We start from the raw sequence: 144179 nt of genomic DNA on the forward strand, positions 1-144179 counted from the left end.
GTGGTGTGTGGGTGTGTGTGTGTGTGTGGGTGGGTGTGTGTGTTATTGAACTACTATAGCAGTTGCTTTGTTGTCGTGTCAACTTCCTTAAACCTCTTCCTCCTTCCTGTCTGGGTATTCACACCACCACCTATTCATGACCTCTCTTCCTCCTTCCTGTCTGGGTATTCACAACACCACCTATTCATGACCTCTCTTCCTCCTTCCTGTCTGGGTATTCACACCACCACCTATTCATGACCTCTCTTCCTCCTTCCTGTCTGGGTATTCACAACACCACTTATTCATGACCTCTCTTCCTCCTTCCAGTCTGGGTATTCACACCACCACTTATTCATGACCTCTCTTCCTCCTTCCAGTCTGGGTATTCACACCACCACCTATTCATGACCTCTCTTCCTCCTTCCTGTCTGGGTATTCACACCACCACCTATTCATGACCTCTCTTCCTCCTTCCTGTCTGGGTATTCACACCACCACTTATTCATGACCTCTCTTCCTCCTTCCTGTCTGGGTATTCACACCGCCACCTATTCATGACCTCTCTTCCTCCTTCCTGTCTGGGTATTCACAACACCACCTATTCATGACCTCTCTTCCTCCTTCCTGTCTGGGTATTCACAACACCACCTATTCATGACCTCTCTTCCTCCTTCCTGTCTGGGTATTCACACCACCACTTATTCATGACCTCTCTTCCTCCTTCCTGTCTGGGTATTCACACCACCACCTATTCATGACCTCTCTTCCTCCTTCCTGTCTGGGTATTCACACCACCACCTATTCATGACCTCTCTTCCTCCTTCCTGTCTGGGTATTCACAACACCACCTATTCATGACCTCTCTTCCTCCTTCCTGTCTGGGTATTCACAACACCACCTATTCATGACCTCTCTTCCTCCTTCCTGTCTGGGTATTCACAACACCACCTATTCATGACCTCTCTTCCTCCTTCCTGTCTGGGTACTCACAACACCACCTATTCATGACCTCTCTTCCTCCTTCCTGTCTGGGTATTCACAACACCACCTATTCATGACCTCTCTTCCTCCTTCCTGTCTGGGTACTCACAACACCACCTATTAATGATCTCTCTTCCTCCTTCCAGTCTGGGTACTCACAACACCACCTATTCATGACCTCTCTTCCTCCTTCCTGTCTGGGTACTCACAACACCACCTATTCATGACCTCTCTTCCTCCTTCCTGTCTGGGTACTCACAACACCACCTATTCATGACCTCTCTTCCTCCTTCCTGTCTGGGTATTCACAACACCACCTATTCATGACCACTCTTCCTCCTTCCTGTTTGGGTATTCACAACACCACCTATTCATGACCGCTCTTCCTCCTTCCTGTCTGGGTATTCACACCACCACTTATTCATGACCTCTCTTCCTCCTTCCTGTCTGGGTATTCACAACACCACTTATTCATGACCTCTCTTCCTCCTTCCTGTCTGGGTATTCACACCACCACTTATTCATGACCTCTCTTCCTCCTTCCAGTCTGGGTATTCACAACACCACTTATTCATGACCTCTCTTCCTCCTTCCTGTCTGGGTATTCACACCACCACTTATTCATGACCTCTCTTCCTCCTTCCTGTCTGGGTATTCACACCACCACTTATTCATGACCTCTCTTCCTCCTTCCTGTCTGGGTATTCACACCACCACTTATTCATGACCTCTCTTCCTCCTTCCTGTCTGGGTATTCACACCACCACTTATTCATGACCTCTCTTCCTCCTTCCTGTCTGGGTATTCACACCACCACTTATTCATGACCTCTCTTCCTCCTTCCAGTCTGGGTATTCACACCACCACTTATTCATGACCTCTCTTCCTCCTTCCTGTCTGGGTATTCACAACACCACTTATTCATGACCTCTCTTCCTCCTTCCAGTCTGGGTATTCACACCACCACTTATTCATGACCTCTCTTCCTCCTTCCTGTCTGGGTATTCACACCACCACTTATTCATGACCTCTCTTCCTCCTTCCTGTCTGGGTACTCACAACACCACTTATTCATGACCTCTCTTCCTCCTTCCTGTCTGGGTTTTCACACCACCACTTATTCATGACCTCTCTTCCTCCTTCCTGTCTGGGTACTCACAACACCACTTATTCATGACCTCTCTTCCTCCTTCCTGTCTGGGTATTCACACCACCACTTATTCATGACCTCTCTTCCTCCTTCCTGTCTGGGTATTCACACCACCACTTATTCATGACCTCTCTTCCTCCTTCCTGTCTGGGTACTCACAACACCACTTATTCATGACCTCTCTTCCTCCTTCCTGTCTGGGTACTCACACCACCACTTATTCATGACCTCTCTTACTCCTTCCTGTCTGGGTATTCACACCACCACTTATTCATGACCGCTCTTCCCTCAATGTTCCCTCTTCACACAAATTGTAAATAAACAAGAATTTGACCAATTGGGGGCATTTTGTTTTTTCCCCACAAGGTTAAATTCTGCAGATATGTACAGTTGAAGTCTGAGGTTTACATACACCTTAGCCAAAAACATTTAAACTCAGGATACTGTATAATCATCAGCTGGGGGAGGAAAGGGGAGTGGCTAGTCTCTCTCCCCCATCACTCTCTCTCTCCGTCTCTCTCCCTGTCTCTCTCGCTCTCCCTGTCTCTCTCGCTCTCCCCGTCTCTCTCTCGCCCCCCGTTTCTCTCCCCGTCTCTCTCTCGCCCCCCGTTTCTCTCCCTGTCTCTCTCTCTCTCTCTCTCTCCCCGTCTCTCTCTCTCTCTCCCCCCTCTCTCTCTCTCTCTCCCCCCTCTCTCCCTGTCTCTCTCTCCCCTGTCTCTCACCCTCTCTCTCTCCCTCCGTCTCTCCCCTCTCTCTCTTTCCCCCCCTCTCTCCCTGTCTCTCTCTCCCCCGTCTCTCCCTGTCTCTCTCTCCCCCGTCTCTCCCTGTCTCTCTCTCACCCAGTCTCTCTCTCTCCCCTCTCTCTCCCTGTCTCGCTCTCCCCGTCTCTCTCTCTCCCGTCTCTCACCCAGTCCCACTCTCTCTCCCTCTCTCTCTCCCCGTCTCTCTCTCACCCTGTCTCTCTCTCTCCCCCCTCTCTCCCCCCGTCTCTCCCCCCGTCTCTCTCTCATCTCTCTGTGTTTCTGTCTGAAGGCAGGGAAGAAGGCAGTGAGAGCGGTGCTGTGGGTCTCAGCAGACGGTCTCCGTGTAGTAGATGACAAGACCAAGGTAACGGATCCGTCCAGTCTCCTGCTGAACAGCTGGGTCTCACACACAGACACACACGCACAGACACACACGCGCAGACAGACACACACGCGCAGACAGACACACGCGCGCAGACAGACACACACGCGCAGACAGACACACACGCGCAGACAGACACACACGCGCAGACAGACACACACGCGCAGACAGACACACACGCGCAGACAGACACACACACGCAGACAGACAGGCAGACACACACGCAGACAGACAGACAGACACACACGCAGAAAGACACACGCAGACAGACACACACGCAGACAGACACACACGCAGACAGACACACACGCAGACAGACACACACGCAGACAGACACACACGCAGACAGACAGACAGACACGCAGACAGACACACACGCAGACAGACACACACGCAGACAGACACACACGCAGACAGACACACACGCAGACAGACAGACAGACAGGCAGACAGGCGGACAGACATACAGTTGAAGTCGGACGTTTACATACACCTTAGTCAAATACATTTAAACTCAGTTTTTCACAATTCCTGACATTTAATCCTAGTAAAAATTCCCTGTCTTAGGTCAGTTAGGATCACTACTTTATTTTAAGAATGTGAAATGTCAGAATAATAGTAGAGAGAATGATTTATTTCAGCTTTTATTTCTTTCATCACATTCCCAGTGGGTCAGAAGTTTACATACACTCAATTAGTATTTGGTAGCATTGCCTTTAAATTGTTTAACTTGGGTCAAACGTTTCGGGTAGCCTTCCACAAGCTTCCCACAATAAGTTGGGTGAATTTTGGCCCATTCCTCCTGACAGAGCTGGTGTAACTGAGTCAGGTTTGTAGGCCTCCTTGCTCGCACACGCTTTTTCAGTCCTGCCCACACATTTTCTATGGGATTGAGGTCAGGGCTTTGTGATGGCCACTCCAATACCTTGACTTGGTTGTCCTTAAGTCATTTTGCCACAACTTTGGAAGTATGCTTGGGGTCATTGTCCATTTGGAAGACCCATTTGTGACCAAGCTTTAACTTCCTGACTGATGTCTTGAGATGTTGCTTCAATATATCCACATCATTTTCTTTCCTCATGATGCCATCTACTTTGAAGTGCACCAGTCCCTCCTGCAGCAAAGCACCCCCACAACATGATGCCGCCACCCCCGTGCTTCACGGTTGGGATGGTGTTCTTCGGCTTGCAAGCCTCCCCCCTTTTCCTCCAAACATAACGATGGTCATTATGGCCAAACAGTTCTATTTTTGTTTCATCAGACCAGAGGACATTTCTCTAAAAAGTACGATCTTTGTCCCCATGTGCAGTTGCAAACCGTAGTCTGGCTTTTTTATGGCGGTTTTGGAGCAGTGGCTTCTTCCTTGCTGAGAGGCCTTTCAGGTTATGTCAATATAGGACTTGTTTTACTGTGGATATAGATACTTTTGTACCTGTTTCCTCCAGCATCTTCACAAGGTCATTTGCTGTTGTTCTGGGATTGATTTGCACTTTTCGCACCACAGTACGTTCATCTCTAGGAGACAGAACGCGTCTCCTTCCTGAGCGGTATGACGGCTGCGTGGTCTCATGGTGTTTATACTTGCGTACTATTGTTTGTACAGATGAACGAGGTACCTTCAGGTGTTTGGAAATTGCTCCCAAGGATGAACCAGACTTGTGGAGGTCTACAATTTTGTTTCTGAGGTCTTGGCTGATTTCTTTTGATTTTCCCATGATGTCAAGCAAAGAGGCACTGAGTTTGAAGGTAGGCCTTGAAATACACCCACAGGTACACCTCCAATTGACTCAAATGATGTCAATTAGCCTATCAGAAGCTTTTAAAGCCATGACGTCATTTTCTGGTATCTTCCAAGCTGTTTAAAGGCACAGTCAACTTAGTGTATGTAAACTTCTGACCCACTGGAATTATGATCCAGTGAATTATAAGTGAAATAATCTGTCTGTAAACAGTTGTTGGAAAAATGACTTGTGTCATGCACAAAGTAGATGTCCTAACCGACTTGCCCAAACTATAGTTTGTTAACAAGAAATTTGTGGAGTGGTTGAAAAACGAGTTTTAATGACTCCAACCTAAGTATATGTAAACTTCTGTATTCAACTGTACACCCTACGCACACACACAGAAACACACACACAGAAACACACACAGATTGACACAGAATGTTTAACCTCAGCCAGGGGAAATGTTAATCCTCAGCCAGGGGAAATGTTAATCCTCAGCCAGGGGAAATGTTAAACCTCAGCCAGGGGAAATATTAATCCTCAGCCAGGGGAAATGTTAATCCTCAGCCAGGGGAAATGTTAATCCTCAGCCAGGGGAAATGTTAATCCTCAGCCAGGGGAAATGTTAATCCTCAGCCAGGGGAAATGTTAAACCTCAGCCAGGGGAAATGTTAAACCTCAGCCAGGGGAAATGTTAATCCTCAGCCAGGGGAAATGTTAATCCTCAGCCAGGGGAAATGTTAATCCTCAGCCAGGGGAAATGTTAATCCTCAGCCAGGGGAAATGTTAATCCTCAGCCAGGGGAAATGTTAATCCTCAGCCAGGGGAAATGTTAAACCTCAGCCAGGGGAAATGTTAAACCTCAGCCAGGGGAAATATCAAACCTCAGCTTCTGGCAGTTTATCCTCAAAAGAGGAAACTCTTACACACCGCTGACTTGGCACAAGTTTCACTTTTTTAATGAACTAGTTAAGGTTTTGGTCTAGGGACAGTTTTGTCAAACAATGGCTCCTGTTTTATACCCTGGTTACAGTTCACCTGATATAGAGACTCCTTCATGAAACATCAATAAAACAGGTCCGTATTAAACGGTGGCTTCTGCTGCCCCCTACTGGAGGGAGTCTTTATTACAGCATCATCTCTCGTTGACAAGACTACCTACCAAATTTCCAAGATGTTATGCTCTGGGTTAACCCGAGATGATCTATCCTAAACATTATGCGTGGGTTTACATGCCGTGATTGTAAGATCACATATTCTGTTTAAGATGCAGGGAAACTTTTCTCTGTTCGACATGGAAAGTCATGGAATGTTTTCATGTGTCAGAGAGTAGGAAACTCTTAGCTTAAAAGTAATGTTGTAATATTGACAGTGGGGGGATAATGTCTCTCCCGTGTAGGATATCGTCGTAAAGTTAACATTGTGATAATGTTGTAATGTTTCTCTTCTGTAAGACACTGAAGCAATGCTAAAACAACAGTCGGTGTAATATGATAATGTTGTAATGATAATGTCTCTGTAGGACCTGATCCTAGACCAGACAATAGAGAAAGTATCGTTCTGCGCTCCAGACAGGAACTTTGAGAGAGCGTTCTCTTACATCTGTAGAGATGGAACTACGAGACGATGGATCTGTCACTGCTTCATGGCTATCAAGGACTCGGTAAGACCCTAACCTGTTACCCTACCCCCTAACCCAGACTCTAACCCCTACCCCCTAACCCAGACTCTAACCCCTACCCCCTAACCCAGACTCTAACCCCTAACCCAGACTCTAACCCCTAACCCAGACTCTAACCCCTAACCTGTTACCCTACCCCCTAACCCAGACTCTAACCCCTAACCCAGACTCTAACCCCTAACCCAGACTCTAACCCCTAACCTGTTACCCTAACCCCTAAACCAGACTCTAACCCCTACCCCCTAACCCAGACCCTAACCCCTAAACCAGACTCTAACCCCTACCCCCTAACCCAGACCCTAACCCCTAAACCAGACTCTAACCCCTAACCTGTTACCCTAACCCCTAAACCAGACCCTAACCCAGACCCTAACCCCTAAACCAGACCCTAACCCAGACTCTAACCCCTAACCCAGACTCTAACCCCTAACCCAGACTCTAACCCCTAACCTGTTACCCTAACCCCTAAACCAGACCCTAACCCCTAAACCAGACCCTAACCCCTACCCCCTAACCCCTAAACCAGACCCTAACCCCTAACCCAGACTCTACCCCCTACCCCCTAAACCAGACTCTAACCCCTACCTCCTAACCCAGACTCTAACCCCTACCTCCTAAACCAGACTCTAACCCCTAACCCAGACCCTAACCCCCTAACCCAGACTCTAACCCCTACCCCCTAACCCAGACTCTAACCCCTACCTCCTAACCCAGACTCTAACCCCTACCCCCTACCCCCTAACCCAGACCCTAACCCCTACCTCCTAACCCAGACTCTAACCCCTACCCCCTAACCCCTACCTCCTAACCCAGACTCTAACCCCTACCTCCTAAACCAGACTCTAACCCCTACCCCCTAACCCCTAAACCAGACCCTAACCCCTAACCCCTACCCCCTAACCCAGACCCTAACCCCTAAACCAGACCCTAACCCCTAACCCCTACCCCCTAAACCAGACCCTAACCCCTAAACCAGACCCTAACCCCTACCCCCTAACCCCTAACCCAGACTCTAACCCCTAACCCAGACTCTAACCCCTACCCCCTAACCCAGACTCTATCCCCTAACCCCTAAACCAGACTCTAACCCCTAACCCAGACTCTAACCCCTACCCCCTAACCCAGACTCTATCCCCTAACCCCTAACCCCTAAACCAGACTCTAACCCCTAAACCAGACTCTAACCCCTACCCCCTAACCCCTAACCCAGACTCTAACCCCTAACCCAGACTCTAACCCCTACCCCCTAACCCAGACTCTAACCCCTAACCCCTAAACCAGACTCTAACCCCTAAACCAGACTCTAACCCCTAACCCCTAAACCAGACTCTAACCCCTACCCCCTAACCCAGACTCTACCCCCTAACCCCTAAACCAGACTCTAACCCCTACCCCCTAACCCCTAAACCAGACCCTAACCCCTACCCCCTAACCCCTAAACCAGACCCTAACCCCTACCCCCTAACCCCTAAACCAGACCCTAACCCCTAAACCAGACCCTAACCCCTAACCCAGACTCTAACCCCTAACCCAGACTCTAACCCCTACCCCCTAACCCCTAACCCAGACTCTAACCCCTACCCCCTAACCCAGACTCTAACCCCTACCCCCTAACCCCTAAACCAGACTCTAACCCCTAACCCCTAAACCAGACCCTAACCCCTACCCCCTAACCCCTAAACCAGACCCTAACCTGTTACACTAACCCCAAAACCGTTACCCTAACCCCTGAACCGGTTACCCTAACCGTTACCCTAACCGCTGAACCGTTACCCTAACCGTTACCCTAACCCCTGAACCGTTACCCTAACCGTTACCCAAACCGCTGAACCGTTACCCTAACCCCTGAACCGTTACCCTAACCCCTGAACCGTTACCCTAACCGTTACCCTAACCGCTGAACCGTTACCCTAACCGCTGAACCGTTACCCTAACCCCTGAACCGTTACCCTAACCGCTGAACCGTTACCCTAACCGCTGAACCGTTACCCTAACCGTTACCCTAACCGCTGAACCGTTACCCTAACCGCTGAACCGTTACCCTAACCGTTACCCTAACCCCTGAACCGTTACCCTAACCGTTACCCTAACCCCTGAACCGTTACCCTAACCCCTGAACCGTTACCCTAACCGTTACCCTAACCCCTGAACCGTTACCCTAACCCCTGAACCGTTACCCTAACCCCTGAACCGTTACCCTAACCGTTACCCTAACCGCTGAACCGTTACCCCGCTGGGCCAATTGTGCGCCGCCCAATGGGACTCCCAATCACGGCCGGTTGTGATACAGCCTGGAATCGAACCAGGGTCTGTAGTGAGTCCTCTAGCACTAAGATGCAGTGCCTTAGACCGACCGCTGTACCACTCGGGAACCCGGGTTAATAAGGAAGACCTTAAGTTAGTCTCACTAGTGAATTGATTAACGCCTCAGCATTGTGGCAGGTGGCGCTGTGAATCATAAACGTAAATAACGCAAGGAGAGTCTCTTGTTGCAGAAAACCAAGCAAGTTCACCTTTCGTATCCCTCGTGTCATGACTGAAGTGTAGACAATTCCAAAATGTTTGCATAGTCAACTTACAGAGACAGCTCTGACACACACACTTCTCCCACCAGACATGCCACCAGGGGTCTTTTCACAGTCCCCAAATCCAGAACAAATTACAGAGAGCGTACAGTATTATATAGAGCCGTTATTGCATGGAACTTCCTTCCATCTCATATTGCTGAAATAAACAGCAAACCTGGTTTAAAAAAAACAGATGAAGCAACACCTCACGGCACCACGCCTCTCCCCTATTGGACCCAGATAGTTTGTGTGTATGTATTGATATGTAGGCTACGTGTGATGTTTTTAAATGTATGTAGTATTGTCCTTGAGATGTTCTTGCCTATTAATGTTCTGTATTGTCACGTTTCATGTTTTGTGTGGAGCCCAGGAAGAGTATCCCGCTGCTTTTGAAACAGCTAATACCAAATACTATTACTGAAGTGTTGTCTCAGGGAGAATGGCTGTTATTAACGTGTTATTGATCACTTCTGAGCCACGCGGTGGGCTGTGTTATTAAGGGAGAGGAGTCTGAGCCACGTGGTGGGCTGTGTTATTAAGGGAGAGGAGTCTGAGCCACTCGGTGGGCTGTGTTATTAAGGGAGAGCAGTCTGAGCCACGTGGTGGGCTGTGTTATTAAGGGAGAGGAGTCTGAGCCACTCGGTGGGCTGTGTTATTAAGGGAGAGGAGTCTGAGCCACGCGGTGGGCTGTGTTATTAAGGGAGAGGAGTCTGAGCCACGTGGTGGGCTGTGTTATTAAGGGAGAGGAGTCTGAGCCACTCGGTGGGCTGTGTTATTAAGGGAGAGGAGTCTGAGCCACGCAGTGGGCTGTGTTATTAAGGGAGAGGAGTCTGAGCCACTCGGTGGGCTGTGTTATTAAGGGAGAGGAGTCTGAGCCACTCGGTGGGCTGTGTTATTAAGGGAGAGGAGTCTGAGCCACTCGGTGGGCTGTGTTATTAAGGGAGAGGAGTCTGAGCCACGTGGTGGGCTGTGTTATTAAGGGAGAGGAGTCTGAGCCACGTGGTGGGCTGTGTTATTAAGGGAGAGGAGTCTGAGCCACTCGGTGGGCTGTGTTATTAAGGGAGAGGAGTCTGAGCCACTCGGTGGGCTGTGTTATTAAGGGAGAGGAGTCTGAGCCACTCGGTGGGCTGTGTTATTAAGGTAGAGGAGTCTGAGCCACGTGGTGGGCTGTGTTATTAAGGGAGAGGAGTCTGAGCCACGTGGTGGGCTGTGTTATTAAGGGAGAGGAGTCTGAGCCACTCGGTGGGCTGTGTTATTAAGGGAGAGGAGTCTGAGCCACTCGGTGGGCTGTGTTATTAAGGGAGAGGAGTCTGAGCCACGCGGTGGGCTGTGTTATTAAGGGAGAGGAGTCTGAGCCACGCGGTGGGCTGTGTTATTAAGGGAGAGGAGTCTGAGCCACGCGGTGGGCTGTGTTATTAAGGGAGAGGAGTCTGAGCCACGCGGTGGGCTGTGTTTATTAAGGGAGAGGAGTCTGAGCCACGTGGTGGGCTGTGTTATTAAGGGAGAGGAGTCTGAGCCACTCGGTGGGCTGTGTTTATTAAGGGAGAGGAGTCTGAGCCACTCGGTGGGCTGTGTTGTTAAGGGAGAGGAGTCTGAGCCACGCGGTGGGCTGTGTTATTAAGGGAGAGGAGTCTGAGCCACGCGGTGGGCTGTGTTATTAAGGGAGAGGAGTCTGAGCCACTCGGTGGGCTGTGTTATTAAGGGAGAGGAGTCTGAGCCACTCGGTGGGCTGTGTTATTAATCTGTTTTGTGGCGTTAACGTGTTATTAATGTGGTGTTAAGGGCGAGCGTCTGAGCCACTCGGTGGGCTGTGTTTATTAAGGGAGAGGAGTCTGAGCCACTCGGTGGGCTGTGTTGTTAAGGGAGAGGAGTCTGAGCCACGCGGTGGGCTGTGTTATTAAGGGAGAGGAGTCTGAGCCACGCGGTGGGCTGTGTTATTAAGGGAGAGGAGTCTGAGCCACGTGGTGGGCTGTGTTATTAAGGGAGAGGAGTCTGAGCCACGCGGTGGGCTGTGTTATTAAGGGAGAGGAGTCTGAGCCACTCGGTGGGCTGTGTTATTAAGGGAGAGGAGTCTGAGCCACTCGGTGGGCTGTGTTTATTAAGGGAGAGGAGTCTGAGCCACGTGGTGGGCTGTGTTATTAAGGGAGAGGAGTCTGAGCCACTCGGTGGGCTGTGTTATTAAGGGAGAGGAGTCTGAGCCACGCGGTGGGCTGTGTTATTAAGGGAGAGGAGTCTGAGCCACTCGGTGGGCTGTGTTATTAATCTGTTTTGTGGCGTTAACGTGTTATTAATGTGGTGTTAAGGGCGAGCGTCTGAGCCACTCGGTGGGCTGTGCCTTCGCTGCCTGTCTGGAGAGGAAACAGAGGAGAGAGAAGGAGTGCGGTGTCACGGCAACCTTCGACTCCAACAGAACCACCTTCACCAGGGAGGGCTCGTTCCGAGTTACCACGGCGACGGAAGCCGCGGAGCGAGAGGAGGTCATGAGGCAGTTACAGGACAAGAAAGGTGTGTGTGTGTGTGTGTCCCGTTCTTTACATGACGTATCTATCTGGTAGCCTACCGTCCCCTGATGTTTACCCTTTCCTACAGCAGAAGGCGATGTCAGACCCTCCATCGCTCTCTCCTCGGGCCCCAGTGAGGGTGTGGTGAACCAGGCTGTGGCCCCTCTACCAGGGCCCCCGTCCCCCTCCTCCTCCTCTCCTCCTCTGGGTCCCCAGGTTATCCCCCGCAGACACGCTCCAGTGGAGGTCCTGGCAAGACAGGGTTCCTTCAGAGGGTTCCCTGCCCTCAACAACAACTCCTCTCCCTTCAAACGGCAGCTGTCCCTCAGGATGAACGATCTGTCCTCCACCCTGCAGAGGAATTCTGACTTCCCCATGAATAATACAGGTCAGTCTGTAACTAGTCTGACTTCCTCCAGGAATAATACAGGTCAGTCTGTAACTAGTCTGACTTCCTCCAGGAATAATACAGGTCAGTCTGTAACTAGTCTGACTTCCTCCAGGAATAATACAGGTCAGTCTGTAACTAGTCTGACTTCCCCATGAACAATACAGGTCAGTCTGTAACTAGTCTGACTTCCCCATGAATAACACAGGTCAGTCTGTAACTAGTCTGACTTCTTTAATACAGGTCAGTCTGTAACTAGTCTGACTTCCCCATGAACAATACAGGTCAGTCTGTAACTAGTCTGACTTCCCCCAGGAACAATACAGGTCAGTCTGTAACTAGTCTGACTTCCCCATGAATAACACAGGTCAGTCTGTAACTAGTCTGACTTCCCCATGAACAATACAGGTCAGTCTGTAACTAGTCTGACTTCCCCCATGAACAATACAGGTCAGTCTGTAACGAGTCTGACTTCCCCATGAACAATACAGGTCAGTCTGTAACTAGTCTGACTTCTTCAACACAGGTCAGTCTGTAACTAGTCTGACTTCCCCCATGAATAACACAGGTCAGTCTGTAACGAGTCTGACTTCCCCCAGGAACAATACAGGTCAGTCTGTAACTAGTCTGACTTCTGCATGAATAACACAGGTCAGTCTGTAACTAGTCTGACTTCTTTAATACAGGTCAGTCTGTAACTAGTCTGACTTCCCCATGAATAATACAGGTCAGTCTGTAACTAGTCTGACTTCCTCCAGGAACAATACAGGTCAGTCTGTAACTAGTCTGACTTCCCCCAGGAATAACACAGGTCAGTCTGTAACTAGTCTGACTTCCTCCAGGAATAACACAGGTCAGTCTGTAACTAGTCTGACTTCCTCCAGGAACAATACAGGTCAGTCTGTAACTAGTCTGACTTCTTTAATACAGGTCAGTCTGTAACTAGTCTGACTTCCCCCATGAACAATACAGGTCAGTCTGTAACTAGTCTGACTTCTTTAATACAGGTCAGTCTGTAACTAGTCTGACTTCTTTAATACAGGTCAGTCTGTAACTAGTCTGACTTCCCCATGAACAATACAGGTCAGTCTGTAACACACTCCCTATTACACTCTTACAATAGCAGCCATCACTTTGTAACCATGTATGAAACAATCTTCGGCATCAGTGGCTTGCTATGTGAGCTTTGGTTTTCAGAATGTATTTGTCCATAATGTATCTGTCCAACACAACACTATTGTCCATAATGTATCTGTCCAATACAACACTATTGTCCATAATGTATCTGTCCAATACAACACTATTGTCCATAATGTATCTGTCCAATTCAACACTATTGTCCATAATGTATCTGTCCAATACAACACTATTGTCCATAATGTATCTGTCCAATACAACACTATTGTCCATAATGTATCTGTCCAATACGACAGAAATCTGTCTTCTGCTCCGTTCTCAGTAGCCCCAGACAGCACACATCATAAACAGTGGGGGGTTTTTCTGTGAAGGGCGCCTCATGGCTGAATGTCTGAAAAATACACACGTCCTTTTCTCATTCCTCCAGTCCCAGAGGGAGAGGGAGAGGGGGACAGCATCAGCTCGTTGTGTACCCAGATCGCCTCAGCCTTCAGTGGGCCTCCTGAAGACCCCTTCTCCCAGGCCCCCATGCCCCGACCAACCTCCTCTCCACAGTCGCCTGTAGCAGCGCCCCCCCCGGGGGCTCAGCCAGGTAACTGCACTCCACTGCAACACAGACTGAGACAGCCGACACACACTATAACACAAAGTTCACATGCACTTTGAATAACACATTATGAAGTGTTTATGATGCTTCAGTTGTTCATTTCATACTTATTCATTATCTAATATTACCACGTCTATATACAACATGGTGTCTGTATGTATCTAATATTACCATGTCTATATACAACATGGTGTCTGTATGTATCTAATATTACCATGTCTATATACAACATGGTGTCTGTATGTATCTAATATTACCATGTCTATATACAACATGGTGTCTGTATGTATCTAATATTACCATGTCTATATACAACATAGTGTCTGTATGTATCTAATATTACCACGTCTATATACAACATGGTGTCTGTATGTATCTAATATTACCATGTCTATATACAACATGGTGTCTGTATGTATCTAATATTACCACGTCTATATACATCATGGTGTCTGTATGTATCTAATATTACCATGTCTATATACAACATGGTGTCTGTATGTATCTAATATTACCACGTCTATATACAACATGGTGTCTGTATGTATCTAATATTACCATGTCTATATACAACATGGTGTCTGTATGTATCTAATATTACCATGTCTATATACAACATGGTGTCTGTATGTATCTAATATTACCATGTCTATATACAACATGGTGTCTGTATGTATCTAATATTACCATGTCTATATACAACATGGTGTCTGTATGTATCTAATATTACCATGTCTATATACAACATGGTGTCTGTATGTATCTAATATTACCATGTCTATATACAACATGGTGTCTGTATGTATCTAATGTTACCACGTCTATATACAACATGGTGTCTGTATGTATCTAATATTACCACGTCTATATACAACATGGTGTCTGTATGTATCTAATATTACCACGTCTATATACAACATGGTGTCTGTATGTATCTAATATTACCATGTCTATATACAACATGGTGTCTGTATGTATCTAATATTACCATGTCTATATACAACATGGTGTCTGTATGTATCTAATATTACCACGTCTATATACAACATGGTGTCTGTATGTATCTAATATTACCATGTCTATATACAACATGGTGTCTGTATGTATCTAATATTACCACGTCTATATACAACATGGTGTCTGTATGTATCTAATATTACCATGTCTATATACAACATGGTGTCTGTATGTATCTAATATTACCATGTCTATATACAACATGGTGTCTGTATGTATCTAATATTACCATGTCTATATACAACATGGTGTCTGTATGTATCTAATATTACCATGTCTATATACAACATGGTGTCTGTATGTATCTAATATTACCATGTCTATATACAACATGGTGTCTGTATGTATCTAATATTACCATGTCTATATACAACATGGTGTCTGTATGTATCTAATATTACCATGTCTATATACAACATGGTGTCTGTATGTATCTAATATTACCATGTCTATATACAACATGGTGTCTGTATGTATCTAATATTACCATGTCTATATACAACATGGTGTCTGTATGTATCTAATATTACCACGTCTATATACAACATGGTGTCTGTATGTATCTAATATTACCATGTCTATATACAACATGGTGTCTGTATGTATCTAATATTACCATGTCTATATACAACATGGTGTCTGTATGTATCTAATATTACCACGTCTATATGACAACATGGCTGTCTGTATGTATCTAATATTACCATGTCTATTATACAACATGGTGTCTGTATGTATCTAATATTACCATGTCTATATACAACATGGTGTCTGTATGTATCTAATATTACCATGTCTATATACAACATGGTGTCTGTATGTATCTAATATTACCATGTCTAATATAACTAAACATGGTGTCTGTATGTATCTAATATTACCACGTCTATATACAACATGGTGTCTGTATGTATCTAATGTTACCACGTCTATATACAACATGGTGTCTGTATGTATCTAATATTACCATGTCTATATACAACATGGTGTCTGTATGTATCTAATATTACCATGTCTATATACAACATGGTGTCTGTATGTATCTAATATTACCACGTCTATATACAACATGGTGTCTGTATGTATCTAATATTACCATGTCTATATACAACATGGTGTCTGTATGTATCTAATATTACCATGTCTATATACAACATGGTGTCTGTATGTATCTAATATTACCATGTCTATATACAACATGGTGTCTGTATGTATGTAATATTACCATGTCTATATACAACATGGTGTCTGTATGTATCTAATATTACCATGTCTATATACAACATGGTGTCTGTATGTATCTAATATTACCATGTCTATATACAACATGGTGTCTGTATGTATCTAATATTACCATGTCTATATACAACATGGTGTCTGTATGTATCTAATATTACCATGTCTATATACAACATGGTGTCTGTATGTATCTAATATTACCATGTCTATATACAACATGGTGTCTGTATGTATCTAATATTACCATGTCTATATACAACATGGTGTCTGTATGTATCTAATATTACCACGTCTATATACAACATGGTGTCTGTATGTATCTAATATTACCATGTCTATATACAACATGGTGTCTGTATGTATCTAATATTACCACGTCTATATACAACATGGTGTCTGTATGTATCTAATGTTACCATGTCTATATACAACATGGTGTCTGAACTACTAGAACTTCCTGTCTTACCTCCTTCTCCTGCTTTATCTAACGCTCCAGCACTGCCTCCTCCACTTCCTGCCCGAGACACTAACCCCTGGGCCAAGACACCTGGCCACGCAGGGCACCATACCCCCCCGACTTCCTCCTCCGCACAACCAGGTAACGACCAGACCAGAACACAGACAGGCTGGTTCTGTTTCTATGGACCGAGACACCAGAACACAGACAGGCTGGTTCTGTTTCTATGGACCGAGACACCAGACCAGAACACAGACATGCTGGTTCTGTTTCTATGGACTGAGACACCAGACCAGAACACAGACAGGCTGGTTCTGTTTCTATGGACCGAGACACCAGACCAGAACACAGACAGGCTGGTTCTGTTTCTATGGACTGAGACACCAGACCAGAACACAGACAGGCTGGTTCTGTTTCTATGGACCGAGACACCAGACCAGAACACAGACAGGCTGGTTCTGTTTCTATGGACTGAGACACCAGACCAGAACACAGACAGGCTGGTTCTGTTTCTATGGACTGACACACCAGACCAGAACACAGACAGGCTGGTTCTGTTTCTATGGACTGAAACACCAGACCAGAACACAGACAGGCTGGTTCTGTTTCTATGGACTGAGACACCAGACCAGAACACAGACAGGCTGGTTCTGTTTCTATGGACTGAGACACCAGACCAGAACACAGACAGGCTGGTTCTGTTTCTATGGACTGAAACACCAGACCAGAACACAGACAGGCTGGTTCTGTTTCTATGGACTGAGACACCAGACCAGAACACAGACAGGCTGGTTCTGTTTCTATGGACTGAGACACCAGACCAGAACACAGACAGGCTGGTTCTGTTTCTATGGACTGAGACACCAGACCAGAACACAGACAGGCTGGTTCTGTTTCTATGGACTGAGACACCAGAACACTAAACTGATTCCACAGCGAGTCTGACGTGGGAAGAGTGCTTTGCAAGTTAACAATGTCATGACTGTCATCAATCAATCAAATCTATTGATAATGCTCTTTCTACACCATCTGTTATTGTACAATTTTAAGATACTTTCAGGTACAAATCAATTATTATGAATTACTTCGAAACGTCTATTAAACATTCCATGATGTATTTTCTACCAGGAGGTGATTGGACGACCCCAGTGATTGTAGCTCCTCCCTCCGCCACATCGTCTCCTTCTCACCACTCCCACCGCCGCACGCCGTCGGAGGCTGACCGCTGGCTCGAGGAGGTCGCCAAGTCTGTCCGCGCTCCGCAACTCGTCTCCACACCCCCATCCCAACCGTTCCTCACCCCCAACCCCCCATCCCAACCGTTCCTCACCCCCAACCCCCCAGCCTTCTCCACACCCCCATCCCAACCGTTCCTCACCCCCAACCCCCCAGCCTTCCCCAAGCCTTCCACCCAGGCCTTCCCTACCTCACTACCCCCTTCCCAGGCGTTTGCTGTACCCACCCTCCCAACCCAGGCAGTTGCCCCTGTGGCCTTCATGTCCTCCATGCCCCCAGCGATTCCCATGCTGCCCCCTCGCCAGCCTGCCTACCAGGCCCCAGCCTCCTACCCCATGTCCAACGGGCTGCCCTATGCCCATCCCACTGTGCCCGTGATGGGCATCACACCCTCTCAGATGTTGGCCAATGTGTTTGGTTCAGCCACTCAGCCCCAGGCGTACCCCACGCCCCAGCCCCAGGCGTACCCCACTCCCCAGCCCCAGGCGTACCCCACGCCCCAGCCCCAGGCGTACCCCACCCCCCAGCCCCAGGCGTACCCCACTCCCCAGCCCCAGGCGTACCCCACGCCCCAGCCCCAGGCGTACCCCACCCCCCAGCCCCAGGCGTACCCCACTCCCCAGCCCCAGGCGTACCCCACGCCCCAGCCCCAGGCGTACCCCACCCCCCAGCCCCAGGCGTACCCCACGCCCCAGCCCCAGGCGTACCCCACTCCCCAGCCCCAGGCGTACCCCACGCCCCAGCCCCAGGCGTACCCCACGCCCCAGTATGACCCTGCTCAGCACACTGTGGGTATCTCCTTCAGCAACCCCCACCAGCAGCCCCTTCCCTTCCAGGCACCCAATGGGAGTGTAGCCTTCAACGGGGGTGGGGCCGACAGCTGGGCCCCTCCCTCCCTGCCCCCTCAGTCCTCCCCGGCCCCTCCCCTGCCCCCGCAACCCCTGGCGACGGCCGATCCCTTCGAGGCCAAGTGGGCCGCCCTGGAGAGCCACTCCCGCCAGCGAACCACGCCGTCGCCCACTAACCCCTTCTCCTCCGAGCTGCACAAGACCTTTGAGATCCAACTCTAGAGACTGAGAAGCTGGGACCTGGGACTGAGGAGGAGGAGGAGGTGGACCTGGGACTGAGGAGGAGGAGGTGGTGGTGATGGGGATACTTTTTTAAATGAATTTGCAGGTTGGTGAGAGACTGAAGAGGAGCAGACTAGCCTTTCTCTCAGTCTCTACATCCGCCTGGATTGGCTTAGTGGAGGACCTGAGTGGAGAGGCAATGGATGGGTGGGTGGCGCTATCAGCAGGGATGAAGGATGGAAACAGTGGGACGGGAAAGAGACATGGAGGTATGGAGGTGCTGCTGCTTACCATTTTAACTTGTATTGTGGGTTTAATTGTGTTGTTGCTTTGGATGACGTGGAAGTGGACATGATGACCCTGTGGAGTGGTGGATCTGAGACCGCACAGCCCCGAGCCCCGACCCGAGCCCTCCCAGCTCTCGAGACACACTCAAACAACTTTACCAGGGGTTGCTGCCCCTTCCTCCCTCTCCTGGTCCAGCTCACAGCGCCCCCAGGTGGCTGGAGTATGATTTGCTCTCCCGGCCATCTGTCAGGCAGAAAGACTGCAGCACTGAAAGAGTACTGAGCTTCCAGACCAGAGGTTCTCATCTAAAACTTTTTAAAAAATCCGAAAAAGTTGAGAGAATGCCAAAATCTTTATTTTTATGCATTAAGGTATATTTTAAAATAGCTTTGGGAATCTAACAGAGGAGTTGTAATGTAATCTTTGCCAGAGGCTAGCTAGCTACAGAATGAGTGGATGTGCAACATGTATACAAGAAATGATCATATATTATAAATCTATATCTACTAAGAATATATTAGTGTACACAGCTCACGGCAGTTGATTTCTATGATGATGATGATGATGATAGAGAGAGAGAGAGAGAGAGAGAGAGAGAGAGAGAGAGAGAGAGAGAGAGAGAGAGAGAGAGAGAGAGAGAGAGAGAGAGAGAGAGAGAGAGAGAGAGAGAGAGAGAGAGAGAGAGAGAGAGAGAGAGAGAGGAGAGAGAGAGAGAGAGAGAGAGAGAGAGAGAGAGAGAGAGAGAGAGAGAGAGAGAGAGAGAGAGAGAGAGAGAGAGAGAGAGAGAGAGAGAGCGCGCTTTGTGTTGAAGGGACAGTTGTTTTCTATTTTTTAATGAATTCTGTCATATTTGCTGTTTTTGGTTGGTTTTCATCCTGTGATTGGATGTTCATCTCACTGTAAATAGTAAATCATCATCAATGCACCAACAATCAATGTGGATCCAGCGGGCAGCAGTGTGGCGGTAGTATGGGGTACCCCGGGGTGTATTCATTAAGAACCAAACGGGGGAGGGTCCTACTTGGAAATTTTCCAATAGAAACTCTTGTTTCCATTGCAAAACGTTTTGCTACGGTGTGCGACTAATGAATACATCCCAGGCTGCCTCTGCTACCACTGATCTGCTCTCTCAAGTCTCCTTACTATGACAGTACTAGTCTAGCACTCGATAGTACTAGTAATTAGTACTCATCTGGTACTATTCGTTAGTACTCGTTAGTACTTAACTACAATTGACTTCCATCTTCATTGTCATTCTTTTAATTTTTTTTTGTGGTAATGTTTGTACTTTTGTTGTCGTTGTATTTTAACACTATGGACAGTGTCATCTCCCCAATTTTATTTATCCTTCAATGATATTATTTTTAAATAAAAATGATTGATTTACCATATTATTTGCACAAGCACTATAGTACAGTAGTTTTATCATTTGATGACTTTAGTGAATGATGGTCATCAGTACATGGCTGTGGGTAATGTATGTTTTTGCTTACCGTAACTGATATCTGTGGCTAGGGTTGCAGAATTCCAGTAACTTTTCAAAAATTCCCAGGATTCCTGGAAAACCTGGGAATTTTGGTAGAGTTAGCGGAAACGTGCAACCCTATCGGTGTCAGAAGGACAGGGTGGGCTTGACCTCTTTAACCTGACGGGTGGTCCTGACCTCTTTAACCTGACGGTGGGCTTGACCTCTTTAACCTGACGGTGGTCCTGACCTCTTTAATGTGACGGTGGGCTTGACCTCTTTAATCTGACGGTGGGCTTGACCTCTTTAACGTGACGGTGGGCTTGACCTCTTTAACCTGACGGTGGTCCTGACCTCTTTAATGTGACGGTGGGCCTGACCTCTTTAATCTGACGGTGGGCCTGACCTCTTTAACCTGACGGTGGGCTTGACCTCTTTAACCTGACGGTGGGCTTGACCTCTTTAACCTGACGGTGGTCCTGACCTCTTTAATGTGACGGTGGGCTTGACCTCTTTAATCTGACGGTGGGCTTGACCTCTTTAACGTGACGGTGGGCTTGACCTCTTTAACCTGACGGTGGTCCTGACCTCTTTAATCTGACGGTGGTCCTGACCTCTTTAACCTGACGGTGGGCCTGACCTCTTTAACCTGACGGTGGGCCTGACCTCTTTAACCTGACGGTGGGCTTGACCTCTTTAACCTGACGGTGGTCCTGACCTCTTTAATGTGACGGTGGGCTTGACCTCTTTAATGTGACGGTGGGCCTGACCTCTTTAATCTGACGGGTGGTCCTGACAGTGAGTCCAGCTGTTTGCAGTGGAAAGAGACAGAGAATCTGTTTGTCTCTTTCTCTGGTTTGGGTCCTAAATGGAACACTATTCCCTACATAGTGCACTACTTTTGACCAGGAGTAAGGAGCGATAGTGTGTGTACAGTGCATTTGGAAAGTATTCAGACCCCATAACTTTTCCCCCATGTTGTTACGTTTCAGCCTTATTCTACAATTGATTCAATTGTTTTTTTTCTCCTCATCAATTTACACACAATACCCCATAATGACATCACAATACCCCATAATGACATCACAATACCCCATAATGACATCACAATACCTCATAATGACATCACAATACCTCATAATGACAAAGCAAAAACGGGTACATTTTTTTGTTGCTAATTTATCAAAAATGTACATAAGTATTCAGACCCTTTACTCAGCAGTACTTTGTTGATGCCCCTTTGGCAGTGATTACAGCCTCGAGTCTTCTTGGGTATGACGCTACAAGTTTGGCACACCTGTATTTGGGGAGTTTCTCCCATTCTTCTCTGCAGATCCAATCAAGCTCTGTCAGGTTGGATGGGGAGCATCGCTGCACAACTATTTTCAGTTCTCTCCAGAGATGCTAGATCGGGTTCTGGCTGGGCCACTCAAGGACATTCGGAGACTGGAGCAGGTTTTCATCAAGGATCTCTCTGTACTTTGCTCGGTTCATCTTTCCCTTGATCCTGACCGGTCTCCCAGTTCCTGCCACTGAAAAACATCCCCACAGCATGATGCTGCCACCACCATACTTCCCCGTTGGGATGGTTGAAGGTTTCCTCAAGATGTGACGCTTGGCATTCAGGACAAGGAGTTCAATATTGGTTTCATCAGACCAGAGAATCTTGTTTCTCATGGTCTGAGTCCTTTAGGTGCCTTTTGGTAAACTCCAAGCGGGCTGTCATTTGCCTTTTACTGAGGAGTGACTTCCGTCTGGCCACTCTACCATAAAGGCCTGATTGGTGGAGAGCTGCAGAGATGGTTGTCCTTCAGAGGAACTCTGGAGCTCTGTCAGAGTGACCAAGGCCCTTCTCTTCAGATTGCTCAGTTTGGCCGGGCGGCCAGCTCTAGGAAGAGTCTTGGTGGTTTCAAACTTCTTCTATTTAGGAATGATGGAGGCCACTGTGTTCTTGGGGACCTTCAATGCTACAGAAATATTTTGGTACCCTTCCCCAGATCTGTGCCTCGACACAATCCTGTCTCGGAGCTCTATGGATAATTCCTTCAACCTCATGGCTTGGTATTTGCTCTGACATGCACTGTCAACTGTGGGACCTTATATAGACAGGTGTGTGCCTTTCCAAATCATGTCCAATCAATTACCACAGGTGGACTCCAATCAAGTTGTAGAAACATCTCAAGGATGATCAATGGAAACAGGATGCACCTGAGCTCAATTTAGAGTCTGATCGCAAAGGGTCTGAATACTTATGTAAATAAGGTATTTCTGTTGTTTTCGCTTTATTATGGGGTCTTGTGTGTAGATTGATGTGGATTTTTGTTGTTGTTGTATTTCATCCATTTTAGAATAAGGCTGTAACGTAACAAAATGTGAGAAAAGTCAAGGGTACTGAACACTTTCCGAAGGCACTGTATATAGGGCACTACTTGACCAGGAGTAGTGCACTATATAGGGAATAGGGTGCCATATGGCTCTGATCTAAAGTAGTGCACTATATAGGGTATAGGGAGCCATTTGCGATGTACCCTCTGTCTCACTCTGGTCTGACATACTTGTTTTATCAGGCCTTTTTAATCAAAACAGTTTTACCAAGCCTGTGAATATGATCTGTTCTCTGATCTAGTGAATATGATCTGTTCTCTGATCTAGTGAATATGATCTGTTCTCTGATCAGTTCTCTGATCTAGTGAATATGATCTGTTCTCTGATCTAGTGAATATGATCTGTTCTCTGATCAGTTCTCTGATCTAGTGAATATGGTCTGTTCTCTGATCTAGTGAATATGATCTGGTCTCTGATCTGTTCTCTGATCAGTTCTCTGATCTAGTGAATATGATCTGTTCTCTGATCAGTTCTCTGATCTAGTGAATATGATCTGGTCTCTGATCAAGTGTTCTCTGATTTCATTACTTTATTCCACTTCTTTCCAGAACAATTTTAGCTAAAAATCTGTAATAAATTGATGGTGGAAGAAGAAAAACAAGCTTCCCTGTGTTCTGTATTCCCTGTGTTCTGTGTTCTGTATTCCCTGTGTTCTGTATTCCCTGTGTTCTGTATTCCGTGTGTTCTGTATTCCCTGTGTTCTGTATTCCCTGTGTTCTGTATTCCCTGTGTTCTGTATTCCCTGTGTTCTGTATTCCCTGTGTTCTGTATTCCCTGTGTTCTGTATTCCCTGTGTTCTGTATTCCCTGTGTTCTGTATTCCCTGTGTTCTGTATTCCCTGTGTTCTGTATTCCCTGTGTTCTGTATTCCCTGTGTTCTGTGTTCCCTGTGTTCTGTGTTCCCTGTGTTCTGTGTTCCCTGTGTTCTGTGTTCCCTGTGTTCTGTATTCCCTGTGTTCTGTATTCCCTGTGTTCTGTATTCCCTGTGTTCTGTATTCCGTGTGTTCCGTGTGTTCCGTGTGTTCCGTGTGTTCTGTATTCCGTGTGTTCTGTATTCCGTGTGTTCTGTATTCCGTGTGTTCTGTATTCCGTGTGTTGCGTGTGTTCCGTGTGTTCTGTATTCCGTGTGTTCTGTATTCCGTGTGTTCACTGTGTTCCGTGTGTTCACTGTGTTCCGTGTGTTCACTGTGTTCCGTGTGTTCACTGTGTTCTGTATTCCGTGTGTTCACTGTGTTCCGTGTGTTCCCTGTGTTCTGTGTTCCGTGTGTTCCCTGTGTTCTGTGTTCCGTGTGTTCCCTGTGTTCTGTATTCCGTGTGTTCCGTGTGTTCACTGTGTTCCGTGTGTTCCCTGTGTTCTGTATTCCGTGTGTTGCGTGTGTTCCGTGTGTTCAGTGTATTCCCTGTGTTCTGTATTCCCTGTGTTCTGTATTCCGTGTATTCCCTGTGTTCTGTATTCCCTGTGTTCTGTATTCCCTGTGTTCTGTATTCCGTGTATTCCCTGTGTTCTGTATTCCCTGTGTTCTGTATTCCCTGTGTTCTGTATTCCGTGTATTCCCTGTGTTCTGTGTTCACGATGCCTTTCTTTGACCCTGCTACTAGTGATTTACATATATTTAAAAAGTAACTTTACCTGCTAAAACATAATCTGCACACTGCAATGTTAAGTCAGATTTAACAGGTATTCGTAATAGGAGTTTCTTCCAGAAGGCAGTTATTAATTCAACGTCTTCATGAAAGACGTCAAATACTGGAAGTAATCAATTGGAAATTGCCATGAGTTCATATAAATCAATTTTATGCAATATAGGTAATTGTGGATTTTTTTTTTTTTTTTTTAAACCTCGCGCTTTGTGCTGGATGTGTCAATATACAGAACACACAATGGGTCCCGTGTGGCTCAGTTGGTAGAGCATGTTGTTTGCAACTCCAGGGTTGTAGGTTCGTTTCCCACAGGGGACCAGTACGAAAAAGAAAAAATTAAAAATAAAATGAAATGTATTCATTCACTACTGTAAGTCGCTCTGGATAAGAGCGTCTGCTAAATGACTAAAATGTAAATATATAGTTGATGCAGAATTACTGTTTTACCTAAATTAGCCTTGAAATCGACTATTTTCCAGAAGCTGTGCAGTGTAATATCCAGTGATTTTTTTTTGACACATTGGTCAGCACCCTAGCAAGTCGAGGTCCAGCCAATGAGCTTCAGCCCCTAGCCATTTGATTGACAGGTAGCAAGACTCGCACACAGCAGAGAGAGAGAGAGAGAGAGCAATGACGTCCTGCACATATGAGGTAGTACACCATTTTCAGGGACCCGTTTCAAGGACCTCAAATGCTACTTTCAGAACTTCTGGAAAATCTCTACAGATATGTATTATTCATTATCTCACCTCCTCTGACTGCGTGGGGACGCTGTCGTGACAATGTCCCTTGTCCATCACATAGTGGAATAGGTGAAGAGAGAGGAATAACTGGGGCCAAAATCAGGCTTCTCCAGAAGGTGGCGTTTTTTTCCCATGGAGGTCCATGACAGTGTCGAATTTGGTTTCTAATTAAAAACATGTAATGGCATATTTTCTACGTGTGGCTCTTTTTGATCGAATATAAGTTGAGTAATTATTAGGTTGTGTTACTGATATAATTATGATATGGTGGAGTTGTGCCTGGTCGTTAGCCAGTTCGCACAGCTACAAAGTCATAAACCCCCCATCAATTTCTACAATTTATCTTCTTAAAATGTGAAATAGAAACCTTTAACCACAGTGCTAAGCTTATGCCTAACCTTAAATGAAAACCAAAATGCCAAATGTTATTTTTCATGAATTTCTAGGATGTAGACTGTAGTCTTTGTGGCTGTGGTAACTAGTGGGGTCAGGCCTGTCTGCCCTCTGATCGGCTGGAAATGGTTCAACCTGAATCTTTCCTTCTGAAGACGTTTATTTTCCTTGTTTTTGAGCGTTCCGCTACATTATCTGGATAATGTCATGGATAATGTCCATCATAATGTGTCCATCGTGATAAATGGTGCCGGAAGAAGAACTGCAACACCATTAGAAACCAGTGGACGTGAAACACCGAGGTAGGTCAATTGAAATAAGCAAGCAGCAAGTTCATGAGAAAGAAATTGCAAATGTAAGTCCAGAGAAGGACGTTTTAAAGTTGGTTAGTGATGTAGCTAGCTGGGTCACCTAGACAAGATAACGTTGTCTGTGCTAGGCAAGCTAGCTAGTCAATTAGCTTAACGTTACCAAGCTAAGCTTCACTACGAAAAAGCTTAAACAAGCAAAAACACACTCCTGTTAGTTGGTGACAAACACCGCAACATGACGAACAAACTAGTTGTTATTTTACATTTAGATTAGGTCTCTTGGCTAAGTCGTTTTATAATTGTGGAAACCACATTAGCTAATGCATTAGCTGACTGACACACTTCACTATCTAGCGACGTCAGTCATCCAGGACTCAGAGAAACAGGATTTATTTCAGTAGCTGTTCATCAAACATGTCAAGCGACCTAACTAGTTTGTGCCACCTAGCTAACTAGTTTGTGCCACCTAGCTAACTCGTTTGTGCCAGCTAGTTTGTGCCAGCTAGTTTGTGCCAGCTAGCTGACTAGTTTGTGCCACCTAGCTAGCTGACTAGTTTGTGCCACCTAGCTAGCTGACTAGTTTGTGCCACCTAGCTAGCTGACTAGTTTGTGCCACCTAGCTAGCTGACTAGTTTGTGCCACCTAGCTAGCTGACTAGTTTGTGCCACCTAGCTAACTGACTAGTTTGTGCCAGCTAGCTAACTAGCTAGTTTGTGCCAGCTAGCTAACTAGCTAGTTTGTGCCAGCTAGCTAACTAGCTAGTTTGTGCCAGCTAGCTAACTAGCTAGTTTGTGCCAGCTAGCTAACTAGCTAGTTTGTGCCACCGAGCTAGCTAGCTAGTTTGTGCCACCGAGCTAGCTAGCTAGTTTGTGCCACCGAGCTAGTTTGTGCCACCGAGCTAACTAGCTAGTTTGTGCCAGTTAGCCAGCTACACTTGTAAACAACGACAGTGAATTGCACAACGCTGTCTCCGCTGTCATATGCGGTGCTGTTTGCACTCAAGTATCGGATTCACCAAAAAAAGCGTTTATCAACAGAGGAATGAATTTCCATCATCTCTAGAAACACTAACCAGTCGCTGGGTTGAACGTGTCACTTACTATCAAATAAGCATTAATAAAAACAGATGTAGGCTGTAATTGCGGCCTGATATTCAGGGCGTTTATTCATCTCCAGGAAAACCTCACTTTATACTTTTCTATCGGTCAGTGTTTAAACTAGGGGAGGTGGGGGGCGCTCCAGTACAGTCTGGTGTTTTTACACAAGGAAGTTGGATGACAGCCACTGATAAACCCCACATTAGGGCATCTAGCCAGCCGTACACCGTGTCCTTCATCCCCCCGCCTGTCGGCCACTGGTTTCCCTCAACGAGGGTGAGGGCAGGAGAGAAGGACATTTTGTACACTAGTTTAGAGCCAGCTAGTCTGGTACACGGGGGGGACGACGACGACACCATGTACATGTTAATAACTATCATGCTAGCTAGCACACGGTGTCCTTAACTACCTAGTTAGTTAACTAACACACGGTTTTGCCCCAGCCTGCTGTGCTAGCAGGAGACCGTAGACGAGTCCTCCCCCCCCCCCCCCGTCAGGCAGTGTTGTCCCGCAGTTCTGTTAACGATGTTGAGTGCAGGTGTGACCTGTATTTAAGTGTCACAAGCATGAAGCAACCAATGGGATGCCCCTTAATTAATTACAAGCTGCAGGGTGTTCCTTTCCAACGATTAGTATTGAGGTTAGTACAATCCAGGATCCTTAGGACGGTTAACCATAACCCTTACCCTAACCAAGGATGCCACATATCAAGGACCGGACCGTGGGTTTTGACCTGAGGAGATATCAAGGACCGGACCGTGGGTTTTAACCTGAGGAGATATCAAGGACCAGACCGTGGGTTTTGACCTGAGGAGATATGAAGGACCAGACTGTGGGTTTTGACCTGAGGAGATATGAAGGACCAGACCGTGGGTTTTGACCTGAGGAGATATGAAGGACCAGACCGTGGGTTTTGACCTGAGGAGATATGAAGGACCGGACCGTGGGTTTTAACCTGAGGAGATATCAAGGACCGGACCGTGGGTTTTAACCTGAGGAGATATCAAGGACCGGACCGTGGGTTTTAACCTGAGGAGATATCAAGGACCGGACCGTGGGTTTTAACCTGAGGACATATCAAGGACCAGACCGTGGGTTTTAACCTGAGGAGATATCAAGGACCAGACCGTGGGTTTTAACCTGAGGACATATCAAGGACCAGACCGTGGGTTTTAACCTGAGGAGATATCAAGGACCGGACCGTGGGTTTTAACCTGAGGAGATATCAAGGACCGGACCGTGGGTTTTGACCTGAGGAGATATGAAGGACCAGACTGTGGGTTTTGACCTGAGGAGATATGAAGGACCGGACCGTGGGTTTTAACCTGAGGAGATATCAAGGACCGGACCGTGGGTTTTAACCTGAGGAGATATCAAGGACCGGACCGTGGGTTTTAACCTGAGGCGGCCTTCCTCATGACAGCGCTTTGCTCCAACGCACCGCTTTCCTTGAAATTGCCCTAACCTTTAACCTCAGTCTCCTAGCCTGTAACCTTAATTCTCCTATCTTCAAATTTCAAATCAAATCAAATTTATTTTTATATAGCCCTTCGTACATCAGCTGATATTCTCAAAGTGCTGTACAGAAACCCAGCCTAAAACCCCAAACAGCAAGCAAAGCATGTGAAAGAAGCACGGTGGCTAGGAAAAACTCCCTAGGAAAAACTCCCTAGAAAGGCCAAAAACCTAGGAAGAAACCTAGAGAGGAACCAGGCTATGAGGGGTGGCCAGTCCTCTTCTGGCTGTGCAGGGTGGATATTAAAACAGAACATGGTCAAAATGTTAAAATGTTAAAATGTTCATAAATGACCAGCATGGTCAAATAATAATAATCATAGTAGTTGTCGAGGGTGCAACAAGCACGTCCGGTGAACAGGTCAGGGTTCCATAGCCGCAGGCAGAACAGTTGAAACTGGAGCAGCAGCACGGCCAGGTGGACTGGGGACAGCAAGGAGTCATCATACCAGGTAGTCCTGAGGCATGGTCCTAGGGCTCAGGTCCTCCGAGAGAAAGACAGAAAGAGAGAAAGAGAGAATTAGAGAGAGCATATTTAAATACACACAGGACACCGGATAAGACAAGAGAAATACTCCAGATGTAACAGACTGACCCTAGCCCCCCGACACATAAACTACTGCAGCATAAATACTGGAGGCTGAGACAGGAGGGATCAGAAGACACTGTGGCCCCATCCGATGATACCCCCGGACAGGGCCAAACAGGCAGGATATAACCCCACCCACTTTGCCAAAGCACAGCCCCCACACCACTAGAGGGATGTCTCCAACCACCAACTTACCGTCCTAAGACAAGGCCGAGTATAGCCCACAACGATCTCCGCCATGGCACAACCCAAGGGGGGGGGGGGGGGGGGGGGGGCGCCAACCCAGACAGGAAGACCACGTCAGTGACTCAACCCACTCAAGTGACGCACCCCTCCCATGGACGGCATGGAAGAACACCAGTAGGCCAGTGACTCAGCCTCTGTAAAAGGGTTAGAGGCAGAGAATCCCAGTGGAAAGAGGGGAACCGGCAAGGCAGAGACAGCAATGTAAATTGAAATTTGCTATCGTAAATGTTAGCAACACCTCCGCCTTTGCCGGATGCACGGGGGGTATGGTCACTAATGTAACCTGGGGGTGAGGCCTCATTTAACACAGTAAATTCATCAGGCTTAAGCCATGTTTCAGTCAGGCCAATCACATCAAGATTATTATCAGTGATTAGTTCATTGACTATAACTGCCTTGGAAGTGAGGGATCTAACATTAAGTAACCCAATTTTGAGATGTGAGGTATCACAATCTCTTTCAATAATGGCAGGAATGGAGGAGGTCTTTATACTAGTGAGATTGCTAAAGCGAACACCGCCATTTTTAATTTTGCCCAACCTAGATCGAGGCACAGACACGGTCTCAATGGGGGAAGCTGAGCTGACTACACTGACTGTGCTAGTGGCAGACTCCACTAAGCTGGCAGGCTGGCTAACAGCCTGCTGCCTGGCCTGCACCCTATTTCATTGTGGAGCTAGAGGAGTTAGAGCCCTGTCTATGTTCGTAGATAAGATGAGAGCACCCCTCCAGCTAGGATGGAGTCCGTCACTCCTCACTCCTCAATCTTAACCTGCTACATCATTTTGGTATCGAAGTGGCTTAGTGTTTCCCAGTTGGTGAAATCCAACTGTACCGGGCAGATGGAAGACAGCGTTGTGAACAGAGTGCCCCGTGGTGGGGTTATGGTATGGGCCCCATGGTGGAGGTGGGGTTATGGTATGGGCCCCATGGTGGTGGTGGGGTTATGGTATGGGCCCCATGGTGGAGGTGGGGTTATGGTATGGGCCCCATGGTGGAGGTGGGGTTATGGTATGGGCCCCATGGTGGTGGTGGGGTTATGGTATGGGCCCCATGGTGGAGGTGGGGTTATGGTATGGGGCAGGCATAAGCTACGGACAACAAACACGATTGCGTTTAACCGACGGCAATTTGAACGCACAGAGATCCCGTGACGAGATCCTGAGGCCCATGGTCGTGCCATTCATCCTCCTCCATCACCTCATGTTTCAGCATGATAATGCACAGCCCCCATGTCAGGAGAATCTGTCCCAGCTCTTCGATGGACTGCATACTCACCAGACCTGTCACCACCCATTTGAGCATGTTTGGGATGCTCTGGATCAACGTGTACGACAGCGTGTTCCAGTTCCCGCCAATATCCAGCAACTTCACACAGCCATTGAAGAGGAGTGGGACAATATTCCACAGGCCACAATCAACAGCCTGATCAACTCTATGCGAAGGAGATGTGTCGCGCTGCATGAGACAAATTATGGGGGCCGGGAGCGCTGGGTGGCGACGCCGGGAGCGCTGGGTGGCATCCTAACCTTTTTTTAAAAAATGTTTTTAAAATAAAAGCTAAATTTAACGCTGTAGCCACATTCTCCCAAATGAACCTTGTGAACGGCTGTGTTAGTTTGAACAATAGTGAACCTAATTGATTCCAAAATGTTAAATAAACCTCAGGAGGAATGTCTGTCTTGACTTTAGAAAAAAATAATAGTTACCTGGTCTGAAAATAGTGTTTTGTTAAACTCTCTAATGCAGTTAACATTTCTGATTTCTGACATCTTTAATTGTTTATTTTTTTTCTTCAACCAAGATACAAATGCTGTCAATTTTTTTTTTTTAATAAAAGCTTTGGTGGCATCCCATAGAATCCTGGGGTCATTGACATTTTATTTATTTATTGATCATATGAAATTAATTAGTTAAACTTTAAATTAATCACAGATTAAGGATTTTAGTAATGAAATGTTGAAACTCCATCTTGTGGTTCTTTTTAGTAGATTTGAATTCAAGTGACGGTGCCCTAATCTTGCCTAATGGAAGTGCCGGCCCTGCTTTAGCACCACCATTCAAACCCTCAACCCTTTTTAACAGCCGTTGCGTATGAAATGCTCTGGACAGCCCTCGTTCTCTTTCCCCCTTTTTTATTGCGCATTCCGAAGACGTGGCTTCGTGGTTCCCACCGCAATTGGAACACGTCACATTTTCTTCACTTAAAAAAAAACAAACAAACATGATCTTTTCTACAACTTGGACATCTCTGCTTCTCCCTTCCATGTGGAGCCTTCTCCCTCCCTCGATCAAACTGTTTTGGTCTGGGAACAAATGCTCTGACTCTGTAGTTGATGTATCCAAACTGCACTGGAGTAGAGAGAGACTCCATATCAACAAAAACAAAACAGATACTCTTTTTCATCATTCACCACATGATTCATCCGACGAGCATCAATCACTCCAGGAATATATATTTATTTATTTTTTTATCTCTGCAACATCGACTTCCCACAAAGACGCCAGATATTACCCCCCCCCCTCCGTGAGGGGTGCCCTGTTCCGAAGAGACGCAATACACTCTGCTTCTGATCCTCAGAAGAAGAATAAAAATCAAAACGAGCCTCTAGTGATCCTCACATCCTTGACTCTACCCAGCACTCTCTCCTCCATATCTCAAATGGATTCTTCAAGATTGCTAATCCAATCAGCTGCTCCTCATTTAGCGAAACAACATACTCCTACAAGAATAAGAAAGGACATTCTCGTCGCTGTATGCTACTTTCATCTGTTTTTCTATTCTTTTGGATAATATTCCAATTGTCCTTGACTTCCCCCCCCCGCCATTTTTATATTCACGCCCATGTCAGCTTCCACCATCTTTTTCATCCCTTCTCCTCCCGTGAGGTTTCTCCACTCCTAAACTGTTCACTGCCCCGTTTTAGATATGATGGCAGGGAGTTTTGAATTTAACACTGAGCTTCATCCGGTGTCTGTAACAGACCTGACTATCGTCTCGTCTATAATGGAAATGCCTCTGTTGACGTAAAAAAAAAATGGTGGGTGAATCCAAATAGTTTGGAGTTGGTTACTCAACGACTCCAAGCTAGGGATCTTTTCACAACTAGCCACGGGTTAACATTTAAAAAAAAGTCAAAGTCCATAATTGTTGATTTTTAAATGGCTAGTTGCGGGACAAAGCTATCAAAAGTGCAGAAAACACCTTTTTTCAAAGTGGAATTGTTTGGCAAGGGAAGTGATTTACTTATTTTGTGAGATCATGTAAAAAAATGAATCTACTGCTATGCCCATTTTAATGTAACCATGAGTCGCCTTGTAGGGTAATGTTGACATGTGACTATTGCACATTGAGTCGCCTTGTAGGGTAATGTTGACATGTGACTATTGCACATTGAGTCGCCTTGTAGGGTAATGTTGACATGTGACTATTGCACATTGAGTCGCCTTGTAGGGTAATGTTGACATGTGACTATTGCACATTGAGTTGTCGTGTAGGATAATGTTGACATGTGATGTGACTATTGCACATTGAATTGTCGTGTAGGGTAATGTTGACGTGATGTGACTATTGCACATTGAATTGTCGTGTAGGGTAATGTTGACATGTGATGTGACTATTGCACATTGAATTGTCGTGTAGGGTAATGTTGACGTGATGTGACTATTGCACATTGAATTGTCGTGTAGGGTAATGTTGACATGTGATGTGACTATTGCACATTGAATTGTCATGTAGGATAATGTTGACATGTGATGTGACTATTGCACATTGAATTGTCGTGTAGGATAATGTTGACATGTGACTATTGCACATTGAGTTGTCGTGTAGGATAATGTTGACATGTGACTTGCACATTGAGTTGTCGTGTAGGATAATGTTGACATGTGATGTGACTATTGCACATTGAGTTGTCGTGTAGGATAATGTTGACATGTGATGTGACTATTGCACATTGAATTGTCGTGTAGGGTAATGTTGACATGTGACTATTGCAGATTGAGTTGTCGTGTAGGGTAATGTTGACATGTGACTATTGCAGATTATTTCCTAGGGGATGATGTGTCTGCCCTGAGTGCAGGAGCAGACACTACTAACTAATAGCCTCTTCTCTTCACAGGCGCCGACTACACCGGACAGGACAAATCAAGCTGTTCCTCAATGTTGACATGATATCCCCCGTCTCTCTGAACAAACTTCAATTCGGTCTGTAAAGGTCTATCTACCTACTCCCCATTCTACACACTACTCAACCAACCAGCCCTAACCAAATCTGCGCCTCTGAAATCCAAGATGGCTACTAGACAAAATGCCCTGATGGCTGCGGTGGTTACCCTGTTGGGGGCCACCTTGGGAGGCCTGTTGTTATGGCGACAACCAACCCTGAGGACACAGAAGAAGAAGAAGCAGCAGCTTCTAGCTCAGGGTCAGATAGGGGTCAGCGCTGGTCCCGTACCAGTGGAACCAGAACCTGTGGTTGTGGAGCCAGTCGAGTCCGAGACCCAGCTAACCCCTAGTCAGAGCCTGGGCCTCCTCCTGCCTGTTTCACTGCCCCCTGCTGACCAGGTCTTGGCGGTGCAGCCTGTGATGGTGAACTCTGAGGAGGATTGGGAGCAGCTTTGGCCGTCGCTGCAAAAGGAGCTATCCGTCTACCCCGTCCTCGGGCTGGACTGCGAATGGGTAAGGGCCTGGGCGTACGAGTTCGTTTTGCATGTTAAAAAAAAGATGTATGATTCCATTGGTCCTCAAGTCTTATTTCCTGATGTAGTCTCCCTCCCTCCTCTCCTTATTCCTTTCCTTCATCCTCCTCATCCTCCCTCCTCTCCTTACTCCTCTCCTTCTTCCTCCTCATCCTCCCTCCTCTCCTTCTTCCTCCTCATCCTCCCTCCTCTCCTCCCTCCTCTCCTTCTTCCTCCTCATCCTCCCTCCTCTCCTCCCTCCTCTCCTTCCTCTCCCTCCCCAGGTGTCAGTGAAGGGTAAGACGTCAGCGGTCTCCCTCCTCCAGATGGCGTCCTACTCTGGCCTGTGTGTGTTGGTGAGGCTACAGCTGTTCCGAGGTAGCCAGCAGGACATTCCCCTCAGCTTGAAGGAGGTATATAGTCCTCTGTGGCTCAGTTGGTAAAGAATTATGCTTTTAACGCCAGTATAGTGGGTTCGATTCCCACTGGGGCCACCGATATTACATTTATGGGTAGATGGCATATATTCTGTTTTATATTTATTATTATATAGGTCCTCAGGGACCCCCATGTCCTGAAGGTGGGCGTGGGCTGTTATGAAGACGGGAAACGTCTGACCCGAGACTACGGCCTGGCTCTGGGGTGTACCGTGGACCTGAGATATCTTGCACTACGACAAAGGTATGGGCATGTTCTGTTATAATATCCACCCTGCACAGCCAGAAGAGGACTGGCCACCCCTCATAGCCTGGTTCCTCTCTAGGTTTCTTCCTAGGTTTTTGGCCTTTCTAGGGAGTTTTTCCTAGGGAGTTTTTCCTAGCCACCGTGCTTCTTTCACATGCTTTGCTTGCTGTTTGGGGGGTTTTAGGCTGGGTTTCTGTACAGCACTTTGAGAATATCAGCTGATGTACGAAGGGCTATATAAATACATTTGATTTGGCTTTGGTAGCACTAGCTTGATAGTCAAATCAGTAATATAATAATACTCTTTGACAAAATGTTCATCTTTTTTAATTTACAATCTGTAGAAACTATGAGAATATAAAGGTTTATAAATTGTAAACATTACAGCACAGTTGATAAATATATGTCAAATAGAAATTAATTTTCAGAGATAGATGGGAGGATCTGAGTGGAGCTAAAGGTCGGGATAACTAATGTAAAATATTACCGTGTCTGTGAAATGTCGAAGCCTAAGTGTTGTTCATTAGTTTACTCCAATTAGGGGAGGGGTGGTAGGGTTAGGGGACAATAATAAAGGAAAATATATATATATGGGGGATTGGAAATTATGCACACAATTACATCGATAGATTGTGGGTTCTATCTGTAATATTAAAGATGATCGACCCCCTAAAGAACAGAAACAATATATCTGTATTATTAAAGATGATCGACCCCCTAAAGGACAGAAACAAATCACTAGGTTATCTGTTTTAATCAACTGTTTACCCTCAAAGTATCTCTCTCTCTCTCTCTCTCTCTCTTTCTCTCTCTTTCTTTTTCTCTTTCTTTCAATTCAAGGGGCTTTATTGGCATGGGAAACATTTTCAAAGCAAGTGAAATAGATAATAAACCAAATTTAAAATAACAAAAAAAAAGTACAGTTAACATGGCACACTGTGGTATTTCACCCAGTAGATATGGGAGTTTATCAACGTTGGATTTGTTTTCAAGTTCTTTGTGGGGTCTGTGTAATCTGAGGGAAATATGTGTATCTAATATGGTCATACATTTGGCAGGAGGTTAGGAAGTGCAGCTCAGTTTCCACCTCCATTTTGTGTGCAGTGTTGCACATAGTCTGTCTTCTCTTGAGAGCCAGGTCTGCCTATAGCGGCCGTTCTCAATAGCAAGGCTATGCTCACTGAGTCTGTACATATTCAAAGCTTTCCTTAATTTGCCCAGGTTTGACAGAATGTGCAGAAGATCTACAGTTGAAGTCGGAAGTTTACACACACATTAAAACTCATTTTTCAACCACTCCACAAATGTCTTGTTAACCTCTATGGGCTAGGTGGGACGCTAGCGTGCCACCCGTGGTGCACTCCATCAACAGCAGGTGCATTTCAAGAGCGGCAAATTTTAATCCAAATAAATGTCAAAATTCAAATTTTTCAAACATACAACTATTTTACACCCTTTGAAAGATAAACATCTCCTTAATCTAACCACGTTTTACGATTTCAAAAAGGTTTTACGGCGAAAGCATAAATTTAGAGTATGTTAGGACAGTACATTTACAAGAGTTGTGTGTAATGTTTTGTCAATTCAAAGACAGGGTCACCAAAACCATAAAACCAGCTAAAATGATGCACTAACCTTTTACAATCTCCATCAGATGACACTCCTAGGACATTATGTTAGACAATGCATGCATTTTTAGTTCTATCAAGTTCATATTTATATCCAAAAACAGCGTTTTACTATGGCATTGATGTTGAGGAAATCGTTTCCCTCCAATAACCGGCAGTCAAGTCAACACCACAAATTAAATAATTAAAATTAGAAAACATTGGTAAAATATTATATTGTCATTTAAAGAATTATAGATTTACATCTCTTGAACGCAATCAACTTGCCAGATTTAAAAATAACCTTACTGGGAAATCACACTTTGCAATAATCTGAGCACTGCGCCCAGAAAAATACGCGTTGCGATACAGACTAGACGTCATGTTGGGGAGATCTAAAATCGAAAATACTATGTAAATAATCCATTACCTTTGATTCTCTTCATCAGATGTCACTTCCAGGTATCACAGGTCCATAACGAATGTAGTTTTGTTCAAAAAAGCTCATCATTTATGTCCAAAAATCTCCGTCTTGTTAGCACATGATCTAAGCCCGCCGGACTTCACTTCATGAACGAGGGGAAAAAATATATTTACGTTCGTTCAAACATGTCAAACGTTGTATAGCATAAATCATTAGGGCCTTTTTTAACCAGAACATGAATAATATTCAAGGTGGACGAATGCATACTCTTTTATAACGTATTGGAACGAGGGTACCCAACATGAACTCGCGCGCCAGGTGTCTAATGGGACATCATCGTTCCATGGCTCTTGTTCGGTCAGATCTCCCTCCAGAAGACTCAAAACACTTTGTAAAGGCTGGTGACATCTAGTGGAAGCAATAGGAAGTGCCAAAATATTCCTCAGCCCCTGTGTTTTTCAATGGGATAGGTTTAAAGGTAATACAACACATCAGGTATCCACTTCCTGTCAGAAAATGTCTCAGGGTTTTGCCTGCCAAATGAGTTCTGTTATACTCACAGACACCATTCAAACAGTTTTAGAAACTTTAGAGTGTTTTCTATCCATATATAATAAGTATATGCATATTCTAGTTACTGGGTAGGATTAGTAACCAGATTAAATCGGGTACATTTTTTTTATCCAGACGTGCAAATGCTGCCCCCTAGCCCTAACAGGTTAACAAACTATAGTTTTGGCAAGAGGTCGACCGATTATGATTTTTCAACGCCGATACCGATTAATCAGCCGAATCATATATATTTTTATTCTTTGTTTTTGTTCTTTTATATTTTTATATATATATATATATATATATATATATATATATATATATATATATATATATTGTTTTCATATTTTTTTATTCCAATTTTTTTCCTTTTTTTTATTATTATTTTTTGTAATGACATTTTACATTTGACATTTAAGTCATTTAGCAGACGCTCTTATCCAGAGCCACTTACAAATTGGTGCATTCACCTTATGATATCCAGTGGAACAACCACTTTACAATAGTACATCTATATCTTTTAAGGGGGGGGGTTAGAAGGATTACTTTATCAGAAGGATTACTTTATCAGAAGGATTACTTTATCAGAAGGATTACTTTATCAGAAGGATTACTTTATCAGAAGGATTACTTTATCAGAAGGATTACTTTATCAGAAGGATTACTTTATCAGAAGGATTACTTTATCAATGACAATTACAACAATACTGAATAAACACTTATTTTAACTTAATATAATACATAAATAAAATCAATTTATCCTCAAATAAATAATGAAACATGTTCAATTTGGTTTAAATAATGCAAAAACAAAGTGTTGGAGAAGAAAGTAAAAGTGCAATATGTGCCATGTAAAAAAGCTAATGTTTCAGTTCCTTGCTCAGAACATGAGAACATATGAAAGCTGGTGGTTCCTTTTAACATGAGTCTTCAATATTCCCAGGTAAGAAGTTTTAGGTTGTAGTTATTATAGGACTATTTCTCTCTATACCATTTGTATTTCATATACCTTTGACTATTGGATGTTCTTATAGGCACTTTAGTATTGCCAGTGTAACAGTATAGCTTTCGTCCCTCTCCTCGCTCCAACCTGGGCTCAAACCAGGAACACATCGACAACAGCCACCCTCGAAGCAGCGTTACCCATGCAGAGCAAGGGGAACAACTACTCCCAAGTCTCAGAGCGAGTGACGTTTGAAACGCTATTAGCGCGCACCCGCTAACTAGCTAGCCATTTCACATCGGTTACACCAGCCTAATCTCGGGAGTTGATAGGCTTGAAGTCATAAACAGCATTGAAGGGCTGCTGGCAAAACGTACAAAAGAGCTGTTTGAATGAATGCTTACGAGCCTGCTGCTGCCTACCACCTCTCAGTCAGACTGCTCCATCAAATCATAGACTTAATTATAATATAATAAACACACAGAAACACGAGCCTTAGGTCATTAATATGGTCGAATCCGGAAACTATCATCTCGAAAACAAAACGTTTATTTCAGTGAAATACGGAACCGTTCCGTATTTTATCTAACGGGTGGCATCCCTAAGTCTAAATATTCCTGTTACATTGCACAACCTTCAATGTAATGTCATAATTACGTAAAATTCTGGCAAATTAGTTCGCAACGAGCCAGGCGGCCCAAACTGTTGCATATACCCTGACTCTGCGTGCAATGAACGCAAGAGAAGTGACACAATTTCACCTGGTTAATATTGCCTGCTAACCTGGATTTTGTTTAGCTAAATATGCAGGTTTAAAAATACCTCCAACTGACTCAAATGATGTCAATTAGCCTACCAGAAGCTTCTAAAGCCATGACCTCATTTTCTGGGATTTTCCAAGCTGTTTAAAGGCACAGTCAATTTTAGTGTATGTAAACTTCTGACCCACTGGAATTGTGTTACAGTGAAATAATATGTCTGTAAACAATTGTTGGAAAAATGACTTGTGTCCTGCACAAAGTAGATGTCCTAACCGACTTGCCAAAACTATAGTTTGTTAACTAGAAATTTGTGGAGTGGTTGAAAAACGAGTTTTAATGACTCCAAGCTAAGTGTATGTAAACATCCGACTTCAACTGCATTTCCCAGGCTGTGTGGTTCTGAACCTGTGTGTGTTTCTGTGCAGGAAGGTGGTGTTGAACAATGGTATGAGCCTCAAGTCTCTGGCTGCCAACCTGCTCAATGTGTCTCTGGATAAATCCTTGGAGCTTCGATGCAGTAACTGGGAGGCTGACCAGCTGACCCAGGAACAGGTAAACTACACTACCTGGTGCTAATTAATACAGGATGGGATCCTGAGGCTGACCCTGGAACAGGTAAACTACACTACCTGGTGCTAATTAATACAGGATGGGATCCTGAGGCTGACCCTGGAACAGGTAAACTACACTACCTGGTGCTAATTAATACAGGATGGGATCCTGAGGCTGACCCTGGAACAGGTAAACTACACTACCTGGTGCTAATTAATACAGGATGGGATCCTGAGGCTGACCCTGGAACAGGTAAACTACACTACCTGGTGCTAATTAATACAGGATGGGATCCTGTCTTCAGTGCAGTCGGACTGCAAAGAATAACAAACTACCCATTATGTTGTGAAGATGTGTGATTACTCTGCCGTGCATTTTATTTTGCTCAGGGATCCCCCTCAAACACGTTGTCTCTGATTTAACCCCCCCACCTCGCTCTCTGATGACCCCTAGATGACTTACGCAGCCCGGGATGCCCAAGTATCCATCGCTCTGTTCTTCTACCTGCTGGGCCTCCACTCAGACACCACGCCCTCACCTGACAGTAGGAGTGGCTATACCCAGCTGGCCAATCGCTGCCAGGGCCTGGTAGACACACCCTTCAGGGAGAGGGGTGGAGGAGAGGGGGAGGATGGAGGGAAAAACCTGGATGGCGAGAGGAGACGGAAGAGTAGGAAGCTCCAGCAGTCTACTACGGAAAGCCCCGAGACTGGGGATCAGGAAGTACCAGACCCCAGAAGGAACAAGAGAAAACCGCTCGGTGTGGGCTACTCTGCCAGGTCAGTCTGTCCAGGGATCAGGGATCTCTTTCAAAGCACAAACCCATGGACCGGACGTTTTGTTACTGACCTCTGGAAATGTCCAGTTTTCAGGGTCGTAATATAGAACAATTTGCCTGACTTTCATCGTATAAAATCATCACCCACATTTTGGGGAAACATTGGCGTTAAAGACTTGAGTAGTGTGATTGTGGGCAACATTTGGATGGTTTTATCCGTTTTCCTGTGTTATGGCATCTGTCTATCAGACTAGTGACTGAGGTTCCGTTCGCTCTGCGTGTTTACAGGAAGTCCCCTCTTTATGACAACTGCTTCCTCCATGCCCCGGATGGACAACCCCTCTGTACCTGCGACAAGAAGAAGGCCCAGTGGTACCTGGATAAAGGAATCGGAGGTAGACAACCACCCTTACTGGCAGTGCCGACACTCACCGTGTTTTCATATGAATGAATAGTCAATTGGAACATTTTTTTAATTGGTGGGTTCGTACTGTAAAATGTAGTGGCTGTCCACTAACACGCTATACATCAGGTCAGGCTGTCCACTAACACGCTATACATCAGGTCAGGCTGTCCACTAAAACGCTATACATCAGGTCAGGCTGTCCAGTAACACGCTATACATCAGGTCAGGCTGTCCACTAACACGCTATACATCAGGTCAGGCTGTCCACTAACACGCTATACATCAGGTCAGGCTGTCCACTAACACGCTATACATCAGGTCAGGCTGTCCACTAACACGCTATACATCAGGTCAGGCTGTCCACTAACACGCTATACATCAGGTCAGGCTGTCCACTAACACGCTATACATCAGGTCAGGCTGTCCTCTAACACGCTATACATCAGGTCAGGCTGTCCACTAACACGCTATACATCAGGTCAGGCTGTCCACTAACACGCTATACATCAGGTCAGGCTGTCCACTAACACGCTATACATCAGGTCAGGCTGTCCACTAACACGCTATACATCAGGTCAGGCTGTCCACTAACACGCTATACATCAGGTCAGGCTGTCCACTAACACGCTATACATCAGGCTGTCCACTAACACGCTATACATCAGGCTGTCCACTAACACGCTATACATCAGGCTGTCCACTAACACGCTATACATCAGGCTGTCCACTAACACGCTATACATCAGGCTGTCCACTAACACGCTATACATCAGGCTGTCCACTAACACGCTATACATCAGGCTGTCCACTAACACGCTATACATCAGGCTGTCCACTAACACGCTATACATCAGGCTGTCCACTAACACGCTATACATCAGGCTGTCCACTAACACGCTATACATCAGGCTGTCCACTAACACGCTATACATCAGGCTGTCCACTAACACGCTATACATCAGGCTGTCCACTAACACGCTATACATCAGGCTGTCCACTAACACGCTATACATCAGGCTGTCCACTAACACGCTATACATCAGGCTGTCCACTAACACGCTATACATCAGGCTGTCCACTAACACGCTATACATCAGGCTGTCCACTAACACGCTATACATCAGGCTGTCCACTAACACGCTATACATCAGGCTGTCCACTAACACGCTATACATCAGGCTGTCCACTAACACGCTATACATCAGGCTGTCCACTAACACGCTATACATCAGGCTGTCCACTAACACGCTATACATCAGGCTGTCCACTAACACGCTATACATCAGGCTGTCCACTAACACGCTATACATCAGGCTGTCCACTAACACGCTATACATCAGGCTGTCCACTAACACGCTATACATCAGGCTGTCCACTAACACGCTATACATCAGGCTGTCCACTAACACGCTATACATCAGGCTGTCCACTAACACGCTATACATCAGGCTGTCCACTAACACGCTATACATCAGGCTGTCCACTAACACGCTATACATCAGGCTGTCCACTAACACGTATCCTTCAGGCTGTCCACTAACACGCTATACATCAGGCTGTCCACTAACACGCTATACATCAGGCTGTCCACTAACGCGCTATACATCAGGCTGTCCACTAACGCGCTATACATCAAACTGTCCACTAACAGTTTAGCGCCCCCCATCCCTGCAGGCCGGTTTAGCGCCCCCCATCCCTGCAGGCCGGTTTAGCGCCCCCCATCCCTGCAGGCCGGTTTAGCGCCCCCCATCCCTGCAGGCCGGTTTAGCGCCCCCCATCCCTGCAGGCCGGTTTAGCGCCCCCCATCCCTGCAGGCCGGTTTAGCGCCCCCCCATCCCTGCTGGCCGGTTTAGCGCCCCCCCATCCCTGCAGGCCGGTTTAGCGCCCCCCCATCCCTGCAGGCCGGTTTAGCGCCCCCCCATCCCTGCAGGCCGGTTTAGCGCCCCCCCATCCCTGCAGGCCGGTTTAGCGCCCCCCATCCCTGCAGGCCAGTTTAGCGCCCCCCATCCCTGCAGGCCAGTTTAGCGCCCCCCCATCCCTGCAGGACAGTTTAGCGCCCCCCATCCCTGCAGGCCAGTTTAGCGCCCCCCATCCCTGCAGGACAGTTTAGCGCCCCCCATCCCTGCAGGACAGTTTAGCGCCCCCCATCCCTGCAGGCCAGTTTAGCGCCCCCCATCCCTGCAGGCCAGTTTAGCGCCCCCCATCCCTGCAGGCCAGTTTAGCGCCCCCCATCCCTGCAGGCCAGTTTAGCGCCCCCCATCCCTGCAGGACAGTTTAGCGCCCCCCATCCCTGCAGGACAGTTTAGCGCCCCCCATCCCTGCAGGACAGTTTAGCCCCCAATCCACGCAGGCCAATTCCCACTCATGTTATCAAAGACCCAGTTCAGTTGAAGCTAACTCTTCTCCTGTCTTCCTCTAGTGTTGCAGAGTGATGAGCCCTTCATCGTGCGTCTGCTGTTTGAGCCGTCGGGACGTCCAGAATCCCAGCAGGACTACTACCTGACTGCCAAGGAGAACCTGTGTGTGGTGTGTGGCAAGAACGACTCTTATATCAGGTGAGGAGAACGACTCTTATATCAGGCGAGGAGAACGACTCTTGTATCAGGCGAGGAGAACGACTCTTGTATCAGGCGAGGAGAACGACTCTTGTATCAGGCGAGGAGAACGACTCTTGTATCAGGCGAGGAGAACGACTCTTGTATCAGGCGAGGAGAACGACTCTTGTATCAGGCGAGGAGAACGACTCTTGTATCAGGCGAGGAGAACGACTCTTGTATCAGGCGAGGAGAACGACTCTTGTATCAGGCGAGGAGAACGACTCTTGTATCAGGCGAGGAGAACGACTCTTGTATCAGGCGAGGAGAACGACTCTTGTATCAGGCGAGGAGAACCACTCTTGTATCAGGCGAGGAGAACCACTCTTGTATCAGGCGAGGAGAACCACTCTTGTATCAGGCGAGGAGAACCACTCTTGTATCAGGCGAGGAGAACGACTCTTGTATCAGGCGAGGAGAACGACTCTTGTATCAGGCGAGGAGAACGACTCTTGTATCAGGCGAGGAGAACCTGTGTGTGGCGAGGACGAGTCTTGCGTCGGGCTGGCCTGATGCTACACAGTTAGCCACTGTTAGTATAACTAATAACAGGTTTGTGTTCCGATTCATCAAATCAAATGTATTATTAAAGCCCTTCTTACATCAGCTGATATCTCAAAGTGCTGTACAGAAACCCAGCCTAAAACCCCAAACAGCAAGCAATGCAGGTGTAGAAGCACGGTGGCTAGGAAAAACTCCCTAGGAAATACTCCCTAGAAAGGCCAAAAACCTAGGAAGAAACCCTTTTCTCAGTGTGTACTTGCACACTCCCCGTAGTGAATTTGTGAGGATAGGATTGGTGTAAGCATTGGCTGGAGGATTATCCACCGTTGTTAAATCCATGTGAGAAGGGTGGAGAATCGGAACTCGGCCAGAGAAGACCTTTTTCACGTTGCAGCCATGACAGTCCATCCTAGTGGGGTAGGAAGCGGACGTGAGTATTTATCTCTGTTGGTTCCCCTCTGCGTTGAAGGCCTGTAGTGTTAACTAGTTCCCCTCTGCGTTGAAGGCCTGTAGTGTTCACTAGTTCCCCTCTGTGTTGAAGGCCTGTAGTGTTAACTAGTTCCCCTCTGCGTTGAAAGCCTGTAGTGTTAACTAGTTCCCCTCTGTGTTGAAGGCCTGTAGTGTTAACTAGTTCCCCTCTGCGTTGAAGGCCAACTAGTTCCCCTCTGCGTTGAAGGCCTGTAGTGTTAACTAGTTCCCCTCTGTGTTGAAGGCCTGTAGTGTTAACTAGTTCCCCTCTGCGTTGAAGGCCTGTAGTGTTAACTAGTTCCCCTCTGTGTTGAAGGCCTGTAGTGTTAACTAGTTCCCCTCTGCGTTGAAGGCCTGTAGTGTTAACTAGTTCCCCTCTGTGTTGAAGGCCTGTAGTGTTAACTAGTTCCCCTCTGTGTTGAAGGCCTGTAGTGTTAACTAGTTCCCCTCTGTGTTGAAGGCCTGTAGTGTTAACTAGTTCCCCTCTGTGTTGTAGGCCTGTAGTGTTAACTAGTTCCCCTCTGCGTTGAAGGCCTGTAGTGTTAACTAGTTCCCCTCTGTGTTGAAGGCCAACTAGTTCCCCTCTGTGTTGAAGGCCTGTAGTGTTAACTAGTTCCCCTCTGCGTTGAAGGCCAACTAGTTCCCCTCTGCGTTGAAGGCCTGTAGTGTTAACTAGTTCCCCTCTGTGTTGAAGGCCTGTAGTGTTAACTAGTTCCCCTCTGTGTTGAAGGCCTGTAGTGTTAACTAGTTCCCCTCTGTGTTGAAGGCCAACTAGTTCCCCTCTGTGTTGAAGGCCTGTAGTGTTAACTAGTTCCCCTCTGCGTTGAAGGCCTGTAGTGTTAACTAGTTCCCCTCTGTGTTGAAGGCCTGTAGTGTTAACTAGTTCCCCTCTGTGTTGAAGGCCTGTAGTGTTAACTAGTTCCCCTCTGTGTTGAAGGCCTGTAGTGTTAACTAGTTCCCCTCTGTGTTGAAGGCCAACTAGTTCCCCTCTGTGTTGAAGGCCTGTAGTGTTAACTAGTTCCCCTCTGCGTTGAAGGCCTGTAGTGTTAACTAGTTCCCCTCTGCGTTGAAGGCCTGTAGTGTTAACTAGTTCCCCTCTGTGTTGAAGGCCTGTAGTGTTAACTAGTTCCCCTCTGTGTTGAAGGCCTGTAGTGTTCACTAGTTCCCCTCTGTGTTGAAGGCCTGTAGTGTTAACTAGTTCCCCTCTGCGTTGAAGGCCTGTAGTGTTCACTAGTTCCCCTCTGTGTTGAAGGCCTGTAGTGTTAACTAGTTCCCCTCTGTGTTGAAGGCCTGTAGTGTTAACTAGTTCCCCTCTGCGTTGAAGGCCTGTAGTGTTAACTAGTTCCCCTCTGTGTTGTAGGCCTGTAGTGTTAACTAGTTCCCCTCTGCGTTGAAGGCCTGTAGTGTTAACTAGTTCCCCTCTGTGTTGAAGGCCAACTAGTTCCCCTCTGTGTTGAAGGCCTGTAGTGTTAACTAGTTCCCCTCTGTGTTGAAGGCCTGTAGTGTTAACTAGTTCCCCTCTGTGTTGAAGGCCTGTAGTGTTAACTAGTTCCCCTCTGTGTTGAAGGCCTGTAGTGTTAACTAGTTCCCCTCTGTGTTGAAGGCCAACTAGTTCCCCTCTGTGTTGTAGGCCTGTAGTGTTAACTAGTTCCCCTCTGCGTTGAAGGCCTGTAGTGTTAACTAGTTCCCCTCTGTGTTGAAGGCCTGTAGTGTTAACTAGTTCCCCTCTGTGTTGAAGGCCTGTAGTGTTAACTAGTTCCCCTCTGTGTTGAAGGCCAACTAGTTCCCCTCTGTGTTGAAGGCCTGTAGTGTTAACTAGTTCCCCTCTGTGTTGAAGGCCTGTAGTGTTCACTAGTTCCCCTCTGCGTTGAAGGCCTGTAGTGTTAACTAGTTCCCCTCTGTGTTGAAGGCCAACTAGTTCCCCTCTGTGTTGAAGGCCTGTAGTGTTAACTAGTTCCCCTCTGTGTTGAAGGCCAACTAGTTCCCCTCTGTGTTGAAGGCCTGTAGTGTTAACTAGTTCCCCTCTGTGTTGAAGGCCTGTAGTGTTAACTAGTTCCCCTCTGTGTTGAAGGCCTGTAGTGTTAACTAGTTCCCCTCTGTGTTGAAGGCCTGTAGTGTTAACTAGTTCCCCTCTGTGTTGAAGGCCTGTAGTGTTAACTAGTTCCCCTCTGTGTTGAAGGCCAACTAGTTCCCCTCTGTGTTGTAGGCCTGTAGTGTTAACTAGTTCCCCTCTGCGTTGAAGGCCTGTAGTGTTAACTAGTTCCCCTCTGTGTTGAAGGCCTGTAGTGTTAACTAGTTCCCCTCTGTGTTGAAGGCCTGTAGTGTTAACTAGTTCCCCTCTGTGTTGAAGGCCAACTAGTTCCCCTCTGTGTTGAAGGCCTGTAGTGTTAACTAGTTCCCCTCTGTGTTGAAGGCCTGTAGTGTTCACTAGTTCCCCTCTGCGTTGAAGGCCTGTAGTGTTCACTAGTTCCCCTCTGCGTTGAAGGCCTGTAGTGTTAACTAGTTCCCCTCTGTGTTGAAGGCCAACTAGTTCCCCTCTGTGTTGAAGGCCTGTAGTGTTAACTAGTTCCCCTCTGTGTTGTAGGCCTGTAGTGTTAACTAGTTCCCCTCTGCGTTGAAGGCCTGTAGTGTTAACTAGTTCCCCTCTGTGTTGAAGGCCAACTAGTTCCCCTCTGTGTTGTAGGCCTGTAGTGTTAACTAGTTCCCCTCTGTGTTGAAGGCCTGTAGTGTTAACTAGTTCCCCTCTGTGTTGAAGGCCTGTAGTGTTAACTAGTTCCCCTCTGTGTTGAAGGCCAACTAGTTCCCCTCTGTGTTGAAGGCCTGTAGTGTTAACTAGTTCCCCTCTGTGTTGAAGGCCTGTAGTGTTAACTAGTTCCCCTCTGCGTTCAAGGCCTGTAGTGTTAACTAGTTCCCATCTCGTCTTACCCCTACAGGAAGAACATCGTTCCTCACGAATACAGACGTCACTTCCCCACGGAGATGAAGGACCACAACTCCCATGACATCTTGCTGCTGTGCACTTCCTGTCACGCGGCCTCCAACGTGCACGACGGCTTCCTGAAGCAGCAGCTGGCTGATGAGCACGGCGCGCCCCAGGTAGGGCTGGGAAGTGTGTGTGTGTGGGTTGGGAATTGCGAGGGACCTCAGCGTAGGATATTATCGCCATACTGAGGTGCTGATACGATATGGATTCTGATTCTGTATGAATTGTGAATTTATATATATCACTATTCTATATTTATAGTCATTTTGTTGTGATTTTGATACGGGGATTTTGTTGTGATTTGATGTTTCCAACATGGCTCACCTCGTCTGCTGCAGAGGGACAAGAGAAGATGAGAAAATAACTTTTAATCAGTCAGGGAAATAAGTGGCTAAACCATATTGGCTCAGAGTATCGATATATAGTCAAAAATAATATTGCGAAACTCAACTGTATGGATTTTTTTGTTTCCTACCCCCAGGGGTGTGAGGAGGGCGTGCACCTCCTGGAGGACTCTGACCGCAGGAGGGTTCGTTCTGCAGCCCGAGCCCTGCTCACCGTAGGGGATGGGCTTCCAGGGGCCAGGAGAGATGAGCTACAGAAGATCATAAGGTGTTTCTTCAACGACACCGACGTGGAGCTGACTCCCGAGACGCTGCAGAGGGCTGCAAGCCTGGAGACGAGGTGAGGGTCTGATCTGTCTTTGCCTTGATGGTCATCATGTACTCTTAACCTGACCCCCCCCCCCCCCCCCCCAGTACAGCCAGACGAGCATGGACCTCCTCTCTGAGCCGGTTCCTATCTAGGTGTTTCCTCCTCGGACGTTTTATCCTGCTTCTGCTTGCTCTTTAGTATCTAGATCAGCTATCTGTCAAGCTGTTTTTATAATGAGGCATTTATGAAGAAATTGAGTTGATTTTCATTTACGCTGCCCTCTCCCAGGATCTTCAATGAGAGCTATGTTCCCCACGGGCTGAAGGTGGTGCAGGCGACCGCCGAGCAGGGCCTGAAGGGGTTAATGGAGCTCGAGGGTCGCTGGAGGCAACACTTCCTGTCTACCATGACACCTCGTTACCTTCCTCCTCTCTGGTCTGTCAGCCACAACCACAACAAGTTCCTACGCAAGTACGGAGAACACCTTCCCGTCCAGCTTAACTGACCTACAGTCACCACGCCGCGGTCTTAGCCTGTTACTCAGGCTGGATCTCCATCAGCTGTTACAGCAGCCTCTACCCCGGGGGTCCAGCCTCTACCCCGGGGGGGTCCGGCCTCTACCCCGGGGGGGTCCGGCCTCTACCCCGGGGGGGTCCGGCCTCTACCCCGGGGGTCCACACAGTAACCCAGAGAGCAGACTGATGCCTACAGGGGAAGGGTTGAATTCTGGGTGTGTTCAGTACCTGGCGATTCTCCTCAGTCTACTGTTGGCAGGACGAGGACATCTGTTGCTCTCACCTGATTGTGGTGCCTTACATGTTAAATGCCAGACAGAGACTGGTGCTTGTGGGCCCAGCAGGATGTATTGGACCCCTTACTGACACATTGGCACCCTGTTCTTTTATATAGTGTAGTACATTTCGACCAGGACCCCAGAAGGTGCCATTTTGAGATCCTAACTGGAGCAGTATCCCGATACTCTGGGGTATCGTGGCAAGGAAACAAAACATGAAGCAGGCTGAATTTCCTGAGAGGAAACGGTCCTCATGTTGTCCACCGGGGAAACGGTCGTAATGTTGTCCACCGGGGAAACGGTCCTCATGTTGTCCACCGGGGAAACAGTCGTAATGTTGTCCACCGGGGAAACAGTCGTAATGTTGTCCACCGGGGAAACGGTCCTCATGTTGTCCACCGGGGAAACAGTCCTCATGTTGTCCACCGGGGAAACGGTCCTCATGTTGTCCACCGGGGAAACGGTCCTCATGTTGTCCACCGGGGAAACGGTCGTAATGTTGTCCACCGGGGAAACGGTCGTAATGTTGTCCACCGGGGAAACGGTCATAATGTTGTCCACCGGGGAAACGGTCATAATGTTGTCCACCGGGGAAACGGTCGTAATGTTGTCCACCGGGGAAACAGTCGTAATGTTGTCCACCGGGGAAACGGTCGTAATGTTGTCCACCGGGGAAACGGTCCTCATGTTGTCCACCGGGGAAACGGTCCTCATGTTGTCCACCGGGGAAACGGTCGTAATGTTGTCCACCGGGGAAACGGTCGTAATGTTGTCCACCGGGGAAACGGTCGTAATGTTGTCCACCGGGGAAACGGTCCTCATGTTGTCCACCGGGGAAACGGTCCTCATGTTGTCCACCGGGGAAACGGTCCTCATGTTGTCCACCGGGGAAACAGTCGTAATGTTGTCCACCAGAATCACGTTTATTTTCCTACAACAGACAATATTTTACATCCAAGTAGATTTTAATGACGGAAGAGTTCAGTCTGCTTTGTTTTGTGTTTTCCTTGTTGCCATGGAAAAACCAGCTATCGTAGTAATCACCACAGTGCTATGGTCTGGTTTCCCAGACCCACATTAAAACTTGTCCTAACCAGAAATACCATAGGAGACGAGACTTCATCTAGACCCAGGAAACAGGCTCTTATACAGTGCGTTTGGGAAAGTATTCAGACCCCTTGACTTTTTTTCCACATTTTGTTACGTTACAACCTGATTCTAACATGGATTCAACGTTTGTTGTTTTTCCCCTCATCAGTCTACACACAATAGCCCATAATGATGTTGTCGTCGGTTTAGGAAGCACCTCGCATCTCTCTGATTCATCTGAATTCAGTTTTAAACTGACTAGGTATCCCCCCCCCCCCCTTTTCCTTTCCCATAATGACAAAGCAAAAAAAAACTGTTTTTAGACATTTTTCCAGATTTGATTGAGGAAAAAAATATTGAAATATCATTTAGATAAGTATTCAGACCCTTTACTCAATACTTTTGTTTTAGCACCTTTTGGCAGCGATTACAGCCTTGAGTCTTCTTGGGTATGACGCTACAAGCTTGGTACACCTGTATTGGGAGTTTCTCCCATTCTTCTTTGCAGATCCTCTCAAGCTCTCCTGCGTTGCTATGGCTGTGTGCTTAGGGTCGTTGTCCTGTTGGAAGGTGAACCTTCGCCTCAGTCTGAGGTCCTGAGCGCTCTGGAGCAGGTTTTCATCAAGGATCTCTCTGTACTTTTGATCTTTCCCTCGATCCTGACTAGTCTCCCAGACCCTGACTAGTCTCCCAGACCCTGACTAGTCTCCCAGACCCTGACTAGTCTCCCAGACCCTGACTAGTCTCCCAGACCCTGACTAACTAGTCTCCCAGACCCTGACTAGTCTCCCAGACCCTGACTAGTCTCCTCTCCCAGACCCTGACTAGTCTCCCAGTCCTTGCTGCTGAAAAACCTCCCGACAGCATGATGCTGCCACCACTGTGTCTCGACACAATCCTGTCTCGGAGCTCTACAGACAATTCCTTCAACCTCATGGCTTGGTATTTGCTCTGACATGGACTGTCAACTGTGAGACCTTATATAGACAGGTGTGTGCCTTTCCAAATCATGTCCAATCAATTGAATTTACCACAGGTGGACTCCAATCAAGTTGTAGAAACATCTCAAGGATGATCAATAGAAACAGGATGCACCTGAGCTCAATTTAGAGTCTCATAGCAAAGGGTCTGAATACTTATGTAAATAAGGTATTTCTGTTTTAGTTTTATACATTTCTAAAAACCACTTTGTCATTATGGGGTATTGTGTGCTGATTTATTAATTTAATCCATTTTAGAAAAAGGCTGTAACGTAACAAAAATGTGGAAAAAGACAAGGGGTCTGAATACTTTCCAGTTTCAGAAAATCATGTCTTTTAGACTAAGCTGGAACCTACTCTTAGTTATCATTAAATATGAATTATAATTTCTCTGCTGGGTTTCAGTCCTAAAGATAATTACTAGGCATTTGTGAGCATGCAGAAATCAAGTTTGCTTGGTAAAGGTAGCTTAAATTATTATTTTTTTTAATACGACAGAGCATCTCATCTTTTGTCGATTTTTCTTTTTAATCGATCAGCCAAAGCTATAAATTCAATAACTGATCAGCCGTTATGAATTGACCCCAAATGACGACCAGCCGTTGAATGTATCTGAAAATGGCACCCTATATGGTGCCTTCAGAGAGTACTCACACCCCTGTTTCCACATTCTGTTACAGCCTGATTTTTAAAAATTATTACATTTTTAGATTTGTTTTTGGGTCTCTGACCTTCACACACAATGTCAAAGTGGAATTTTTATTTTATTTTTTATTATTTTACAAATGAATTGAATTAAAAATGAAAAGCTGAAATGTCTTGTGTCAATAATTATTCAACCCCTTTTGTTATGTCTAGCCTAAATAAGTTCAGGAGTACAAAATGTGCTTTACAAGTCACATAATAAGTTGCATGGATTCACTGTGTGTGCAATAATAGTGTTTAACATGATTTTTGAATGACTTCATCATCTCTGTACCTCCACACATACAATTATCTGTAATGTCACTCAGTCGAGTAGTGAATTTCAACCACAAAGACCAGGGAGGTTTTCCAACGCCCTGCAAAGGGCCCCTATTGATAGATGGGTGAAGATTATAAATTACACTGTTGATGGTGTATCAATACACCCAGTCACTACAAAGATACAGGCGTCCTTCCTAACTTAGTTGCCGGAAAGGAAGGAAATTTCGCAAGGATTTCGCCATGGTGACTAAAACTGTTTGGTTGTGATAGGAGAAAACTGAGGATTGATGGATCAACAACATTGTAATTACTCCTCAATACTAACCTAAATGACAGAGTAAAAAGAAGGAAGCCTGTACAGAATAAAAATATTCCAAAACATGCATCCTGTTTTGCAACAAGGCATTAAAGTAATACAGCAAAAAAATGTGGCAAAACAATTCATTTTGTATTCAGGATTATGTCCCGAGAATTTCTATCTCCATGTTCTAATTGAACTATTTTATAACAAAATCTGTATCCTAGAGGTTGTAAGTCTCCAGTTTGAATTAACAGACAGTCCCAGCATACAAATAATCAGTTCTTTATTCAGAGAGCTTTGCCCTTTCAAGTTCAGAGCCCATCTTTTATACACACATCAGTCGAGAACCCCGCTTTAGGCGGGTTGTATTGTTCCACCTGTACACATACGTTGTTTATCATATTCTGCAACAACGTTTAATAATTTTCTGCAAGCCTAACAGTTTCTCCACGGGACAGAATGTCCTGTAAGGAAATCAATGTTCTCATTCTATCCTGCCTACGCTGCACACATTATCAACGTATAGTCTTATGTGTCTAATGGATTTTACACACAGTGATACAGTTTCAGGGTGAAATATCTTAGAAGAATTTGTATGTTTAAAGTAATGACTATCAGATAAAAAGTGTTATGTTTGGAGCAAATCCAACACATCACTGAGTACCACTCTCCATATTTTCAAGCATAGTGGTGGCTGGATCATGTTATGGGTATGCTTGTCATCGTTAAGGACTGGGGAGTTTTTCAGGATAAAGAAACGTAAATGCAGCTAAGCACATGCAAAATCCTAGAGGGAAAACCTGGTTCAATCCGCTTTCCTCCAGACACTGGGAGATGAATTCACCCTTTCAGCAGGACAATAACCTAAAACACAAGGCCAAACCTACACTGGAGTTGCTTACCATGAAGACGAGGATTCGAACATTTTATTGACTCAGGGGGTTGAATACTTAACTTATCAAAATATTAGTATTTTATGTAGATCGTTGATTTAATCCCACTTTGTAACACAATAAAATGTTGAAAACGGGGTGTCAATACTTACTGAAGACACTGTATTGCACTACATTTGACCCTATGAATTAGGGCTGTGATGATACCAGTATCGTGATCAGTTTGTTACGTGGCAAAAAGGAAAACATGAAGCAGACATCTTTTTTTTCTTCCCTTTTTAAAATCTACTGTATGTAACATATTGTATGACGTAGCTTTGAAAATAAAAATGTGACTCAGGATGACGACAATTCTATTTGTTAACAACATTGGGGCTGTTTTCCTAATGAAGTTAAATCCACTTCCTGTTTTATTTCCTTGCCACAATACTGCCGTTGTCGCGGCCTTAAATAGGCCATAGGGCTCTGGTCAGGAGTAGTGCACTAAATAGGGAATAGGGTGCCATTTGGGATGTATCCTATATGTCCTGGAAGTATTCTCTGTCAGATCACCATATCGCATGTTTTAGTGTGACTCTTCCACTCACTAGACCAAAAGACTAACTTAACCCCCAAAACATCAGGACACATCAATAACAAGTTGTTTCAGTCCAACCTTCCTAATCATTTCACATTGAGAGAAGTGCCAACCTGTGTGTGTGTGAAGGTAGCCTGAGAGAGACCAGCTCCATGGGTTAGTAAAGAATGACGGCCTTAATATTGAATACAGTAAACCTGTTTGCAAAGCAGAGATTTTCATGTTCTTGAGCATGACGAAATGTAAGTCTTTCATTTAAAGAAACCAGCAGCTTTTTATTTACGTTTGTCCAGATATAACCCCATAGAAGCTGTTTATTTTCCCCTAATATTGTAAATGAAAACACAAAGTATCGTGTTTGTATATTTGTGTGAAACTTGGATGGATTGCGGTGTTCTGTGTAGTAGGGGTTATAGTTATAAAACTTCACCTTTATGTCAATTTATCTTTTTATTTATTTGTTTGAGCTACTACGTTCATTTGTCTGCTACAAATTGATACAGGCTCTATGATACAGCAGTAGCAATACAAGGATATAACATCTATAGAAGAGACAGGAATGCTTATGGGGGAGGTGTTGCTGTATATATTCAGAGCCATATCCCTGTAATGCTTAGAGAAGATCTCATGTCAAGTGTTATTGTAGTGTTGTGGTTGCAGGTTCACTTGGCACATCTCAAGCCTTTTCTTTTGGGGTGTTGCTATAGGCCACCAAGTACTAACAGTCAGTATCTATATATTATATATGTGAAATGCTTGATAGTGTCTGTGTGACACCCTGATCTGTTTCACCTGTCTTGTGATTGTCTCCACCCCTCTCCAGGTGTCACTTATTATCCCCGGTGTATTTATCCCTGTGTTTCCTGTCTCTCTGGCCCAGTGTATTTATCCCTGTGTTTCCTGTCTCTCTACCAAGTACTAACAGTTAGTATCTACAGTGCATTCGGGAAAGTATTCAGACCCCTTGACCTTTTCCACATTGTTACGTTACATTGTTACGTTACAGCCTTATTCTAAAATTTGATTTAAATAATTTTTCTTAATCAAAACCCCATAACGACAAAGCAAAAACTTTTTTTTTTAAACATTTTTACAAATGTATTGATAAAAATACCACATTTGCAGAAGTATTCAGACCCTTTACTTTGTTGAAGCAGTGATTACAGCCTCGAGTCTTCTTGGGTATGACGCTACAATCTTGGCACACCTGTATTGGGAGTTTCTCCCATTTTTCTCTGCAGATCCTCTCATACTCTGTCAGGTTGAATGGGGAGCGTTGCTGCACAGCTATTTTCAGGTCTCCAGATATGTTCGATCGGGTTTTGGCTGGGTCACTCAAGGACATTCAGAGACTTGTCCCAAAGCCACTCCTGAGTTGTCCTGGCTGTGTGTTTAGGGTCGTTGTCCTGTTGGAAGGTGAACCTTCGCCCAAGTCTGAGGTCCTGAGCGCTCTGGAGCAGGTTTTCATCAAGGATCTCTCTGTACTCCGTTCATCTTTCCCTCAATTCTGACTGGTCTCCCAGTCCCTGACGCTAAAAAACCTCCCACAGCATGATGCTGCCACCACCATGCTTCACCGTAGGGACGGTGCCAGGTTTCCTCCAGACGTGACGCTTGGCATTCAAGCCAAAGAGTTCAATCTTGGTTTCATCAGACCAGAGCATCTTGTTTCTCATGGTCAGAGTTCTTTAGGTGCCTTTTGGCAAACTCCAAGCGGGCTGTCATGTGCCTTTTACTGAGGAGTGACTTCCGTCTGGCCACTCTACCATAAAGGCCTGATTGGTGGAGTGCTGCAGAGATGGTTGTCCTTCTGGAAGGTTCTCCCATCTCCACAGAGGAACTCCGGAGCTCTGTCAGAGTGACCATCGGGTTCTTGGTCACCTCCCTGACCAAGGCTCTTCTCCCCCGATTGCTCAGTTTGCCCGGGCGGCCAGCTCTAGGAAGAGTCTTGCGGTTCCAAACTTCTTCCATTTAAGAATGATGGAGGTCTCTGTGTTCTTGGGGACCTTCAATGCTGCAGAAATATTTTGGTACCCTTCCCCAGATCTGTGTCTCGCCACAGTCCTGTCTCGGAGCTCTATGGATAATTCCTTCGACCTCATGGCTTGGTTTTTGCTCTGACATGCACTGTCAACTGTGGGACCTATTATAGACAGGTGTGTGCCTTTCCAAATCAATTCAAAATTATGTCCAATCAATTGAATTTACCACAGGTGGACTCCAATCAAGTTGTAGAAACATCTCAAGGATGATCAATGAAAACAGGATGCACCTGAGCTCAAGTGTCTGAAAACTTTTGTAAATAAGGTATTTTTTTTATTTTAACTTGATAAAAATTCTAAAAACCTGTTTTTGCTTTGTCATTATGGGGTATTGTGTGTAGATTGTTAAAATTACATTTTTAAAAATCTCAGTGTGGATAAAGTGAAGGTGTGAATACATTTACTGTAATAAAAATGTGTGAATGCTTGATAGTGTATGTGATGTAAACACAGAGGTCTACTTTTTTGGGGACCTGAATATTGACTGGTTTTCATCAAGCTGTCCGCTCAAGAGGAAGCTTCTTACTGTAGCCAGCACCTGTAATCTGGTTCACGTTATTAATCAACCTACCAAGGTGTTTACAAACACGACAGGAACAAGATCATCCACCAATATTGATCACATTTTTACTGTAGAACTTTGTTCTGAAGCTGTATCCGTACCCATTGGATGCAGTGATCACAATATAATGGCTATATCCAGGAACGACAAAGTTCCAAAAAGCTGGGCCTAAAATAGTGTATAAGAGATCATACAAAAGATTTTGCTGTGACTCTTATCTGGATGACGTTAAAAAAATATTAGTTGGTCTGATGTGATTAATAAGGAGCATCCAGATGCTGCACTTGAGGAATTTATTACATTTCATCCAATTATTGATAAACATGAACCTGTTTAGAGACTGACTGTTAGAACTGTTAAGGCTCTATGGATTGATGAGGAATTGAAAAACTGTATGGTTGAAAGAGATGGGGCAAAAGCCCCTTCCCTGTGGTTCAGTTGGTAGAGCATGGTGTTTGCAACGCCAGGGTTGTGGGTTCGATTCCCACGGTGGGCCAGTACGAAAAAAAAAAAAAATGCATGACATGAAATGTATTCATTCACTACTGTAAGTCGCTCTGGATAAGAGCGTCTGCTAAATGACTAAAAATGTAAAAAAAATGTAAAAGGATTGGCTAATAAGTCTGGCTGTACATCTGACTGGCTAACTTACTGCAAATCGAGAAACTATGTGACTAAACTCAACAAAAAGAAGAAACTGTATTATGAAGCCAAGATCAATGATAGAAAAAAACTTTGGTACTACTTTAAAATGAAATTATGGGCAGAAAGACAAATTCAACTCCATCTTTCATCAAATCAGATGGCTTATTCATCACAAAACCATTTGATGCCAATTATTTGAATGATTACTTAGGCAGGAAATGCCAACAACGAACAGTGAGCCATCGCACTCAGACAAACTAATAATGAAAAAAAAGCTAGAATTTTGTGAAGTTAGTGTGGGAGAGGTGGAGATATTGTTAACGATCAATAATGGCTAAACTCCTGGCATTGACAACTTAGATGGAACGCTACTGAGGATGGTAGCTGACTCTATAGCCACTCCTATCTGTCATATCTTTAATCTGAGCCTAGAGGAAAGTCTTTGTCCTCAGGCCTGGAGGGAAGCCAAAGTCATTCAACTACCCAAGAGTGGTAAAGCGGCCTTTACTGGTTCTAACAGCTGACCAATCAGCTTGCTGCCAGCTCTTAGCAAACTGTTAGCATTGTATATGGTCAAACAGTTGTTTCTATTTCTCTGTAAACAAATTAACAACAGACTTTCAGCATGTTTATAGAGAAGGGCACTCAACATGTACTGCCCTGACACAAATGACTGATGATTGGTTGAAAGAAATTGATAATACGATTGGTGGAGCTGTACTGTTAGATTTCAGTGCAGCCTTTGATATTATTGACCATAACCTGTTGTTTAAAAAACATATGTGTTATGGCTTTTCAACCTTTGCCATATCGTGGATTCAGAGCTATCTATCTAATAGAACTCAGAGGGTTTTCTTTAATGGAAGCTTCTCTAATGTCAAACATGTAAAGTGTGGTGTACCGCAGGGCAGCTCTCTAGGCCCTCTACTCTTTTCTATTTTGACCAATGACCTCCACTGGCATTAAACAAAGCATGTGTGTCCATGTATGCTGATGATTCAACCATATACACATCAGCAACCACAGCTAACGAAGTCACTGAAACCCTAAACAAAGAGTTGCAGTCTGTTTTGGAATGGGTGGCCAGTAATAAACTGGTCCTGAACATCTCTAAAACTAAGAGCATTGTATTTGGTACAAATCATTCACTAAGTTCTAGACCTCAGCTGATTCTGGTAATAAATGGTGTGGCTGTTGAACAAGTTGAGGAGACTAAATTACTTGGCGTTACCTTACATTGTAAACTGTCATGGTCAAAACATATAGATTCAATGGTTGTAAAGATGGGGAGAAGTCTGTCTAATGAAGAGATTATCTGCTTTCTTCACAAACCACACTCCACAAAGCAAGTCCTGCAGGATGTAATATTATGTTACATGCTGACCACACCGTGCACGAGAGTTCCAAAATAAATGTACACATACACTGAACAAAAATCTTACAGTTCATATAAGGAAATAAGGCAATTGAAATGAATTAATTTGGCCTATGGATTTCAAATTACTGGACAGGTGTACAGACATGGGTGGGCCTCGGAGGGCATAGGCCCACCCACTTGGGAGCCAGGCTCATCCACTGAGTTTTTCTCCACAAAAGGGCTTTATTACAGACAGAAATACTCTTACCCTCTCTTACGATCCCACAGGTGAAGAGGCCAGATGTGGAGGTCCTGGGCTGGCATGGTTACGCGTGGTTCTGCGATTGTGAGGCTGGTTGGACGTACTGCCAAATTCTCTAAAACAACTCTCGTAAAGAAATTAACATGAAGTTATCTGGAAACAACTCTGGTGGACATTCCTACAGTCAGCATGCCAATTGCACACTCCCTCAACTTGAGACATCTGTGGCATTGTGTTGTGTGAAAAAACTGCACATTTTAGAGTGGTCTTTTATTGTCCACAGCACAAGGTGCACCTGTGTAATGATCATGCTGTTAAATCAGCTTCTTGATATGCCACACCTATCAGGTGGATGGATTATCTTGACAAAGGATCAAATGCTCACTAACAGGGATTGAAACAAATTTGTGAACACAATTTTTGAGAAATACATTTTTTTGTGAGTACAGAACATTTCTGGGATATTTTATTCCAGCTCACATTACATATTGCGTTTATATTTTTGTTCAGTGTACATGTTATTCAATCATTTCATTCAAAATGCTCGCACGCGTCAACGAGCGTCTGCGTAGCCAAGTGCTAAAATAGAACTATTTGACGCTTGACGCAAGTCCCACCTCTCCCATCTCCTCATTGGTTGTTAGGAGCATATACCCACGTGGGTGATTGAAAGATGAACTGAGGTCTATACTCCAGTCCAGTTGGTGGTGGTAATGCACCTTAAAGTTGGTTGCCAACCTCCATATAAAGTCCAACGAAGAAGAAGACTGAAGGAGGAGAGATCACTAGAAACTGTTCCTAGGCTGTCATTGTAATAAAGAATTTGTTCGTAACTGACTTGCCTAGTTAAATAAATTATATAGTTAAATAAATGTTTAAAAAAAAATATCCCGGGACACATTAGCTAGCAACAGCAAGCTAGCTAGCTAAATGTCCAAGAATGTTTCATGTGTTTCAACCTGTCCCCAAATCAACATAGTTGGTTTAGAGTTTTTTATATTTCAATCTGTGTCCTGATCACAGCTGGTGTGGATGGACAAAATCAACATGCGCGCGATGGCGGTCGCACGCGCATGCCCGGTCTAGTCGGCATGTTATCTTGACTATTTCTCAGTCATATGGTCCAGTGCTGCAAAGAAAGACCTAGTTAAACTGCAGCTGGCTCAGAACAGAGCGGCACATTTTGCTCTTCATTCATCAGAGGGGCTGATATTAATATGCCAGTCTCTCTTGGCTAAGAGTTGAGGAAAGACTGGCTGCGTCACTTCTTGTTTTTATAAGAAAAATTGTGTTGGAAATTCCAAATGAATGTAAACGTACAGTATTATACAGAGCCATGAGTGCAAGGAACTCCCTTCCATCTCATATTGCTCAAATGAACAGCAAACCTGGTTGGGGATCCTAATAAATCAAATCTCGGGTATTATCTCTTAAATCAAACAGATAACGTGTGACTTCGTCTCAAGGAGTAAAATGTTCCAGTTTACCCCACCGCCCCGGGGTGAAATGTTCCAGTTTACCCCACCGCCCCGGGGTGAAATGTTCCAGTTTACCCCACCGCCCCGGGGTGTAATCTTCCAGTTTACCCCACCGCCCCGGGGTGTAATGTTCCAGTTTACCCCACCGCCCCGGGGTGAAATGTTCCAGTTTACCCCACTGCCCCGGGGTGAAATGTTCCAGTTTACCCCACTGCCCCGGGGTGTAATGTTCCAGTTTACCCCACCGCCCCGGGGTGTAATGTTCCAGTTTACTGCCCCGGGGGGGAATGTTCCAGTTTACTGCCCCGGGGTAGAATGTTCCAGTTTACCGCCCCGGGGTAAAATGTTCCAGTTTACCCCACTGCCCCGGGGTGTAATGTTCCAGTTTACCCCACCGCCCCGGGGTGTAATGTTCCAGTTTACTGCCCCGGGGGGGAATGTTCCAGTTTACTGCCCCGGGGTAGAATGTTCCAGTTTACCGCCCCGGGGTAAAATGTTCCAGTTTACCCCACCGCCCCGGGGTGGAATGTTCCAGTTTACTGCCCCGGGGTGAAATGTTCCAGTTTACCCCACCGCCCCGGGGTGAAATGTTCCAGTTTACTGCCCCGGGGTGGAATGTTCCAGTTTACTGCCCCGGGGGGGAAATGTAACATTTTCAGAAAATGCATAAATCAGAACCTGCAACACGGAAATAAATTAATTCCTTTTGAACAAATATCAGCTGGTACTGCGGACTAACCGCTTACTTCCGGCTCCGTTTCCAACGATGCAGAAATGAAGATATAGTGACAATAAAGAATAAATACACAGTGAATAACAATAACCTGTCAAAATCACATGGCTATATACAGGAAGTACCAGGTAATAACATGGCTATATACAGGAAGTACCAGGTAATAACATGGCTATATACAGGAAGTACCAGGTAATAACATGGCTATATACAGGAAGTACCAGGTAATAACATGGCCATATACAGGAAGTACCAGTTAATAACATGGCTATATACAGGAAGTACCAGGTAATAACATGGCTATATACAGGAAGTACCAGGTAATAACATGGCTATATACAGGAAGTACCAGGTAATAACATGGCTATATACAGGGAGTACCAGGTAATAACATGGCTATATACAGGAAGTACCAGGTAATAACATGGCTATATACAGGGAGTACCAGGTAATAACATGGCTATATACAGGAAGTACCAGGTAATAACATGGCTATATACAGGAAGTACCAGGTAATAACATGGCTATATACAGGAAGTACCAGGTAATAACATGGATATATACAGGAAGTACCAGGTAATAACATGGCTATATACAGGAAGTACCAGGTAATAACATGGCTATATACAGGAAGTACCAGGTAATAACATGGCTATATACAGGAAGTACCAGGTAATAACATGGCTATATACAGGAAGTACCAGGTAATAACATGGCTATATACAGGAAGTACCAGGTAATAACATGGCTATATACAGGAAGTACCAGGTAATAACATGGCTATATACAGGAAGTACCAGGTAATAACATGGCTATATACAGGAAGTACTAGGTAATAACATGGCTATATACAGGAAGTACTAGGTAATAACATGGCTATATACAGGAAGTACCAGATAATAACATGGCTATATACAGGAAGTACCAGGTAATAACATGGCTATATACAGGAAGTACCAGGTAATAACATGGCTATATACAGGGAGTACCAGGTAATAACATGGTTATATACAGGAAGTACCAGGTAATAACATGGTTATATACAGGAAGTACCAGGTAATAACATGGCTATATACAGGAAGTACCAGATAATAACATGGCTATATACAGGAAGTACCAGGTAATAACATGGCTATATACAGGAAGTACCAGGTAATAACATGGCTATATACAGGGAGTACCAGGTAATAACATGGTTATATACAGGAAGTACCAGGGAATAACATGGCTATATACAGGAAGTACCAGATAATAACATGGCTATATACAGGAAGTACCAGGTAATAACATGGCTATATACAGGAAGTACCAGGTAATAACATGGCTATATACAGGAAGTACCAGGTAATAACATGGCTATATACAGGAAGTACCATGGCTGATACCAAAGGTTAACTCCCAATTCTCTTAAATGAACAAATAGAATGAGTTTCATTTCATTCATTATAATTCTAGTTTACATTTACTTTCACATATCCAGTCCTGTCAGTTCAGTGGTCATTTAAAAGTATTGGTAGACATGATACAGTAAAACAAATTTATTGAACATTTTTAACACTTCACATTGTGGCTCCCGGGTGGCGCAGCGATCTAAGGCACTGTGGCTGGTACTGCGGATTGTTCCGGGCTTGTAACTGTCTAGATCCTTGCTGTTTGTTGCTGTTTCCATCTCCCCTGTGACCTGCCCTGTCAGGAACTGCGATGAGTAACAGCGTAGCCTACGTTGCTACCATGACAAAGGCCATGAGGACAGTACAGTCTCTCTATCACAGTTGAAGGATCTTTTAAATGAACAAAAGTAGTTGTTACAACAACAAGAAAATAGCTTAAAGTGTTTCGTCCAAATACTGTTGGATTCTACTAATCAAAGCATGGACGACCTGACCAGAGAGGTCCAGGACCTGAAGAACAGTCTGCAGTTTTCCCAGGGTCAGCTCAATGAGTTGAAACAGGAAAACGGCAAGATGACAGAAATCTGTAAGCCATTGAGAGAGGACATCAGTTCTGTATGTGAATCCATGATAACAATGACGGAGAAATCAGATTATCTCCGAGGGGCAATCAATGAGGAACAACATGGTTGTGGACGGAATTCCAGAATCTCCACGTGAGACCTGAGTTCCAGTATTTCAGGGGCTGGCAGCAGAGCTGTGCCCAGGTGAGGAGGCAGGACTCTGGGGCTGGTCCTCGGTCTGAAGGGGCATCACTGGGTCTCTCAACGGAGAGGACTAGGCAATGCAGCAGAGCCTGAGGGCACAATAACAAACGGAGAGGTAATTTAAGGATCTACTTGACTGACAGCACATGTCCTCTTTTGAAGGGTTAGACAGGAAAGGGCCTTCCCGAAACTGTTGCCACAAAGGTGGACGCAAAATATTGTCTAGAATGTAATTGTATGCTGTAGCGTTAACATTTCCTTTCACTGGAACTAAGGGGCCTGAACCATGATTATTCTGACGTTGCTTCCAGAGGCAGTTTAGAACTCGGTAGTGAGTGTTGCAACCGAGGACAGATGATTTCTACGCCCTACGTGCTTCAGCACCCGACGGTCCCGTTCTGTGAGTTTGTATCACCTACCATTTCGCGGCTGAGCCGTTGTTGCTCCTAGATGTTTCCACTTCACAATAACACCACTTACAGTTGACCAGGGCAGCTCTAGCAGGTCAGAAATTTGACGAACTGACATGTTGGAAAGGTGGCATCCTATGACGGTGCCACGTTGAAAGTCACTGAGCTCTTCAGTAAGGTCGTTCTACTGCCAATGTTTGTCTATGGAGATTGCATTGTTGTGTGCTCGATTTTATACACCTGTCAGCAACTGATGTGACAAATCGCTGAAGCTACTAATTTGAAGGGGTGTCCATATACTTTTATATATATATATATATATATATATATAGTGTATATATACAGTCATATGTTTTCTCAGAATATCATAATGTATCTGAAGGTTCCTCCAATTCCGTCCTCTTAAATTAAATGCTGTCAAATCTTCTAAATTATATGTTTTACTGAGCCTCGGCGTCAGTACATGCCCTTCATTCGGAACGAAAGATATTCACCAACTATGTCTCTAGCATGTCTGCCATGCACGAGAATAAAACTCCCTGGTGATGAGAAAAATGTATGAAATTACATGAAATGTATTCATTCACTACTGTAAATCGCTCTGGATAAGAGCGTCTGCTAAATGACTAAAATGTAAATGTAAAATGAGAACTGGTGCATTTACGAATTTTATCGGTGTCTATAAACACGTTTCCATCCACTGTTTTTAAAGACAGCTGTGATGGAAACAGGAGGTTTCTGTGTAATTTTATAAAAATGCCGACAGATCATTTGTTCATCCGACATAGTGGGATCTTTTTGTGTCTGTAAAATTAATTGTGCGAGAAATGTCGGTGAAAACACCTTTATGCTCAAATATGGATATAATAATTCTCATATAGAATCACGTGATGACATGGTGTGTTGTCCTCCCACTATGACTCGGTAAAACATGCAGTTTATTAGACGGCAGGTGAAATAAGTTATGATGAACGTCACAGGGTGGTGAAAGTCCAACGTGATGAGTTTGATGCTCCTTTCCAATAAATATTGAGGTTCTTATTCTGCTGACATGATGATCGATGCATAACTGCCTTTTGACAAGTAAAAATATTCTCGCTTTTATCCATAATAATCTCAACATGTAGACTCGCCTACCTGCATATCCTACCTCCATATCCTACCTGCACTTCCCACCTGCACCGCCTACCTGCATGTCCTACCTGCATATCCTACCTGTACTTCCCACCTGCACCGCCTACCTGCACGGCCTACCTGCACTGTATCTGCTAGCTGCTGATAGAGCGCAGATGCCAAGACCAGAGTCGACACATTTCATATTTAACGCAACCGTTTTTGTGAGTTGAAAATGCGATGAAAACACGTGAAACTTTCGTTTTGATTCGGTACATGAAACCTTAAGCGAAAAAGTACATTTTGTATGTACTACGTCATCACGCACATATTCTATAATATTCGAATGAAAATCTGTCGCGAATTGGATGTAAATCTAGCTATAGAGAACATGTTTAATAAGACATATGGAAACATACGTGAACGTTTGTTGTATAAAATACTTTCTACAACACTTGAAAGTAGAATTAGATTTATCCAAATTATAAAAACACATTGATAAATATGAACGATAGAATTACCTCAGCGTAAAACGCTTTTCAATTCTTCTCTTTTTATTACAAAACTGCAAACACCTTTGTACCGGCTAAGATAAACCTCGGTTCTGAGCTCCATCATGAGATGCAAGTTGTCCTGCAAACAAGGTGTGTGTACAAGAATAGTAAACAAACAAAAATGTGTTAGTCAAGGTCAAATGCTATTTCTAGAGGGGTTAGGGTTAAGGTTAGAATTAGGTTTAGGGTTGAGTTTAGGTTTGGGGGTTAAGGTTAGAATTAGGTTTAGGTTTAGGAGCTAGGATTAGGGTTGAGTTTAGGTTTGGAGGTTAAGGTTAGAATTAGGTTTAGGATTAGGAGCTAGGATTAGGGTTGAGTTTAGGTTTGGAGGTTAAGGTTAGAATTAGGTTTAGGATTAGGAGCTGGGATTCATTTTAGAAGCTAGGGTTAGGGTTAAGTTTGTTTGTCCTAGAGACATTTCATGCAGAATAAATACGGTTACTTTCACTAGAACTGCCATTAAAAGCAGATATAACATAACTTTTGAATTATTATTACTTAAACACTCCAAACAGCCTACCCGACCACTGGGAGGTGTCCACATGGTCCTAAAGCACACCGTTGCCTCGTTTTGTTTCAGATTGTAGGGGGGGGGGGCATGCCCCCCCTGAAAGTTGTACCCCTGGAAATAAGTACATTACTGTAATTGTTCTCAATTAAAATGGTCAAAAATTACAATTAAAATAGCTTCTTAGCAAAGAGCAATTTCACAAGCAAGAATTTTGAACTGATTGAACTGTTGTCAGTAGGTGGTAATTGGGAGCATTAATGAACTTCTCCCATGATCCATCATGGTAAATCAAAATGTATAGGTGAAACCCACCAAAACCGTACTGCAGCAATCCATCGATATGGCTGTTCAGAGACAATCCATCAATATGGCTGTTCTGAGACAATCCATCGATATGGCTGTTCTGAGACAATCCATCGATATGGCTGTTCAGATACAATCCATCAATATGGCTGTTCAGATACAATCCATCAATATGGCTGTTCAGATACAATCCATCAATATGGCTGTTCAGATACAATCCATCAATATGAGGAGGTTCAGATACAATCCATCAATATGGCTGTTCAGAGACAATCCATCAATATGGCTGTTCAGATACAATCCATCAATATGAGGAGGTTCAGATACAATCCATCAATATGGCTGTTCAGATACAATCCATCAATATGAGGAGGTTCAGATACAATCCATCAATATGGCTGTTCAGAGACAATCCATCAATATGGCTGTTCAGAGACAATCCATCAATATGGCTGTTCAGAGACAATCCATCAATATGGCTGTTCAGAGACAATCCATCAATATGAGGAGGTTCAGAGACAATCCATCAATATGGCTGTTCAGAGACAATCCATCAATATGAGGAGGTTCAGATACAATCCATCAATATGGCTGTTCAGAGACAATCCATCAATATGAGGAGGTTCAGACATATATATATATATAAAAGGGGCACAGTGCGTTAGGAATGCACACAGTTAACAAAACATTAGGAACACCTTGCTAATATTGAGTTGCACACCCTTTTTGCCCTCAGGACAGCCTCAATTAGTCGGTTGTCGAAAGCGTTCCACAGAGATGCTGGTCCATGTTGACTCCAATGCTTCCCACAGTCGTGTCAAGTTGACTGGATGTCTTTTGGGTCGTGGACCATTCTTGATACACACGAGAAACTGTTGAGCGTAAAAAACCCAGCAGCGTTGCAGTTCTTGACACCAACCAGTGTGCCTGGCACCTACTACCATACCCCCGTTCAAAGGCACTTCAATATTTTGTCTTGCCCATTCACCCTCAATGGCACACAATGCAAGTCTCAAGGCTTAAAAATCCTTCTTTATTATCCTGTCTCCTCCGCTTCATCTACACTGAATGAAGTGGATTTAACAAGTGACATCAATAAGAGATCATAGGATTCACCTGGATTCATCTGGTCAGTCTATAGCATAGAAAGAGCAGGTGTTCCTAATGTTTTGTTCACTCAGTGTAGAACTACCATAAACAGTAACAAATAATCTTTTTTTTTATTATTTGAAAGTAAAAGACAAAAAGCCATTTTTAAAATAGGGGGAATTTTCTTTAAATACAAACATTTTTAACAAAATGTAAGCTGCCTTACCCCCCCCTCCCGCTAGAAAACTTCTCCGTTAAAACTAAAATATCCTGATTCATAGCATCATTCAACCTTTCCTTTCCAAACGCTCCAGAGTGAAGGTTCCCCTATGTACAGATCTAAGATCAGTTTCCCCACTCCAAAAATAAACCATTAGTAGGGAAAACGCAAAAAACTGACCCAAGCATCTTGGGGCAAATTCACCCTACACAACACGCCCCCCCCCCCCCCCAAAAAAAAAACCCTGACCCCATCGTAATAACCTCTGATGTCATAGATCGGTCACGTTCCAGACAGCCTACATTGCAGATGTTGCATCCACCCAATGGTTGGGCAACGGATTGCTCTCTCATAAGATGTGCTTAGCAGACATGTTAAACACCTATCCAGGTTGTTGTGAGATCAGGCGTCTGCAATGTAGTAATTCTGAAACTGGGCTTTAGTCTCATTTCCCAGCCTGTTGGGCCTGGCGCCGCAGCAGCACGTAAATCTTCTCCTTGATCCAGTCCTTGTTGTACGGCTGGTACGTCTGTGAGTCCGCACGGTACCTAGCGGAGACAGACGGAACGACATATTAAAACATGGGCTGGTACGTCTGAGTCCGCATGGTACCTAGCGGAGACAGACGGAACGATATATTAAAACATGGGCTGGTACGTCTGAGTCCGCATGGTACCTAGCGGAGACAGACGGAACGACATATTAAAACATGGGCTGGTACGTCTGAGTCCGTATGGTACCTAGCGGAGACAGACGGAACGATATATTAAAACATGGGCTGGTACGTCTGAGTCCGCATGGTACCTAGCGGAGACAGACGGAACAATAGTCTGGGACAGTTGTGGGATGCGATAGATCCCCAAATTAATACAACCACTAGCATCAAAAACCCTGCTTTAACCAATGAACATGAAGCAACAGATGAGAACGTTTAGCTTAAATAGGTAGAATTTGACTGCCATCATGATTCGTAACCGGTAGTGACTGGTTATAGTTATAGTAGTGGTAGTGACTGGTTATAGTTATAGTAGTGGTAGTGACTGGTTATAGTAGTGGTGGTGACTGGTTATAGTTATAGTAGTGGTAGTGACTGGTTATAGTAGTGGTAGTGACTGGTTATAGTAGTGGTGGTGACTGGTTATAGTAGTGGTAGTGACTGGTTATAGTAGTGGTAGTGACTGGTTATAGTAGTGGTAGTGACTGGTTATAGTAGTGGTAGTGACTGGTTATAGTAGTGGTGGTGACTGGTTATAGTAGTGGTAGTGTCTGGTTATAGTAGTGGTAGTGTCTGGTTATAGTAGTGGTAGTGTCTGGTTATAGTAGTGGTAGTGTCTGGTTATAGTAGTGGTAGTGTCTGGTTATAGTAGTGGTAGTGACTGGTTATAGTAGTGGTAGTGACTGGTTATAGTAGTGGTGGTGACTGGTTATAGTAGTGGTAGTGTCTGGTTATAGTAGTGGTAGTGTCTGGTTATAGTAGTGGTAGTGTCTGGTTATAGTAGTGGTAGTGTCTGGTTATAGTAGTGGTAGTGTCTGGTTATAGTAGTGGTAGTGACTGGTTATAGTAGTGGTAGTGACTGGTTATAGTAGTGGTGGTGACTGGTTATAGTAGTGGTGGTGACTGGTTATAGTAGTGGTGGTGACTGGTTATAGTAGTGGTGGTGACTGGTTATAGTAGTGGTAGTGACTGGTTATAGTAGTGGTAGTGACTGGTTATAGTAGTGGTAGTGACTGGTTATAGTAGTGGTAGTGTCTGGTTATAGTAGTGGTAGTGACTGGTTATAGTAGTGGTAGTGTCTGGTTATAGTAGTGGTAGTGACTGGTTATAGTAGTGGTAGTGACTGGTTATAGTTATAGTAGTGGTAGTGACTGGTTATAGTAGTGGTAGTGACTGGTTATAGTAGTGGTAGTGTCTGGTTATAGTAGTGGTAGTGTCTGGTTATAGTAGTGGTAGTGGCTAGTTATAGTTATAGTAGTGGTAGTGACTGGTTATAGTTATAGTAGTGGTAGTGACTGGTTATAGTAGTGGTAGTGTCTGGTTATAGTAGTGGTAGTGACTGGTTATAGTAGTGGTAGTGACTGGTTATAGTAGTGGTAGTGACTGGTTATAGTTATAGTAGTGGTAGTGACTGGTTATAGTAGTGGTAGTGACTGGTTATAGTAGTGGTAGTGACTGGTTATAGTAGTGGTAGTGACTGGTTATAGTAGTGGTAGTGACTGGTTATAGTAGTGGTAGTGTCTGGTTATAGTAGTGGTAGTGTCTGGTTATAGTAGTGGTAGTGACTGGTTATAGTTATAGTAGTGGTAGTGACTGGTTATAGTAGTGGTAGTGACTGGTTATAGTAGTGGTAGTGACTGGTTATAGTAGTGGTAGTGACTGGTTATTGTAGTGGTAGTGACTGGTTATAGTACTGGTAGTGTCTGGTTATAGTAGTGGTAGTGACTGGTTATAGTAGTGGTAGTGACTGGTTATAGTAGTGGTAGTGACTGGTTATAGTAGTGGTAGTGACTGGTTATAGTAGTGACTGGTTATAGTAGTGGTAGTGACTGGTTATAGTAGTGGTAGTGACTGGTTATAGTAGTGGTAGTGACTGGTTATAGTTATAGTAGTGGTAGTGACTGGTTATAGTAGTGGTAGTGACTGGTTATAGTAGTGGTAGTGACTGGTTATAGTAGTGGTAGTGACTGGTTATAGTAGTGGTAGTGACTGGTTATAGTAGTGGTAGTGACTGGTTATAGTAGTGGTAGTGACTGGTTATAGTAGTGGTAGTGACTGGTTATAGTAGTGGTAGTGACTGGTTATAGTAGTGGTAGTGACTGGTTATAGTAGTGGTAGTGACTGGTTATAGTAGTGGTAGTGACTGGTTATAGTAGTGGTAGTGACTGGTGATAGTTATAGTAGTGACTGGTTATAGTAATGGTAGTGACTGGTTATAGTAGTGGTAGTGACTGGTTATAGTTATAGTAGTGGTAGTGACTGGTTATAGTAGTGGTAGTGACTGGTTATAGTAGTGGTAGTGACTGGTTATAGTTATAGTAGTGGTAGTGACTGGTGATAGTTATAGTAGTGACTGGTTATAGTAATGGTAGTGACTGGTTATAGTAGTGGTAGTGACTGGTTATAGTAGTGGTAGTGACTGGTTATAGTAGTGGTAGTGACTGGTTATAGTAGTGGTAGTGACTGGTTATAGTAGTGGTAGTGACTGGTTATAGTAGTGGTAGTGACTGGTTATAGTAGTGGTAGTGACTGGTTATAGTAGTGGTAGTGACTGGTTATAGTAGTGGTAGTGACTGGTTATAGTAGTGGTAGTGACTGGTTATAGTAGTGGTAGTGACTGGTTATAGTAGTGGTAGTGACTGGTTATAGTAGTGGTAGTGTCTGGTTATAGTAGTGGTAGTGACTGGTTATAGTAGTGGTAGTGACTGGTTATAGTAGTGGTAGTGACTGGTTATAGTAGTGGTAGTGACTGGTTATAGTAGTGGTAGTGACTGGTTATAGTAGTGGTAGTGACTAGTTATAATAGTGGTAGTGACTGGTTATAGTAGTGGTAGTGACTGGTTAAAGTAGTAGTAGTGTCTGGTTATAGTAGTGGTAGTGACTGGTTAAAGTAGTGGTAGTGACTGGTTATAGTAGTGGTAGTGACTGGTTATAGTAGTGGTAGTGACTGGTTATAGTAGTGGTAGTGACTGGTTATAGTTATAGTAGTGACTGGTTATAGTAATGGTAGTGACTGGTTATAGTAGTGGTAGTGACTGGTTATAGTTATAGTAGTGGTAGTGACTGGTTATAGTAGTGGTAGTGACTGGTTATGGTAGTGGTCGTGACTGGTTATAGTAGTGGTAGTGACTGGTTATAGTAGTGGTAGTGACTGGTTATAGTAGTGGTAGTGACTGGTTATAGTAGTGGTAGTGACTGGTTATAGTAGTGGTAGTGACTGGTTATAGTAGTGGTAGTGACTGGTTATAGTAGTGGTGGTGACTGGTTATAGTAGTGGTGGTGACTGGTTATAGTAGTGGTAGTGACTGGTTATAGTAGTGGTAGTGACTGGTTATAGTAGTGGTAGTGACTGGTTATAGTAGTGGTAGTGACTGGTTATAGTAGTGGTAGTGTCTGGTTATAGTTATAGTAATGGTAGTGTCTGGTTATAGTAGTGGTAGTGACTGGTTATAGTAGTGGTAGTGACTGGTTATAGTAGTGGTAGTGACTGGTTATAGTAGTGGTAGTGACTGGTTATAGTAGTGGTAGTGACTGGTTATAGTAGTGGTAGTGTCTGGTTATAGTAGTGGTAGTGACTGGTTATAGTAGTGATAGTGACTGGTTATAGTTATAGTAGTGGTAGTGACTGGTTATAGTAGTGGTAGTGACTGGTTATAGTAATGGTAGTGTCTGGTTATAGTAGTGGTAGTGTCTGGTTATAGTAGTGGTAGTGACTGGTTATAGTAGTGGTAGTGACTGGTTATAGTAGTGGTAGTGACTGGTTATAGTAGTGGTAGTGTCTGGTTATAGTTATAGTAATGGTAGTGTCTGGTTATAGTAGTGGTAGTGACTGGTTATAGTAGTGGTAGTGACTGGTTATAGTAGTGGTAGTGACTGGTTATAGTAGTGGTAGTGACTGGTTATAGTAGTGGTAGTGACTGGTTATAGTAGTGGTAGTGACTGGTTATAGTAGTGGTAGTGTCTGGTTATAGTAGTGGTAGTGTCTGGTTATAGTAGTGGTAGTGACTGGTTATAGTAGTGGTAGTGACTGGTTATAGTTATAGTAGTGGTAGTGACTGGTTATAGTAGTGGTAGTGACTGGTTATAGTTATAGTACTGGTAGTGACTGGTTATAGTAGTGGTAGTGGCTGGTTATAGTAGTGGTAGTGGCTGGTTATAGTAGTGGTAGTGGCTGGTTATAGTAGTGGTAGTGGCTGGTTATAGTAGTGGTAGTGACTGGTTATAGTAGTGGTAGTGACTGGTTATAGTAGTGGTAGTGTCTGGTTATAGTAGTGGTAGTGACTGGTTGTAGTAGTGGTAGTGACTGGTTATAGTTATAGTAGTGGTAGTGACTGGTTATAGTAGTGGTAGTGACTGGTTATAGTAGTGGTAGTGACTGGTTATAGTAGTGGTAGTGGTAGTGACTGGTTTTAGTAGTGGTAGTGTCTGGTTATAGTAGTGGTTGTGACTGGTTATAGTAGTGGTAGTGTCTGGTTATAGTAGTGGTAGTGACTGGTTATTGTAGTGGTAGTGACTGGTTATAGTTATAGTAGTGGTAGTGACTGGTTATAGTAGTGGTAGTGTCTGGTTATAGTAGTGGTAGTGACTGGTTATAGTTATAGTAGTGGTAGTGTCTGGTTATAGTAGTGGTAGTGTCTGGTTATAGTAGTGGTAGTGACTGGTTATAGTAGTGGTAGTGACTGGTTATAGTAGTGGTAGTGATTGGTTATAGTAGTGGTAGTATCTGGTTATAGTAGTGGTAGTGTCTGGTTATAGTAGTGGTAGTGTCTGGTTATAGTAGTGGTAGTGACTGGTTATAGTAGTGGTAGTGACTGGTTATAGTTATAGTAGTGGTAGTGACTGGTTATAGTAGTGGTAGTGTCTGGTTATAGTAGTGGTAGTGTCTGGTTATAGTAGTGGTAGTGTCTGGTTATAGTAGTGGTAGTGACTGGTTATAGTAGTGGTAGTGACTAGTTATAGTAGTAGTAGTGGTAGTGACTGGTTATAGTAGTGGTAGTGACTGGTTATAGTAGTGGTAGTGACTGGTTATAGTAGTGGTAGTGTCTGGTTATAGTTATAGTAGTGGTAGTGACTGGTTATAGTAGTGGTAGTGACTGGTTATAGTAGTGGTAGTGACTGGTTATAGTAGTGGTAGTGACTGGTTATAGTAGTGGTAGTGTCTGGTTATAGTAGTGGTAGTGACTGGTTATAGTAGTGGTAGTGACTGGTTATAGTAGTGGTAGTGACTGGTTATAGTAGTGGTAGTGACTGGTTATAGTAGTGGTAGTGTCTGGTTATATTAGTGGTAGTGACTGGTTATAGTAGTGGTAGTGACTGGTTATAGTAGTGGTAGTGACTGGTTATAGTAGTGGTAGTGACTGGTTATAGTTATAGTAGTGGTAGTGACTGGTTATAGTAGTGGTAGTGTCTGGTTATAGTAATGGTAGTGACTGGTTATAGTAGTGGTAGTGTCTGGTTATAGTTATAGTAGTGGTAGTGACTGGTTATAGTTATAGTAGTGGTAGTGTCTGGTTATAGTAGTGGTAGTGACTGGTTATAGTAGTGGTGGTGACTGGTTATAGTTATAGTAGTGGTAGTGACTGGTTATAGTAGTGGTAGTGTCTGGTTATAGTAGTGGTAGTGACTGGTTATAGTTATAGTAGTGGTAGTGACTGGTTATAGTAGTGGTAGTGTCTGGTTATAGTAGTGGTAGTGTCTGGTTATAGTAGTGGTAGTGACTGGTTATAGTAGTGGTAGTGACTGGTTATCGTAGTGGTAGTGACTGGTTATAGTAGTGGTAGTGACTGGTTATAGTAGTGGTAGTGACTGGTTATAGTAGTGGTAGTGACTGGTTATATTAGTGGTGGTGTCTGGTTATATTAGTGGTAGTGACTGGTTATAGTAGTGGTAGTGTCTGGTTATAGTAGTGGTAGTGTCTGGTTATAGTAGTGGTAGTGACTGGTTATAGTAGTGGTAGTGACTGGTTATAGTAGTGGTAATGACTGGTTATAGTAGTGGTAGTGTCTGGTTATAGTAGTGGTAGTGACTGGTTATAGTAGTGGTAGTGACTGTTTATAGTAGTGGTAATGACTGGTTATAGTAGTGGTAGTGTCTGGTTATATTAGTGGTAGTGACTGGTTATAGTAGTGGTAGTGACTGGTTATAGTAGTGGTAGTGTCTGGTTATAGTAGTGGTGGTGACTGGTTATAGTAGTGGTGGTGACTGGTTATAGTAGTGGTAGTGTCTGGTTATAGTAGTGGTAGTGTCTGGTTATAGTAGTGGTAGTGACTGGTTATAGTAGTGGTAGTGACTGGTTATAGTAGTGGTAGTGTCTGGTTATATTAGTGGTAGTGACTGGTTATAGTAGTGGTAGTGACTGGTTATAGTAGTGGTAGTGTCTGGTTATAGTAGTGGTAGTGACTGGTTATAGTTATAGTAGTGGTAGTGACTGGTTATAGTAGTGGTAGTGTCTGGTTATAGTAGTGGTAGTGACTGGTTATAGTAGTGGTAGTGACTGGTTATAGTTATAGTAGTGGTAGTGACTGGTTATAGTAGTGGTAGTGACTGGTTATAGTAGTGGTAGTGTCTGGTTATAGTAGTGGTAGTGACTGGTTATAGTAGTGGTAGTGTCTGGTTATAGTAGTGGTAGTGACTGGTTATAGTAGTGGTAGTGATTGGTTATAGTAGTGGTAGTATCTGGTTATAGTAGTGGTAGTGTCTGGTTATAGTAATGGTAGTGACTGGTTATAGTAGTGGTAGTGTCTGGTTATAGTTATAGTAGTGGTAGTGTCTGGTTATAGTAGTGGTAGTGACTGGTTATAGTAGTGGTGGTGACTGGTTATAGTTATAGTAGTGGTAGTGACTGGTTATAGTAGTGGTAGTGACTGGTTATAGTAGTGGTAGTGACTGGTTATAGTTATAGTAGTGGTGGTGACTGGTTATAGTAGTGGTAGTGTCTGATTATATTAGTGGTAGTGACTGGTTATATTAGTGGTAGCGACTGGTTATAGTAGTGGTAGTGTCTGGTTATAGTAGTGGTAGTGACTGGTTATAGTAGTGGTAGTGACTGGTTATAGTAGTGGTAGTGACTGGTTATAGTTATAGTAGTGGTAGTGTCTGGTTATAGTAGTGGTAGTGTCTGGTTATAGTAGTGGTAGTGACTGGTTATAGTAGTGGTAGTGACTGGTTATAGTAGTGGTAGTGTCTGGTTATAGTAATGGTAGTGACTGGTTATAGTAGTGGTAGTGACTGGTTATAGTAGTGGTAGTGACTGGTTATAGTAGTGGTAGTGTCTGGTTATATTAGTGGTAGCGACTGGTTATAGTAGTGGTAGTGTCTGGTTATAGTTATAGTAGTGGTAGTGACTGGTTATAGTAGTGGTAGTGACTGGTTATAGTAGTGGTAGTGTCTGGTTATAGTAATGGTAGTGACTGGTTATAGTAGTGGTAGTGTCTGGTTATATTAGTGGTAGTGACTGGTTATAGTAGTGGTAGTGACTGGTTATAGTAGTGGTAGTGTCTGGTTATAGTTATAGTAATGGTAGTGACTGGTTATAGTAGTGGTAGTGTCTGGTTATATTAGTGGTAGTGACTGGTTATAGTAGTGGTAGTGTCTGGTTATAGTTATAGTAGTGGTAGTGACTGGTTATAGTAGTGGTAGTGACTAGTTATAGTAGTGGTAGTGACTGGTTATAGTAGTGGTAGTGGCTGGTTGTAGTAGTGGTAGTGTCTGGTTATAGTAGTGGTAGTGACTGGTTATAGTAGTGGTAGTGACTGGTTATAGTAATGGTAGTGTCTGGTTATAGTAGTGGTAGTGACTGGTTATAGTAGTGGTAGTGACTGGTTATAGTAGTGGTAGTGGCTGGTTGTAGTAGTGGTAGTGACTGGTTATAGTAGTGGTAGTGACTGGTTATAGTAGTGGTAGTGACTGGTTATAGTAGTGGTAGTGACTGGTTATAGTAGTGGTAGTGTCTGGTTATAGTAGTGGTAGTGTCTGGTTATAGTAATGGTAGTGACTGGTTATAGTAGTGGTAGTGACTGGTTATAGTAGTGGTAGTGACTGGTTATAGTAGTGGTAGTGTCTGGTTATAGTAGTGGTAGTGACTGGTTATAGTAGTGGTGGTGACTGGTTATAGTAGTGGTAGTGTCTGGTTATATTAGTGGTAGTGACTGGTTATAGTAGTGGTAGTGTCTGGTTATAGTAGTGGTAGTGTCTGGTTATAGTAATGGTAGTGACTGGTTATAGTATTGGTAGTGACTGGTTATAGTAGTGGTAGTGTCTGGTTATAGTAGTGGTAGTGACTGGTTATAGTTATAGTAGTGGTAGTGACTGGTTATAGTAGTGGTAGTGTCTGGTAATAGTAGTGGTAGTGACTGGTTATGGTTATAGTTATAGTAGTGGTAGTGGTAGTGACTGGTTATAGTTATAGTAGTGTTAGTGATATGTTGTGTTTGTGCCAAGCATAACACTTTGTATTCAGGACAAAGTACATTTCTTTGCTGTTTTACTTTAGTGAATATCTTCCTTCTTTTTACTCTGTCATTTAGGTTAGTATTGTGGAGTAACTACAATGTTGTTGATCCATCCTCCGTTGTCTCCTATCACAGCCATTAAACTCTGTAACTGTTTTTTAAAGTCACCATTGGCCTCATGGTGAAATCCATGAGCAGTTTCCTTCCTCTCTGGCAACTGAGTTAGGAAGGACGCCTGTATCTTTGTAGTGACTGGGTGTATTGATACACCATCTAAAAGGGTAACTAATAACTTCACCATGATTAAATGCCTACATATGAGATCCCCCCTCCAAAAAAAAAATCCTGAATGAAAATAATGACTGTGTCGTTATACAATACATAAATTCACTGTTCGAATGAGGGACATTACAGATAATTGTACGTGTGGTACAGAGATGAGGTAGTCATTCAACAATCATGTTAAACACTATTATTGCACACAGAGTGAATCCATGCAACTTATTTTTTTACTCCTGGGCGTATTTAGGCTTGCCGTAACAAAAAGGGGTTGAATACTTAAGACTCAACTTTGAAAAACATAATTCCACTTTCACATCATTGGGTATTGTGTGTGTGGGCCAGGGACAAATATATAATTTAAAAAATCGGGGCTGTAACAACAAAATGTGGAAAAAGTTAAGGGGTGTGAATACTTTCTGAAGGCACTGTATAGCCTAGTGGTTAGAGCGTTGGACTAGTAACCGAAAGGTTGCAAGATCGAATCCCCGAGCTGACAAGGTATAAATCTGTCATTCTGCTCCTGAACAAGGCAGTTAACCCACTGTTCCTAGGCCGTCATTGAAAATAAGAACTTGTTCTTAACTGACTTGCCTAGTTAAATAAAGGTAAAATAAAAAACTTAAATAAGCATATATTGTCTGCTAGATTAACTAGTCTACAGCCTGGTGCATTGCCAGATAACACACGGTAGACAGACTCATTCGAATCTGCTGAAATACATTTTCTTCATATCATGTTTATTTTAGTTTTTTTTGTTGACCTGCCTAAACTAAATAACAGATTTATTGTGATGTGTCTATATTAGAATGGATTTATGACTTCATTTTCCTTTAAAAACGGTTCAAAGATGCACATCAGCGGCTTGTATGCGCTGAGACCTGAGGAAGCTAAACATTAATTAATGTTAATTAACGGTTAATTATTGTGAAAACCGGCAGGCATATGCGTGACAATAACCATCTGACAAAATGTAATGAGCACAGCCCTAGCTGCTACCATGATTATGGATCATCCTGAATGAATCTTGAATAAGGAGTGAGAAAGTTAGAGGGTCAAAGTTCATACCCCCAAAACATGCTAACCTCCCCTGTTATTGGTAATGGTGAGAGATTATACCCCCAAGACATGCTAACCTCCACTGTTATTGGTAATGGTGAGAGATTATACCTCCAAGACATGCTAACCTCCCCTGTTATTGGTAATGGTGAGAGATTATACCCCCAAGACATGCTAACCTCCCCTGTTATTGGTAATGGTGAGAGATTATACCCCCAAAACATGATAACCTCCCCTGTTATTGGTAATGGTGAGAGATTATACCCCCAAGACATGCTAACCTCCCCTGTTATTGGTAATGGTGAGAGATTATACCCCCAAAACATGATAACCTCCCCTGTTATTGGTAATGGTGAGAGATTATACCCCCAAAACATGCTAACCTCCCCTGTTATTGGTAATGGTGAGAGATTATACCCCCAAGACATGCTAACCTCCCCTGTTATTGGTAATGGTGAGAGATTATACCCCCAAAACATGATAACCTCCCCTGTTATTGGTAATGGTGAGAGATTATACCCCCAAAACATGATAACCTCCCCTGTTATTGGTAATGGTGAGAGATTATACCCCCAAGACATGCTAACCTCCCCTGTTATTGGTAATGGTGAGAGATTATACCTCCAAGACATGCTAACCTCCCCTGTTATTGGTAATGGTGAGAGATTATACCCCCAAGACATGCTAACCTCCCCTGTTATTGGTAATGGTGAGAGATTATACCCCCAAGACATGATAACCTCCCCTGTTATTGGTAATGGTGAGAGATTATACCCCCAAGACATGCTAACCTCCCCTGTTATTGGTAATGGTGAGAGATTATACCCCCAAGACATGCTAACCTCCCCTGTTATTGGTAATGGTGAGAGATTATACCCCCAAGACATGCTAACCTCCCCTGTTATTGGTAATGGTGAGAGATTATACCCCCAAGACATGCTAACCTCCCCTGTTATTGGTAATGGTGAGAGATTATACCCCCAAGACATGCTAACCTCCCCTGTTATTGGTAATGGTGAGAGATTATACCCCCAAGACATGCTAAACTCCCCTGTTATTGGTAATGGTGAGAGATTATACCCCCAAGACATGCTAACCTCCCCTGTTATTGGTAATGGTGAGAGATTATACCCCCAAGACATGCTAACCTCCCCTGTTATTGGTAATGGTGAGAGATTATACCCCCAAGACATGCTAACCTCCCCTGTTATTGGTAATGGTGAGAGATTATACCCCCAAGACATGCTAACCTCCCCTGTTATTGGTAATGGTGAGAGATTATACCCCCAAGACATGCTAACCTCCCCTGTTATTGGTAATGGTGAGAGATTATACCCCCAAGACATGCTAACCTCCCCTGTTATTGGTAATGGTGAGAGATGATACCTCCAAGACATGCTAACCTCCCCTGTTATTGGTAATGGTGAGAGATTATACCCCCAAGACATGCTAACCTCCCCTGTTATTGGTAATGGTGAGAGATTATACCCCCAAGACATGCTAACCTCCCCTGTTATTGGTAATGGTGAGAGATTATACCTCCAAGACATGCTAACCTCCCCTGTTATTGGTAATGGTGAGAGATTATACCCCCAAGACATGCTAACCTCCCCTGTTATTGGTAATGGTGAGAGATTATACCCCCAAGACATGCTAACCTCCCCTGTTATTGGTAATGGTGAGAGATTATACCCCCAAGACATGCTAAACTCCCCTGTTATTGGTAATGGTGAGAGATTATACCCCCAAGACATGCTAACCTCCCCTGTTATTGGTAATGGTGAGAGATTATACCCCCAAGACATGCTAACCTCCCCTGTTATTGGTAATGGTGAGAGATTATACCCCCAAGACATGCTAACCTCCCCTGTTATTGGTAATGGTGAGAGATTATACCCCCAAGACATGCTAACCTCCCCTGTTATTGGTAATGGTGAGAGATTATACCCCCAAGACATGCTAACCTCCCCTGTTATTGGTAATGGTGAGAGATTATACCTCCAAGACATGCTAACCTCCCCTGTTATTGGTAATGATGAGAGATTATACCCCCAAGACATGCTAACCTCCCCTGTTATTGGTAATGGTGAGAGATTATACCCCCAAGACATGCTAACCTCCCCTGTTATTGGTAATGGTGAGAGATTATACCCCCAAGACATGCTAACCTCCCCTGTTATTGGTAATGGTGAGAGATTATACCCCCAAAACATGATAACCTCCCCTGTTATTGGTAATGGTGAGAGATTATACCTCCAAGACATGCTAACCTCCCCTGTTATTGGTAATGGTGAGAGGATGATTCATTAAGGTTTATCTGTAATCATGGTAGCATCCACATTATTTTATTTAACGAGGCAAGTCAGGTAAGAACAAGTTCTTATTTACAATGACGGCCTACCGGGGAACAGTGGGTTAACTGCCTTGTTCAGCGGCAGAACGACAGATTTTTACCTTGTCAGCTCGGGGATTCAATCTAGCAACCTTTCGGTTACTGGCCCAACGCTCTGACCACTAGGCTACGCTGCCGTGGTGGAAAGTCCCACTCCACCCAAAATGCATACATCAACTTACGCTTTGAAATCTTTGACGTGGATTGTTTACTTCAGGGGAAAAAGTTAGAAAATCCAGACACAAAGCGAAATCCGTGTGAAAATGTACTGCGGTTTGGACTTACACCAAGCAACTGAGGTCAGCCAGGTCATGGATGAAGTCAAACAGCTGACTGATGTCATACGTGATGGACGGTGTGTTTGGGTTCATTCTCTTTAGGTGTTCCTCGTACATCTTACACACACCTGGAAGGAGAGTCATACATTAGGTGCAATCTGTCACAGGTATCGAAATTCACCACAAATGATAAAACAGGCCTAGGCATAATTGAGAAAATGATTAGGTCATTTTATGTATTGCACACAGCGTGTATTGCAACGCCATTAAAACGACGATTGTTAGCCTTTTTGGTTACTCCACAGTGCACAATAAGGAAGTCCATTGCAGCTGAAGTAGTAAACCACTCCTTTAAGATCAGGCCCCGCTAAGCATTCAATTAGGACAAGAACTGGGCATTTAGCCTATGGGGCGGAGCTCTCAACCCTGTTCCTGGAGAGCTCCCGCCCTATAGGTTCACTCCAACCCTGTTCCCGGAGAGCTGCCGCCCTATAGGTTCACTCCAACCCTGTTCCCGGAGAGCTGCCGCCCTATAGGTTCACTCCAACCCTGTTCCTGGAGAGCTACCCTCCTATAGGTTCACTCCAACCCTGTTCCTGGAGAGCTACCCTCCTATAGGTTCACTCCAACCCTGTTCCTGTAGAGATAACTTCCTGTAGGTTTTAACTCCAACCCTGTTCCCGGAGAGATAACACCTACAGGAAGTTAACTCCAAACCCAGCACACCTGATTGTAATAATTAGCTGGTTGACAAGATGAATCAGGTTAGATACAACTGGTGTTGGTATCTCTCCAGGAACAGGGTTGGAGAGTCCTGGACTAGATAGATGTAAACCTACAGTAGGTATCTCTCCAGGAACAGGGTTGGAGAGCCCTGGACTAGATAGATGTAAACCTACAGTAGGTATCTCTCCAGGAACAGGGTTGGAGAGCTCTGGACTAGATAGATGTAACACTACAGTAGGTATCTCTCCAGGAACAGGGTTGGAGAGTCCTGGACTAGATAGATGTAAACCTACAGTAGGTATCTCTCCAGGAACAGGGTTGGAGAGCCCTGGACTAGATAGATGTAAACCTACAGTAGGTATCTCTCCAGGAACAGGGTTGGAGAGCCCTGGACTAGATAGATGTAAACCTACAGTAGGTATCTCTCCAGGAACAGGGTTGGAGAGCCCTGGACTAGATAGATGTAACACTACAGTAGGTATCTCTCCAGGAACAGGGTTGGAGAGCCCTGGACTAGATAGATGTAAACCTACAGTAGGTATCTCTCCAGGAACAGGGTTGGAGAGCCCTGGACTAGATAGATGTAAACCTACAGTATGTATCTCTCCAGGAACAGGGTTGGAGAGCTCTGGACTAGATAGATGTAAACCTACAGTAGGTATCTCTCCAGGAACAGGGTTGGAGAGTCCTGGACTAGATAGATGTAAACCTACAGTAGGTATCTCTCCAGGAACAGGGTTGGAGAGCCCTAGACTAGATAGATGTAAACCTACAGTAGGTATCTCTCCAGGAACAGGGTTGGAGAGCTCTGGACTAGATAGATGTAAACCTACAGTAGGTATCTCTCCAGGAACAGGGTCGGAGAGCCCTGGACTAGATAGATGTAAACCTACAGTAGGTATCTCTCCAGGAACAGGGTTGGAGAGCCCTGGACTAGATAGATGTAAACCTACAGTAGGTATCTCTCCAGGAACAGGGTTGGAGAGCCCTGGACTAGATAGATGTAAACCTACAGTAGGTATCTCTCCAGGAACAGGGTTGGAGAGCCCTGGACTAGATAGATGTAAACCTACAGTAGGTATCTCTCCAGGAACAGGGTTGGAGAGCCCTGGACTAGATAGATGTAAACCTACAGTAGGTATCTCTCCAGGAACAGGGTTGGAGAGCCCTGGACTAGATAGATGTAACACTACAGTAGGTATCTCTCCAGGAACAGGGTTGGAGAGCCCTGGACTAGATAGATGTAAACCTACAGTAGGTATCTCTCCAGGAACAGGGTTGGAGAGCCCTGGACTAGATAGATGTAAACCTACAGTATGTATCTCTCCAGGAACAGGGTTGGAGAGCTCTGGACTAGATAGATGTAAACCTACAGTAGGTATCTCTCCAGGAACAGGGTTGGAGAGTCCTGGACTAGATAGATGTAAACCTACAGTAGGTATCTCTCCAGGAACAGGGTTGGAGAGCCCTAGACTAGATAGATGTAAACCTACAGTAGGTATCTCTCCAGGAACAGGGTTGGAGAGCTCTGGACTAGATAGATGTAAACCTACAGTAGGTATCTCTCCAGGAACAGGGTCAGAGAGCCCTGGACTAGATAGATGTAAACCTACAGTAGGTATCTCTCCAGGAACAGGGTTGGAGAGCCCTGGACTAGATAGATGTAAACCTACAGTAGGTATCTCTCCAGGAACAGGGTTGGAGAGCCCTGGACTAGATAGATGTAAACCTACAGTAGGTATCTCTCCAGGAACAGGGTTGGAGAGCCCTGGACTAGATAGATGTAAACCTACAGTAGGTATCTCTCCAGGAACAGGGTTGGAGAGCCCTGGACTAGATAGATGTAACACTACAGTAGGTATCTCTCCAGGAACAGGGTTGGAGAGCCCTGGACTAGATAGATGTAAACCTACAGTAGGTATCTCTCCAGGAACAGGGTTGGAGAGCCCTGGACTAGATAGATGTAACACTACAGTATGTATCTCTCCAGGAACAGGGTTGGAGAGCTCTGGACTAGATAGATGTAAACCTACAGTAGGTATCTCTCCAGGAACAGGGTTGGAGAGTCCTGGACTAGATAGATGTAAACCTACAGTAGGTATCTCTCCAGGAACAGGGTTGGAGAGCCCTAGACTAGATAGATGTAAACCTACAGTAGGTATCTCTCCAGGAACAGGGTTGGAGAGCTCTGGACTAGATAGATGTAAACCTACAGTAGGTATCTCTCCAGGAACAGGGTCGGAGAGCCCTGGACTAGATAGATGTAAACCTACAGTAGGTATCTCTCCAGGAACAGGGTTGGAGAGCCCTGGACTAGATAGATGTAAACCTACAGTAGGTATCTCTCCAGGAACAGGGTTGGAGAGCCCTGGACTAGATAGATGTAAACCTACAGTAGGTATCTCTCCAGGAACAGGGTTGGAGAGCCCTGGACTAGATAGATGTAACACTACAGTAGGTATCTCTCCAGGAACAGGGAACAGGGTTGGAGAGCCCTGGACTAGATAGATGTAAACCTACAGTAGGTATCTCTCCAGGAACAGGGTCGGAGAGCCCTGGACTAGATAGATGTAAACCTACAGTAGGTATCTCTCCAGGAACAGGGTCGGAGAGCCCTGGACTAGATAGATGTAAACCTACAGTAGGTATCTCTCCAGGAACAGGGAACAGGGTTGGAGAGCCCTGGACTAGATAGATGTAAACCTACAGTAGGTATCTCTCCAGGAACAGGGAACAGGGTTGGAGAGCCCTGGACTAGATAGATGTAAACCTACAGTAGGTATCTCTCCATATATATATATATAATTTACCTTCCATGCCCTCGTTGACTGATTCGTAGTCAGCGTATGTCCGTCCCTCTGGCCTCTTGGTTGGCTGAACCAACAGGATCGTATGAGACTGCAACAACGACAGAACATAATCATGTCAGTTTTCAAACCAACTTTTCACTTTCAATAAGATTAATACAACTAAAATACCAGGTTAACCAGTATAACACACAGCCCTGTTAACCAGTATAACACACAGCCCTGTTAACCAGTATACACACACAGCCCTGTTAACCAGTATAACACACACAGCCCCGTTAACCAGTATAACACACACAGCCCTGTTAACCAGTATAACACACACAGCCCTGTTAACCAGTATAACACACAGCCCTGTTAACCAGTATAACACACACAGCCCCGTTAACCAGTATAACACACACAGCCCTGTTAACCAGTATAACACACACAGCCCTGTTAACCAGTATAACACACACAGCCCTGTTAACCAGTATAACACACACACAGCCCTGTTAACCAGTATAACACACACAGCCCTGTTAACCAGTATAACACACACAGCCCTGTTAACCAGTATAACACACACAGCCCTGTTAACCAGTATAACACACACAGCCCTGTTAACCAGTATAACACACACAGCTCTGTTAACCAAGCAGTGCCCAAGTTTACATTCCAATTGTTTGACGCTACCATCACCTCTCCAAGTCCAAACCAAGCACGGGTGTCAATGGTACCCGCTCCATTCTACCTCCCATCTGCAGCAGGAAGTTGCCTAATTGAAAGGCTGATTAGCTAGACAAACAAGTGACAAACTGGTGCACAATAAGCGAGACAACTTTGAATCCATGTTTGGTTTTTGATTTGGAGGGGGTGGTAGCGTCAAACAATTGGATTTTATACTTTTGGGGCATTGCTCAGCGATGCAAAACGACAAAGTTTGCATCAGAACCATCTACCGATTACAGACACCGTCAAACGTGGGACAATTGCTACTAAAACAGGTACAGCATTATCTTGCAAGCAGAGGTGACGCCAACGCAGGGCCCAGATTGAATACTGGCCCACCCAATCAAACTGGCTTAATAAAATATATTGAAAAAGAAAAACAAAAAGAAATGAACTTGATTTTCATTGGCTGTATTGTCAGACTAATCAGAAGGGTTGAAAATGCAGTAGGAGGTTCCTGGAATCTAATTGGTTATAATTGTAGTCATATGGTAAATATTAAATAGCTGAATGTCAAGCTGCGGCTATCAGTGAGAAGCATAAAAAATAGCCCTTGGCCTATTGCAATATGTCAAAGTTAAATCGCAGGATAAACACAAAAGTCTGAATGATTTAAACGTAGTTTATTCCCATTAGTAGACTACACCAGGAGCCATCTCATTTCCTCCTCGTCCAGTCGGTAGACTACACCAGGACCCATCTCATTTCCTCCTCGTCCAGTCTCGACGGTAGTCTACACCAGGACCCATCTCATTTGCTCCTCGTCCAGTCTAGACGGTAGACTACACCAGGACCCATCTCATTTGCTCCTCGTCCAGTCTAGACGGTAGGCTACACCAGGACCCATCTCATTTCCTCCTCGTCCAGTCGGTAGTCTACACCAGTACCCATCTCATTTTCCTCCTCGTCCAGTCTAGACGGCAGTCTACACCAGTACCCATCTCATTTCCTCCTCATCCAGTCTAGACGGTAGTCTACACCAGGACCCATCTCATTTCCTCCTCATCCAGTCTAGACGGTAGGTTACACCAGGACCCATCTCATTTTCTCCTCGTCCAGTCTAGACGGTAAACTACACCAGGACCCATCTCCTTCCCTCCTCGTCCAGTCTAGACGGTAGACTACACCAGGACCCATCTCATTTCCTCCTCGTCCAGTCTAGACGGTAGGCTACACCAGGACCCATCTCATTTCCTCCTCATCCAGTCTAGACGGTAGACTACACCAGGACCCATCTCATTTGCTCCTCGTCCAGTCTAGACGGTAGTCTACACCAGGACCCATCTCATTTCCTCCTCGTCCAGTCGGTAGTCTACACCAGGACCCATCTCATTTGCTCCTCGTCCAGTCTAGACGGTAGACTACACCAGGACCCATCTCATTTGCTCCTCGTCCAGTCTAGACGGTAGTCTACACCAGGACCCATCTCATTTTCTCCTCATCCAGTCTAGACGGTAGACTACACCAGGACCCATCTCATTTCCTCCTCGTCCAGTCTAGACGGTAGTCTACACCAGGACCCATCTCATTTCCTCCTCGTCCAGTCTAGACGGTAGTCTACACCAGGACCCATCTAATCTCCTCCTCGTCCAGTCTAGACTGTAGTCTACACCAGGACCCATCTCATTTCCTCCTCGTCTAGACGGTAGACTACACCAGAACCCATCTCATTTCCTCCTCCTCGTCTAGACGGTAGTCTACACCAGGACCCATCTCCTTCCCTCCTCGTCCAGACGGTAGGTTACACCAGGACCCATCTCATTTGCTCCTCATCCAGTCTAGACGGTAGACCCGGTGTTTGAAGGTTCAGAAACGTCAATAATCCTCGGTTGCGATATGGCTGTGGAAACCTATGGCCTTTATCTTTCATCAGCAATCCTTCAAATTCAAAATATACTGTAGCAGTTTCACACAGATCCACAAGCTGAAAGGAACCACACTTTCTACCTTATTAGCTTGTGTTCAGCCCATGCTTACACGTCTGTCTTCCATAACCATGCGCTGTAACATGGATATATGGCCGTGTGGGAACATGCGCTGTAACATGGATATATGGCCGTGTGGGAACATGCGCTGTAACATGTATATGGCCGTGTGGGAACATGCGCTGTAACATGGATATATGGCCGTGTGGGAACATGCGCTGTAACATGGATATATGGCCGTGTGGGAACATGCGCTGTAACATGGATATATGGCCGTGTGGGAACATGCGCTGTAACATGGATGTATGGCCGTGTGGGAACATGCGCTGTAACATGGATATATGGCCGTGTGGGAACATGCGCTGTAACATGGATATATGGCCGTGTGGGAACATGCGCTGTAACATGGATATATGGCCGTGTGGGAACATGCGCTGTAACATGGATGTATGGCCGTGTGGGAACATGCGCTGTAACATGGATATATGGACGTGTGGGAACATGCGCTGTAACATGGATATATGGCCGTGTGGGAACATGCGCTGTAACATGGATATATGGCCGTGTGGGAACATGCGCTGTAACATGGATATATGGCCGTGTGGGAACATGCGCTGTAACATGGATATATGGCCGTGTGGGAACATGCGCTGTAACATGGATATATGGCCGTGTGGGAACATGCGCTGTAACATGGATATATGGCCGTGTGGGAACATGCGCTGTAACATGGATATATGGCCGTGTGGGAACATGCGCTGTAACATGGATATATGGCCGTGTGGGAACATGCGCTGTAACATGGATATATGGCCGTGTGGGAACATGCGCTGTAACATGGATATATGGCCGTGTGGGAACATGCGCTGTAACATGGATATATGGCCGTGTGGGAACATGCGCTGTAACATGGATATATGGCCGTGTGGGAACATGCGCTGTAACATGGATATATGGCCGTGTGGGAACATGCGCTGTAACATGGATATATGGCCGTGTGGGAACATGCGCTGTAACATGGATATATGGCCGTGTGGGAACATGCGCTGTAACATGGATATATGGCCGTGTGGGAACATGCGCTGTAACATGGATATATGGCCGTGTGGGAACATGCGCTGTAACATGGATATATGGCCGTGTGGGAACATGCGCTGTAACATGGATATATGGCCGTGTGGGAACATGCGCTGTAACATGGATATATGGCCGTGTGGGAACATGCGCTGTAACATGGATATATGGCCGTGTGGGAACATGCGCTGTAACATGGATATATGGCCGTGTGGGAACATGCGCTGTAACATGGATATATGGCCGTGTGGGAACATGCGCTGTAACATGGATATATGGCCGTGTGGGAACATGCGCTGTAACATGGATATATGGCCGTGTGGGAACATGCGCTGTAACATGGATATATGGCCGTGTGGGAACATGCGCTGTAACATGGATATATGGCCGTGTGGGAACATGCGCTGTAACATGGATATATGGCCGTGTGGGAACATGCGCTGTAACATGGATATATGGCCGTGTGGGAACACTAACAAGGTGAGAGTATCTATTTAACTTTTTTTTTATATTTCTCGCTGATAATGAAAGAGAAGGTCCTTATTAAGCCTCCAAAGCCCGTACCGCAAGCGACGCGTTTTAATGTTCAGATTGAGTTTCGGGATTTTTAACTAAACTTCCGCCTTACATGAGACGCCTTTGTCCAGTGACTAATGTAAAGTAATGTAAAGTGGAACAGAGTTATGACAATAGGGCTACAGTTAGCGTTAACTCGGAATAAAACACAGGATGACAATGGCTGGTCAATTAACACGCAGACTGAAATATATCGTTTTACATTATTATAACATGTTGTAATATAAGAAGCTGGTATACGACAAGTCATATGTTTAAAAAACGACTCACTTCGTTAGCAAACTAGCTAACGTTGATTGACATGCGTGAACAATTTCAAAACAAGGCTAGCTAGCAATATACTCAATATTTTCCCCAGGTAAACTACTCGAATGCAAATCTATAGATGTTATTTAAAATTAAAAATTAAATAAAAACTAACCATAATTCCTTCACCGTGTCCTTGAAGTAAGTAAAGATTTTTCTCGTGGTTCACGGTTTAGATTTGATGGCACAACGAGAGCGGAAATGACCTTTGATACCGGAAGTATTACTTTTAGGAAGTGGAGAAGGGTTAGTGCTATTCTCGATCCTTGGGACGGTCCTGAACCGGTTTTGACATGTGTGTGTGCGGTGTTTTCCGGTCAAATTGGGCTGCTTTGAAAACGATGTCGCGGGTGAAAATGTATTGGTAGTGGTCTGCGGGGTTTGTGGGCTATATCGAACTTGCACCGCGGCCACCATGGCATTTCTCTGCTGACTGTCAGGCGGGGAGGCAGTCTGTTCCTCAGTAGCCTATTCCAGCAGGCCATTGGGAAACACAAGCACTTCTTATCCTCGAAATCGCCTTGAAATCTTATTGCTATTATAAACTGGTTACCAATGTAATTAGAGCAGTAAAAATAAATGTTTTGTCATACCCGTGGTATACGGTCTGATATACTACGGCTGTCAACCAATCAGCATTCAGGGTTCGAACCACTCAGTTTATAACAGACCATATACCACAGGTATGACAAAACATACTGTTATAATTACATTGGTAACCAGTGTATAATAGCAATAAGGCACCCCAGGGGTTTGTGGAAGACGTCCCTATCCCATTGAAGTTCAAATTTGAAATGGTTAAGGTGAGGGTTAGGTAAGGGTTAAGGTAGGGGGTTAAAGAGATACATCGAGATTTTGGCAATGAAGCCATTTTATCTACATCCCCAGAGTCAGATGAACTCCTGGATACCATTTTTATGGATACCATCCAGTATGAAGGAAGTTAGAGGTACTTTCACGAGCCAATGCTAACTAGCATTAGCGCAATGACTGGAAGTATATAATATCTACTGTTATGCTAGCTGATACCATAGACTTCCAGTCATTGCGCTAACGCTAATTAGCAATTGCGCCAACTCTTGGTGTTTTGTATTTTATTAGGATACCCATTAGCTGTTTCAAAAGCAGCGGGCTACTCTTCCTGGGGTCCACACAAAACATGAAACGTGACAATACAGAACATTAATAGGCAAGAACATCTCAAGGACAATACTACATATATTTTGTTTTAAAGGCACACGTAGCCTACATATCAATACATACACAACCTATCAAGGAGAGGTGTTGTGCTTTGAGGGGTTGCTTTCTCTGTTTTTTTAAACCAGGTTTGCTGTTTATTTGAGCAATATGAGATGGAACGGAGTTCCATGCAATAATGGCTCTATATAATACTGTACGTTTTATTGAATTTGTTCTGGATTTGGGGACTGTGAAAAGACCCCTGGTGGCATGTCTGGTGGGACAAGTGTGTGTGTGTTGTCAGAGCTGTGTTTAAGTTGACTATGCAAACAATTTTGGATTTCCAACACATTCATCTATATTGAATCTGTATGTTTTGATCATGACAGTTTACAATCTAAGGTAACAACAAGTAATTTAGTCTCCTCAACTTGTTCAACAGCCACACCGTTCATTACCAGATTCAGCTGAGGTCCAGAACTTAGGGAATGATTTGTACCAAATACAATGCTCTTAGTTCTAGAGATGTTCATGACCAGTTTATTACTGGCCACCCATTCAAAAACAGACTGCAACTCTTTGTTAAGGGTTTCAGTGACTTCATTAGCTGTGGTTGCTGATGCCTATATGGTTGAAATATCAGCATACATGGACACACATGTTGTTTAATACCAGTGGCAGGTCATTGGTTAAAATAGAAAAGAGTAGAGGGCCTAGAGAGCTGCCCTGTGGTACACCACACTTTACATGTTTGACAATAGAGACACTTCCATTAAATAAAACCCTTTGACTTCTATTAGATAGATAGCTCTGAATCCACGATATGCGAGATGTTGAAAAGCCATAACACATACGTTTTTTTCAACAACAGGTTATGGTCAATAATATCAAAGGCTGCACTGAAATCTAACAGTACAGCTCCACCAATCGTATTATCAGTTTCTTTCAACCAATCATCAGTCATTTGTGTCAGTGCAGTACATGTTGAGTGCCCTTCTCTATAAGCATGCTGAAAGTCTGTTGTTAATTTGTTTACAGAGAAATAGAAACAACTGTTTGACCAAATACAATGCTAACAGTTTGCTAAGAGCTGGCAGCAAGCTGATAGGTCAGCTGTTAGAACCAGTAAAGCTGATAGGTCAGCTGTTAGATCCAGTAAAGGCCGCTTTACCACTCTTGGGTAGTTGAATGACTTTGGCTTCCCTCCAGGCCTGAGGACAAAGACTTTCCTCTAGGCTCAGATGAAAGATATGACAGATAGGAGTGGCTATAGAGTCAGCTACCATCCTCAGTAACTTTCCATCTAAATAGTCAATGCCAGGAGTTTAGCCATTATTGATCGTTAACAATATCTCCACCTCTCCCACACTAACTTCACAAAATTCAAACTTTTTTTCATTATTAGTTTGTCTGAGTACGATGGCTCATTGTTCGTTGTTGGCATTTCCTGCCTAAGTTTACCCACTTTGCCAATGAAGTAATCATTAAAATAATTGCCAACATCAAATAGTTTCGTGATGAGTAAGCCATCTGATTTGATAAAAGATGGAGTTGAATTTGAGCCCCACATTTTTAGCAAAGAAATTAAATTTTATATATACAGTTGAAGTCGGAAGGTATATAGATATTTTTTGGGGGGGGTCTTGCCTGTTTTGCATGTTATTTTGGCATTAATACATGTCACATATCAGTTTCCAAACAATGTAAAAAAAAAATATATATATATATATATATATCATTGAGTTAATAAAGCTGCCCACAAACATGGTCTCTTTTGTTTTCTTGAGTAAGACAGCTCCAAAATGGTGTCCAGGTGTTTCAGCCTAGCTCAGTGCTTTCTGTGGTGGTGGGGCGAGTCAGCAGAAAATACGGAGCGTTGCGCCATGATTGGCTCAGTGTTCTGTCACTCGTGGGGACAGTACGTCATCGCCAAATTGAAGTGCTTAGTTAGGGTAGACATCCAAAATTTTAGCCCTTTGAGTGCTGCCATAGAGTTATATTACAAGTGCCCTTCCAAGAAGGCTCAAGGTCATTGGCCACAGATAAAACTACATCTAATCACGTTATATCTACCGTAGCTTTGATTGGACTGATCATGTCAACATCATACTTTCAAAATCTTAGCTAGCAGTCATCATCATGAATCAAGTCAACAATCTACTGGAAAATCCTTTTAAACTCTTGTCATATAAAGAGAAATTATAGATAAAACGCTCATTAGCCATTGGACATAAACATTACACAACAAGTTGGAAATCTCAAATTCAACAATGAGTCGTTTGGAAGTAATCAGTGGCTAACTGCAAGCATTGCAAAGCAACGAGTAACATTAGCCTGCTATTCAATGGAGTGGCTGTGTGTTTTTTCCCCCGCCATAAATCCAGAGATCGCCAGACTTTGATGACAAAGTTTGATGACAAAATATGCCCACAAAGGACCGCCTCGCCACCTTCACACCGTGAGTCCAAAAATGTCTTGTATGCTGCTGCATAAATGATGTAATATGCCAGGGAGATATGTATTCTGTAGCTAAGAAAGTAATACTAAGTGTATGTTGTGTAGTAAGCTGTTAGTAGCCCATGTGCCTCACCCTAATAATTTGGTATATTTTCACCAACACGGTATTGTAAACACATCGTTCGTAGCTGGTGTGTGCTTGTTTGCCAACTTTTTTTGTACAGCTTTGACAGTGCTACTGATAATAGTGGTAGCGCTTGACTTGCACGTGCAAATTCAGCACATTCTATAATATGTGTTATTTTATGTGTCAAATTAAAAGATCAGAGGCAGCAGGGAAGACCAGGGATGTTCTCTGTTTAGTGAGTCCTCCAGATCAGAGGCAGTAGGATGACCAGGGATGTTCTCTGTTTAGTGAGTCCTCCAGATCAGAGGCAGTAGGGACGACCAGGGATGTTCTCTGTTTAGTGAGTCCTCCAGATCAGAGGCAGTAGGATGACCAGGGATGTTCTCTGTTTAGTGAGTCCTCCAGATCAGAGGCAGTAGGGACGACCAGGGATGTTCTCTGTTTAGTGAGTCCTCCAGATCAGAGGCAGTAGGGACGACCAGGGATGTTCTCTGTTTAGTGAGTCCTCCTGATCAGAGGCAGTAGGGACGACCAGGGATGTTCTCTGTTTAGTGAGTCCTCCAGATCAGAGGCAGTAGGGATGACCAGGGATGTTCTCTGTTTAGTGAGTCCTCCAGATCAGAGGCAGTAGGGATGAGCAGGGATGTTCTCTGTTTAGTGAGTCCTCCAGATCAGAGGCAGTAGGGATGACCAGGGATGTTCTCTGTTTAGTGAGTCCTCCAGATCAGAGGCAGTAGGATGACCAGGGATGTTCTCTGTTTAGTGAGTCCTCTAGATCAGAGGCAGTAGGGATGACCAGGGATGTTCTCTGTTTAGTGAGGATGACCAGGGATGTTCTCTGTTTAGTGAGTCCTCCAGATCAGAGGCAGTAGGGATGACCAGGGATGTTCTCTGTTTAGTGAGTCCTCCAGATCAGAGGCAGTAGGGATGACCAGGGATGTTCTCTTGATAAGTGCGTGAATTGGACCATTTTCCTATCAAAATGTAACGAGTACTTTTGGGTGTCAAGGAAAATGTATGGAGTAAAAAGTACATAATTTTATTTAGGTAATGTAGTGAACAAAAACATAAATAGTCAAGTAAAGTACAGATACCCCCAAAAACAACTTAAGTAGTACTTTGAAGTATTTTTACTTAAGTGCTTTACACCACAGATATTCAGGTCCCCAATAAGTAAGACCTGTTTCAAGCACATACTTTAAGGGAGACCCAGACACGGGAGGCAGATGGGTTTGAGTCTTGATATTTATTAAACAATCCAAAAAGGGGGTAGGTGTAACAGTATAGGTTCCGTCCCTCTCTTCGCCCCAACCTGGGCTCGAACCAGGGACCCTCTGCACACATCAACAACTGACACCCCACGAAGCATCGTTACCCATCGCGCCACAAAAGCCGCGGCCCTTGCAACGCAAGGGGCAACCCTACTTCAAGTCTCAGAGCGAGTGACGTCACCGATTGAAACGCTATTAGCGCGCACCACCGCTAACTAACTAGCCATTTCACATCGGTTACATAGGCAATAGAATGGTTGTGGACAGGCAAAAGGTCAAAACCAGGAGTCCAGGAGGTACAGAGTGGCAGACAGGCTCGAGGTCAGGGCAGGCAGAATGGTCAGGCAGGCGGGTACGGAGTCCAGAAAACAGGCAAGGGTCAAAACCGGGAGGACTAGAAAAAGAGAATAGAAGCAGGAGAACGGGGGAAAAACTGCTGGTTGACTTGAAAAACATACAAGACGAACTGGCACAGAGAGACAGGAAACACAGGGATAAATACACTGGGCCAGAGAGACAGGAAACACAGGGATAAATACACCGGGGATAATAAGTGACACCTGGAGAGGGGTAGAGACAATCACAAGACAGGTGAAACAGATCAGGGTGTCACACAGACACTATCAAGCATTTCACATATATAATATATAGATACTGACTGTTAGCACTTGGTGGCGTATAGCAACACCCCAAAAGAAAAGGCTTTAGATGTGCCAAGTGAACCTGCAACCACAACACTACAATAACACTTGACATGAGATCTTCTCTAAGCATTACAGTGATATGGCTCTGAATATATACAGCAACACCTCCCCCATAAGCATTCCTGTCTCTTCTATAGATGTTATATCCTTGTATTGCTACTGCTGTATCATCAAGTTAATGATCTATGTCAGTCTCAGAAATGGCTAATATATGAATGTTATCTGACGTTAGCAAGTCATTGATTAAACCTTATTTCTAAGGCTACATATAATAATATGGGCTGTGTTCAGCCCTTTCCTGGGTAGCTGATCATAGATAGACATAATACGGAAAAGAGCAAACAAAGCATGATAAAAATATATACATTCAGCAGTCCATTATTCAAGGGGGGGGGGGTGTGGTGTGTGTGTGTGTGTGTGTGTGTGTGTGTGTGTGTGTGTGTGTGTGTGTGTGTGTGCTGTGGGATTGAAGCTACGAACCCATAGGCTTGGCTCTCATCCCATCCAGGCTTCTGCCAGGGAGGGAGGATGGACAATGAGCCTGTCATAGCGGATGTAAGCAATGTCCCCACGCACTCTGGCAGCTTTCATGGGTGGGATAAGTTATTTTCCTCTAGTTAGACACTTCCTTAAAACTACACACAGAGACATAACAAATGTATCCAGGAGTCTGACTCTTGGGGAAGTAGACAAAAAAAATAATAATAATTGCCAAAATCCCGAAGTTTTCCTTTATTAAGGTTCGGGTTTTGGGTATGAACTTCCCAAACATCCCAGATAGCAGTGACTGTAGGGGGAAGTACAGCAGCCTAATGGTGTCTTCAACATAGAAAGGAACAACAAGGAAGATAATTACCGGGTTTCAACGCATCATTTCAACACATTCAACCCTTTATTTCTTTGAAATTAAATCATTCAAGCAAGTAAGTACCGCCTTGTGATAGTAGGTAAGAAACAGCAGCTAAAAAAAATGTGCTCGTCGGGAAACTCGACCTTTCTCTAAACAAAGCAGATCGGATGTTAAATCAAGCTAAGCTAAAATAGCGATGAATCGGGAAGATGAAAAGTGATTTATCTAGCTAACAGTAACATTAGCTACTGACCACACGTTTTGTCATGGAAAGGAAATTATTCAATTCAATGCTGATTTTATTTATTTATTTATTTTATTAGTATTTTGTGTCCCATATCTAGCTTTTGGGGCTAATATAGCTGGTGTATGTTGTACTATGCTAGTTACTAGCTAATTGGCTAACGCCTAGTACAGCTGGTTAACTAGACAGGAGGGGGACTTGTTGGCGTATTTCTGCCTTTCTCAGTTCTGAATGTCCATTCCACCTTGTGACAAAACCAAACAATTAAAAGTGGGGGTGGGTGGCAGTACCATCTAACCCTGCATTTATACACTATCCCCCCCCTAAAACCCATCACCTCCATCCCAGTAGCGGTCCAAGCTGTATGGCTCCCCGGGCGAACCCCGCCTTCGGTTCTGCGCTACCTGTCATTTTATCCAGACATCTGGTAACAACAAAAAATAAATAATCCTAACATTTAAAACTATATATATATTTAAAAAAAAATATATATATATATATATATATAATATATACAAAAATACAGACTCGTAAATATCAAAAATAAGTAATAAAGACAAGCATTATTATTATTATTGGCACTCGAGCATTATTACATTACCCATCCCCCCCAACACTGTCAACCAAGAGGCAAGACTAAACCTGTTCACCTTGGTGCTGTGCAGACTGCTTTTATATTATTAACCATTTCACACAAACCAGAAGGGGGGAAAAAAAATGCAACAATATGTCTGTGAAACTATATATTCACAGTATTATGAATGAATTGTGATTTATTTGGTAGTGTTTCATAGTGGGACTGATTTTACTAATTGCATTAGTACTGTACAAAGTTAAGAGGTGCGTTATTGGATAGATTCCCCCGCTCCCCCTACCTCGAGCTTCCAGTGGGGAGACCTGAGGTCAACCTAACCCTGCCCCACTCCCCATCTCGGTCTTCTGAGTGGGAGACCTTCGCAGGCAGTAGCCTCCCTAGCTCACAAACTAGAATTAGGGCGCCCACTCCGACAAGGTTAATTGACCCACAGTCCCACACGGTGACATGATATCATTGACGTGACGTGTAAATGAGAGATAGAAAACCGATTGCGCAAAATGTCACCATTCCGATTTAATTTTGTTGTTGTTGTGCGGTTGCCCTGTTTCGCCCCCGGCAAGATGCCGTCCTGGGTGGCTGCCCATGTCGCCTATGCCTAAATCCGCCACTGCCCCATCCCACTACTTGGACCTAAACGATCCTACACCAGGCCGTGGGCCTGGGAGAATGCAACCCCCTTTTTCTCAAAACCTACTGTAGATCTTCTGGACTAAAATCTCCCATACTCAATATTAACTGACTTGCCTAGTTAAATAAAGGTAAAATAATAATTCTCTGCTGCTGCAACTACCACATATCTTGTGTGATTTCCACTCCATCAGTGCAGTTGGATCACCACAGCTATAAACACAAGAAATCCAACCTTATTAAACTCATCCTCTCTGGCCGTCTCATCAGGCCTACTCCCTGGGTGGCTCCCAGTCAACTCACTCACTCACCCATGAGCTGTCCTCTACTCTCTTCACTGCCTCAGCATAGGGACATTATCTACCCCAGCTGCATGGGGACCCCCACAGTTGACACAGTGCTTTCTCTATCCCAACTGTACACCCCTTCTGATTTATACCCGCCAGCACGTTTCTCACATCGTGGGGGATCTCATTTCTACACACTGCTGCTGCAACATGTAAGAATCCTTGGCATCTAAAGTACTGAAGCGGGTTCGGAACATAGGCTCTCACAGAATGGCAAATATAACCTAACCGGGACCTTTATCAGGAAGAAACTCTGTGCCAAAGCTCAACAAGACAGACAGGGTATTCTCAGTCTCGCCATTGCCACCGGGTCTACGTCTCACAGTGGGCAAAAAAAAAAAAAACGAGGAATATTCCTTTTTGATTTCATCCACCTCTACACTCAACGCTGCTTCACTGATCACCCCTTTTTAGCACCGTAGGCTGAGCCCCAAACAGCGTGACTCAAAGCGCAAAAAACCCCCCCATTAAAACGATTCCACTTCTCTAAACTTTCACAGATGTGAAACCATTCCCCGTTTGTCCTTTACCCAGCCTGACACCATGTATGGGTCGGCCAAAAAAAGCAGAAATCCAGTCTTTAAAAAAAAAAAAAAAATACTAAAAAATCTCACTCCAACCGGTCCAAAATCCAAAATCTTCTCTGGTAGGATTTCTCAGGGAAACGTTGGAAGTCTCCGTTACACCTGTCGCCACAGGACTGGACTGGCTCCACCTCAAAGCGCTCATCACTGCCGTCTGACACCATTTACGAGATTGTCAAGGTTCTTAAGAGAGCATGAAGACCTGTAAGTCATTACTTAGTTTGTAACGAGGAGAAGTATCTAGTGTATATAGCCTACCGCATATTATGCATGACAATAAAAAATGAAGATGTCAGATGTTACACATGCTCTAGTCTATACTCCAAAATTAAACTAATTCAGTTGGCCTGCAATTATAGTGAATTGGTATTGGATTTTGAATAGCCTCGTATTAGTTATGAAACATTCCCTAATAGGCTTACAACATTACCTCTAGCTACAGAATATCTCACCACCCTACGTTTCCATCTCGTCACCTCTCTCCTTCATTCCTTTCTCGAGCGCGCAGGCTGTCAACAGTTTAATGAAAGATATGTTTTGTTGTGTACATGTTACTATTGATGTTCCTGAACAGATTTAACTTGGCTTCCCAAATTAAGAACTGGGTAGCTGCAGGAAACGGCGTTAGCGCAGAGCCCGTGGCATACAGAGTTTGTGCGGGATATCAGCTGACAGGCAGCAATACGCTGTATGCTTCTCAAACAGTGGGTGAGGTGTGGAGTGAAATAAACCCGCATGGGTGAAAAACGAAATTCCAGTGCATACAGATAATGTATTCCCCCCCCCCCCCCCCCCCCCGGTCCCAGTTCCTGCCCATTTTTATAATGGACCATTTTTTAATTGAAACTAATTTGCTATATTAGTAAAGATAAGATTACATTCAGAATAGTCTGATGGGTGAAAATATTATCACCAGATTTTTTTTTTTTAACCTTTATTTAACTAGGCAAGTCAGTTAAGAACAAATTCTTATTTCCAATGACGGCCTACTGGGGAACAGGGGGTTAACTGCCTTGTTCAGGGGCAGAACGACACATTTTGTACCTTGTCAGCTCGGGGATTCGATCGAGCAACCTTTCGGTTACTAGTCCAACGCTCTAACCACTAGGCTACGCTGCTGCCAGCGTGTGCTGCCTGAGGCAAGGAACAAGCGCGCAAGCTGTTTTTCCAACTTTCTCAAATCACCAATAGCTTATAGTCACGTCATGAAGCCCATATATATGTTTTGATTTCTAAGGTTTTTATCATTTACAACTAAAGTTGCCAAATAACTGTAAATCTAGCATATAGGACCTGTTTCAAAGAATCTCTTTTATGCTCGACATAGCCGTTTTGCTCCGGAAAGGGAAAAATATAATTTCTATTTACAGTAAAGAGGCTCAGAGAGAATTCCACCGAATCGCTTGTTCACATCCTCTACTAGAGTACTTTTTCCAAGTTAACCCCACAGTCTGTGTGGGCAGTTTTGTTGACCAGGCGTTTCAATGCCATGACAGACGGGGTATCACGTCTCATGCAGACGCAGTTGATGAACTTATTTCTCCAGTCAGTTGTTCAAATGGCTCTAGGAGTGTGTCCATGTTTCAAACATGTTCTCAAATGCCATAATAAAAAAAATGGCAGCAGCGGTATGAGAACCAGCACATTTTTGAGCATGCAATACGACTTTCCTCAGTATGAAATCCTCGTCGACCAACTGTGCTGTCGGATTCTGCATGCTCATGGGGGGCTGACGTCGCTGGTCCAAATGTCAGTCATGAATCTAATAGCATTGCGCCCATAGCAACTAGCTCAGGTATGTGCGTTTCAACAATACTGTGTAACTCCGGTAGGGCAACATCTGAAAAAAATAGCGTCTACTTGGTAGTGTGTACCGGGGCTCGAGGTGCTCGACTAGTCGGCGAAAGCCAGCGTCACCCAGGACAGAGAACGGTTGATTGTCAAGGGAAATGAATTCCATTATCTTGGCTTTAATGGATTTCACCTTTTGATTTTCTTAACTCTTTTCAAATGACTGCTCGACTTGAACTTGTTTAGTTGTCGGAAGTGCGCGCTTAGTATTTTTCTGCTTTTTTTTGTAGCGCTGTATTATTCGCGGCGTCATCTACCTACGTTATAGAGGTCCGCACGTCAGCTTTGACATCGGATTTACACATCGGCGTTAAACAAGACATCAGGTCGACGTTGGCATTTTTAACTAATATCGTCCGATTCTGATATATTGTTCATCCTTAGTTCTGTTTGTGACGCTTGATGCCCTGCAAGTCCCGCCTCTCCCATCTCCTCGTTGGTTGTCAGGAGCATATACCCACGTGGGTGATTGAATGATTAACTGAGGTCCACACTCCAGTCCAGTTGGTGGTGGTAATGCACCTTAAAGTTGGTTGCGAACCTCCATATAAAGAAGCCTGGAGGAGAGATCACTAGAAACAACCTCGGGTTTGCCCATTTATCTGTGGATTAATTGACAGAGTAGAGGACCTTGTGCATTTCAGGTAAAATAACAACCCAATGTTTATATCCCTGGACAAATTAGCTAGCAACAGCAAGCTAGCTAGCTAAATTGCTATAAATGTTTCAATGCTTTTCGACCTGTCCCCAAATTGATATAGTTGGTTCAGAGTTCGTTTTGGATATTTTAACCTGCGCGTCCTGATCCGGTCTAGTGTGGATGGACGAAATCGTCATCCTCGTGCCCGATCTAGTCAGCATGTTAGTTGTTACTTTTCTCAACTTCGATTGGAGCCGATGTCTTAAAGTAGATGAACATGTTATTACGACAACCTCGTGAAAGTGACAATCTGAGTCAAAAACTACTTTTTATATCGAGGGAGTGACATTTTTATTTGATGTCGGTGCTGTGCTTCCTCTCCGGTCGGTGCTGTGCTGTGCTGTGCTTCCTCTCCGGTCGGTGCTGTGCTGTGCTGTGCTTCCTCTCCGGTCGGTGCTGTGCTGTGCTGTGCTTCCTCTCCGGTCGGTGCTGTGCTGTGCTTCCTCTCCGGTCGGTGCTGTGCTTCCTGTCCGGTCGGTGCTGTGCTTCCTCTCCGGTCGGTGCTGTGCTTCCTCTCCGGTCGGTGCTGTGCTTCCTCTCCGGTCGGTGCTGTGCTTCCTCTCCGGTCGGTGCTGTGCTTCCTCTCCGGTCGGTGCTGTGCTTTCTCTCCGGGAAGCTATCCGGTATGTTTGGGAGATCCCTACCCTAAAGGGATACTTCAAGATTTTGGCAATTAAGCCCTTTTTTATCTACAATGAAAATAGGTTGTACACAGTGTCCACCGCCATGCGACAGTGTCCACCGCCCTCTCGGGGATTCGATCCAGCAACCTTTCGGTTACTGGCCCAGTGCTCTTACCACTAGGCTACCTGCCGCCCCAAAACCACCATTATATGGTTCTGTTATTATATGGTTCTATTATTATATGCTGTGGTTCTGTTATTATATGGTTCTGTTATTATGTGGTTCTGTTATTATATGGTTCTATTATTATATGCTGTGGTTCTGTTATTATATGGTTCTGTTATTATATGCTGTGGTTCTGTTATTATATGGTTCTATTATTATATGCTGTGGTTCTGTTATTATATGGTTCTGTTATTATATGCTGTGGTTCTGTTAATATATGGTTCTGTTATTATATGCTGTGGTTCTGTTAATATATGGTTCTATTATTATATGCTGTGGTTCTGTTATTATATGGTTCTGTTATTATATGCTGTGGTTCTGTTATTATATGCTGTGGTTCTGTTATTATATGCTGTGGTTCTGTTATTATATGGTTCTGTTATTATATGCTGTGGTTCTGTTATTATATGGTTCTGTTATTATATGCTGTGGTTCTGTTATTATATGCTGTGGTTCTGTTATTATATGCTGTGGTTCTGTTATTATATGGTTCTGTTATTATATGCTGTGGTTCTGTTATTATATGCTGTGGTTCTGTTATTATATGCTGTGGTTCTGTTATTATATGCCGTGTATTAACCGTGATTCTGTTGTTCTACCAGGCAAAACTGAACAACTTGGCTTGTATGTGCGGGCGAGTCTGTTCTGTCAACCATGGCCAACAACGTGGAGGATATCGAGAACAACATGGTGAGTTACCCCTGCTGTGATTTTAGAATTATGAGAAGGGAAATAATACTTGTCTGTGTTTTGTCACTTGTAGATTGTAACCTATAGTAAAGTCACATTCATGATGGTGACATTTTGCATTAAAAAGTAAATCATTGGTCATATTTTATGGAATATATTTCACATACCATTTCATGACGTCATTTAGGTTTTGCTCCTGAAGACTTTTTAAAGGTGTGTCTGGCCGGTCCAGGAGGCAAAGTCCTTCTCGGCTGTTTCTCTCCTGACCCTTAAACCAGATGAAGCCAGTCACTCCAACATGTAACAACTGTACTGCATTGTTGTCCTCAACTGATGAAAGGCGGTTCGTACTACTGCACTGTTGGAGCTAGAAACACCAAGCATTTCGCTACACATGGGCATGTGACCAATAAAATTATATTTTATTTGACGTGCCTGCCTTCTCAGCCGATGGAAGGCGGTTACGGGCCTGCCTTCTCAGCCGATGGAAGGCGGTTACGGGCCTGCCTTCTCAGCCGATGGAAGGCGGTTACGGGCCTGCCTTCTCAGCCGATGGAAGGCGGTTACGGGCCTGCCTTCTCAGCCGATGGAAGGCGGTTACGGGCCTGCCTTCTCAGCCGATGGAAGGCGGTTACGGGCCTGCCTTCTCAGCCGATGGAAGGCGGTTACGGGCCTGCCTTCTCAGCCGATGGAAGGCGGTTACGGGCCTGCCTTCTCAGCCGATGGAAGGCGGTTACGGGCCTACCTTCTCAGCCGATGGAAGGCGGTTACGGGCCTGCCTTCTCAGCCGATGGAAGGCGGTTACGGGCCTGCCTTCTCAGCCGATGGAAGGCGGTTACGGGCCTGCCTTCTCAGCCGATGGAAGGCGGTTACGGGCCTGCCTTCTCAGCGGCTGGAAGGCGGTTACGGGCCTGCCTTCTCAGCCGATGGAAGGCGGTTACGGGCCTGCCTTCTCAGCCGATGGAAGGCGGTTACGGGCCTGCCTTCTCAGCCGATGGAAGGCGGTTACGGGCCTGCCTTCTCAGCCGATGGAAGGCGGTTACGGGCCTGCCTTCTCAGCCGATGGAAGGCGGTTACGGGCCTGCCTTCTCAGCCGATGGAAGGCGGTTACGGGCCTGCCTTCTCAGCCGATGGAAGGCGGTTACGGGCCTGCCTTCTCAGCCGATGGAAGGCGGTTACGGGCCTGCCTTCTCAGCCGATGGAAGGCGGTTACGGGCCTGCCTTCTCAGCCGATGGAAGGCGGTTACGGGCCTGCCTTCTCAGCCGATGGAAGGCGGTTACGGGCCTGCCTTCTCAGCCGCCGTTCTTAAACACTTTCAGTGAAGGATAGCAGCTGTGATGTGTTCGGTGGAGCCAATTCTTCCTTGTGATATTGAAGTTATTCAACCAAGTAACACTCTCCCTAGATGGGACTGTCTGTCCTGACAGCATTGGCACTGTAACACTCTCCCTAGATGGGACTGTCTGTCCTGACAGCCTTGGCACTGTAACACTCTCCCTAGATGGGACTGTCTGTCCTGACAGCATTGGCACTGTAACACTCTCCCTAGATGGGACTGTCTGTCCTGACAGCATTGGCACTGTAACGCTCTCCCTAGATGGGACTGTCTGTCCTGACAGCCTTGGCACTGTAACGCTCTCCCTAGATGCACTGTAACACTCTCCCTAGATGGGACTGTCTGTCCTGACAGCATTGGCACTGTAACGCTCTCCCTAGATGGGACTGTCTGTCCTGACAGCCTTGGCACTGTAACGCTCTCCCTAGATGCACTGCAACACTCTCCCTAGATGGGTCTGTCTGTCCTGACAGCCTTTTTTCTTTTTCCCAACGAAGTTAATCCAAAACCACACCCGTCGTTCAGAGGGGCGTTCCACAACGCTTTGAGCGCTCTCCAAGTCCGGAAGTGAATATCAAGTAGCGTGAAATTTCAGTCACTGATTAATAACATTTGCTCTTTGTTAAATGACACTTTCCATCCTTACCTTGGAAGGTCACTGTCTCTGCCTGTGAGTGAGACAAATGCTAGCTAGCCAATGGGAGCGTAGTAGAATTCAGGGGGCGTGGTTTTGGTTTAACTGCGTTGGGAAAAAGACGCATCCTGGCCTGTAGGGGCCGGTCACTCCTCAGGCTTGTGTCAATGGGAGAGTGCTGCAAAAAGCTGGTTTCCCAGACACAGATTAGGCCTAGTCCTGGACTTCGAAGCACTTTCCACAGAGAATCTAAACGGAGAACGCTTTGCAGTCCAGACTAGGCCTAATCTGTCTGGAAACGCAGCCCCATAGAGATACAATATAACTAACTCTGTGGTGGTCTATTTAACTCTGTGGTGGTCTATTTACCTCTGCGTGAACTAACGTGGCTGGCCTGATCAGTGTGACGCAGTAATACGGTTACTGTTCCTGGAGTAAATGTCACCATTGGTGACTAGCTACCTCAGGAAGGGGAGTTTTTTTTTGTTGACTCCGTGAAGGAGATTTATCCTGGTTCCAGATCTGTTATTGCTGTCTTACTATAACTCTTATTGCTAGAGACCGACCTTTGTTCTTATGTAACGCCTGATACAGAGCAAACTGTCCCCACAGGAGTGTGTGTGTAGATGAAACATTAGTTATTTTGATCAGTGTGTTTTCCCTGTTTTAAAAAAAAATAATAATTTAAGGTCTTATTTTAGTTTAAGCTTTACATTCTGGCGGCAGGTAGCCTAGCAGTTCCGTTGGGCAAGTAACCCGAAAAGTCGCTGGTTCAAATCCCCTAGCCGAGTCTAAATGACTCCCTACTGTAGTGGCTCTGGATCAGAGAGTCTGCTAAATGACTCACTACTGTAGTGGCTCTGGATCAGAGAGTCTGTTAAATGACTCACTACTGTAGTGTCTCTGGATCAGAGAGTCTGTTAAATGACTCACTACTGTAGTGGCTCTGGATCAGAGAGTCTGCTCAATGACTCACTACTGTAAGTGGCTCTGGATCAGAGAGTCTGCTAAATGACTCACTACTGTAGTGGCTCTGGATCAGAGAGTCTGCTAAATGACTCACTACTGTAGTGGCTCTGGATCAGAGAGTCTGCTAAATGACTCACTACTGTAGTGACTCTGGATCAGAGAGTCTGCTAAATGACTCACTACTGTAGTGACTCTGGATCAGAGAGTCTGCTAAATGACTCACTACTGTAGTGGCTCTGGATCAGAGAGTCTGCTAAATGACTAGAATGTAAATGTGTTCCTTGTACTGCAGGCTGACCCTAGAGGTGTGTATTTATGTCCCCCTATGTTTCTCCTCCAGGCGACTGAGGCCCCGGTACCGACCCAGAACCAACACCCTGAGCCTGGGGTGACGGGGTTGCGGTCCAGGGGTGGAGGAGGGGCGGAACAGAACGGACAGGCTCCCCCACAACGAACCCCCCAGGTGGTAGAGAGTGAGGAAGACGAAGATGAGGAGCTGACGCTGAAATACGGGGCCAAACACGTCATCATGCTGTTCGTCCCGGTCACGCTCTGCATGGTGGTCGTCGTGGCAACCATCAAGTCCGTCAGCTTCTACACCCAGAACGATGGACAGAGGCTGTAAGTACCGACCGGGTTAGGGTTGTTGGATTCCCTGAGGAGACGAGGCCCCAGGTTGTCCCCCGGGTTAGGGTTGTTGGATCCCTGAGGAGACAAGGCCCCAGGTTGTCCCCCGGGTTAGGGTTGTTGGATTCCCTGAGGAGACAAGGCCCCAGGTTGTCCCCCGGGTTAGGGTTGTTGGATTCCCTGAGGAGACAAGGCCCCAGGTTGTCCCCCGGGTTAGGGTTGTTGGATCCCTGAGGAGACGAGGCCCCAGGTTGTCCCCCGGGTTAGGGTTGTTGGATCCCTGAGGAGACGAGGCCCCAGGTTGTCCCCCGGGTTAGGGTTGTTGGATTCCCTGAGGAGACGAGGCCCCAGGTTGTCCCCCGGGTTAGGGTTGTTAGGGTTGTTGATGCAGTTGACCAGCACAGCCACTAGATGGCGATAATGTAACACAAAACACCTTGATGATGAAATATCAGCATACATCTACAGTATTTACTAACAGAAGTACAGGAAATGTGGTTGGCCTGCTAACAAAAAAAAAGGTACATTGTTCAGTTTGTTTACCTATGGGCTGTTCATCATAAAGCAGCTGGAGAAACACAGACAAGATAATCAAGCAACTGGAAACAGACTATTATTATAATAATAATAATAATAATAATAATAATAATAATAACAATAATAGCAGCAACGTGACGATTCACAAAGGATGGTGTTTGAGTATTTCTGCTGGTTCTTCTGACACTGTTAAACATATTCTGAAATGATCCAATGCGACGAGACTAATCTTCTGTTAAGAGATGTCCAGGATGTTGATACCTGTCTTGACCTGTGATAATGTTTTCCAGGATATACACCCCTTTCCCCGAGGACACGGACACAATAGGCCAGCGAGCCCTCAACTCGGTCCTCAACGCCACCATCATGATCAGTGTCATCATAGTCATGACCATGGTGCTGGTGCTGCTATACAAGTACCGCTGCTACAGGGTAAGAGATGCTGCTATACAAGTACCGCTGCTACAGGGTAAGAGATGCTGCTATACAAGTACCGCTGCTACAGGGTAAGAGATGCTGCTATACAAGTACCGCTGCTACAGGGTAAGAGATGCTGCTATACAAGTACCGCTGCTACAGGGTAAGAGATGCTGCTATACAAGTACCGCTGCTACAGGGTAAGAGATGCTGCTATACAAGTACCGCTGCTACAGGGTAAGAGATGCTGCTATACAAGTACCGCTGCTACAGGGTAAGAGATGCTGCTATACAAGTACCGCTGCTACAGGGTAAGAGATGCCCTACTATACAAGTACCACTGCTACAGGGTAAGAGATGCTGCTATACAAGTACCGCTGCCGTACCGCTGCACAAGTCCCCCGACCCGCTAAGGAGAGGTGCTGCTATACAAGTACCGCTGCTACAGGGTAAGAGATGCTGCTATACAAGTACCGCTGCTACAGGGTAAGAGATGCTGCTATACAAGTACCGCTGCTACAGGGTAAGAGATGCTGCTATACAAGTACCGCTGCTACAGGGTAAGAGATGCTGCTATACAAGTACCGCTGCTACAGGGTAAGAGATGCCATCGTCCGCCTATACAAGTACCGCTGCTACAGGGTAAGAGATGCTACTATACAAGTACCGCACTCGCCACTGCTACAGGGTAAGAGATGCTGCTATACAAGTACCGCGCGCGGGGAGCCTACTATACAAGTACCGCCACGCCCTGCTACAGGGTAAGAGATGCTGCTATACAAGTACCGCTGCTACAGGGTAAGAGATGCTATTATACAAGTACCGCTGCTATACAAGTACCGCTGCTATACAAGTACCGCTGCTATACAAGTACCGCTGCTATACAAGTACCACTGCTATACAAGTACCGCTGCTATACAAGTACCACTGCTATACAAGTACCACTGCTATACAAGTACCACTGCTATACAAGTACCACTGCTATACAAGTACCACTGCTACAGGGTAAGAGATGCTGCTATACAAGTACCACTACTATACAAATACGCGCTCGCCCCTATACAAGTCCACGCACGGGTGGAGCGCTATACAAGTACCGCACGTCCGCTACAGCCGCGCTCAAGACCGCGCCAGTCCGCTGCCGTACCGCTGCTATACAAGTACCGCGCCGTACCGCTGCTATACAAGTACCGCGCCGTACCGCTGCTATACAAGTACCACGCTCGCCCCTATACAAGTCCACGCCGGGGGGCTGCTATACAAGTACCGCTGCCGTCCACGCTAACAAGTCCACGCCGGGGGAGCGCTCGCCCCTATACAAGTACCGCTGCTATACGACCAGTACCGCCCTGCTATACAAGTACCACTGCTATACAAGTACCACTGCTACAGGGTAAGAGATGCTGCTCTGACAATGCCATTAGGGTCGTATTCATTAGGGCACACGAAGTAAATCATTTTGCAACCAATGTATCATAACATTTTAAGTCCAGGAAGTCGTCCCGCTTGTTGCCTGATGAACACAACCCTGGTATCACTCATCACAGTATGTTTCAGTCCTCTCTATATGTGTGTCTAGATACAGTGACGTGTTATACAGACAGTTTGCTGTTATTGATCTCTCCGTGTCCTTTACAGGTGATCCAAGGCTGGCTGTTCCTCTCCTCTCTCCTCCTCCTGTTCTTCTTCTCCTTCATATACCTCAAGTGAGTCCATTCTTCTTCTCTCTTTTTCAATCACACACACACACACATATATATATATTCAAGTCATCAGTGAACCAGCTGTTTTAAGAGTGTGTGACTGTGCAGATTCCTCTGTACTCTTAAAGGCAACGTGCTCACTCTGTCCTCTCAGAGAAGTGTTTAAGACCTACAACGTGGCGATGGACTGGATCACCCTGGCTGTGATCGTGTGGAACTTCGGGGTTGTAGGGATGATCTGTATCCACTGGAAGGGTCCTCTACGTCTGCAGCAGGCCTATCTCATCATGATCTCTGCTCTCATGGCTCTGGTCTTCATCAAGTACCTTCCCGAGTGGACCGCCTGGCTCATCCTGGCTGTTATATCTGTCTATGGTGAGTACCTTTCCTGAGTGAACATCCTGGCTGTTATATCTGTCTATGGTGAGTACCTTTCCTGAGTGAACATCCTGGCTGTTATATCTGTCTATGGTGAGTACCTTTCCCGAGTGGACTGCCTGGCTCATCCTGGCTGTTATACCTGTCTATGGTGAGTACCTTCCGGCTTGAGTCTTTGGCTTGTATACAGGCCTTTCACTGTGAGACTGTAGCTACGTCCCAATGATCTCTCCTTCTGTCCAAAGTGTACACTTGTTCTTCTTTGACTCGAAAGGAAAAGACTGGTCTAAGAAATATGGTGGAAACTCCCTCTAGCCCATGTCTTAATTTTAACTGCTCTCTATCGATCTCAAGTCCTCTTCAGACAAGACTCATGGCAGCGCCTAGATTTCCTGACCGTTGTTGTTGAGAGGAAAGATCTGACTGGTCGGCAGACAGGAAACACCCATCTGAGACAGGAAGTAGGTGGGGTAGAGAGAGTCATAACAGCTGAGGTTAAGACATTCTTCATTTAGACAACCTTAGACAGATAGGACCAGATTTCCTCTTAAAGCTGGCCCTTCCTGAAGCATTGCAGTGGCTTTGTCCCAAATGGCCCCCTATTCCCTATCTAGTGCACTACTTCTGACCAGGACCCATAGGGTTCTGGTCAAAAGTAGTGCACTTTATAGGGAATCGGGTGCCATTTGGGACACGACCACTGTCTGAGAATAACGTCCAGGACAGGAGTGGTCTGATTTCCACGACAGAATAGTGGTCATTGTAAATGTATTTAACCTAACAGTGTTTAGCTTGTGGTAGCACAGTGGTCTGTTTAGGTTTGGTTTGGTGGGGGTAACGGTGGTCCGTATTGGTGGGGGTAACGGTGGTTTGGTTTGGTGGGGGTAACAGTGGTCCGTATTGGTTTGGTGGGGGTAACGGTGGTCCATATTGGTTTGGTGGGGGTAACGGTGGTTTGGTGGGGGTAACGGTGGTTTGGTGGGGGTAACGGTGGTCCGTATTGATTTGGTGGGGGTAACGGTGGTCCGTATTGGTTTGGTGGGGGTAACGGTGGTCCGTATTGGTTTGGTGGGGGTAACGGTGGTCCGTATTGGTTTGGTGGGGGTAACGGCGGTCCGTATTGGTTTGGTGGGGGTAACGGTGGTTTGGTGGGGGTAACGGTGGTCCGTATTGGTGGGGGTAACAGTGGTCCGTATTGGTTTGGTGGGGGTAACGGTGGTCCGTATTGATGGGGGTAACGGTGGTCCGTATTGGTGGGGGTAACGGTGGTCCGTATTGGTGGGGGTAACGGTGGTCCGTATTGGTGGGGGTAACGGTGGTCCGTATTGATGGGGGTAACGGTGGTCCGTATTGGTGGGGGTAACGGTGGTCCGTATTGATGGGGGTAACGGTGGTCCGTATTGATGGGGGTAACGGTGGTCCGTATTGATGGGGGTAACGGTGGTCCGTATTGGTGGGGGTAACGGTGGTCCGTAGGTTGGTGGGGGTAACGGTGGTCCGTATTGGTGGGGGGGTAACGGTGGTCCGTATTGGTTTGGTGGGGGTAACGGTGGTCCGTATTGGTGGGGGTAACGGTGGTCCGTATTGGTGGGGGTAACGGTGGTCCGTATTGGTGGGGGTAAAGGTGGTCCGTATTGGTTTGGTGGGGGTAAAGGCGGTCCGTATTGGTGGGGGTAACGGTGGTCCATATTGGTTTGGTGGGGTAACGGTGGTCCGTATTGGTTTGGTGGGGGTAACGGTGGTTTGGTGGGGGTAACGGTGGTCCGTATTGGTTTGGTGGGGGTAACGGTGGTCCGTATTGGTTTGGTGGGGGTAACGGTGGTTTGGTGGGGGTAAAGGTGGTCCATATTGGTTTGGTGGGGGTAACGGTGGTCCATATTGGTTTGTTGGGGGTAAAGGTGGTATGGTGGGGGTAACAGTGGTCCGTATTGGTTAGGTGGGGGTAACGGTGGTCCGTATTGGTTTGGTGGGGGTAACGGTGGTCCGTATTGGTTTAGTGGGGGTAACGGTGGTCCATATTGGTTTAGTGGGGGTAACGGTGGTCCATATTGGTTTGGTGGGGGTAACGGTGGTTTGGTGGGGGTAACGGTGGTTTGGTGGGGGTAACGGTGGTTTGGTGGGGTTAACAGTGGTCCGTATTGGTTTGGTGGGGGTAACGGTGGTCCGTATTGGTTTGGTGGGGGTAACGGTGGTCCGTATTGGTTTGGTGGGGGTAACGGTGGTCCGTATTGGTTTGGTGGGGATAACGGTGGTCCGTATTGGTGGGGATAACGGTGGTCCATATTGGTGGGGGTAACGATGCTTTGGTGGGGGTAACGGTGGTCCATATTGGTTTGGTGGGGGTAAAGGTGGTCCATATTGGTTTGGTGGGGGTAAAGGTGGTCCATATTGGTTTGGTGGGGGTAAAGGTGGTCCATATTGGTTTGGTGGGGGTAAAGGTGGTCCATATTGGTTTGGTGGGGGTAAAGGTGGTCCATATTGGTTTGGTGGGGGTAACGGTGGTCCGTATTGGTTTAGTGGGGGTAACGGTGGTCCATATTGGTTTGGTGGGGGTAACGGTGGTTTGGTGGGGGTAACGGTGGTTTGGTGGGGGTAACGGTGGTTTGGTGGGGGTAACGGTGGTCCGTATTGGTTTGGTGGGGGTAACGGTGGTCCGTATTGGTTTGGTGGGGGTAACGGTGGTCCGTATTGATTTGGTGGGGGTAACGGTGGTCCGTATTGGTTTGGTGGGGGTAACGGTGGTCCGTATTGGTTTGGTGGGGGTAACGGTGGTCCGTATTGGTTTGGTGGGGGTAACGGCGGTCCGTATTGGTTTGGTGGGGGTAACGGTGGTTTGGTGGGGGTAACGGTGGTCCGTATTGGTGGGGGTAACAGTGGTCCGTATTGGTTTGGTGGGGGTAACGGTGGTCCGTATTGATGGGGGTAACGGTGGTCCGTATTGGTGGGGGTAACGGTGGTCCGTATTGGTGGGGGTAACGGTGGTCCGTATTGGTGGGGGTAACGGTGGTCCGTATTGATGGGGGTAACGGTGGTCCGTATTGGTGGGGGTAACGGTGGTCCGTATTGATGGGGGTAACGGTGGTCCGTATTGATGGGGGTAACGGTGGTCCGTATTGATGGGGGTAACGGTGGTCCGTATTGGTGGGGGTAACGGTGGTCCGTATTGGTGGGGGTAACGGTGGTCCGTATTGGTTTGGTGGGGGTAACGGTGGTCCGTATTGGTTTGGTGGGGGTAACGGTGGTCCGTATTGGTTTGGTGGGGGTAACGGTGGTCCGTATTGGTGGGGGTAACGGTGGTCCGTATTGGTGGGGGTAACGGTGGTCCGTATTGGTGGGGGTAAAGGTGGTCCGTATTGGTTTGGTGGGGGTAAAGGCGGTCCGTATTGGTGGGGGTAACGGTGGTCCATATTGGTTTGGTGGGGGTAACGGTGGTCCGTATTGGTTTGGTGGGGGTAACGGTGGTTTGGTGGGGGTAACGGTGGTCCGTATTGGTTTGGTGGGGGTAACGGTGGTCCGTATTGGTTTGGTGGGGGTAACGGTGGTTTGGTGGGGGTAAAGGTGGTCCATATTGGTTTGGTGGGGGTAACGGTGGTCCATATTGGTTTGTTGGGGGTAAAGGTGGTATGGTGGGGGTAACAGTGGTCCGTATTGGTTAGGTGGGGGTAACGGTGGTCCGTATTGGTTTGGTGGGGGTAACGGTGGTCCGTATTGGTTTAGTGGGGGTAACGGTGGTCCATATTGGTTTAGTGGGGGTAACGGTGGTCCATATTGGTTTGGTGGGGGTAACGGTGGTTTGGTGGGGGTAACGGTGGTTTGGTGGGGGTAACGGTGGTTTGGTGGGGTTAACAGTGGTCCGTATTGGTTTGGTGGGGGTAACGGTGGTCCGTATTGGTTTGGTGGGGGTAACGGTGGTCCGTATTGGTTTGGTGGGGGTAACGGTGGTCCGTATTGGTTTGGTGGGGATAACGGTGGTCCGTATTGGTGGGGATAACGGTGGTCCATATTGGTGGGGGTAACGATGCTTTGGTGGGGGTAACGGTGGTCCATATTGGTTTGGTGGGGGTAAAGGTGGTCCATATTGGTTTGGTGGGGGTAAAGGTGGTCCATATTGGTTTGGTGGGGGTAAAGGTGGTCCATATTGGTTTGGTGGGGGTAAAGGTGGTCCATATTGGTTTGGTGGGGGTAAAGGTGGTCCATATTGGTTTGGTGGGGGTAACGGTGGTCCGTATTGGTTTAGTGGGGGTAACGGTGGTCCATATTGGTTTGGTGGGGGTAACGGTGGTTTGGTGGGGGTAACGGTGGTTTGGTGGGGGTAACGGTGGTTTGGTGGGGGTAACGGTGGTCCGTATTGGTTTGGTGGGGGTAACGGTGGTCCGTATTGGTTTGGTGGGGGTAACGGTGGTCCGTATTGGTTTGGTGGGGGTAACGGTGGTCCGTATTGGTGGGGATAACGGTGGTCCATATTGGTTTGGTGGGGGTAACGGTGGTCCGTATTGGTGGGGGTAACGATGCTTTGGTGGGGGTAACGGTGGTCCATATTGGTTTGGTGGGGGTAAAGGTGGTCCATATTGGTTTGGTGGGGGTAAAGGTGGTCCATATTGGTTTGGTGGGGGTAAAGGTGGTCCATATTGGTTTGGTGGGGGTAAAGGTGGTCCATATTGGTTTGGTGGGGGTAAAGGTGGTCCATATTGGTTTGGTGGGGGTAACGGTGGTCCATATTGGTTTGGTGGGGGTAACGGTGGTCCATATTGGTTTGGTGGGGGTAAAGGTGGTCCATATTGGTTTGGTGGGGGTAAAGGTGGTCCATATTGGTTTGGTGGGGGTAACGGCGCTGGTGGTCAGTTTGCTGTAGCAATCCAATGCTGACTACAGATATTATGTGAGCGAAGTGTTTGTTTGTAGCAAAAATAACCCAGGGATATCTGCTGTAGAGTTTTCACCCACCCAGCCTCAGAAATGTGTTTTAAATCAGATAAAATATGTTTTTTACTTGGTCTCGGTCCCAAAAGACCCTTGTATTTTGTGTCCAACACTATTTGTCCTGATTCCATCTGTGTTCTCCATATAGTTGGTGTTGGAGAAGAGTTTACACCCAGTCAGTCTCAGACATTCTTTAACTCAGATGAAATATTTCTACTTGGTCTGTCTCTCTCTCTCTCTCTCAAAGCGTCCTCTGTTCTGTCTCCCAACACGGGTCTATCCTGACTCAAAGCTCTGCGTCATATTCATTAGGCACCAACTCAAAGAAAGCTTCTCCTTGTTTCAGTGTGTTATCTGAACTGTACAATAACAAATGCCTGTTTACATTTTCTGTTACAAAACATTTTGCCACGAGGTGCCCTAATGAATTACGACCCCTGTTTCTCCCTCCTAGAGGTGCCCTAATGAATACGACCCTGTTTCTCCCTCCATAGATCTGCTCTGATGAATACGACCCCTCTTTCTCCCTCCATAGATCTGCTAGCGGTGCTCTGCCCGAAAGGTCCTCTTCGTATCTTAGTGGAGACGGCTCAGGAGAGGAACGAGCCCATCTTCCCAGCTCTCATCTACTCCTGTAAGTCACACACGTCACATCTCGTACATCAACACCTGTAACCTGTATTACATATACACCGAGTGGACAAAACATTAGGAACACCTGGTGTTTCCGTGACATAGACTGACCAGGTGAATCCAGGTGAATGCTATGATTGTGTCAGGTTGGCTGGATGTCCTTGGTGGACCATTCTTGATACACACGGGAAACTGTTGAGTGTGGGGGGGAAAAAACCCCAGCAGCGTTGCAGTTCTTGACTCAAACCAGTGTGCCTGGTACCTACTACCATACCCCGTTCAAAGGCACTTAAATATTTTGTCTTGCCCATTCACCCTCTGAAATTGCACACATACACAATCCATGAGTCGATGTCCGAGCCCCCGCACAAACTTTTTATTAGCATCATAGAGAAATCCCCATCAGTTTAATGTCGCAATTCCACATCTGTGGGTGAAATGTGATTTTCTTTGGGGGGGATCTTACAAACGGTTTGGCCTACAAACTATGGAAAGATCAGACTCTCACAAACACGACGGTGTTCTACGTTTTGCTCTGCGACCCCCCCCCCCCCCCCCCCAAGCGTCACAAGACTCGTCTGACGTTTGTACGGCCTCTTCTGCCAACTTCTGTGTGTAGCGTCAGAACAGTTTGGGCTCCACTCTAATATGACCCCTCTGTGGAAAGGTGAGACTCTCACTAAAACGTACATGTCAGTTGGGTTTTCCTCTAGGACGCCCACAAGCCTCACGAGTCGTCTGAAGAACCCCACCCGGTTACGGGTTAAAAACATTTCTGGAGTACACCTCATATACAAAAAAGCTTGGTTTGTTGTTTTGGAAAGTTTGTGTGTTGGAAAGTTTCTTAGTAGCTAGCTAACATTTTAGTTTGGATCCCGTGATGCCGTTGGCATCAGTTGCTGGGGACTAGTTCAATCTGTCCAGTGATCCTGCCGACCAAGGCCGGGGTCTGAGGAGCTTTTTGGCGCAGCCTTGAACGCAGCCTGTGACGTAGCTAGCCATTGTGGCTGGGACCGAGGATTGTCCCGGGTTTGTGGCTGTCCAGATCCCTGCTGAGTGATTGGGGAAAAACAACAATCTTCCTTGTTATCTGCCCTGTCTGGAACTACGAGGAGTGACAGCATAACGTACGCTGCTAGCTGCCGTGACAAAGACTAAAGCCGGCGGGAGTACCGTAGAGGACAGTGGTGTCTCTCGATCACAGGAGAACAATTTAAAAAAATAATAATTATAACGAACAAAACTATTTCTCCAAGCAGTTTTTTCAACAATAACAAAATAGTGTTTCGTCCAAATACTGGTGGATTCTACTAATAAAAGAATGGAGGACCTGACCAGAGGTCCAGGACCTGAAGAACAGTTTGCAGTTCTCCCAGGGTCAGCTCAATGAGTTGAAACAGGAAAACGGCAAGATGACAGAAATCTGTAAGCCATTGAGAGAGGACATCAGTTCTGTATGTGAATCCATGATAACAATGACGGAGAAATCAGATTATCTCCGAGGGGCAATCAATGAGGAACAACATGGTTGTGGACGGAATTCCAGAATCTCCACGTGAGACCTGGATGGAGTCTGAGGACATAGTGAGGGAAATGATCTCTGAGAAATTGAAGATGGACCACAGGAAGATTGAGGTGGAGCGCGCCCACAGGACTGGAAAACCCACCACGGTCCCAGGTGACAGGCCCAGTTCAATAGTGCACAAGTTCCTGAGGTTCAAGGACAAAGTAACTGTTCTGGAAAGAGCCAAGAACTTGAAAGGAACTAATATTTTCCTCAACGAGGAATATCCTGAAGCTGTGTGCCAGAAGAGGAAAGAACTGATCCCAGCCATGAAAGCTGCCAGAGCGCGTGGGGACATTGCTTACATACGCTATGACAGGCTCATTGTCCACATTCCCTCCCAGAAGCCTGGAAGGGATGAGAGAGCCAAGTCTGTGGGTTTGTAGCTTCAACACACACACACACACACACACACACACACACACACACACACACACACACACACACACACACCAATTGAATAATGGACTGCTGAATGTATATATTTTTATCATGCTTTGTTTGCTCTTTTCTGTATTATGTCTATCTATGATCAGCTACCCAGGAAAGGGCTGAACACAGCCCATATTATTATATGTAGCCTTAGAAATAAGGTTTAATCAATGACTTGCTAACATCAGATAACATTCATATATTAGCCATTTTTGAGACTAACTTGGATAATTCATTTGATACAGCAGTAGCAATACAAGGATATAACATCTATAGAAGACATTTACATTTAAGTCATTTAGCAGACGCTCTTATCCAGAGCGACTTACAAATTGGTGCATTCACCTTATGATATCCAGTGGAACAACCACTTTACAATAGTGCATCTAAATCTAAGAAGAGACAGGAATGCTTATGGGGGAGGTGTTGCTGTATATATTCAGAGCCATATCCCTGTAATGCTTAGAGAAGATCTTATGTCCAGTGTTATTGAAGTGTTGTGGTTGCAGGTTCACTTGGCACATCTCAAGCCTTTTCTTTAGGGGTGTTGCTATACGCCACCAAGTACTAACAGTCAGTATCTAAATAATACGTGTGAAATGCTTGATGGTGTATGTGATGTAAACAGAGAGGTCAACTTTCTTGGGTTACTGAATATTGACTGGTTTTTGTCAAGCTGTCCGCTCAAGAGCAAGCTTCTCATTGTAACCAGTGCCTGTAATCTGATTGATGAGGAATTGAAAAACTGTATGGTTGAAAGAGATGGGGCAAAAGGAGTGGCTAATAAGTCTGGCTGCACATCTCACTGGCTTATTTCCTGCAAATTGAGAAATTATGTGACTAAACTCCACAAAAAGACGAAGAAACTGTATTATGAAGCTAAGATCAGTGATATAATGATGGGGAAAAAAACGTTGGTGTACTTTAAGATGAAATGATGGGCAGAAAGACAAATTCAACTCAGTCTTTCATCGAATCAGACGGCTTATTCATCACAACCATTTGATGTCGCCAATTATTTTAATGATTACTTTCTTGGCAAAGTGTGCAAATTTAGGCAGGAAATGCCAACAACGAACAGTGAGCCATCGTATTAAAAAAATCAATAATAATAATGAAGGAAAAGCATTGCAAGTTAGAATTTTGTAGAGTCGGTGTGAGGGAAGTGGGAAAATTATTTGTATCGATCAATAATGACAATAGAAGTCAAAGGGTTTACTTTAAAGGAAGCTTCTCTTATTGTCAAACATGTAAAGTGTGGTGTACCGCAGGGCAGCTCTCTAGGCCCTCTACTCTTTTCTATTTTAACCAATGACCTGGCATTAAACAAAGCATGTGTGTCCATGTATGCTGATGATTCAACCGTATACACATCAGCAACATCAGCAACACCTCACGGCACAACGCCTCTCCCCTATTTGACCTAGATAGTTATGTGTTGATATGTAGGCTACGTGTGCCTTTTGGTTAAAAAAAAAAAAAATCTAATATTTATGTAGTTCTGTCTTTGAGCTGTTATCTATTAAATGTTATGTTTTGTGTGGACCCCAGGAAGGGTAGCTGCTGCAACAGATAATGGGTATCCTAATAAAATACCAAAAAATACCTTTTAATTTCAGTGAGTGGAAATCTTAACACTACGGCATACAATGACATTCCAGATGAGTTTGTGCTTCCAACTGAGGCAACAGTTTGGGAAAGGCCCTTTCCTCTTTCAGCATGACAATGCTCTCGTGCACAAAGCGAGGTTCATACAGTAATGGTTTGTTGAGATCGGTGTGGAAGAACTTGACTGCCCTGCACAGAGCCCTGATCTTAACCCCATCGAATATCATTGGGATGAATTGGAACGCCGACTGCGAGCCAGGCCTAATCGCCCAACATCAGTCCCTGACCTCACTAATGCTCTTGTGGCTGAATGGATACAAGTCCCCGCAGCAATTTTCCAACATCTAGTGGAAAGCCTTCCCAGAAGAGTGGAGGCTGTTATAGCAGCAATGGGGGGGACCAACTCCGTATTAATGCCCATGATTTTGGAATGAGATGTCCGTTTTTATCTACCTGAAGTAGTGTATCTACCTAATCTGACCTAAATTCAGCGCATTCGGAAAGTATTCAGACCCCTTCACTTTTTCCACATTTTGTTACATTACAGCCTTATTCTAAAATGTATTGTTTTTTCACCCTCATCAATCTACACACAATACCCCATAATGGCATCACAATACCTCATAACATTTTTGCAAATGTATGAAATAACAGATCATATTTACATAAGTATTCAGACCCTTTACTCAGTACTTTGTTGAAGCACCTTTGGCAGCGATTACAGCCTCTAGTCTTCTTGGGTATGACACTACAACCTTGGCACACCTGTATTTGGGGAATTTCTCCCATTATTCTCTGTAGATCCTCTCAAGCTCTGTCAGGTTGGATGGGGAGCGTCGCTGCACAGCTATTTTCAGGTCTCTCCAGAGATGTTCCAAGTCCAGGCTCTGGCTGGGCCACTCAAGGACATTCAGAGACTTGTCCCGAAGCCACTCATGCGTTGTTTTGGCTGTGTGCTTAGGGCCATTGTCCTGTTCGAAGGTGAACCTTTGCCTCAGTCTGAGGTTCTGAGCGCTCTGGAGCAGGTTTTCATCAAGGATCTCTCTGTACTTTGCTCCTTTCATCTTTCCCGCGATCCTGACTAGTCTCTGCTGCTGGAAAACATCCCCACAGCATGATGCTGCCACCACCTTGTTTCACCGTAGGGATGGTGCCAGGTTTCCTCCAAACGTGATGCTTGGCATTCAGGCCAAAGAGTTCAATCTTGGTTTCATCAGACCAGAAAATCTTGTTTCTCATGGTCAGAGTCCTTTAGGTGCCTTTTGGCAAACTCCAAGTGGGCTGTCATGTGCCTTTTTAATGAGGAGTGGCTTCCGTCTGGCCACTCTACCATAAAGGCCTGATTTGTGGAGTGCTGCAGAGATGGTTGTCCTTCAGAGGAACTCTGGAGCTCTGTCAGAGTGACCAAGGCCCTTCTCCCCCGCTTGCTCAGTTTGGCCGGGCAGCCAGCTCTAGGAAGAGTCTTGGTGGTTTCAAACTTCTTCCATTTAAGAATGATGGTACCACTCTGCTCTTAGGGACCTTCAATGCTACAGACATGTTTTGGTACCCTTCCCCAGATCTGTGCTTCGACACAATGCTGTCTCGGAGCTCTACGGACAATTCCTTTTGACCTCTTAGCTTGGTATTTGCTCTGACATGCACTGTCAACTGTAGGACCTTTATATAGACAGGTGTGTGCCTTTTCAAATCATGTCCAATCAATTGAATTTACCACAGGCATGTAGAAACATCTCAATGATGACCAATGGAAACAGGATGCACCTGAGCTCAATTTCAAGTCTCATAGCAAAGGGTCTGAATAATTATGTCAATAAGGTATTTCTGTTTTACATTTTTTTGTTGTTGATCATTTAGCAAACATTTCTAAATCATTATGGGGTATTGTGTGTAGATTGATGAGGGTGAAATAAACTTACACACAGTAACCATCTCAGCTCTTCTACTCTTGTAAGATGCGTCATACTTCCTACCTCACAACACCTGCACACACCTGATTAGGTATTAGACATTAGTACATTTGATTGATACGGTATTATGACTCGTCGTCGATGGATACGGTATTTTATGACACGTCGTCGACGGATACGGTATTATGACATGTTGATGGATACGGTATTATGACACGTCGTTGATGGATACGGTATTATGACTCGTCGTCGATGGATACGGTATTATGACATGTTGATGGATACGGTATTATGACACGTCGTTGATGGATACGGTATTATGACACGTCGTCGATGGATACGGTATTATGACTCGTCGTCGATGGATACGGTATTATGACATGTTGATGGATACGGTATTATGACTCGTCGTCGATGGATACGGTATTATGACTCGTCGTCGATGGATACGGTATTATGACATGTTGATGGATACGGTATTATGACACGTCGTCGACGGATACGGTATTATGACTCGTCGTCGATGGATACGGTATTATGACACGTCGTCGATGGATACGGTATTATGACACGTCGTCGACGGATACGGTATTATGACTCGTCGTCGATGGATACGGTATTATGACTCGTCGTCGATGGATACGGTATTATGACACGTCGTCGATGGATACGGTATTATGACACGTCGTCGATGGATACGGTATTATGACTCGTCGTCGATGGATACGGTATTATGACACGTCGTCGATGGATACGGTATTATGACACGTCGTCGATGGATACGGTATTATGACTCGTCGTCGATGGATACGGTATTATGACACGTCGTCGATGGATACGGTATTATGACACGTCGTCGATGGATACGGTATTATGACACGTCGTCGATGGATACGGTATTATGACTCGTCGTCGATGGATACGGTATTATGACATGTTGATGGATACGGTATTATGACACGTCGTCGACGGATACGGTATTATGACACGTCGTCGATGGATACGGTATTATGACACGTCGTCGATGGATACGGTATTATGACACGTCGTCGATGGATACGGTATTATGACACGTCGTCGACGGATACGGTATTATGACACGTCGTCGATGGATACGGTATTATGACACGTCGTTGATGGATACGGTATTATGACACGTCGTCGACGGATACGGTATTATGACACGTCGTCGATGGATACGGTATTATGACACGTCGTCGACGGATACGGTATTATGACACGTCGTCGATGGATACGGTATTATGACTCGTCGTTGATGGATACGGTATTATGACACGTCGTCGATGGATACGGTATTATGACACGTCGTCGATGGATACGGTATTATGACTCGTCGTCGACGGATACGGTATTATGACACGTCGTCGATGGATACGGTATTATGACTCGTCGTCGATGGATACGGTATTATGACACGTCGTCGATGGATACGGTATTATGACACGTCGTCGATGGATACGGTATTATGACTCGTCGTCGATGGATACGGTATTATGACTCGTCGTCGATGGATACGGTATTATGACTCGTCGTCGATGGATACGGTATTATGACACGTCGTCGATGGATACGGTATTATGACACGTCGTCGATGGATACGGTATTATGACACGTCGTCGATGGATACGGTATTATGACTCGTCGTCGATGGATACGGTATTATGACTCGTCGTCGATGGATACGGTATTATGACACGTCGTCGACGGATACGGTATTATGACTCGTCGTCGATGGATACGGTATTATGACTCGTCGTCGATGGATACGGTATTATGACTCGTCGTCGATGGATACGGTATTATGACTCGTCGTCGACGGATACGGTATTATGACTCGTCGTCGACGGATACGGTATTATGACTCGTCGTTGATGGATACGGTATTATGACTCGTCGTCGATGGATACGGTATTATGACTCGTCGTCGATGGAAACTGATGTGTTGCCTGTTCGTATTATCTATGCTATGTGTTTTCACTAGCTTTAGCACTTGCTTTCAGACAGGAGGTGAATCTGGTATACAGTTAAGATATTGTGGATGTCTTGTTGTTGTTTGTCTTTAAACATGAATGCCCGTAGCTACCGAGTAATGTAATGTCTACTGTACCATTTCTTGTCCCTCCATTCCCAGCGACCATGGTGTGGCTGGTCAACATGGCAGACACTGGCCTCGGACACAGACCGATGACCAGGAAGAACTCAACAGAGGCCCCCGTCGCTCAGGTTGAGAGTCAATGTGAGTCTGTGGTGTCTGGTGTTTTAAATGTCTCTCCACCCTCTCCGTCAGCCACCTACCCCTGGCCTCACTTGCACCCCGTAATATGATTCTTTTCTGAAGTGTTTTTGTAATATCATAATTATTTTCTACCCTCCCATCAGCAGCCCCTCCATCTCTGGCCACCATTGAACCCCAAAACATGCCTCCTTTTTATGGCATCTCCAGCGTTTTTTTTTTTTTTACATTTACATTTACGTCATTTAGCAGACACTCTTATCCAGAGCGTCTTACAAATTGGTGCATTCACCTTATGATATCCAGTGGAACAACCACTTTACAATAGTACATCTATATCTGTTTTTTTTGGGGGGGGGGGTTAGAAGGATTACTTAATCCTATCCCAGGTATTCCTTAAAGAGGTGGGGTTTCAGGTGTTAAATATCTGAATTCTTCTCTCCCTCCCCTGCAGCAGTCCTATCTAGCCCTGGGCTCATCGCCTCCTCGTGTATAATATTTGACTTCTCCCCCCCCCCCCCCCCCCAGCCCTGGCTTTAGGCCCGGCCCCTCTCAGCCCCCCAGAGGATGACGGAGGGTTCACCCCTAACTGGATGGGGCATCAGGAGCATCAGCTGGGACCCCTTCAATCCACGGACGAGACGCGACGGGAGATCCAACAACTCCCCTCTGCCAGACCGCCCGTAATGGACGATGATGATGAGGAGAGTGAGTACTGGAACAGTAACCATAAATACAATTTGTATTTGTCACGTTTCATAAAACAATCCCCGTGCCGTTTCCTAATCAGGGCGGCTCGGCCGTTACCAACGCTGGTTTAATGTGAGCGATCCAGAGACGCAACCTGAGGACAACCGATCCCATCTTTGAGCAGTCCGATGTCCTGATTTTATTTATTTATTTATTTATTTATTTATTTTTATTCACATTTATTGAATACAAAATCTGCGACGCTGTTGTAGTGTGAGTTGTGCAACGACAAGTTTTTTTTTTGAGAACGGTGATCAGCGATAGCCAACGAGAGCTCGCCAGAGAAGAAGCCAGCGTCACGATACCGTTGGTTTCACGTCGCCCAGAACGCGCGGACTCTCCAGCGGGAGTCACGATCACAACTAGTATGTGTTTCTACTTGCCTTTTTTAACCAAAGCGTCAAATCCTTCCAGCTCTGAAGTTCACCAGCCCTTTAATAACTCAACCTACATGTTATTCAATTCAACATGTTGGTGAAAAATGTCAACTCTATGGCAAGCGTGAGTGAACATTTTAGGAGGCAGCTTTGAGTTACAGTCTGTTCTAGCTAATTACACCATATCAGAATATTGTAGTGTGTGCTAGATCGTAGAGTCAAAGGCTTTTTAAATGTGAGGCTCAGTGAAGTTAGGATTTTAATAGCTGTGTAGGGTACACCCTGGCATAACAACAAAATGCTTACTTACGCCCTTCCCAACATTGCAGAGAATTTTTTTCTTCTTCTATAACACGTAATTATAAATACACCAATGATTCAATGATAACATGGCTATAATATACAGTGGGTACCAGTACTGAGTCAATGATAACATGGCTCTATACACTGGGTACCAGTACTGAGTCAATGATAACATGGCTCTATACACTGGGTACCAGTACTGAGTCAATGATAACATGGCTCTATACACTGGGTACCAGTACTGAGTCAATGATAACATGGCTCTATACACTGGGTACCAGTACTGAGTCAATGATAACATGGCTCTATACACTGGGTACCAGTACTGAGTCAATGATAACATGGCTCTATACACTGAGTACCAGTACTGAGTCAATGACAACATGGCTCTATACACTGGGTACCAGTACTGAGTCGATGATAACATGGCTCTATACACTGGGTACCAGTACTGAGTCAATGACAACATGGCTCTATACACTGGGTACCAGTACTGAGTCGATGATAACATGGCTCTATACACTGGGTACCAGTACTGAGTCAATGATAACATGGCTCTATACACTGGGTACCAGTACTGAGTCAATGATAACATGGCTATATACACTGAGTACCAGTACTGAGTCAATGATAACATGGCTCTATACACTGGGTACCAGTACTGAGTCAATGATAACATGGCTCTATACACTGGGTACCAGTACTGAGCCAATGTGCAGGGTTAGGAGGTAGATATATACAGTAACTAGGCAACAGGATAGATAATAAACAATAGCAGCCGCGTATGTGATGAGTCGAAAGAGTTCAAGAAGAGCAAATGCAGATAGTTCAGGTAGCTATTGGTTAACTCTTTAGCAGTCTTATGGCTTGGTGGTAGAAGGTGTTTATAGGGTCCTGCTGGTTCTAGACTTGGTGCACCGGTACAATGACTTTGGTGTCTGTAGTCTTTTTAGGGCCTTCCTCTGACGCCGCCAGGTATAGAGGTCCTTTGATGGCAGAGAGCTCAACCCCAGTGATGTACTAGGCAATACGCACTACCCTCTGGAGCGCCTCGCAGTTGGATGCCAAGACGTTGCCATACCAGGCGGTGATGCAGCCAGTCAAGATGCTCTCGATGGTGCAGCTGTAGAACGTTTTGAGGATCTGAGGTTCCATGCCAAACCTTTTCAGCCTCCTGAGAGGGAAGAGGGGTTGTCATGCTTTCTTTGGACCATGTTAATTCATTAGTGATGTGGACACCGAGGAACTTGAAGCTCTCGACCCGCTTCACTACAGCCCCGTCGATGTGGATCGGGGGGCTGTCCGCACCTCCATTTCCTGTAGTACACGAACCGCAACTTTGTCTTGCTGATGATGTTGAAGGAGAGGTTGTTGTTGTCCTGGCACCACACTGCCATATCACTGACATCCTCTCTATAGGCTGTTTCTTCGTCTGTGGTCAAGCCAACCACCGTCGTGTCGTCAGCAAACTTAATGGTGGTGTTGGAGTTGTGCCACTCGGTCGTGGGTGAACAGGGAGTACAGGAGGGGACTGAGCACGTGTTGAGGATCAGCGTGATGATGTTGCCTCCCCTCACCATCTGGGGGCAGCCCGTAAAAATCCAGGATCCATTTTTGCAGAGGGAGGTGTTCAAGGTCCTTTGGTTCGTGATGAGCTGGGAGGCCACTGTGGTGTTGAACGCCGAGCTGTAGTCAATGAACAGCATTCTCACATGCAGTTCCTTCAGAAAGTATTCACACCCCCTGGACTTTCTATATTTTTCTATTGTCATTTTTTTTGTTTTCAACGATCTTCACAAAATACTCATATCAAAGTGGAAGAAAAATTCTAACATTTGTAAAGAAATGTACGAAATATAAAACACTAATCTTGATTACGTAAGTATTCAAGCCTCTTAGGCAATACATGTTAGAATCACCTTAGGTAGTGATTACAGCAGTGAGTCTTTCTGGGTAAATCTCTTAAGAGCTTTCCACACCTGGATTGTGCAACATTTGCCCATTTTATTATTTTTACAATTCTTCAAGCTTTGTCAAGTTGGTTGTTGATCATTGCTAAGACAACCATTTTCAGGTCTTGGCATAGATTTTCAAGACAATTTAAGACAAAACTGTAACTAGGCCACTCAGGAACATTTTACTGTCTTCTTGATGAGCAACTCCAGTGTAGATGTGGCCTTGTGTTTTAGGTTATTGTCCTGCTGAAAGGTGAATTCATCTCCCAGTGTCTGCTGGAAAGCAGACTGAACCAGGTTTTCCTCTGGGAGTTTGCCTGTGCTTAGCTCAGTTTTTATTTTTATCCTGAAAAAGTCCTTAAAGGATTACAAGCATACCCATAACATGATGCAGCCACTACTATGCTTGAAAATATGGAGAGTGGTACTCAGTAATGTGTTGCATTTGGATTTGCCCCAAAACATAACACTTTGTATTCAGGACAAAAAGTGAATTGCTTTGCCACATTATTTGCAGTATTACTTTGGGGCCTTGTTGGAAACAGGATGCATGTGGCCTTCTTTGAGGCGTTGGAAAACCTCCCTGGTCTTTGTGGTTGAATCTGTGTTTGAAATTCACTGTTCGACTGAGGGACCTTACGGATAATTGTATGTGTGGAGTACAGAGATGAGGTAGTCATTCAACAATCATGTTAAGCACTATTATTGCACACAGAGTGACTCCATGCAATTTATGTGACTTGCAAAATGTTACTCCTGAACGTATTTAGGCTTGTCATAACAAAAGGGTTGAAAAATGATTGATTCAAGACATTTCAGCTTTTCATTTTTAATTAATTTGTACACATTTCTAAAAACATAATTCCACTTTTGACATTATGAGGTTATTGTGTGTAAATCAGTGACAAAAACGATCTCAATTGAATCCAATTTTTTTTAATTCAGGCGGGAACAACAACAAAATGTGTAAAAAGTCAAGGCGTGTGAATACTTTCTGAAGGCTCTGTGTTTTACAGTTTTAGTGTTTTAGAGTTTTAGGATATTGTGGCATCCTGTCAAACGTGACGGACATGATTGAACAAAAAATCTGTCATCCAGGTTTTCAGGATGTGTTTGTCCTGTGTTTCTGGGTCCAATGAAGACTGGCATATGGAGTCTAATTGGTTACCGGGTTGAATTAGGATAACAGGGTGTGGGGTTACCGGGGGGGGGGGGGTGTTAGGGTTACCGGGGGGGGGGTTGGGGTTACCGGGGGGGGGTTGGGGTTACGGGGTCACAGGGTTACCAGGTTACAGGGTTACTGGGTTACAGGGTCACAGGGTTACTGGGTTACGGGGTCACAGGGTTACTGGGTTATGGGGTCACAGGGTTACTGGGTTACAGGGTCACAGGGTTACTGGGTTACGGGGTTACAGGGTTACCAGGTTACAGGGTTACCAGGTTACGGGGTTACTGGGTTACTGGGTTACAGGGTTAGGATCAGTGTGGTATAACGTGGTTCTGATTCCCAGGGGGAGTGAAACTGGGTCTAGGAGACTTCATCTTCTACAGCATGCTGGTGGGGATAGAGTTGGTTACAGGGTTAGGATCAGTGTGGTATAACGTGGTTCTGATTCCCAGGGGGAGTGAAACTGGGTCTAGGAGACTTCATCTTCTACAGCATGCTGGTGGGGATAGAGTTGGTTACAGGGTTAGGATCAGTGTGGTATAACGTGGTTCTGATTCCCAGGGGGAGTGAAACTGGGTCTAGGAGACTTCATCTTCTACAGCATGCTGGTGGGGATAGAGTTGGTTACAGGGTTAGGATCAGTGTGGTATAACGTGGTTCTGATTCCCAGGGGGAGTGAAACTGGGTCTAGGAGACTTCATCTTCTACAGCATGCTGGTGGGGATAGAGTTGGTTACAGGGTTAGGATCAGTGTGGTATAAACGTGGTTCTGATTCCCAGGGGGAGTGAAACTGGGTCTAGGAGACTTCATCTTCTACAGCATGCTGGTGGGGATAGAGTTGGTTACAGGGTTAGGATCAGTGTGGTATAACGTGGTTCTGATTCCCAGGGGGAGTGAAACTGGGTCTAGGAGACTTCATCTTCTACAGCATGCTGGTGGGGATAGAGTTGGTTACAGGGTTAGGATCAGTGTGGTATAACGTGGTTCTGATTCCCAGGGGGAGTGAAACTGGGTCTAGGAGACTTCATCTTCTACAGCATGCTGGTGGGGATAGAGTTGGTTACAGGGTTAGGATCAGTGTGGTATAACGTGGTTCTGATTCCCAGGGGGAGTGAAACTGGGTCTAGGAGACTTCATCTTCTACAGCATGCTGGTGGGGATAGAGTTGGTTACAGGGTTAGGATCAGTGTGGTATAACGTGGTTCTGATTCCCAGGGGGAGTGAAACTGGGTCTAGGAGACTTCATCTTCTACAGCATGCTGGTGGGGATAGAGTTGGTTACAGGGTTAGGATCAGTGTGGTATAACGTGGTTCTGATTCCCAGGGGGAGTGAAACTGGGTCTAGGAGACTTCATCTTCTACAGATGTGCCAATAGTGAAAGTACAAGAAGGAAAATAACAAACATAAATATGGGTTTTATTTACATCTCTCTCTCTATCCCTCTCCCCCTCTCTATCCCTCTCTCTTTATCCCTCTCCCCCTCTCTATCCCTCTCTCTTTATCCCTCTCCCCCTCTCTATCCCTCTCTCTTTATCCCTCTCCCCCTCTCTATCCCTCTCTCTTTATCCCTCTCCCCCTCTCTATCCCTCTCTCTCTATCCCTCTCCCCCTCTCTATCCCTCTCTCTCTATCCCTCTCCCTCTCTATCCCTCTCTCTCTATCCCTCTCTCTATCCCTCTCTCCCTCTCTCTCTATCCCTCTCTCTCTACCTCTCTCCCTCTCTCTCTATCCCTCTCTCTCTATCCCTCTCCCCCTCTCTATCCCTCTCTCTCTATCCCTCTCTCTCTATCCCTCTCTCTCTATCCCTCTCTCTCTATCCCTCTCTCTCTATCCCTCTCTCTCTATCCCTCTCTCTCTATCCCTCTCTCTCTCTATCCCTCTCTCTCTATCCCTCTCTCTCTCTCCCTCTCTCTCTATCTCTCTATCCCTCTCTCTCTCTCTCTCTATCTCTCTATCCCTCTCTCCCTCTCTCTCTATCCCTCTCTCTCTATCCCTCTCCCTCTCTCTCTATCCCTCTCTCTCTATCCCTCTCTATCCCTCTCTCTCTATCCCTCTCTCTCTATCCCTCTCTCTCTATCCCTCTCTCTCTATCCCTCTCTCTCTCTCTCTCTCTCTCTATCTCTCTATCCTCTCTCTCCCTCTCTCTCTATCCCTCCCTCCCTCCCTCCCTCTCTCCTCTCTCTCTATCTCTCTATCCCTCTCTCCTATCTCTCTATCCCTCTCTCCCTCTCTCTCTCTCTCTCTCTCTCTATCCTCTCTCTCTCTATCCCTCTCTCTCTATCCCTCTCTCTCTATCCCTCTCTATCTCTCTCTCTCTCTATCCCTCTCTCTCTATCCCTCTCTCTCTATCCCTCTCTCTCTATCCCTCTCTCTCTATCCCTCTCTCTCTATCCCTCTCTCTCTATCCCTCTCTCTCTCTCTCTCTATCCCTCTCTCTCTATCCCTCTCTCTCTATCCCTCTCTCTCTATCTCTCTATCCCTCTCTCCCTCTCTCTCTATCCCTCTCTCTCTATCCCTCTCTCTCTCTCTCTATCCCTCTCTCTCTCTCTCTCTCTCTCTATCCCTCTCTATCCCTCTCCCTCTCTATCCCTCTCTCTCTATCCCTCTCTCTCTATCCTCTCTCTATCCCTCTCTCTCTATCCCTCTCTCTCATCCCTCTCTCTCTATCCCTCTCTCTCCCTCTCTCTCTATCCCTCTCTCTCTATCCCTCTCTCTCTATCCCTCTCTCTCTATCCCTCTCTCTCTCTATCTCTCTATCCCTCTCTCCCTCTCTCTCTATCCCTCTCTCTCTATCCCTCTCCCTCTCTCTATCCCTCTCTCTCTATCCCTCTCTCTCTATCCCTCTCTCTCTATCTCTCTATCCCTCTCTCCCTCTCTCTCTATCCCTCTCTCTCTATCCCTCTCCCCCTCTCTATCCCTCTCTCTCTATCCCTCTCTCTCTATCCCTCTCTATCCCTCTCTCTCTATCCCTCTCTCTCTATCCCTCTCTCTCTATCCCTCTCTCTCTATCCCTCTCTCTCTATCCCTCTCTCTATCTCTCTATCCCTCTCTCTCTCTCTCTCTATCCCTCTCCCTCTCTATCCCTCTCTCTCTATCCCTCTCTCTCTATCCCTCTCTATCCCTCTCTCTCTATCCCTCTCTCTCTATCCCTCTCTCTCTATCCCTCTCTCTATCCCTCTCTCTCTATCTCTCTCTCTCTCTCTCTCTCTCTATCCCTCTCTCTCTATCCCTCCTCTCTCTATCCCTCCCCCTCTCTCTCTCTCTATCCCTCCCTCCCTCTCTCCCTCTCTCCCTCCACAGGGCCTGTGTTTAACTCTTCTTCTCCTGGCCATCTTTAAGAAGGCCCTCCCTGCCCTTCCCATCTCCATCTTCTTTGGCTTGGTGTTCTACTTCGCTACAGACAACCTGGTCAGACCCTTTATGGACCAGCTGGCTCTGCACCAGTTCTACATTTAGCAGGATGTTCCCCTGCTCTCCGCCACCCCACGGGAGCTGCCATCATCAACACCAGAGGTCTATTCATTAGTGCACAACATAGCGAAACGTTTTTGCAACGAAAAACATGTTTTTTTTTGTTTTTTTTACCAAATCAGTTAGGTTCCCTCCTCCTCTTTTTCATCCTGTTTTGCTGTGCCAGAGTTCAACTTCTAACGAGGGACCAGGGGCATCTCCGCTCCGGTCCAGTCCCCCTGACTGAAGTTGATGGTAGTTTTTGGATCTGCCTTTTTTGTTTCTGGGCTTAGTGGTGGAGGAGGTTCCTAACCATGATGTCTTTTTGATTTGTTCATACTTTCCTCGTTTGATATGCCGTCTAAAGGTAGTGGTTACGCTGAGTTGAAGGTAGTACTGCAGTGGGGTACTACCACAGAGCTAGAATGAGTTTATGATTCTGTAGTTGAGAGTCATACACAACCCAAAAAAGGAGGAGGAGGAGGAGGAGGAGAAGCAGCAGCAGACTGGTTGTACCTCCGGACTTCAGAGGGGCTTCTAATAAAACCCGACTGATCACTCACTAACGAACGGACTGTCACGTGACATGATGATGTAACTGATGATACTGGTAAAAAATGTTTTTTTTTTGTTGAATAATTCTCCTTTGATTGTGCTTCTGGAATTGAACTCGTCAATAGTCAAAGCTTTTGCTTTGTCCATCCATCCATCACTGCTCCAGGGGCTGTGTTCCAAATGGCACCCTATTCCCTGGATAGTGCACTAGAGTCAATAGGGCTCTAGTCAAAAGTAGTGCACTATATAGGGGGAAAGGGTGCTATTCATCCTGCATTCCAGGATTCATTTCCATGGTTTTTTTCTTTCGTTTTTTTCCCCCCCCCCCAACTCAATTCAGATATTCAGACCGTGAAAACGAAGGCCTGTGAGTTTTACACAGTGTTGCTGGCCCACGATGCTTGTTTTTCCTGAACAGGATGGTTTGAAACAACGCCTAATAGCATTTATAATATATAAGAGCTTTGAGTTGTGTCCCCCACCACACCGCATCATAAAAAACACCTTGGTTTTGTTCTCTGTCAGAGCCATGTCCAAGTCTAGACGTGCTGTTGAGTCTAACCTGATTCCAGTGTTTGTCATGACGGAATTGACCCCCCCCCAAACTCCGTTTCTATTCCAGTCCGTTCAGGAAGTATACCCTGAAATTCCAATTATATCTCTAATGCTTTTCAATTAGGAAAATGTGGAATTGGAATTTTGTTTTACTCTCTGATTCGATTGGGTTTGGAAATTGAATTCGCTCCGACCGTGACGACGAGTGACAGGAAGTTGACACGATGGCACAAAGCATATCTGGGACCAGGTTATGTTGATTGGTCCACGCTAGAATCATCCTGTTGTCGCCTGGTTCTGTCCTTGAACAGTCGGTTTCTCCTCATGGAAACAAACTAAACGTTTTGACATAACGTCGTGACAATACATTTGACGAAGAGTTGATTATGATAGCACAAAACAAATCTGTGACCATTTTAAAAGATGGAAAAGGCCTGGTCAAATTACTTGTCCTGTTCTGCTTTCAAAACGAGCATCTGTTAGACCAAACTAGTTCTTTAGGGTTTTTTTTTTCTTTTCTTTCGTGGACACACAATAGGCTTAGTCCTAGAACTAAAAACACCCATTTTTAAAATCATTATTTTAGTCCAGGGCTTTGCTTAATCTGTGTCTAGGAGACGGGAACCTAGTGTTGCTCTCCGATTTTAAAACTCTTTGCTGCAGAGTAACCTGCAGATGGAGCAATGACATGAGGTCTCTCTCTCTATCCCTCTCTCTATCCCTCTCTCTATCCCTCTCTCTATCCCTCTCTCTATCCCTCCCTGAGGTCATTGTGCTGATATTTTTCTTACTTTTGTAAAGATTATTTTGGGCAACTGGCCATGTGCATTATGCAAGGTTGTTCATTTCAAATGTTCCGTTTTAAAATAAATGAATCAAGAATAAAATACAGGTGGTATATCAGTAATTTATTGAAAATTATTCAACACATTCATAAATACAAGTGGTGAACCCATTCCCCTGAGTTACAGCGTTCCCCTTGGTTACAGCGTTCCCCTTAGTTACAGCGTTCCCCTGAGTTACAGCGTTCCCCTTAGTTACAGCGTTCCCCTTAGTTACAGCGTTCCCCTTAGTTACAGAGTTCCCCTTAGTTACAGAGTTCCCCTTAGTTACAGAGTTCCCCTTAGTTACAGAGTTCCCCTTAGTTACAGAGTTCCCCTTAGTTACAGAGTTCCCCTTAGTTACAGAGTTCCCCTTAGTTACAGAGTTCCCCTTAGTTACAGAGTTCCCCTTAGTTACAGAGTTCCCCTTAGTTACAGCGTGCCCCTTAGTTACAGCGTGCCCCTTGGTTACAGCGTGCCCCTTGATTACAGCGTTCCCCTTGGTTACAGCGTTCCCCTTGGTTACAGCGTTCCCCTTGGTTACAGCGTTCCCCTTGGTTACAGCGTTCCCCTTGGTTACAGCGTTCCCTTAGTTACAGCATTGTTGTCCTTGTTTTGTGTGTGTTAAGTTTAGCGTTGTCTTGCTGTTAGAACAGAAACCGCAGCCTGTCAACAAGTCAGCTGGAAGATTCAACATTAACATGAAATCATGTGGAATATGTTTTAACGTATCTGTAGTATATGATGTTAATTGCTTGGTGCTCCAGTCAAGGCTTGTTCTGGTTACATGGCAGCAGGTCCTGAAGTGTAAAAGCTGTGCCACGGGGCAAAAAAAAACATCTAGTTTTCATTTTGAGTTGTCAACTAATGTGAATGAAAAGTGAAATCCTCTGAAATGAAGGTGGATTATTTTAAAAATGCTATTGAATAATAAACAGATTTGGCTCAAATCTGTATGGTCCAAATAATGATGATCCACACTAATAAAAAAAAAAATATATATATATATATATATATATATGAAACATCAGGGAAACCAGGCCTGGTATTCATAGCTCACTTTGAAAAGGCCTTTGATAAAGTACGACTAGAATTTAGAAATAAATGCCTGGACTATTTGCATTTTGGAGAATCTCTTAAACAGTGAGTTAAAGTTATGTATAGTAACCCTCGGTATAAAATAGTAAATAATGGCTAATTCGCAAAGTATTAAAATGTCAAAGTAAAACGATGTTGTCCACTGTCACAATTCAGTGCATTCGGAAAGTATTGAGACCCCTTGACCTTTTCCACATTTTGTTACATTACAGCCTTATTCTAAAATTGATTTAAATCGTTTTCTTTCCATCATCAAATCTACGTACAATACCCCAGAATGGCAAAGCAAAAGCAGGTTTTTATCAATTAAAAAAAAAATATATATATTATTTACCTAAGTATTCAGACCCTTTACTCAGTACTTTGTTTTAGCACCGTTGGCAGCGATTACAGCCTTGAGTCTTCTTTGGTATGACACTACAAGCTTGGCACACCTGTATTTGGGGAGTTTCTACCATTTCTTTACCGATCCTCTCAAGCTCTGTCAGGTTGGATGGGGAGCGTCGCTGCACAGCTATTTTCAGGTCTCTCCAGAAATGTTCGATTGGGTTCAAGTCCGGGCTCTGGCTGGGTCACTCAAGGATATTCAGAGACTTGTCCTGAAGCCACTCCTGCGTTGTCTTGGCTGTGTGCTTAGGGTTGTTGTGCTGTTGGAAGGTGAACCTTCACCCCCAGTCTGAGGTCCTGAGCGCTCTGGAGCAAGTTTTCATCAAGATTCACTCTGTGCTTTGCTCTGTTCATCTTTCCCTCGATCCTGACTAGTCTACCAGTCTCTGCCACTGAAAAACATCCTCACAACATGATGCTGCCACCACCATGCTTCACCATAGCGATGGTGCCAGGTTTCTTACAGATGTGACGCTTGGCATTCAGGCCAACGAGTCAAATCTATGTTTCATCTGACCAGAGAATTTTGTTTCTCATGGTTTGAGGTGCCTTTTGGCAAACTCAAAGCAGGCCGTTGTGCTTTTACTGAGAAGTGGCTTCCGTCTGGCCACTCTACCATAAAGGCCTGATTGGTGGAGTGCTGCAGAGATGGTTGTCCTACTGGAAAGTTCTTCCATCTCCACAGAAGAACTCTGGAGCTCTGCCAGAGTGACCATCGGGTTCTTGGTCACCTCCCTGACCAAAGCTCTTCTCCCCCTGATTGCTCAGTTTGGCCGGACGGCCAGCTCTTGGAAGAGTCTTGGTGGTTCCAAACTTCTTCCATTTAAGAATGGAGGGCACTCTGTTCCTGGGGACCTTCAGTGCTGCAGAAATATTTTGGTCTCTTCCCCAGATTTGTGCCTCGACACAATCCTGTCTCGGAGCTCTACGGACAATTCCTTCAACCTCATGGCTTGGTTTTTGCTCTGACATGAACTGTCAACTGTGGGACCTTCTATAGACAGGTGTGGGCCTTTCCAAATCATGTCCAATCAATTGAATTTACCACAGGTGGACTCCAATCAAGTTGTAGAAACATCTCAAGGATGATCAATGGAAACAGGATGCACCTGAGCTCAATTTAGAGTCTCAAAGCAAAGGGTCTGAATACTTATGTAAATAAGGTATTTCTGTTTTAGTTTTTTAAACTTGTTTTCAACTTTGTCATTATGGGGTCTTGTATGTAGATTGAGGATTTTTTTTTATGTGGACAAAATGTAGAACAAGTCAAGGGGTCTTAAAACCTGTTAGGGACAGATGTTCCGCTAGCGGAACGCCTCACCAGTATCCAATGGTATAGAGTGGCGCGAATTACAAATACCTAAAAAATGCAAAAACTTCAATTTTTCATACATATGACTATTTTACACCATTTTAAAGACAAGACTCTCCTTTATCTAACCACATTGTCCGATTTCAAAAAGGCTTTACAACGAAAGCAAAACATTAGATTATGTCAGGAGAGTACCCAGCCAGAAATAATCACACACCCATTTTTCAAGCTAGCATATAATGTCACAAAAACCACAGCTAACTGCAGCACTAACCTTTGATGATCTTCATCAGATGACACTCCTAGGACATTATGTTATACAATACATGCATGCTTTGTTCAATCAAGTTCATATTTATATCAAAAACCAGCTTTTTACATTAGCATGTTTTGTTCAGAACTAGCATTCCCACCGAACACTTCCGGTGAATTTACTAAATTACTCACGATAAACGTTGACAAAAAACATAATTATTTTAAGAATTATAGATACAGAACTCCTTTATGCAATCGCGGTGTCCGATTTTAAAATAGCTTTTCGGTGAAAGCACATTTTGCAATATTCTGAGTAGATAGCCCGGCCATCATGGCTAGCTATTTTGACACCCACCAAGTTTGGCACTCACCAAACTCAGATTTACTATAAGAAAAATTGGATTACCTTTGCTGTTCTTCATCAGAATGCACTACCAGGATTTCTACTTCAACACCCAATGTTGTTTTGGTTCCAAATAATCCATAGTTATATCCAAATGGCTCCGTTTTGTTCGTGCGTTCAAATCACTATGCGAAGGGTGACGCGCCGGCGCGTTTCGTGACAAAAAATTTTATATATTCCATTACCGTACTTCGAAGCATGTCAAACGCTGTTTAAAATCAATTTTTATGCGATTTTTCTCGTAGAATAGCGATAACATTCCAACCGGGAGACGTTGTATCCGTTCAAACACTGAAAGAAGAAAATGGAGTCGTCACGTGCACGCGCGCACCAGTGCCATTGTTCTCAGAAGTACCACTCACCAAAACCCCTACTGTTTTTCGCCCAGAGACTGCAGAGTTATCATTCAACGTTCTGGCGCCTTCTGAGAGCCAATGAAAGCCTTAGAAAATGTCACGTTACAGCAGAGATCCTGTATTTTCGATAAAGAGGCTACAGAAGGCCAAGAAATGGTCAGACAGGGCACTTCCCATATAGAATCTTCTCAGGTTTTTGCCTGCCATATGAGTTCTGTTATACTCACAGACACCATTCAAACAGTTTTAGAAACTTTAGGGTGTTTTCTATCCAAATATACTAATTGTATGCATATTCTAGTTTCTGGGCAGGAGTAATAACCAGATTAAATCGGGTACGTTTTTTTTTTTATCCGGCCGTGAAAATACTTCCCCCTATCCCAAACAGGTTAATACTTTACATGTCAGAGCAAAAACCAAACCATTAAGTTGAAGGAATTGTCCTTAGAGCGCCGAAACAGGATTGTGTCGAGGCACAAATCTGGGGAAAAGGTACCAAAACATTTCTGCAGCATCACGTGCAGTTAACAAACATGTATGGGAATATCTGTTCTATCCAAAATTACAACCAACTGATAGTATTAACCGCGAACATGGAGGAGGCAAGTGGAAGGGGAAAAGGTAGGAAACTTGTTTGTCCTTTGTTAAAGACAAAAATTGGCAATAAAATAAATATATATATCTCCCAGCTTTACTTGAGGAGTAATGTTGACAGCGGTGCCATACAGGTTGGAAAGAGATTTTCGATGTACTGATTCCGTCCATGGCACATGGTTTATGAACTGATACGCAAAACAATGCTTGACTCAAAAAAACTTTACAATTAAATGATTATACAAATTTCTGGCAACCAATAGATGTTATATATATATATATATATATAGCATCTACACTATATACTGTATACAAAAGTATATGGACAACCCTTCAAATTAGTGCATTTGGCTATTTCAGTCACACCTGTTGCTGACAGGTGTATTAAATCGAGCACACAGCCGTGCAATCTCCATAGACAAACATTTGCAGTAGAATGGCCCATACTGAAGAGCTCAGGGACTTTCAACGTGGCACCGTCATAGGATGCCACCTTTCCAACGAGTCAGTTCGTCAAATATCTGCTCTGCTAGAGCTTACCAGCCACCCCTGCTTCACCAGCCACCCCTGCTTCACCAGCCACCCCTGCTTCACCAGCCACCCCTGCTTTACCAGCCTCACCAGCCACCCCTGCTTTACCAGCCTCACCAGCCACCCCTGCTTTACCAGCCTCACCAGCCACCCCTGCTTTACCAGCCTCACCAGCCACCCCTGCTTTACCAGCCTCACCAGCCACCCCTGCCTCACCAGCCTCACCAGTACCCCTGCTTTACCAGCCTCACCAGCCACCCCTGCCTCACCAGCCTCATTAGCCACCCCTGCTTTACCAGCCTCACCAGCCACCCCTGCTTTACCAGCCTCACCAGCCTCCCCTGCTTTACCAGCCTCACCAGCCTCCCCTGCTTTACCAGCCTCACCAGCCACCCCTGCTTTACCAGCCTCACCAGCCACCCCTGCTTTACCAGCCTCACCAGCCACCCCTGCTTTACCAGCCTCACCATCCAGCCCTGCTTTACCAGCCTCACCAGCCACCCCAGCCTCACCAGCCACCCCTGCCTCACCAGCCACCCCTGCTTTGCCAGCCTCACCAGCCACCCCTGCTTTGCCAGCCTCACCAGCCACCCCTGCTTTACCAGCCTCACCAGCCACCCCTGCTTTACCAGCCTCACCAGCCACCCCTGCCTTACCAGCCTCAGCCAGTACCCCTGCTTTACCAGCCTCACCAGCCACCCCTGCCTCACCAGCCAGCCCTGCTTTACCAGCCTCACCAGCCACCCCTGCTTTACCAGCCTCACCAGCCACCCCTGCTTTACCAGCCTCACCAGCCACCCCTGCTTTACCAGCCTCACCAGCCTCCCCTGCTTTACCAGCCTCACCAGCCAGCCCTGCTTTACCAGCCTCACCAGCCACCCCTGCTTTACCAGCCTCACCAGCCACCCCTGCCTTACCAGGCTCACCAGCCACCCCTGCTTTGCCAGCCTCACCAGCCACCCCTGCTTTGCCAGCCTCACCAGCCACCCCTGCTTTACCAGCCACCCCTGCTTTACCAGCCACCCCTGCTTTACCAGCCTCACCAGCCAGCCCTGCTTTACCAGCCTCATTAGCCACCCCTGCTTTACCAGCCTCACCAGCCACCCCTGCTTTACCAGCCTCACCAGCCACCCCTGCTTTACCAGCCTCACCAGCCACCCCTGCTTTACCAGCCTCACCAGCCACCCCTGCCTTACCAGCCACCCCTGCCTCACCAGCCACCCCTGCCTCACCAGCCACCCCTGACCCACCAGCCACCCCTGCTTTACCAGCCTCACCAGCCACCCCTGCTTTACCAGTCTCACCAGCCACCCCTGCTTTACCAGCCACCCCTGCTTTACCAGCCTCCCCTGCTTACCAGCCACCCCTGCTTTACCAGCCTCACCAGCCACCCCTGCTTTACCAGCCTCACCATCCACCCCTGCTTTACCAGCCTCACCAGCCACCCCTGCTTTACCAGCCTCACCAGCCACCCCTGCTTTACCAGCCTCACCAGCCACCCCTGCTTTACCAGCCTCACCAGCCACCCCTGCTTTACCAGCCTCACCAGCCACCCCTGCTTTACCAGCCTCACCAGCCACCCCTGCTTTACCAGCCTCACCAGCCAGCCCTGCTTTACCAGCCTCACCAGCCAGCCCTGCTTTACCAGCCTCACCATCCAGCCCTGCTTTACCAGCCTCACCAGCCACCCCAGCCTCACCAGCCACCCCTGCCTCATTAGCCACCCCTGCTTTGCCAGCCTCACCAGCCACCCCTGCTTTGCCAGCCTCACCAGCCACCCCTGCTTTACCAGCCTCACCAGCCAGCCCTGCCTCATTAGCCAGCCTCACCAGCCTTACCCCTGCCTCACCAGCCACCCCTGCTTTACCAGCCTCACAGCACCCCTGCCTCACCAGCCACCCCTGCCTCACCAGCCACCCCTGCCTCACCAGCCACCCCTGCCTCACCAGCCAGCCCTGCCTCACCAGCCACCCCTGCCTCACCAGCCACCCCTGACCCACCAGCCTCCCCGACCCACCCTCCTCACCAGCCACCCCTGCTTTACCAGCCACCCCTGCTTTACCAGCCACCCCTGCTTTACCAGCCACCCCTGCTTTACCAGCCTCACTAGCCACCCCTGCTTTACCAGCCTCACCAGCCACCCCTGACCCACCAGCCACCCCTGACCCACCAGCCACCCCGACCCACCAGCCACCCCTGCCTCACCAGCCAACCCTGCCTCACCAGCCACCCCTGCCACCCTGCCTCACCAGCCACCCCTGCCTCACCAGCCACCCCTGACCCACCAGCCACACATTCCTACCCTGGTTTGATGCAACAGACCTCTCTGAACGGTGGGAACATGGTGGGAATTCCATGGACTATTTGGTACGCTGGCATTCTGTGTGGATTCCCCCCTGCCAATTGGCTGCCAGCCTGACTGGCACCGTGCCTAGAGCTGTGGAGGCCTTAGCTGTAACCATGGGAACGGCTTGGCTTGGCCTATAGTGAGCAAGGACAGGGCAGGACAGTGGCACAGTTCTACATGCCGTGACAGTTTAGCCAGTGTTTAGCTTCAGACTGTGCTTTAACCAATAGGACCAAGATGATCCCATGACTAACTGGCCCTGGGCCTGTGGATCTGGGCCTGTGGATCTGGGCCTGTGGGTCTGGACCTGTGGATCTGGGCCTGTGAATCTGGGCATGCGGATTTGGTAATTGCCCTGAAACTAATGACACCTCCTAGATTAATTCTACAGATGGCAATATATGGGGACTCGAAACCTAAATATTTTTCCGAAAGTGTTTTCTAGTGTAGGTTTTTCTCTGTACTGGATCAAAACGGGACGGTTTCTATAACATTTTGATTTACACTTGGCTGTCATGGATTCATTTTAACTGATGGCACTCCGCCTCAACCCTTTAGTTAAGGGTATGATCTGCCTTAGGAGGACACTAGAAGGAGAAGAATCAAGCCGTCCTTCTTTCTCATCCTCTGTAGACAGAAGAGAGGGGAATGTGATGGGGAGTGTGACACTCAAATCCTCAGTAGATTGAAAGTGGTCTGTGGGTATAGGCCTGGTGGCGTGGCTGTCACTGTCATGTCTGTCTACGTGTAACCCTACGCGGGCCGTGGCCCAGGATAGCTCTCCACTAACGGGATTAAAAGACGGAGGGATGAAGAGGGAGCGGCCCATGTGAGACATGCAGGGACTAGGGTATTAGGTTTTTAAATAGTCACACGGAACAGGACAACTAACAGGTAACTAAGCAACACAGACGTTCCTCTGACCAGAAAAGGGGAAACGAGACGAGTGACATAACACACCATCTGGGAGACATCTTATCCGTCAGACAATCCAAACCACTTGTACTAGATCTCAATCTACACACTTGAGTACAAGAAGCAAAACAAGAAGCTCAAGTCGACCTAGCTAAAGACGAGTGTAGTCGACGAGTAAAGCTCGACCATAAAAAAAAAAAGAAGCTCAACCTGACTAAAGAACAAGATGTCGTCGAAGGACAAGCTGGAGGGTCTGGTGAAACGTATGGAGTTGACCCTGACGGAGATGGAGGCTCTGAAGCTCCACTGTGGGAAGCAGAGCGAGGAGCTTAGCCAGCTGGTGGTGGACCTGCACAAAGAGAACCAGGAGCTTCTGGAGAAATACAACCAGCTGGGTGCGGATATGAAGGAAGCCAAGGAAATCATAGAACAACTACAGGACACCAAGTTCGCCTTCGACGCCAAGGAGAGGCAGGCACGCAAACTCAGCAAGCAGCTGTGAGAGGAATCCAGTGAGAGTCTGTAACATGGGCTCTGAGGATCTGGGAGAGGAAGAACCCACAGGACACAAACTGGTTGAATCAAAGTTTCCAACGTCATTTCAACAAAAATATTGGATTGGATTTGATTTGCAAAATGTAATCCATCATAAAGGAAATTCTGGGATTTTGGCCTTTTTTTTTCAAAATTTTTTTTTTCAGCCAACTCTGTTACTTGTAACATTTTTGTTTATTTCACTTTGAATTCATGTTACTTGACAACTCAATCAAATAGAAACCAAAACTAGATGTTTTACTGACATCTGTGCACAGTGGAATGGGCTCAGGGTCTGGGGAGGAGGGGGAGGAGGAGGAAAAGGGACTGGGTGGAAGGGGACGTGGAGGGGTGGGTGGAAGGGGACGTGGAGGGGTGGGTGGAAGGGGACGTGGAGGGGTGGGTGGAAGGGGACGTGGAAGAGTGGGTGGTGGTTAGGGTGGATTATTAAATGTTTGGGTGAACGTGGGTAATGGGTTGGATGTACATTATGTAGGGTTAGTATTTTTATTTGTTTTTTTTAACCTTTATTTAACGAGGCAAGTCGGTTAAGAACAAATTCTTATTTACAATGACGGCCTACTGGGGAACAGTGGGTTAACTGCCTTGTTCAGGGGGCAGAACAACAGCTATACACGACCGGCCCCCGCGATGAGATCAGTCGTATTCAGGCTGGTATGGCCATAAGTATGTAGGGTTAGGGTTAGTATGTAGGGTTAGGGTTAGTATGTAGGGTTAGGGTTATTATTTAGGAAGAAAAGGCTGTTTTCGGGGTTTGAGGTGTAGAAAGGGAACAGGGCAGGGTTTGAGGTGTAGAAAACTAATGTCATATTGTTTGTTATTTTGTGATGCCATTAAAAATGTTATAGAGGAAAAACTGTAACTTGAAGCATGTACACTACATGTATGAATTCTCCATCCTTTACATTGTGTATGAAATATGAACAATTATGAAAGTAATTTTGTTAAGATAGGGATGTGATTTTAGGAGCCATAAGTGATAATTTGTCTCCTATAAAACTTTGCACAATAAGTAGCCACGCCCCAGAGTGAGGTCAGAGAGCATGTCAACCTGACGGAACCGCCCCTTTGGACCAGCATGTATAAAAGGATTGGTAAAGAAATCAACATTTAGACCAGAGGGGAGTGTAGCTGCAGCTCACGTCCAAAGTGGTTTGAACTCTGAAATCTCAACACGAGGTAGAGACGATGAAGTCACCTCCCAGACAATCACTGGGACTGCTGATTAGCTGTCCTAAGTAAAGTAACTAGAAAGTTGAACTTAAGTGGGATCATTCTACTACTCTTCGCAAATCAATGTAGTACGCTACTCTCATCACCCAATGAAAACCATTGACACGGCTGGCTAGCATGTCTTCAAAGAGGCATCTTCAGGAGCGAATGGAAGGGAAATCAACTCTGTAGTTCTGTTCAGGACTACAAGATGAATCAAGACATTTACACGTAAATACATAAATTATTTCTTACTCCAAACGGGCGGCGGTTCGTGTGCAAAGTATCTGATTACTGTGAGATTAGTTTCTAAATGTACCCAAGTCTTATGTCTCTGTACCTTTCTCTCTTTCACCCCCCACCATCTGTTTCTAATGTGTCTATGTTTATCCTGTGTTACCATTTAGTTAGCTAGTAAATAAATAATTAAACCAATTTGTGCAGTACTGAATCATAAGTAAGGCTGGGGTTTTTGCAGATGCAAGGAGGTTACGACTGTTCAGAATGATATGATACGAGGTTATGATTAATACGTTGACTGTTAAGATGTTAAGACCTTTAGAGTTTAATTTGGGAGATGGTCACTCTTTAAAGAACCGCTCTCGTGGTGCCCCAAATCCTAATGAGTTAATTGTTACATGATGAATTTAATCGGGTAACGATTAAACATAGTTGGATTAGATAATTAACAGTCATCAGGTTAATGAAAGTAAAGTCACGACAGCTGGTTGGTCAGCATCATAGTGTTGATTTGAATAAAAACAGCATCTGATACTGGATTGGATGATCATATGTTTGTTGCCTGACTTTGGCCAAACCCTAAAGAGTGGACACGTGAAGACCTGTAGCATAGAGATGGACTAGAGGGAGTGAGGACCATAGAGATGGACTAGAGGGAGTGAGGACCTCTACCATAGAGATGGACTAGAGGGAGTGAGGACCATAGAGATGGACTAGAGGGAATGAAGACCATAGAGATGACTAGAGGGAGTGAGGAGCGACACCTGGAAGGGGTGGACCACATCATCGTCCAACTGTAAACACAGCCTGCACTGTGAGGAGATCAGGAAACGCCCCGACACACAGAAAATCACATCACTGATGGGCATTGGGCCAGGCCCGGCCGTGGAGCTGCCTGCGGTAGACATCAGATGGGAGGCACCATTCCAATTCTGGAGTGTTTGATGCATTCTGGGAAATGTATTTTTTTTTTAATGATTATGAATTATTATAGACAACCCACACAAAGATCTTAGAATATTTTCAGACTACTGTAATTATGTAAAATTTGTTTAAAGTGAATAAGTATTTTGAGAAAATATACCTCCCCATCATCTGGGAGGCCCTCCAACCCCTCTGCCTGTCATGATGGTTCTGGGAGGCCCCTCCAACCCCTCTCTCTGTCCTGATGTGTTCTGGTAGGCCCCTCCGTACCCCTCTGCCTGTCATGATGTGTTCTGGGAGGCCCCTCCAACCCCTCTCTCTGTCCTGATGTGTTCTGGGAGGCCCCTCCAACCCCTCTGCCTGTCATGATGTGTTCTGGGAGGCCCCTCCAACCCCCACCCTCTGTCCTGATGTGTTCTGGGAGGCCCCTCCAACCCCCACCCTCTGTCATGATGGGTTAAGGGAGGCCCCTCCAACCCCTCTGTCTGTCATGATGGGTTAAGGGAGGCCCCTCCAACCGCTCTCTCTGTCATGATGGGTTCTGGGAGGCCCCTCCAACCCCTCTGCCTGTCATGATGGGTTCTGGGAGGCCCTCCAACCCCTCTGCCTGTCAGGATGGTTCTGGGAGGCCCCTCCAACCCCTCTCTCTGTCCTGATGTGTTCTGGTAGGCCCCTCCGTACCCCTCTGCCTGTCATGATGTGTTCTGGGAGGCCCCTCCAACCCCTCTCTCTGTCCTGATGTGTTCTGGGAGGCCCCTCCAACCCCTCTGCCTGTCATGATGTGTTCTGGGATGCCCCTCCAACCCCCACCCTCTGTCCTGATGTGTTCTGGGAGGCCCCTCCAACCCCCACCCTCTGTCATGATGGGTTAAGGGAGGCCCCTCCAACCCCTCTGTCTGTCATGATGGGTTAAGGGAGGCCCCTCCAACCCCTCTCTCTGTCATGATGGGTTCTGGGAGGCCCCTCCAACCCCTCTGCCTGTCATGATGGGTTCTGGGAGGCCCCTCCAACCCCTCTGCCTGTCATGATGGGTTCTGGGAGGCCCCTCCAACCCCTCTCTCTGTCATGATGGGTTCTGGGAGGCCCCTCCAACCCCTCTGCCTGTCATGATGGGTTCTGGGAGGCCCCTCCAACCCCCACCCTCTGTCATGATGTGTTCTGGGAGGCCCCTCCAACCCCCACCCTCTGTCCTGATGGGTTCTGGGAGGCCCCTCCAACCCCCACCCTCTGTCCTGATGGGTTCTGGGAGGCCCCTCCAACCCCCACCCTCTGTCATGATGTGTTCTGGGAGGCCCCTCCAACCCCCACCCTCTGTCATGATGTGTTCTGGGAGGCCCCTCCAACCCCCACCCTCTGTCCTGATGGGTTCTGGGAGGCCCCTCCAACCCCCACCCCCTTGTCCTGATGGGTTAAGGGAGGCCCCTCCAACCCCTCTGTCTGTCATGTAATCAGAATAACGGCTCATACAAAGTAAACAGAAGATGAGGGTTGTATCCTAAATGGTACCCTGTTCCCACTATTGGTCTGGTCTAAAGTAGTGCACTATATAGGGAATAGGGCTCTGGTCTAAAGTAGTGCACAATATAGGGAATAGGGAGCCATTTGGGATGCAACCAATGTTGATGGAAGTGGATGGTTACATGATTCCAGCCAGAT

The 144179-nt window shown here is 45.5% G+C and overlaps 4 protein-coding genes across 8 annotated transcripts in view; 3 read left to right on the plus strand and 1 right to left on the minus strand.

Moving 5' to 3' along the window:
- Positions 1-20541, plus strand: part of LOC106594790 (protein numb homolog) — a 114062-nt gene extending 93521 nt beyond the window's left edge. For 2 of the 4 annotated variants that reach the window (XM_082958295.1, XM_082958346.1), the window contains 7 exons: positions 3146-3220; positions 6485-6625; positions 11514-11715; positions 11800-12099; positions 13664-13828; positions 16596-16697; positions 17685-20541. In XM_082958295.1, coding sequence (XP_082814421.1) covers positions 3146-3220; positions 6485-6625; positions 11514-11715; positions 11800-12099; positions 13664-13828; positions 16596-16697; positions 17685-18862 — 2163 coding nt within the window. In that variant the 3' untranslated portion in view covers positions 18863-20541. The remainder of the gene's footprint in view (positions 1-3145; positions 3221-6484; positions 6626-11513; positions 11716-11799; positions 12100-13663; positions 13829-16595; positions 16698-17684) is intronic. The other 2 variants (XM_082958315.1, XM_082958351.1) reach the window with 2 other exon arrangements.
- Positions 20542-25831: 5290 nt separating this feature from the next.
- Positions 25832-54164, plus strand: LOC106577206 (exonuclease 3'-5' domain-containing protein 2). 2 transcript variants are annotated; one of them, XM_082958367.1, is made up of 11 exons: positions 25832-26078; positions 33656-34215; positions 34499-34627; positions 34768-34895; positions 39611-39737; positions 40191-40516; positions 40804-40910; positions 43341-43476; positions 47421-47583; positions 47952-48154; positions 50515-54164. In XM_082958367.1, exons 2-11 carry the CDS (start codon positions 33829-33831, stop codon positions 50690-50692), a joined length of 1884 nt encoding a protein of 627 aa, XP_082814493.1. In that variant the 5' UTR covers positions 25832-26078; positions 33656-33828; the 3' UTR covers positions 50693-54164. The 2 variants fall into 2 exon arrangements, with proteins under 2 accessions (XP_082814493.1, XP_045561857.2); XM_045705901.2 differs by having other exon boundaries at positions 25833-26078; positions 48413-54164.
- Positions 54165-66863: 12699 nt separating this feature from the next.
- Positions 66864-88729, minus strand: LOC123733234 (enhancer of rudimentary homolog). Its single transcript, XM_082958384.1, has 4 exons — positions 88574-88729; positions 83870-83957; positions 80341-80461; positions 66864-67708 (listed from the first exon to the last, which is right to left on the minus strand). Exons 1-4 carry the CDS (start codon positions 88574-88576, stop codon positions 67606-67608), a joined length of 315 nt encoding a protein of 104 aa, XP_082814510.1. The 5' UTR covers positions 88577-88729; the 3' UTR covers positions 66864-67605.
- Positions 88730-94821: 6092 nt separating this feature from the next.
- On the plus strand, positions 94822-127371 carry LOC106580298 (presenilin-1). The gene is made up of 10 exons (XM_082958454.1): positions 94822-95119; positions 101449-101536; positions 104817-105097; positions 105931-106072; positions 107696-107763; positions 107915-108135; positions 113594-113692; positions 121358-121462; positions 121988-122167; positions 126356-127371. Exons 2-10 carry the CDS (start codon positions 101501-101503, stop codon positions 126553-126555), a joined length of 1332 nt encoding a protein of 443 aa, XP_082814580.1. The 5' UTR covers positions 94822-95119; positions 101449-101500; the 3' UTR covers positions 126556-127371.
- Positions 127372-144179: the final 16808 nt, after the last annotated feature.

The sequence above is a fragment of the Salmo salar genome, chromosome 01, assembly GCF_965601325.2.
Source record: "Salmo salar chromosome 01, fSalSal1, whole genome shotgun sequence".
Classification (NCBI taxonomy): Eukaryota; Metazoa; Chordata; class Actinopteri; order Salmoniformes; family Salmonidae; genus Salmo; species Salmo salar.

Coding starts and splice junctions, on each gene's coding strand:
- LOC106580298 (XM_082958454.1), top strand. CDS start 101,501: ATGGCCAACAACGTGGAGGATATCGAGAACAACATG. Junction 101,537..104,816: donor AGGATATCGAGAACAACATG/GTGAGTTACCCC, acceptor TTTCTCCTCCAG/GCGACTGAGGCCCCGGTACC. Junction 108,136..113,593: donor GGCTGTTATATCTGTCTATG/GTGAGTACCTTT, acceptor CTCCCTCCATAG/ATCTGCTAGCGGTGCTCTGC.
- LOC123733234 (XM_082958384.1), bottom strand. Junction 80,462..83,869: donor AGTCAACGAGGGCATGGAAG/GTAAATTATATA, acceptor CTCTCCTTCCAG/GTGTGTGTAAGATGTACGAG. Junction 67,709..80,340: donor GCTGACCTCAGTTGCTTGGT/GTAAGTCCAAAC, acceptor TGTCTCCGCTAG/GTACCGTGCGGACTCACAGA.
- LOC106577206 (XM_045705901.2), top strand. CDS start 33,829: ATGGCTACTAGACAAAATGCCCTGATGGCTGCGGTGGTTACCCTGTTG. Junction 40,517..40,803: donor GGTGTGGGCTACTCTGCCAG/GTCAGTCTGTCC, acceptor GCGTGTTTACAG/GAAGTCCCCTCTTTATGACA. Junction 48,155..48,412: donor GCTGCAAGCCTGGAGACGAG/GTGAGGGTCTGA, acceptor GCCCTCTCCCAG/GATCTTCAATGAGAGCTATG.